General features: G+C 46.2%; 3 protein-coding genes across 6 annotated transcripts; 1 reads left to right on the forward strand and 2 right to left on the reverse strand.

Annotated features, from left to right (window-relative positions):
* Nucleotides 1-9,484: 9,484 nt before the first annotated feature.
* ZNF300 (zinc finger protein 300) lies at nucleotides 9,485-20,323 on the reverse strand. Its single transcript, XM_081035491.1, has 6 exons — nucleotides 20,177-20,323; nucleotides 19,326-19,425; nucleotides 18,380-18,423; nucleotides 13,493-13,619; nucleotides 13,162-13,257; nucleotides 9,485-12,053 (listed from the first exon to the last, which is right to left on the reverse strand). The coding sequence occupies exons 2-6, from the start codon at nucleotides 19,354-19,356 to the stop codon at nucleotides 10,495-10,497; spliced, it is 1,857 nt and encodes a 618-aa protein (XP_080891617.1). The 5' UTR covers nucleotides 19,357-19,425; nucleotides 20,177-20,323; the 3' UTR covers nucleotides 9,485-10,494.
* Nucleotides 20,324-57,068: 36,745 nt separating this feature from the next.
* Nucleotides 57,069-66,001, forward strand: GPX3 (glutathione peroxidase 3). Of its 2 annotated transcripts, XR_013992386.1 has the most exons (6): nucleotides 57,069-57,427; nucleotides 62,117-62,270; nucleotides 63,405-63,522; nucleotides 63,962-64,061; nucleotides 64,457-65,246; nucleotides 65,375-65,461. XR_013992386.1 is itself a non-coding variant. In XM_081035492.1 (5 exons), exons 1-5 carry the CDS (start codon nucleotides 57,341-57,343, stop codon nucleotides 64,676-64,678), a joined length of 681 nt encoding a protein of 226 aa, XP_080891618.1. In that variant the 5' UTR covers nucleotides 57,069-57,340; the 3' UTR covers nucleotides 64,679-66,001. The 2 variants fall into 2 exon arrangements, 1 of the variants encoding a protein (XP_080891618.1); XM_081035492.1 differs by having other exon boundaries at nucleotides 64,457-66,001.
* TNIP1 (TNFAIP3 interacting protein 1) lies at nucleotides 66,000-115,267 on the reverse strand. Of its 3 annotated transcripts, none has more exons than XM_081035489.1 (18): nucleotides 115,154-115,267; nucleotides 93,787-93,958; nucleotides 92,480-92,614; nucleotides 91,038-91,123; nucleotides 89,468-89,551; nucleotides 87,507-87,698; nucleotides 83,814-83,908; nucleotides 82,123-82,243; nucleotides 78,513-78,602; nucleotides 76,808-76,873; nucleotides 76,526-76,657; nucleotides 74,296-74,424; nucleotides 72,076-72,207; nucleotides 70,842-70,967; nucleotides 70,247-70,312; nucleotides 68,809-69,000; nucleotides 67,328-67,418; nucleotides 66,000-66,780 (listed from the first exon to the last, which is right to left on the reverse strand). In XM_081035489.1, exons 2-18 carry the CDS (start codon nucleotides 93,920-93,922, stop codon nucleotides 66,746-66,748), a joined length of 1,908 nt encoding a protein of 635 aa, XP_080891615.1. In that variant the 5' UTR covers nucleotides 93,923-93,958; nucleotides 115,154-115,267; the 3' UTR covers nucleotides 66,000-66,745. The 3 variants fall into 3 exon arrangements, with proteins under 3 accessions (XP_080891615.1, XP_080891614.1, XP_080891616.1); XM_081035488.1 differs by lacking the exon at nucleotides 115,154-115,267 and adding an exon at nucleotides 108,548-109,013; XM_081035490.1 differs by lacking the exon at nucleotides 115,154-115,267 and adding an exon at nucleotides 108,548-108,880 and having other exon boundaries at nucleotides 87,507-87,695.
* Nucleotides 115,268-115,749: the final 482 nt, after the last annotated feature.

Genomic DNA, 115,749 nt, shown 5'->3' on the forward strand with positions numbered 1-115,749 from the left:
AAGATGGCCTAAAAAGTACAGTGCAGGAACGCAAAATCATTTTCTTTGCTGCTAGAAATTCAACAACTTATAAGAAACACAGCTTTTACAACACTTTTCAAGGCAATGAGATGAAATAATATAGAAACTAACCTGCCAACACCAACAGCTCTTTCCTTCTTCTGGTTGAGCCTGGGGTTGAGGGCCAAACAGAGCAACTGAAGACTCAACAGAGAAGAGACAACTTCCACGTGCTCTGTTGTGTTCAATGTGTGGCTTTAAATTCTGTCCTTCCGAATCTCTCCAGCTGGCGTCAGGCTCTGGGTACCACCTTGCAGTCTTACACACTAGACTGACCACTTTGGCATCACTGGTCTTGATGGGAATATGTGAGGAACTTCCTAATCCTTTGACATGAGAAGGGGAAAGGAGCTCAATTAAGAAATCACATCTAAAAATTGGTCCCCAGTTTTAGTCTATTTAACCAAATAGAATCACTGTCCACTTTTCGTATAATTTAGAAAAAAAAAACTGATTCTGTGAATGAGTTCTTCAAAATGAATGATAACCTTGCGAGATCAAAGGTAGTGGAAAGGGGTAAGATGAAGAAATCTTGAAGGAGGGAGATATTAACAACTAGTCAAGAAAGAAAGCCAATAATAAAAAAGAGAGAATGTAATAATGAGAAGCCAGATTACAATGACAGTAATCTCAGAGGTTTGTTGAAGGGTACAGTTCTGATTAAGTCATTACACTGACACAAATGTGGAACTGTCAAAGCAGATTCCTAGCAATCACACACCATACCTAACAGCAAACGTTACTATAATTAGGGAAAGATACAAAAAGCAAGGACAGAGTCAGTAACATCCATCCCTGAAATGGCCCCACACCATCAGATGTGCTTCTCAGAAAAGTCATTTATTTTTCTACTCTGGGATGCACTTTGGTTTTAGATTAAGAAATAAGGGCTTACAATGTGTGTAATGCATGTGATTTAAAAGTTAGTCTGAGGAAGTAATTTTAGATTTTTAGTTCACACTCCATCAATCATACAAGTAGGGAATTTACATGACTAACTTTCACTCTCCAGTCGTGCCCTATAAACCATAAATTCCAGTCTTATGTACAATGTGTAGAAAGACCAAATATACAGAGATGCTGTCAACTCTTTTTTCCCCATTTATGAGTGGGTGAGTCAATACTGTAGCCTTCCTTTTGTGGAACGTATGTGAGTTGCAGTCCTGGGAGTGGTGGAGGATCGAATTTGCATAGGGAAGCTCATCATCCACCCCCTAGACATCCTATTGTGCATTGTGCAGCCTGGCTTCCCTTGGGACAACTGATGGGAGACAATGACAGCTTTCTGAGCGTCCACGAGACAAACCTTCGACTCCAAGGAGAATGTCTCTGGCCCTCTTTTCACTCTCTCCTGGGCTCAGAATTATTCAGTTTAGCTCTTCTTTTTATACATTTTCAAGGTCTCTATCTCTGCTCCACATTGAGGACCACTAGGGCACACAATGCTATGCAGGGAGCAAGGCTACCGGCAGCAGGAGAGAGTCTGAAAGAAGGAACGAATACACTGGAAACATAAACTGGTCTTTGAGACGCTCCACTCGGAATTGTGGTAGGGCTGCCCACTAATCAGTGTCCAATAGTTTGGGAGACTACAAGGTAATGAATGGATCTTTCTATATCTCAGCATAATCTTTAAAGCACACAACACACACAAGCACCGTGCATGGTTGATATTTTTGGTGAAATCAGGGAGTAATGAATGCTGTATGCTGTATGTAGAGTGACATTTTGCAAACTAATGAAAGCACCCGAGGGAAAACAAATTGATGAACATACTGAGCTGATACTGGCATCCAGATGCTAGTACCAAATGTGAGCTTTAGATTGTACACGTGGAACTATCTGGAGGAGGCTATTATATTTTGGACTAAAGGTTCAGGGCATCGTTTATCGCAAATATCAAGGTGATTGTTGCTGGCATACCAAAGCTAGGTAGTAATAAATATCATCATGTATTATTAACTTACTATGCACCATGCAATGTACTAACTTCTTTGCACTCCTTTTTATCACTTAAATTACGTAATACATCAAAGAATTAGGTACTAGTATTTTCCTCATATTTATTTAATAATGGAAAATTTAAAAGGTCAAGTAACTTGCATAAAGGTGTATTTCTAAAAAAAAGTAGAGTATGATCTTCTTTCTACCTCTTTACTTTATTCTTTGCTACAAAATAAAGAACTTAGATTCAGTTTCAAATGAATTCTTTCAAGTTCAAACATTTTTATGAGCCCATTAATTGAAAATATGTACAACCACGCTGAATTCTTTTTATATTCAACATCAGCTATAGCACACACAAACATATTATTTACTCTAATTCCATGAATATAAAAACATTAAAAAAGTTAATTTACTGAGTCTCTTTTGTTTGGTGAACTATCACAGCTTGTTAGAAGGAAAATATGAATTGTGTATGCACTACAACTGAAATTTTCTTAATTTAGTAAGAATATAGTTTTAACTACCAAACCAATATTTTTATTTATATTACCATCATAAAACCTATAATTTTATAGCCAATGTTAAACTTTTTAACTGAATTTATGCTTTCAATTACATAATTTGTTTCGTCCTCAACCAAATGAAATCCCAAAATAATTCCTTTTACTATGTGACATGCACACAAGAATCAAATGTTATTAGAATTAACTAATGTTCCAGTTGATACATCTAATGACACTAATACATCTAATGGCCTCATTTAAAACCTTGGCCAAGTTTTTCTAATGAAGCAACAGAGTAGCACTAGAATCTTGCTCAAGAAAGGTTGAAGTAAAAAAAATTAAAAATGAGCATATGTATTTTAGAAGAACGGTGATTAGACATAAATGAAAGGATGCAGGCCACAAAGGTATTTGTCCACCCCGCTCTGCTGCAACATGTCTGAATGCATCATCTTTCGCCACAGTCTTCTTAGTATACTTACCAACTTTCAGAAAATGCTGATGCTTCTTCAGCTAATTTGTGTCTTCTTGTTTTCATGGGATCAGTGATGTCACTGCTACCCCTAAGGTGGGTGAAAAATGTCAACAAACATTTCCGGTAAGAAGTACATCAACTCTTTTTTCTAAAATTAGTTTCAGGTGTACAAAACAATGCTCTAGTTAGACATTTCACCCCTCACAAAGTAATAACCCCCTCCCCCAATCTATTGACCCTCTGACATCGTATACAGCTGTTACAATTCCATTGACTCTATTCCTATGCTGTACTCCATATCCCATTACTATATAGATATATAGATATCTATATAGTAATATAGTAATATATATATAGTAATATATATAGTAATATATATATTACTATATATATATCTATATATATATCTATAGATATATCTATAGATATATCTATAGATATCTATCTATCTATATATAGATATAGATATAGATATAGATATAGTCCCATGACTACATATATATCCCATATCCAATGACTATATGTATATATAGTCCCATGACTATTAATATATATATATTAAATTATAGTTCACATACAATATTATTCAGCTTCAGCTTCAGGTGTACAGTGTAGTGGTCAGGCAACATCAACTCTCTTTAAAAGGAACAAAAATTAATTATATAATATTTTATTACATGTTAGCATTTCAGTTTTTGTTTGTTTGGGGGTTTTTTTTGGCTCATTGTTGCCAAAACAGTTGCTCGCCAAATGAAAAAAAACAAAAACAAAAAACGTTTAAACCATTAAATAGCTGAAGACTTATACCATACATTTAGTGACAATCACCATAGGTACTGTTCAGACTATTCTTTACGACTTTGCACACAGTAGGACCACTTGGCCTCTACCACACACATCTCATTACAACTGACGTGTAAAAACCAAAACAAAACAACAAAACAACTTACATATAATTGCCCACTGCTAGTCAGAAGCAGCCTGAATACACTGACAGCTTGTACAAAGGCCTAGCCACTTGCTTCAATCTGAAGCCACTCTGCAAGGCCATTCCAGCTCCAGGGTTCCACAGGGGATGGAGGAGCCTGTTTCACCATGGCCCCATGGTTCCACATCAACTTTCCCCACTGCCTTGCTGGTAAACCTCCTGCACGACAATGCCCACCTCTGAATCTACTTCCCAGAGAACTTGACCTAAGACCCCAAATCTTTATGTGATCCAGCAAGCTACATTTCTTAAAGGCTGAGAAGAAACGGTACAGGTGAAGGCTTGCCTGAGAGCTGAGAAGAGAATCTGGGTGACGGTGTTCCTGCTGAAGCAGTCAGGCAGGATTCTGAGGTGCACAGAGAAGCTTGGGCCAGTCAAGGCTGCATGACAACAGGAATGTATGGGTGATGGGAGCTCCGAGACCTGGGACCCCAAGAGCAGGAGAGACCTGCTGAGAGTTAGGGGGAGTACATGCTTTCCACTCAGACCTATAAATGCAGTTTCCTGACTGATGAACAAAGGGTCGAGCAACCTGTTACGCTGAGAGGAAGAAGAATGCGGATAGATAATAATATAAGCTTACAGGAAGTAAGAGCAATAGTATCCAAAGATACCTGGTTTTAATTGTAATACATTAATTAAAACAAGGGTGATTTTCTTTAAGCCATGTGCTGCTACAGTTAGAGATGTTACAGTAGTGTGAGAGAGTGAGTCTTGTGTTCTAAGAAGCTGCCTTTGTCACAGAAGAGGTATGCGGCTTGTGATCGCCATCATTCCATAAAGGTCTGTCAAGCGGGGCGGCATGCGGGGTCTCAGCTCCTGCTCCCTACACAAGAACACAGGACATGGTGAGGCCAAAAAGGAACACCCATGGAGCCATAGGTAGGGGAGTCATACCACTATAGTCTCACTGGAGGCTGGATTCACACGACGTGCGACCTGCTGTCTGCTTTTCTGCCAACCGACCGACATGACTCTCCTCGACTCAACTCCCCAGCACAGCCGCGGCAGTTATACTAGTAGCCAACAGCTCAATGGTTACAGCGGACAGCCAACTAGCCACAGCTGATGGCCATTTACTACCTGAGCCAGCACCTTTCCACATGAGGCCGAGAGCCTGGAAACTGCTCTCTGGGGCTCTGTCCCCACAGGTCCCGCCCTTGCAACGATCACAGGGATTGTATATAACATATAAATATGCACATATTATAAATATATAATATACAAAGCATCTCACATTTAATGAAGACACAGCCCCACCCACACCTTAGGGACTTTCGCGGGCTCTACACAGGGAACGTTCAGGATTGCTCTGAACAGGGATCTGTGTGTGCTCCTGTTTCAATGATCTGTTGCTAAGTAACAGATCACCCTCAAGTTAATGGCTTCAATCAGCAACAGTTATTATCACGGCGCATGAGTCTTTAGGCGGGTTGGGCTCACCTGGGTAGTTTTTCCTCTGTGTGATGGGAGCTATGGCTGCAGTCATCTGAAGGCTCCACTGGTCTGGAATGACCAAGACGGCTCCCCGGAGGCTCAGCTGACTTGGAATATTCAAGATGGAGACAGTTGGTACTGGCTGGAGGCTGGGATTTCAGGTAGGACAGTCAGCCAAAGCACTTTGATCCTCCTTCAGGTGACATCGCCAAGTGGCTCACTTAGGCTTCCTTAAAAGGCTGGTGGTCTCAGGATAATCAGACTTCTTTTGTGGTGGCTGGGCCCTCAGAGTGCAATATTGGAAGTGGTCATGTCCTTTTACGTTTAGGCCAGGGATCGTGGAAGACCACTTGTGTCACATTCTATTGTTTAAAGCAGGCCACAGAGCCAGATCGGATTCAAGAGGAGGGGACCAAAGGAGGGGGCCACCAGGAGTTGTTCATTGGTGTTCACTGATGTGAGAGATTACTCAGGCCTTCCAATCTTTTTATTTCCAAAAAGAAGTGTTCGGAGTGATTATCCTGCCTGCTCCTTCATCGTGGCAGTAGTCCCTGAGAAGAGAGACCCAGAGAGCGCTCTGCTGTCCATCATGTGGGGACACAGCGAGAAGTCAGCAGTCTGCAACCCCGAAGAGAGCTCTCACCAGGACCTGAGCCTGGTGGCAGTCTGATCTTGGACTTTTAGTCTCCAGAGATGTGAGAAATAAATGTACGTTTCTAGTAAGTTGCCCGGTCTATGTAATTTGTTAAAGCAGCCTGAACGGACTAAACACCCTTCTTTCCTCCTATATCAGAGAAGAAAGGTCCTCTTCAGACCTCACTTCCCTCTGTTCTAGATCGCGGGCCGTCCCACTTCACTGGGGACTTTGTGCAATGGTGCTTCCCACATTCCTTGGACACAGCTGTGTTCCAAGATACTGAGCCATCAAAACCTTTGCACACAACATACTCATCAGTTTGTGTATCAGTATCCTGGAGACACCAGGGCCAAAGGTAAGCAAAGGGGCGATGGCAAGCCACCACCACCAGTAACAACAAGCATTACTTCATGATGCCGAGGTGGGCACTGGCCTTATCTAGAGAGGAAAGGAAAAAGATGGCCCCAAACCCTGGGATGTAAACCCCACAGTGAGATAATCCGTTTTCACTTGTATATGCTAGCACCTACCCCTTCACTGGCCTGGGCTGGCCCTGAGGTGACAGCAGCAAACAGAAAGGGCACAAGGTGAAGAATAAAGAAAGTCATCCACGGTGTAGCCATAATTTCAGAGTCAGACAGGGCTCCATACAGAAAAACAACCAAAATGGTTTGAACTTTGAAGGAGTGTGGGGAGACCTGAGAATAACTACGGCTGAGCACCTACGAGAGGGATGTTTGAGTGTGCGCCATGTGATTAAATGGCGCTGACATCTGGATGCTGCGAAGTGCTGTCCGCCGAGGCACACTGTGATTTTAGCGTTGCCCGCATTGAGCTATTTTCAGCTTTTGTATGGTCAGAGTTTTCTTGCTGCATTTGATGTGGCTGATCACTTCCTACTACTAGAGACCCCTTCCTGGCATCCGTGACTACACTCCCCTGGTTGCCCTCGTTTCCTTGCCCGTTACTTCTGTTTCCTTCCTGGGTTCCAGCTCTTCTTCCCCATCTCCTGGTGTCATCTGCGTCTGTGCTGAGAACTTCCCAACTCTACCACTAGCCCCGCTTCTCCGTAAAGCTTCAGAATCACAGACCAACATCTGCACAGTTGGCCACCTCCATCTGATATCAAGCTTTGCCACTGGCTGCTCTTTTTACCTTCAGCTGTGTCTACCTTCAGATGGGAGAAAACATTTTCTTGTTTATTGTAAAAGCCTCATTTACATCCTGAGACCACCAGTGGAGTTTTGCAACAGTACTCGGGCCATTTCAGCTGAGGGCAAAATGGACACCCGTCTTGGAGGTGGAAGACAGCAGAGCCCAGAGGCAAGACTTAGCAGAAACTCCAGAAGATGGGGCTAGGGCCGCGGTGCTTTGGGAGAGGAGCCAAAGGCTGGTCCTGCAAAGTCTTTGGTGCTCTCTGAGGCTCATCTGGAAAACACATCACATTTAGAAGGGCCCAGGGCCAAATGAGTCACATTTGGGAGGTTTCCCGAAGGCTGAATTTCAGATTCCTTAGATGTCAGTTTCTCTAATCTCATTCCCAACGTTGTAACACCCTCTACAGAATCCTGACCACTAACTATTCTCAAAGAATTATTACTCCAACCCAGACAGTTTGATCTGATGTGGGCCATTTTAACTATGAGGAAGCACTTTGTTTTTAACCATGATCTGTCTCCTCATGACCGCCATGCACTGATTTTGTATACGTCAGGAGCAGTTCAATATGGTTGTGCACACACGGACAATTTGTCGGTAGCTATCAAAATGTAAAATACTCCTTGGCCAGCAGTGTCACTTCTAGGAATCAATTCTGCAGCTACAAGAACAAAAGTATGTACGAGGTGTGATAAAAAGATACAGTGAATATTTAAATTTAAAAATATATATATTTGGGGGCAGCCGGTTAGCTCAGTTGGTTAGAGCGCGTGTTCTTAACAAGGTTGCTGGTTCGATTCCCACATGGGCCAGTGAGCTGCGCCCTCCACAACTAGGCTGCAGACAACGACTTGAGCTGAACTGCTGCTGAGCTGCCGGTGGGTGGTCGGATGGCTCAGTTGGTTGGAACACGTGCTCTTAACAACAAAGCTGCCCGTTCAATTCCCAGATGGGATGACAGGCCGCACCCCCTGCAACTAGATTGAAAATGATGACTGGACCTGGAGCAGAGCTGTGCCCTCCACAACTGGATTGAAGGACAGTGACTTGGAGCTGACACGTCCTGGAAAAAACACATTGTTACCCAACAAAGGTCCTTTTTGTTCCAAGATCCCATCCAGGCTCTCAGACTGCATTTAGTTGTTATTTCTATGTAGAAGTCCTGCACTTCATGATTAGATTTATTTTAGGTGTTTTATACTTTTGATGCTAATGTCAATGGTATCTTTAATTTTCAATGTTGCTGGTTTGTAGAATTAGTTTACTTAATATTAAAATTATATAAACCAACTAAACTCCTTTATTTATAATAATTAATTAGTATAGTTTTGTTTTCTTCATACACAAGTGTATCATCTGCAAATAATACTCATTTTGCTTTTTCCTTTCCAATCCTTACACCTATTAATTTTTTCTTGCCTCACTGCACCCACTAGCTCCTCTAGCAAAATGCTGAAAAAGAGTGGTGAAGTGTTAAACCAGTAGATGCTAATTCTGAAGTGGGATTTTTATAGAAACATTATCAGATCAATGAGGTGCCTGGGGGCTGTGACAGAGGAAAGATCAAATGGGAGACCTGTAAGGTCGGAATTGTGAATCTTTGTTATATCTACATAAGTTCCAGAGCTGTTAATATGTAGAACTCCCTCTCCATCAAATTTCTGTGTATTCCCAACATTATCCCTTATCCTTCTCATGCCTTCATAATGGCCAGTTGGGACATCTTCCATGAGGAAACTTCAGAGTAGCTCAACCCATGAAATGTATCCCTAGGCCTTCTTTTCCAGGCCTGAATGGTCAGTTAGAGCAGATGTTACTGTTCTCAGTTCACCGTTCATAAGGAGACCAGGAATTTGCCCACACACATTCCCACATCCCTGTCAGGTGTGCTCTCTCCCCTGCAGAGGTTCTCATCTAGAGGTTCCCATCATTTCACAATAGACACTTCAGCATGCAAGAAGGGGATCAAGTGACCAGGAATTGTGAAGGAACCAACATGGGTAAACTTATCTACACAGACACCCTCATCCCTGCCAGGTATGCTCTCCTGCAGGGCATCTCCAGCATGGGTCCTGCAAAGGTGCTCACGGAGGAATAGGTAAAACCACAGGAAGGAGGGCAGGAGATATTTTAGAGATATCAAATTCTCAAATGTATGGCAGGCATGATTTCTCACCTCAAAAATTTTCCTCTGTAAATGTCCTCGTTTCCCAGGGAAAACAGTGGGGGCTGCAGGGCAGAGGCCAGAAAGGAACTGAAGAGACAGAGACTTTATGTGCAATCACCACAGTTTATATAAGTGTATGTAAAAACATAATAAAAGTATAATACAATGCCACTTTAACATACCAACAATCAAGGCCACCGGGACCAAAGACAGTAAAATGAACCAATCATAGGAATGGGATCTCAAAAGCAAGAGTGTCTGGAGTGCAAAGCAAGTTCAGATGTGTCTTTTACATATTAGTCTTAGCATCCTGTTGCAGTAGGATAGAAAGATTATAAAGAACTGGTATTAACTAAAAAGGTAGTCTATGTTGTACTTGTATTTACCAATAAGAAACAATATTCAGATGGGTGAAGCAGGCTTGCCTGAGGTCACACAATCTGTGAGTAGTTGAGCCAGGATTTAAATCCAAGACCATCTGGTTCAGTACTGAAGTCTTTCCACCATTTCAAATTCCCAGTGAGGGAGAGTAAAGGCAAGACCTCGTCCAGAGGCATCTATTTCAAGATCCAAGATACTTCCAGAGATAAAGGTCAACTTATATGCTTGAGATGGAAAAATACATAAACATCACCTTTACTGAATCTGATCAACCCATCTTTCCATCTTTGCACAAGAATTTTACATGTACTGTTAGGAGTCACGCTAAGCCCCTCCTTATAATGCAGTTTCTAGGAATTGATTTTTTTTTTTTACACAACCTTTCTTCATAGGGAATTACTGTGTGGCCAAAATTATGATAAGCTAATATTAGCAATTTCACAACGTCTGGTTATTGGTATGTAGCATAACAAGGAATATGTAACTTGACAACATTCTGCATAGATAATTTGTTCTACTGATCATTCAGTTCCTAACTTTAAAAGTTTGACATGTCACGATGAAAATGTCCTTCATTTTCCTAATTATTTCCCATCATCTTTGCTGAGTTAGGTATCATCACATTACAGACATGATTTCTCCTATAAAATTTTATCCATAATGACGTCTTCCACAAACATATCAAATTTATCAGGGTTCCAATATTTAAGGCTTGAGCTAATACTGAAGGCTTTTCTGTGTTCAGTTCGTTATGGTTTTACTACTGTTATGAATTCTCTGGTGCACAGTGAGTTGTGACTTCTGGATGAAGGCTTTTCCACATGTAGCACACCGATAGGGTCTTTCTCCAGTATGGATTCTCTGATGTAAAACAAGGTCTGACTTCTGTGAAAAGGCCTTTCCACATTCAGCACATATGTAAGGTTTCTCTCCGGTATGAATTCGCTGATGTCCTGGGAGGTGAGATTTCTGAGAGAAGGCTTTCCCACATTCAGTGCATATATAAGGTTTTTCTCCTGTGTGAATTCTCTGATGTCCAATCAGATGTGATTTCTGACAGAAAGCCTTTCCACATTCACTGCATTTATAGGGTTTCTCTCCAGTATGTGTTCTCTGATGTATGATGAGCTGTGACTTCCGGGAGAAGGTCTTTCCACATTCAGTACATTCATAAGGTTTCTCCCCAGTATGAATTAACTGATGTGTAATGAGTTCTGTCTTCCTGCTGAAGGCTTCCTCACACTGAGCACATTTGTAGGGTTTCTCTCCAGTGTGAATTCTTTTATGTATAATGAGGTGGGACTTCTCACAGAAGGCTTTCCCACATTCAGTACACTCATACGGCTTCTCTCCTGTATGTGCTCGATGATGTATAATCAGCTGTGACTTCTGGGAGAAGGCCTTCCCACACTCTCTACATTCATAAGGTTTCTCTCCAGTGTGAATTCTCTGATGTATAATGAGGGGTGATTTCTGAGAGAAGGCTTTCCCACAGTCACTACATTCATATGGTTTCTCCCCAGTGTGAACTCTCTGATGTATAATGAGGGACGATTTCTGAGAGAAGGCTTTCCCACACTCAGAACATTCATAAGGTTTCTCCCCAGTATGAGTTCTCTGGTGTACAATAAGATGAAATTTCTCACTGAAAGCTTTCCCACATGCACCACATTCATATGGTTTCTTTCCAGTATGAATTCGTTGGTGTACAATAAGCTGTGACTTCTTGGCAAAGGCTTTTCCACATGTAATACATACACAGGTTTTCTCCCTAGTTGCAACATTCTGATATTGAATAAGGGATTGTTTATTGATGAAAATGTTTCCACACCGGTTATCATCACAGGGTATTACTCCATTTTGAATTTTCTCCAGATTAGAATTGGACGCATCTTGGCTAGAGGATTTTCCATATCCAAAACTCTCATCAGGGCTTTTTCTTGAATTGGTCTTATTACAACTAGGTAGGTCAATATTCGATTTCAAGTACTTTTTAAATATGTCACAGTTATAGGGTCTCTGTCTTGAAGTATCTGGTTCTATACACTCTTGAAACATTTTTCCCAATGCATTACATTTATGGCCCAACTCCACAGTCACTGTTTTGTTATTGATAACTGTTACTTGACTGAAAGGTCTGTCTTGGTTTTCGGGACATCTCTGCAGCTGGCCATCACCTTGACAGATTTTTAAAATGGAGTACAATGAACCATCCTTTGTGACTCCTTTCCATGTCTTATTATGGAAGGAAAATGACCCCAAAATACATGATTGGGGATTGTCAAGGTAACTCTTCCTGTCTAAAGGAAAGAAAGATAAAATAAAACACTCATAAAGAACAATTGACAGAATGCAAGGGAGAAGATCAAATGAGTGATCCAACATAGTTGATGAACTCAGAAAATAGGGCTAGAGACCGGCTATCCTCTAACAGTACATCTGTTATCAGGTAAATGGATGGATAGGATGTTAAAGAGAGATATTCATGGATAACTTGACCTGAAGGACATGGAAAAGTGTCTGGATTGTTTTCACTCTAATCTTGGATTACTCTTCTAGAATTTTCCCATTTCCCCTGCTTTCTGAATGGAAATGCTTTTCACCTTTTGAATTCATTTATTTTATAAACCCTTTGCTACATATCTACTTAACAACTATTATCCTGCTATCGTTATTCAAAGAAACAATGCTTTCTAGTACTCAAAATATTTTAACTCTCCTCAGTCTACTTTCCTAATTAACAATTAACACAAACAGCAGAAAATCCAAGATTCTGTTATGGATTCATGACCAGATTCACACCAAAAATCCAAGCTTGAATTCCACCATTCCCCATAAACATCATCTCTACATGTCAAATAAAACTAGCAAAGTTCTCCCAGAAGAACCGTATTTCCCTAACTCCAAGATTTTATTCATATACACGCCCCCCACAGTTTGTCTTCACCCTCCTCCGATGGCATCATCAATACTTAACATATCTTTCAAAGCAGCTACCGCTGCATGCTCTGAAAAATACCTTCTCAAATTCTGTTGCATCTCTTTAGACTCTAATTTTCTCTGAACTTTTTAAAAGCAGTAACTGTATTTGACATTTAATTTTGTACAGCCATGCCTCTGCAAGTCTTACCTCCTAAAGTACAACCTATATTCTTGAAAGGAATTTGCCTTCTTTTGTCTTTATGCCTTATCATAAAAGGCATTATATATGTATATAATAGAGACCGAGGATCAATAAGAAATAGCTCTCCCCTATAAAGACTCACAATTACTTATTTGTTGCATGCTTACTAAATTGTCAGCACAGGAGCAAAGAAGAATAAGAGATTTCAGTAAGAATAGAAACATAAGCCTCAGGCATCAATCAATTAAAACAACTGTCTTGTCTCCCATCTGCCTGATTTTCACCTGGATAGATCCAATTTGACATGTCTCTTTTTATGATCCATGGATCTTCTCCTTGTTCCAACTTGGAGATGACATCTGGTTTGGAAGGTGGATGCCCTATTGAATGGAAATCACAGAGAAATTGGGATAGATTGCACTAAAGAAAGAAGGTGCAGTTTAAGTCTACAATGAAGCAGTCCAGTTAGCACTTAGCAAAGTAATGACCTCTATTTGGGGAGGAATGAAGATCACAAAAATCATTATACATGTCAGGAACCACCTAACCATAGAACCTGATACGGAAAGGCACTTGATTACACAAGTCTGAGTTATGCAGGGAAAGCATCCTTACCCACTGAGACCAGGTGGCTGTAGTTCTCCAACATCACATCCCTGTACAGGGTCCTCTGAGCAGGGTCCAGATGCTGCCACTCCTCCTGGGTGAAATCCACAGCCACATCCTTGAACGATACTAACCCCTGTAACAGTATATTCCTGTTTAATCTGAAGTGATCATTCCCACCATTTCTACCATAGTATGTAAAACTATACCTACACCTAGTTTTCTGCCATGGTATTTGGGAAAAAAACAATGAAAAATCCCGTCTTTAGCAAGAAGAGCCAGACAGATCAGGAAAGCAGAAGAGGTTAAACAGAAAATGCCGACCTATATACAAATAATAATTTAATAAGTGATAAGGGCAGCATTCACATAACTGGTGGGAAGACAGATTATCCAATGGCTAGTACTGAAACAACTGGATAGTCAATGGGAAAAGAATAATATTGAGTCCACATGTTCCAGGCTGAATTGTATGCCCTGAAAATTCGTATGTTGAAATCCTAACCCCCAATGCCTCAGAATGTTACCTTATTTGGAAATAGGGTTGTTGCAGATGTAATTAGTAATAGGAGGTCATTAGGGTGGACCACAATCCAATATGACTGATGCCCATATCAAAAGAAGACATTTAAACAGAGAAACAAATAGATATAGATGGAAGGAGATATGAAGAGACATGGGGAGAAGATGGTCATCTACAAAGGACAGCACCCTGGAACAGATCCTTCCTTCACAGCCCTTAGAAAGAACCAACCCCACTGACACCTTGAGTTTTGACTCCTAGCCTCCAGAACTGTGAGAATACATTTCTGTTGTTTACTCGGCTCAGTTTGTGGGACTTTGCTATGGCAACCCTAGCAAACTAATACCATACCTTATGTCTTAGAAAATAGAAAAAATACATTCTGGATGGAGCAAAAATTTAAACTCTAAAAAATACCCAAGACCATAAAAGTAACAAAAAAGCATGGGATAATTTTTATGAATAATTATAGAGGAGGCCTTTTTGAGTATGATGGTAAAAAAAGGGAAAAGCCACATTTAGAGAATCACAGAATGTCAGAGTTCTTGAAGATCATAATCTAATCCCCTCATTTTATAGGAAAATAATCTTAGCGTCTCCTAAATCTTACAGTTCTCCTGTATGTGTACATGCAATAGCTAGTAATAAAAGGAAATAGATCAGTGACAATAGAAATACCAAAGAACAGACTTAACAAAAAATGTGCAGGCAACATTCATAAAAACACCACAGCAAATTATTGACATGACATTAAAATAAAGGACTTAGGTAAGTGTAGAACCATAAGGTATTTTTGGAGGAAAAACTGACTATTTTAATTGTGTCACCATTATGTTCACATTAGTTGTCATCTAATAGTGGGATCTGAGTGATCTGTATTATTGTAAATGATTTTTCAGGTTTTTTCCTAAATATTCCACTATTATCAAATTTTGCTTTAAGAATGAAAACAAATTAAATATTGTCTCAAATATCAACAGTCCCCTGCTTAAAATCCTTCTTTGGATCCATCCTTACATATACAAATAGTCTTATCTCAATCTTACGGTCTCTCTCATCCTACACTAAGTCCCGTATTCATACCATCAAGCTGTCAAACATTTAATTTGTCCTCTTAACAACCCTATTAATTTTCCCATTTTATGTTTGAGAAAATTGAGGACTACAGTGCTTAACTAAATACTTGCCAGACGTTACACACTATGTGACTGATTAATCCAGATTTAAAAGCAAGTGTTCTGATTCGATACTTGGGTTCTTGACCACTGTGCTTCACACTGTGTCCTTGATATTATAAACAAGATCTTTTATATTTTACTTTGGTACCACCCAGAGTCCAACTTTCGATGAAGCACCCCCCCCACGTTAGTCTTCCTAAAATTCTCACTCTTCCTAGAATCACTCTGCTTGTTCTACTTTTGCTTATGCTGTTTCTCATTCTCACCCTGCTTCCCTCAGGATCCCAAGTTCAAGACTCTCCATGTAAGCCAATTCCCAGCTTCCTCGTTGCTCCCCTCTCTCTGCTGTAACAGTTCCTTGCTCTCATGTCTATTACAGAGCTTTGTTGTGTCAATATTGGTTTCCACAGTGTCTACCCCATTTTTCTCTGCATTCCTCCCAGGAAAGAACCATGCCTAAATCTCCTTGAGATATTCCACAGGTAGCCAGTGCATATGACATATGTTGGGTAGTCAAGAAATGTTTGCTAAAAAGGAATCAGGAAAGATTATAGAGAATAAAACAAAGTTCATGTTAAGTTAAAAATATTTTTGTGCATCAGTAAATTATATTCTTCTGATCTGGAGAAGAGCAACATGAAAAAGGTAGTAAATGTGGAATGCAGAAGAAATCCATTCTGATAGGAAAATTAATAGATACAATTCTAACATTCTGGTTTTGCTTTATTAAAGATATTTGAATGTTTCAATATACTAAATACATATACCTCTTATTACTTTTGTAAAAATATTGTGCATAATCAGTAGGAAGTTGTACTTTTGTCATCTACAAACAATTTTTATAGCTTGGGTGACTTGGAGAATGAAAGAGATGGAACAGATGGAACCAGTGTAAATGTTAGAATAGACATGTTCAAAAAATTATGTTTAGTAATATATATCTATCCCATTTTATCCAAAATAGCATTTTAACATGTAATCAATCCTTAAAAATTGTGAGTTTTTAAAATTATATCTTCAAAATCCAATATGTACTTTATACACAATTCAATTCAGACTAATCTATTTCAAGGTCTCAATAACCACATGTGGCTGGTGGCTCTGTGTTAGACAACACAGCTCTAAAATGACTAAAATCCAAGAAGGGAAAAAAACCTGTTTTTTTTCTCAAGACAACTCAGTTGTTAAGCTCTACTATAAAATATACATAAGGATTCCTAATGCAAAAGCTGATTTCAAGATTTGACAATAATAATGATGTAATAATAATAACAACAGCTAACACTTAAATAATAGAACAAACCTTCCCCAGTTACAGTTCTAAGCATGATTTTTACGCACTTAATTTTCACAACAGCCCTATGAGGATTATAATCTTCATTTTACAGATGAGAGAACAATCCCAGTCAACCACAGGAAATATTATGCATCTGCTAAAATGATACAGGAGAATCTATGTACTGGCGTGGAAAGATGTTAAACATTTATACAAAAGGCCGGCCTAGTGGCTCAGGCAGTTGGCGCTCCATGCTCCTAACTCCGAAGGCTGCAGGTTCGATTCCCACATGGACCAGTGGGCTCTCAACCACAAGGTTGCCAGTTCAATTCCTCGAGTCCTACAAGGAATGGTGGGCTCCAGCCCCTGCAACTAAGATTGAACATGGCACCTTGAGCTGAGCTGCCGCTGAGCTCCCGAATGGCTCAGTTGGTTGGAGCGTGTCCTCTCAACCACAAGGTTGCCAGTTCGATTCCTCGACTCCCACAAGGGATGGTGGGCTGCGACCCCTGCAACTAGCAATGGCAACTGGGCCTGGAGCTGAGCTGCGCCCTCCACAACTAAGACTGAAAGGACAACAACTTGACTTGGAAAAAAAGTCCTGGAAGTACACACTGTTCCCCAGTAAAGTCCTGTTCCCCTTCCCCAATAAAATCTTTAAAAAAAGAAATGTATACAAAAATCTTCATATTGGACAGTGAAGTTAAAAGTCACATTGAAGAACAGAATGTTTACTATAACATTATTTTTCCAAAAGAAAAGCACAAGAAAGTAAGAGACATTCTCACACATTTGTACTTTCACATATACAGACTTACTTGCAGTTATACAGTAAAAGGTTTGGAAGATTAAAAACAAATGGTTAACACCGATAATCTCAGAAGGAGTAGTTTAAAACTGAAAGGTCTCTCACCTTTTAAATTTTAGTTTTTTATATAGTTTACAATTTTTATGCCATGTATATAGTGAATGTTGACTGGGAGAAAAATATAATACAGACCTTTAACAAGGGAAGAGCAGAGAAGGAATGGGTCTTGAGTTGGGCAATAATCCTAGAAACTTACAAGACCACAGTAAAGGACACGGAGCATCACAGATCCTAACTCTCCAAAGTTTTGCCAGATAATTATAATTCAAGAAATGCCTCTTGAGAGGCATATATATTTTGGAAGACCATTCAAAATGTATCCATCCTATGTTATCCAGATTTTATTGGCAGATAAAGCTGGACAATAGGAAGCCTCCGTAATCTCCTTTAAAGCAGAGATTGACAAAGATTTTCAGTAAAGGTATGTACTTTCAGCATTGTAGGCCATGCGCTCTCTGTTGTACTTACCCCAACTCTGCCACTGTCGCAGGAAAACAGCCATAGACAATACGTAAGCAAATGGCAGGGCTATGCTACTGATAAAACTTTGCTTATAAAAACAGTTCGACTGGGCCCACATAAAATAGTTTGATGACTCCAGTTCAAAAGGATAAAGGTCAAGGAGTTTGGCTATGACACTGATACCTTCCCTCTAGAAGAGATTTTATGATACAGCTACAAGAAATGTACTGTTGCATTTACCACAGGAATGTTGGTGAGCACACTGCGGATTCCATCACCTAGAGAAACTCATAAAGGAAACTTTAGTATTATATGGCAAGAAATCATTTCTTCCCATGGGAAATCGACCTGCTTTCTCTTTAGAGGATTGCAAAGCATGTACTGACGATGTCTGCAAGAAATATCAGAAAAATTTGTACATCAATTTTCAGGCCAGGTTATCTACATATTACCTAGCAACTCTTTCTGGGTCTTGGTCTTTATTTTGACTACTTTTCCCTAATCCAAATTTTAGTTCTTTGCACTTTCCCACTTGATTGTATGGAAAATCAAGGAGGAAAATTTGAAAATAAAAATAAATGCAACTCACCTGGGACGTCATCCTTTTCTGCTCTAATCGAAAAGGACAGATGCCTGTAAAAGCAAAACTGGTGATCAGAAGGGCGTTTTCACAGACCAGACCCAAACTGCAGCTTCCATATTCACCAACCTAGAAACAACTACCGTGTTTTCCTGAAAATAAGACCTAGACAGACAATCAGCTCTAATGCGTCTTTTGGAGCAAAAATTAATATAAGACCCAGTCTTATTTTACTATAATACAAGACTGGGTCTTTATAATATAATATAATATAGCATAGCATAGTATAGTATAATATAATACAATAGAATACTGGGTCTGATATTACTTTTTGCTCCAAAAGATGCATTAGAGCTGATTGTCCACCTAGGTCTTTTTTTCAGGGAAACACGGTACCACCAGAAGTTGGGTGAATGATGGGAGAAGGTTGTTTGGTCCTAATAGAAACGTCAGCAAGCACCACATGAAGGAGGAAGTCCTCTTGTGCCTATGCTATGATCCCACAGAACTTAGACAAGGTTTTTTAATTGTATAGATGTGAAGATAAGTTTCCTGTTGATTTACTAACAATTTATTTTCCCCCTATGAACCAGCAATTACATTTGTAAAATGTTTTCATAAAGCAATAAACATGGATAGATCTATATAAAGATTTAACTGCCAATAAAGTTCCCTGGAAATAAGAAAGGCAATGACCAAACAGAAAACTGAGGAATGCATTCCCTTATTCCCCAGAAAGAACCAGCAGCTGAATTTCAATACTCTTATATCTGCCCTCAGCTCAGCAAACTCTCCTGCCAATCAATATCCATGGACCAAAATGTTAATTTTAAGATGTTTTCCGTTTAAATTTTTATTGCTGATTTTCAACAGTGCAGTTGTGTGCATATAAAAAGGGTAATAGGTTGGAACCACTGATACAAGGGAATACACCTCAATGCAGGAAGGTACGTACCTGGTAAATTTTTCTCAGTCTCAGGAGTCATGCAGACAGGACTGAACGGGTTCAGAGGAAATAGGTGCTCTCATGACAGGGAGATTTTATCAAAACAGATCTGGAAGTTAACAATCAGGAGAAATAATCATACTAATCTCTGGGTACCCAGTAGGTGCTCAATAACTGTTTCTTGAATAAAATATAAAATGATTTCAATGAACTAGAAAGAGGTAGGGCTAAAATCACACTTTTCAGAGTAATGCTATCCTTTTTGTTTGGTGTTGTTTTAAAATGCTCATTTCTGTGGGGGGCACCAGGCTAAGGGGTGCAATGATGGATTGAGAAGGGGTTTGACCTTTAAGAACTCAACAGTTGCCTATGACCTGTGGAAGTTTTAGTGCATGTAAAAACCCTTCCCAGTAAATTGGGGCTGATCCTCAAGATGCCCTGAACCCATTATTACTCCCTCCAAATCTCTGAATCCTGGGGCCTAGCAATCACATATCCCAAGGAACTCCCCGACGCCCGTCACATCACTGACCAGCACATGTACGCCCCCGTCATTTAGCCCACAGCCTCCTCATCAATCGCTGATTCCCCAGAGTCCCCCTAAATCACTGACCCCTCTCGTCCCCACCAGGGAGTCCCCCTACACTTCATCCACCTCTGATCCCATAGACAGCCCATCACTGACACACCATCCTCCAATTACTAATCTCATAGCTCACACCAACCCTGCCTCCCAAATAAACCCAACACCAATCGCATATTCCTTCCACACCAGTGACTTCATAAATGTCTAATCACCGACCCAATGAACCCCTCCCCTCCATTACCAATCCAATAGCCTCATCACCTCACTTCTTTACCTTCTGACCTGCAGCTCCTTTATCAGTTCCCAAAACGCCAGGCACGGCTTAACCTGGGACCGCTGTCACATCCATACCGGCGAACTCTCCTGCTTCCTGTCTGGTTGAGCAAAGCGCAGGGCTCCCCAGCCTGCGCTGTTCCGTACTGGGCGGTTTTGCCCACTTCGCATCCCCGGAGGCTTTGTTCAGGAGGCAATATGGCCGCTTCCAGGCACGGTGTCTGAATGGGAGCCGCCATGTTGAGAGTTCAGGCAGTTCCGTACATTTGGAGGAATTCATTCGTGGTTGGGATATGCCGCTGGCAGCCAGGGGAGAGAAGAAAGTGACGGCAAGGAGGAGTTTATACACGAGGAAGGTGCAAACTTTGCAGAGAGGTTTTACAGGAGCACTGGGGAAGAAGTTTGAGTGGTACGTCCTCTAGCAGAAGACTGCATTTGGTGAAAGAGGAAGACTTTGGAATAGTAAAATATTCTTATTGACAACACTTCTTAAAAGTGTTTGTAAATGGTACAGCCCTCTACCGCGAGACTCTATTTGCTGAGAGGGGTGAAAACGTGGAATAGTATAATCACCTCCCGGGAGATTCCACTGTAGGAAAGAGGGACCAAAATGATGACAGACTTCACTGGGAGCACAGAAAGGGGATACACAGTAATAATGGACTGTGTGCTAAAAACGATTATAAGGCATTCTCTAGGGGAAATTACTGTAGCAACAAGTTGCAAAGGCCGATTGAAGGAAAAAGGAAAATTAAGAGACAAATAAGAGGGGACTGAGGCACGGAGAGAGGGATGGTGAGAAGCTGAGAATCAGAGAATAGGAGAAAACAGAAAGCAGAGATAATGGGAGCAAAAGAGAGGCCGGTGTAAGCAGAGAGACGGAAGACTGAAGGGCTAAAAAAGGGAGGCATAGGAACAGAAGTGGGAAGCTAAGAGACAGAACACGAGGCTCAAACAGAAAGGGAAATTGAGACAGAGAAAGGGGAGACTAAACAATAGAAGAAGAAAAAAAGGAAGAGAGTGATGAGGTTAGATTTCGGGGGAGGAGGGAGTCACTCCCTGAACCCTCCCCTGAACCCTAATATTGGTTCAGTATTACAAAACTGAACCAATAAACCATCATATAAAACATCAATAAATCATCACTGTTATCATAACCTTTACATCAAGCTTTTATACTTTTTAAAAAATGCATGTTAAATTGATGTTTTGTGTGCATAAGTAGATAAAATTTTGAATCATCAGTTTTCATAGGAGCCATGTTGACTTCCTTAATTAAATGAGTAGCAATTTTACACTTAACAGGTTTGTTTTTCATGTCAAATAAAAACAAATCTGGACTTAGATAAGGAGAGATTTTATTCGGAAAGATTATTGAATTGGGAGAACACTCCAATCTCAGAAATCTGCAAGTATCTCAAAATCACACCAAAAAAGTCTTTTCTTTTATAGGGGGAGGGCTAAGAAGGGTTAGCGAGGACTTTTAAGAGGTGGGGGTATGCAAGTGGCAAAACCAGGGCACTTCAACAAGAAATGTTTTTAGGATCCTCAGATTCTGAGAATAAGCTGTTAAGGATGTTTACACATACATAATACTGGAGTGTGTGTTTAAACTGGAGGGCAAGCCAGAGTTTAGGGGCCTTTGGAGAGGAGAAAAGACTGACTAATGTTTGGTCAAGACAAAGAAGAGGGTGAAAAATGGGCAGTTGTAATCACTCACTTCAACTTGAACTTCCACAGTTATATCAATATTTATTGCACACCCTGTGCTTCAGATAGTATAGCCACTGTGTTAGGCACTAAGGGTATAGTAATAGTTAATTTAGAATCCTCAAGGAGTGATGCCAATGGAAGTTGTAGATATAGGAAGGGGCCATACTGTGGAAAGCCTTGTAGGAATTGTGAAAAATTTAGCTCTTAATCCTAAGAGTGATGAGAAGCTATCCTTATGTAGGATCTCATCAAAAAAGAAGAGGAAGGAGAATTCCCTCATAATGAAAGAAATAAAAATCAAAGCTGCAGTAAGACACTATTTCTCATCTATTAGCTTGTTAAAAAATGTATTCTAAATTTGGAATCACACAGTGTTGGTAAGGTCATGGGAATCAGGAAGGCTCATATATTACTGATGGGCAGAAGAATGGTGTAGCCCCTCTACAGGGGGTTTGGCAATAGCTAGCAAAACTACATGTATTCGTTATTTACTGCTGGGTAAAGAGTTACCTGGAACTTAGCAGTCTGAAATTATACACATTTTACGTTTCATAGTTTCTGTGAGTCGAACCTAGGAACAGCTTAGCTGAGTGGTTCAGGTTTAGCCTCTCAGGAGGTTGCAGTCAAGCTGTTGGCCAGCACGGCAGTTATTTCAAGGCTCAGTTGGAGAAGGATATGCTTCCAAACTCAGTCAAGGGGCTGATGACAAGCCTCAGAATACCAGTTCCCAAATTCAGTTCCGTGTGGACCTTTCCTGGGGCTACTTGATTATCTTTATGATATGGTAGTGGTGTTCCCTCTTCTCAAGTCAACCTCATGATATGGTAGCTGGATTCTGTCAAGACCAAATGAGTAGAGGGAGGGAGAGAGAGAGTGAAAGAGCACAAACAAGACAGAAGCCACAGTCTTTTTATAATCTAAACTGGAAGTGATAGCTCATTACTTCTTCTGTGTTCTGTTTGCTAAAAATGAGTCACTCAGGCCTGCCCACTATTAAAGAAATAGGAGTTGAGCTCCACCTCGTAAGAGGAGGATTATCAGAGAATATACGGATGTGTCTTTAAAACCGCAACACTATATAGCTTTTACCCTTTTATTCAGAAACCCCACTTCCAGGGCTATATCCCAAGATACATTGACAAAAAGATATGGTCAAAGGTTATTCATTGCGGTACTATTTTTAATACTAAAAGACAGCAGTCAACCCAAACATCTACTACCTGAGGTCTGATTGTATAAATTATGGCATACACACAAAACGGTACTATTCAGCTGTAAGAGAGAGACAGAGAGAAATATCTCTATATACTAATATGGAGTGAACTTCACGATATAATGTTATGTGAACAAAACAAAGTGGAAAAAAATGAAAATAGTTACTACTATTTAATTTTTTGAAATGTGAAATGAATGAGTATACAGTCAATTCTCATTATTCATGGTAGTTATGAACCACTGCTCCTAGGGGAAATAATGTAAACATACATGTATACACTTACAAACATATGTACATACATATGTATGTATATGTACATAATACATATATATCACATAGATTATAATCGTAAATTACAACTTTGTGTAATTAAGATAATAATCTTAAAATCAACTCATCCTGGTAGATTCTATTTTCTTTATTTTACAAATGAGAAAATGATTTTCAGAAGAATTAAGTGATTTACCTGAGGTCACTCCACTAACAGGTGCTAGAGTTGGGTTCAAACTCCATCCACTGGTCCCGTAGCTGGAGTTTCTTGCTCTGCATTGCCCCTGCTGTCTCCATCCTCTGGTCATCTCTGTTTGAGAGCTGGAATAAGAGGGAGAGCATCCTGTCGTTCACCTTTAGCTGGGAATGTGGGCAACTCAAATTTTTCACTGCTCTGTGCATGTCTGCTAATGACTGTCAAGTACTGTGAGTACTGATTTGGGGTTACAAATATATTTCAGCAAGTAGGTGAATTTGCAGATATGGAATCTGTGAATAATATAGATCAAATGTATATACGTTTACCTCAAATAAATAGACATACCGTGTCCACTGTTGAAGACTCAATAACAGTAAAGATATTCATTCTCCCCAAATTGATCTATAGGTTTTAATTAAATTTATTGGGGTGACAATGATTAGCAAAATTACATGGGTTTCAAGTGTGCATTTCTATAATGCATCATCTATATCTTACATCATGTGTTCACCACCCAGAGGCAGTTCTCCTTCCATCACCATATATTTAATCCCCTTTACCCTCTTCTACTATCCCTCTCCCCCCTTACCCTTTGGTAACCACTAAACTGTTGTCTGTGTCTATGAGTTTTTGTTTCTTTATTTGTTTGTCTTCTTCCTTTGTTGCTTTGTTTTATATTCCACATACGAGTGAAGTCATATAGTTTTGGGCTTTTTCTGATTTATTTCTCTTAGCATAATAATCTCAAAATCCATCCATGTTGTCGCAGATGGCACTGTTTCATCTTTTCTTATGGCAGAGTAGTATTCCATTGTGTATATGTACCACATCTTCTTTATCCAACCATCTATCGAAGGACACTTTGGTTGTTTCCATGTCTTGGCCACCATAAATAATGCTGCAATGAACATCGGAGTACATATAACTCCACGGATAAAAGTTTTCAGATTTTTTTTGGTAGATACCCAGGAGAGGGATTGCTGGGTCTTATGGCAATTCTATCCTTAATTTTTTGAGGAATCTCCATACTGTTTTCCATAGTGGCTGTACCAATTTACAGTCCCCCTAACAGTGTATGAGGGTTACTTTTTCTCCACAGCCTCTCCAACACTTATTATTTGTCTTGTTGATGACAGCCATTCTAACAAGTGTGAAGTGATATCTCACTATAGTTTTGATTTGTGTTTCCCTTGTAGCTAGTGAAGACCTATAGGGTTTAATAAAATTTCTATTAAAATCGCAGCAAGTTTTTTTTGGAGACCTAGACAGGGTTATTCTAAAATTTATATGGAAAGGAACAGGCCCTAGAATGATGAAAACAATCTTGACAATGAAGATAAAGTGGAAAGAATCACTCCTACAACTTCTATTGAACATTGTACTACAGGTTCCAGTCAGTGCAATACAGCAAAAAGAAATAAAAGATGTCCAGTTTGGAAAGGAAAAGGTAAAACAATATTTGTAGATAACATGATCTTCTACATAGGAAATCTGATATATTCTATCAAACAAAGCCACTAGAACAAATCAGTAAGTTTAGGAAGGTTGAAGTATACTAGATCAATATACAATAATCAGTTGTACTTCCATCTACTACCAATAAACAATCAGAAATTAAAATAAAAACGTCTACAGATATCTTCAATTATAAAAGGCTTGGGGGTGAATCTGACCGAAGATGTGAAACACTTGTACAATAAAAACTATAAAACATTGTTAAGAGAAATTTAAAAAGACATAAATGAAAGGGCTATGTTGTGTTTATGTATTAGAAGACTCATTATTGTCAATCTCCCCAAATTGACTTACAGGTTCAGGGCAATCCATTCAAAATCGCGGCAGCTTTTGAAAAGAAATAAAAAGATGATTCTTAAGATTCCTATAGAAATGAAAAGGACTAAGAATAGCCAGAACAACTTTGCAAGAAAAATTTGTTTGAGATCCAACACTACCTGATCTCAAGACTTACACAGATAGCCATTGTAATCAAGACAGCGTGTTGTTGGTGTAAAGAAAGAAAAAAATGGATAAATAAAACAAAATAGATCGTTCAGAAACAGATCCAACTGACATGATGACAACAAATTTTCAACAAAGCCATTTCAGTGCAGCAGAGAATAGTATTTTCAACAAATGCTGCTGGAATAATTACATATCTATATTTTAAATGGAATCATAATCCTTTCTTCATATACAAAAAAAATTAATTCAAAATGGATCATCGCCCTAAATATAAAATCTGAAACTATAAAACTCCTAGAAGAAAATATAGGAAAGAAAACCCTTATGATTTAGGATTAGGCAAAATTTTCTTAGATAATGACACTGAAAGCATAAACCATAAAATAATAAATAATAAATAGGATTTTGGTCTTCCATAGACACCAGTAGGAGAATGAAATGATAAGCCATAGATGAGGAAAAAATGTTTTCAAATCACATGTCTGACAAAGAACCGAAGCCAAAATATATGAAGAACTCTAATAACCAAACCATTAAAACTGAGCAAAAGATTTAACAGACACTTCACCAAAGATATACTGATGGCAAATAAAAACATGAAAAGATGCCCAACATCATTAGTTATCAGGGAAATGCAAATTAAAACCACAGTGTGATACCACTACACACCTAATAAAACGATTAAAATTTAAAAACTAATATTTGCCAAGTGTTGGCAAGGATGTACAGAAACACACACTGCTAGTGGGAATATAAAATGGTGCCATCACTTTGGAAAATAGGTGATTTGCTTTCAACATAAACCTATATGATTCAGCCATTCCATTCCTAATATTTATCCAAGAGAATAAGTATTAGGCATGTGTGCCTACAACATACAATATCCATGACATGTGCATACAAATATTTGCACAGGAATGCTTACAACAGCTTTATCTGTAACAACCAAACTGGAAGTAACTCAAATATCCATTGCAGGCAAATGGATAAACTACCATACAATGGAATACTCATCAGCGAAAGAATGAACTCTTGATACATACAACAAATTGGATTAAATTCAAAATAATACGCTGAGTGAAAGAAACCAGTAAAAACAAGAATGCATACTTTGTGATTCCACTTCATCAAATTCTAGGAAAGGCAAAAGAATAGAGTGGCAAAAGGCAGATCAGTGGTTGCCTGCGCATGGGGTTGAGAGCTGGTGAAGGATGACTAACTGCCAAAGGTTAAGAACTTTTGTGGATGATGAACACGTGCCTTGTCTTGATTGCAGTGAGATCACTGGTGTATACATAAGCCAAAAGTCATCAAATCGCACACTTTAAATATGTGCAGTTTATTGTGTGTCTATTAAACCTAAATACATTTGCTTAAGAAAGAAACCTACATCCTCTGCTCCTTCCTCACATTTCTGATGTGATTATAAGTACCTCTTCTCATTCATTCCACTTTAGCCGTTCTTGTTCTTTCCCAAGTCATTTTCACCTCAAAGCTTTTGCAATGCTCTTCTTACTGGTATACAGATTTATAATTACTCTAACCAACTGCCATAGCAAATAAGAAAGATTTAGATTATCTTCCCAAAATGAGAATCACTTTTTCTTCGTTTCTTTCTTAATTTCAGCTTACCCACGCTTTATAAACTTTCTGATGTATGAAATTTTGGAATATAATTCCACACCGGTTGCTAAACCAGTAAAACTGTTTATTCATTCTATCACTTAGTCCTTCAACAAATATTTAGTGAACGGCTATTATATGCCATGCATTCTTCTAGAGCTTGAACTTCATCATTATAATGTAGCTAAATATTCCTGCCCCAGTCATGCTTAAATGCTACCAAAGTGGACAGACAAGAAAAATAAACAAAATAAGTTACAATATGACAAGCATGCCATTACAAAGTGACGTAAAGCAAGGTGACTAGTAACACTTGGGGGCGTATTGTAGTGTCACATATGCAGGTCGGCTAGGCTTAGAAATGGCTGATCTAATCAGTCATGAACAAGAATCATAATGCAATAGAATTCTCCTGTGATAAAATAATAGATCATGGCAATGAAGAGGGACTGCTCCTCAAGGCTACCAGAAGAAAGAGAATACAAAAGCTCAGAGCAGGGATACACAAAATAGACAATAGAAACCAATAGAGAAAATCAACAAAACCAAGCGTTGCTTCTTCAAAAAGATCAATAGACCTGGCACACCTTTAGCTAGACTGACGAAGGAAAACAAGAGAAAAGATTCAAATCACTATCATCAGAAATGAAAGAGGGTAAAGGGGATCAAATATATGGTGATGGAAGGAGAACTGACTCTGGGTGGTGAACACACAATGGGATTTATAGACGATGTAATACAGAATTGTACACCTGAAATCTATGTAAATTTACTAACAATTGTCACCCCAATAAAATTAATAAAAAAAAAAAAAAAAAAAAGAAAGAAATGAAAGAGGGGACATTTTACCTGACTTTACAGAAATAGAAAACATCATAAGAGAGTACTATGAACAACTGCATCCCAACAAATTGGATAATCTAGATGAAATGGACAAACTCCTACAAACCCAGAGCTTCCCAACACTGAATCATGAAGAAATAGGAAATCTGAATGGCCCAGAACTACTAAGAAGATTGAATAAGTAATCAGAAACCTCCCAACAAATAACCATGACTACAACTGCCTCTGGCACCCACCCTTCCACCTCAGAGGCCAGGGAGAGACACAGATCATATGTCACTCCTGTTAGAGATAAAGAGTTTGATTTTCAAAGAGAAGCAAGATGGAGACAAGCAAGAAAGGCAAGATCAAAACAAGGCGTGACAGTGACTGATATTCAGGGAGCGAAAAACACAATAGGAAGAAATTGTGCTAAACCAGAGAAAAAGAAAATGAAGAAAACGAGAAAAAGAAACGCAAAATAAAGAGAAGAAAAGGAGTCAGAAACATCTAGAGATGAATATAAACAAAAGAACTCCAGAACATAGCATGAGATTTATCAGTGCTACCGACTAGAATCGACTTCAAGTTCAACCACTCCGCCTCCTGACTTTCTACCATGAGCAGTTCACTCTATGCTTTAAGCAACTAAACAGCTAACCAGGCCACATAGTCTTATAGGTATGACTTCTGTTTACTCCAGAGTATTAACAAACAAACAAAAAAATAAAAGTAAGAGAGGGAGAAAAAAGAGAACAGGAAAAAGAAGGTTAACTTACAACCTACATCAGAGAATGATGGCGACTAAGAGAGAAAAGATCTACCAAAGTTTCATATCAGAAACAAGGTAGAGACGAGAATGAAGAGCAACAATCATACAGAAGAGGATTCAAATAAGGAAGTTACACAGATTCCCTTTCTAGATGTGAAGCCAGTTCCACATCAGCTAGTGATCAGTATGATTCCTTGCTGGGTTGCTCTGGATCATACAGTTACTTAGAATAAAGAAAACCTGACAGTAGCAGGCTAGAAAAGGATAATTCAATGGACTTCAAAAAGCCTTATGAACAAATTCCAGCTGAAAATGAAAAACTGAAAACAGTTGCACGATACAAATATGGAACTGGCAAATTGTAAATTTTAATTGGAAAAGGCCACTGAGAGATAAGAAAGATTTGTGGAGAGGTCACTATTGGAAATAGAAAAAAAGGAATGAAGAGCTTCAGAAAGAAGAATATCTGAAATGGAAGAAGAGCTCACAGGTTACCAGACCTAAAAGCAGACAACCAGAGGCGAAAGGGTGAAAATGGGGCCCTGTCAGAGTTATTAGCAAACTTTCCAAATTAAAAAAGGAATGAGTGATACAATTGCACCTTCTGAGCAGGGACTTCTCACAGAAGGCTTTCCCACATTCAGTACATTCATATGGCTTCTCTCCTGTATTAGCTCGGTGATGTATAATCTGATGTGACTTCTGGGAGAAGGCCTTCCCACACTGATTACATTCATAAGGCTTCTCTCCAGTCTGAATTCTCTGATGTATAATGAGGAGTGATTTCTGGGAGAAGGCTTTTCCACAGTCACTACATTCATCTGGTTTTTCCTCGGAATGAACTCTTTGATGTATAATGAGGGATGATTTTTGCGAGAAGGCTTTTCTACGTTCAGAACATTCATAAGATTTCTCCCCAGTATGAGTCCTCTGATGTGCAATGAGATGTGACTTCTCACTGAAGGCTTTCCTCCATGCACTGCAATCATAATGTTTCTCTCCAGTATGAATTCTTTGATGTATAATGAGCTGTGACCTTTTAAGAAAAGATTTTCTACATTCAATATATAAACAGGTTTTCTCTCCAGTTTCAACATTCACATACTGAATAAAAGGTTGTTTATTGTTGATAACCTTTTCACACTGACCATTTTCACTGTGTTTCACTCCATTATACATTTTTTATGCTTAGAATAGAAAGAACTAGGTGTTCTCCTACATTCAAAATTCTCCTCAGTGTTTTTCTTGCATAACCCCTATTACAACTGAAAAGGTTTATATTAGGTTGCAAGCTCTTTTCAAATGAATCACATTTATACATTCTTTGCCTTGAAGTAGCTAGCTCTGTACAGTCATAAAATGTTTTTCCAAATGCATTATATGTATGGCCTGACTCTTCAATAACTGTTTTGTTGTTCATGACCATGATTTGCCTACAAAGTCCTCTCGATTTTCCTGATCTTTCTCCACCTTGCCAGACCTTTCAGATGGAGGACAATGAATGATCCCTTGTGACACCTTCCAGTATCTCCTTATAGAAGGAACATCTTCAAGTATATACAATTGAGGAGTATGAAGTGTAGTATCTCTGTCTGAAAGAATAAAGAAATAAAAGAAAACAGATATAAAGATTTAGTAGAGGACTGAAGAGATCAAACCAGTGGATGTTCCAGAATGGTCCATGAAGATGGAGAATTGGGAGGGCAACAGGCCATTTAAAACACAATGAAATGTGTAAGTTAATCAGGTGAGTAATTAAAGATGGACTTTACTTCTACAGTGGTAACAATGAGGTAGTCATGGAATTCCCCTCAGAAAACAGGTATAAAACTGAATAAAATGATTTTTAAAACTATCACTTAGGGCATTGGAAAACTACCAAAGGCAGGCCACAAGTTGAAAAGTATTTACTCACCAAACACTTGTACTTCATTAGGTAAGAATGGGGAACTTGTGGCATTTTTTCCTAGGGTTTTCCCGTCTCCCATCCCTATCTGTCAATTTGTATTGACAAATGATGCAAATCCACTGGGTACAGTTTAAAGCTGATAGCAAACCAGCTGGAAATTTAACAGGGAGAACTTGAAAGCAAAAGAGTTACAGAAAGATTGAGATAATAAACTCTCCGTATATCCCTACTTGACTGCTAAAATATTTGTGCAAAGAGCCCAGCAGTGATTGAATGTCTAGACAGACTTGCAAATTTGCTATACTTTTCAAGCATTCTGACACATGCACAACTCAGGTGGCAAAGAGTGGAAGCCAGACTGGCTTTAGATGTCTGATATAACTTCTGTCAAATCACCAGTTCACCTCTATGTTGTGCAGGTGTTGGGGAATCCCTTAGAGAGCCTAGCTTAAAAACAAACAGACAAAACTAAGCAGAGACATCAGTAATGGCACTCTATGGGAGACACAGAGGTCACAGTTTGAGTCCAAGCAAGTTAAGTGCCTCTAAAACAAAAACAAGAACCCTCAGGACTAGAAAATTTCAGAGACACCACAACATACGTATTATCTACCATGTAGTCTTCAACCAAAAATTACTAGACATATAAAGAAACAGGAGATGGTGACTTATACTAAGAAATAAAATCAGTCAATAGAAACTGACTCTAAGTGGGTGTAAACGTTGGGTTTAGCAAAAGGAGTCCTCAAAAAAGCTATTATAAACATATTGCAAAAAATTGAGAGAAAAGATGCTAAGAAAAGAACGAATAGGCAATTTTAAAAAAGCTATATGAAAAAACCAGTTCGACTATAAAGAGGCAGCAAGAGGAAATTTTGAGAGTGATAGCACTTCATCATGTCATGATTGTGGATGTAGTTAACTTTTTCTATGCCTTTGTCAAAATTTAAAGAAAGAGTAACATTTATATAAATTAAAAAATAAAAGAACCAAATGAAAATTCTAAGACTGAAATGAAAATTTCACCAGGGGCTCATTATAGTTGAGAAAGCAGAAAGAAAAATCAGAATCATAAACTTGAAGATACATCACTAGAAATGATCCAACCCAAAGAACAACAACAACAAAAAAAAAGGATTATTTAAAAAATGAACAGAACCTCTGCAATCTGTAGAGCAATATTTGGCATTCCAGCACATGTATAATTGGTGTGCTAGAAAGAGGGGAGAGAGAGAGGCAAAATAAATTGGGAGAAATATCTTTAAAATTACCAACTTTCATGAAAAACATTACACGTCAAAGAAGCTCACCAAACCTCAGGTAGGATGCCTCGTCAATTAGCCACATTTTCTTGGACATATTTCACAACACTGAAAGCACAATGGCTAAAATGTTGGAAGCTGATCCAACTTAGAAAAGAGTATGACAATTCATTAAGATGTAGAAAACAGGCTCATTCCATATCATAAATTATACAGTGATAAGAAGGCAAGTACTGTTCAAGCTATTCTATATAAGATTTTCAAAGAGAAATAAAACATATTTTCAATGTTTTACGTTGCAGAGTACTAAACAGTATTACTATATTTTTGTTTTTTATATGGTTATAACCAAGAGTAAGATAGTTTTTTATGTTCTGACAAAAAAAGTTTAAAGGTCACAAAACAATGATACTTTTTCCCCATTGATTATTTAAATTATTTCACAAAGTTTTGGCTTCCATGGTAATTTGTATGGTCCCTCACTTCCCTACAAAGTGAGGACTACCTGTACTTAAGTTCTCATATAGAAAACAAAACAAGTCTCAAGTGACTGATCTATGCTTCCACCTAAGAAGGGAGAAAATGAACAAATTACACCCCAAATAAGTCGAATAAGAAAAAATAAAGATCAAACCGGAAATCAACGAAATAGGAAATGAACAAATAGAGTAAAATCAATGACATCAAAACATAATTATTTTTAAAAATTAATGAAATTGATATGTTTTAGCTAGTGATAAAAAAGAAGACATAAAGTAACGATATTAGGAATGAAAGACATACCATCTCTACAATAGACCCTACAGACATAAAAGAACAAAAAGTGAATATTATGAAAAATTACATACCAATAAATTTGACCATTTTGATGAAATGGAAAAACTCCTTGAAAGACACAAATTACCAATACTGACCCATGAAAAACTAGATAATCTAAATAGATCCACATTAAGGAAAGAAACTTAGTAAATAAAAATCTTCCCACAAAGAGAAGTCCAAACCTAGACTGATAAATTCTATCACTGTAATAAACCATAACCATCAGTAGAACAGCTTTTTAAAGTCTGTTTTAAGTCCTTCTAGCAAATCATCAAATCTGAGTGTTGTCTTGTAGACCCACAACACGACTAGCAAACCAAATCCAGCAACATATAAAAAGAATTATATGCCATTACCAAATGGAACTTGTCTAGGAATGTAAGGTTGGTTTAGTGTCCAAAGATCTATTAATTAAAATTCAGTAATACCTCGGGGTGGCCAGTTAGCTCAGTTGGTTAGAAAGTGGTGCTCTTAACAACAAGGTTGCCAGTTTGATCCCCACATGGGCCACTGTGAGCTGCACCCTCCACAACTATATTGAAACAACTACTTGACTTGAAGCTGATGGGCCCTGGAAAAACACACTTAAAAAAAAAATTCAGTAATACCTCATATATTAGTAAATAGATGATCTTAATGGATGCAGAAAATGCATTTGTCAAAATCCAACACATTTTCATGATAAAAACACTCAACAAACTACAATAGAAGGGAACTTCCTCAACCTGACAAAGGGCATAACAGGCTAGAGCTAACATAGTTAACAGTGAAAAACTGGATTTTCCCCATAAGGTCAGGAACAAAACAATGATGTCTACTCACCATTTTATTCAACATTGTACTGGGGGTTCTAGCCAGGGCAATTAAGCAAGGAAAAGAAATACAAGGCATTCAATGTGTAAAGAAATGTTTAAAACTATCTCTATTTGGAGATAACAAAATCATTTATATAGAAAATCCTAAGAAATCAACTAAAAAATTTTCAAACTAATAAATGAGTTCAGCAAGTTTGCAGGATACCAGACCAATATACAAAATTCAATTGTATTCCATACTTGCTATGGACAATCCAAAAATGAAATTAATGAAACATTTCCATTACAATAGCATCCAATAGAATACAATACTAAGAAATAAATTTAACAAAGAGCTAGACAACTTAGACTCTAAAAACTATAAAACATTGTTGAAAGAAATTAAAGATCTAAATAAATGGAAAAAACATTTCATGTTCCGTGGATCAGACTACTTAATATTGTTAAGACGGCAATACACCTCAAGTTGATCTACAAATTCAACCAATCCCTATGAGAATTTGAAGACGTTTATTTGCAGATATTGATACTGTGATTCTAAAATTCATATGAACCCTGAAGAACCAAAACAATCCTCAAAAAGAAAAACAATGTTTAAAAAAATGACACTTCCCAATTTCAAAACTTACTATAAACAACAGTAATCAAGAGAGTGTGATATCGGCATAGGACAGATATATAAGATCAATAGAATACTCAGTCCAGAAATAAACCTTTTCATTTATGACCTATTGATTTTTTTGCAGAGGTGCCAAGATCATTCAATGGGAAACGAATAGTCTTTTCAATAAATGGTGCCAGAACAACTGAATATCACATGCATATGTAAAAATGAACTCAAAATGGATCAAAAACCTAAATGTAAGAGCTTATTTTCTGGTTGTCTTATTTTCAGGGAAACACGGTAATAATAATAGCTAATGAATAAAACTTTGTATGTGCCAGACAGTATTCTGAGTACTTTTTACTTGCTGTCTCATTTAATTCTCATAACAACACTACAAGGTAGGTGCTGTTATTATCCTTTTGTATAGAAGGGAAAATTGGGACCCAAAGATATCAAGTAACTTGACCTGTGCCACACATCTAACTAGTGATGGAGCTAGGATTTAAACCCTGGTAATCTGGATTCCGAGTCCATGTACTCAACTGCAATTCCTCTTTTATATGTAGTAGGTGGAGAGCAAGATGGGGAGAGTATTTCAAAGTTAGGATTGATACAGTATCTGTAAAGTATTATAGAATAAGATGATAAACTCAGCAATCAGAATACAGTAGCGAATCTAATCCTGAGTCAAGTAGGACTTGGCTGATTCTGTGATCGATATTCCTCTTACTGGACATATGAATTCCTGGGCCCTCACACCCATACAAGAATGAATGACGGGTATTAGAGATAATCCACTTTTTGAAACACTGGCTACAAAGATCTCCCTGTTTGCAAATGGAATTGATGGTTTTGAAAAATCAGTTCCTGTTGATGGATAGACTGGTGCTCAAAGACACTGGAAGCAAAGAGACAAGTGAATATTTAACTACAGCAGTCCACCAATGAGTTGATGAGGCTCCAGCTCAGATCTCTCTGTTCCTCATCCAGTCCTTCCTTTATATTCCTCTAATTACCACTTCACACCAGTCACTTTTAATTCTCCTAGGTGGGCTCTCCCCATTGACCTATCACAGCTGTCCTTTTTGTTACTTTTTACTGCTCCTTGGGATTCTTTCCACACCTCTCCCTTACACCTGCCCAATTTGCAAATTCCCATTTGCATATAGCCTGATATATTTGTATTCATTGCTGTATTCTTTGTTACTTTACTACCATAAAAGAAAAAAGCTGTGGTTTCCTTACAAAGCTCGGGGTGGGGGAGTTTTTAGGTTTTTTTATATACGGATATTTTATATACGGATATCTGTTTCTTTTATATACAGATATTAGTCCTAAAAGCAAAGATTCAATATCACAATAGGGTGAAAAGCTATAAGCCATAATACAGAGATATTCACCAACATATTCACCAACATATAGTCTCTTTTGCTTCCTTCTAGAAGAAGTCTGGCAAGTTCATGACCATGTAGAGAGGTTTCAGAGGAATCAAGAAACACTTCTGAAGCACACTGCATTCACTGCCTGAAAAACTATGACTGAGGAAAAGGGTAACAAGCGTAATGCACTTAGAAATATATTTTTTTCTGAGCACAGACTTTGTTTATTTAAAACAAAGACTCCAAAAATTTGACTCTTCTGGTTAGGAGTTTGAACTATTTAGACTTATTTAGTGGTAATAGAAGATAGGCAAGAAAGAATGAATGCAGTGAATGTGGGAAATTCTTCTCGCAGAAGTCAGACCTCATTATACACAAGAGAACTCATACAGGAGAAAAGCCTTTTGAATGTACTGAGTATGGGGAAGCCTTCAGCAAGAAATCAAATCTCATTATACATCTGAGAATCCGTACTCAAAAGAAACCTTCTGAGTGTACTGAATGTAGAAAAGCTTTCTCCCATAAATCACACCTCATTGAACATCAGAGAATCCCTGGGGAGAAACCTTATGAATGTAATGAGAGTTCGAAAGCCTTTTTCCAAAAATCACACCTCAACATTCATCAGAGAACTCAGACTGGAGAGAAACCTTACGTATGTAACAAATGTGAGAGCCTTCAGTGACATGTCATGCCTTATTAGACACCAGAAAACCCTTATGAGGGAGAAAGCTTTTGAATGTAATGAGTGTAAAAAATCATTTTCTGAGAAGTCTGACCTTATTATACATCGCAGAACCCATACAGGGGAAAAACCCTATGAATGCAATTGATGTAGAAAAGCCTTCAGACATAGCTCAGCCCTCTGTCGACATAAGAGGACTCATAAAGAAAAAATTTCTTAAAAGAGAGATTAATGTGGGAGTATCTTCAACTAAAAATTAGTGACAGAAAGCCTTTAGTACAAATCAAACCTTATTATGTATCAAGTCTTACTAAGAAGAAGCTATTAATTAAACATATTTTAAAAAGAATGTAGGGGCCAGCCCGGTGACTCAGGCGGTTGGAGCTCCATGCTCCTAACTCCGAAGGCTGCTGGTTCGATTCCCAAATGGGCCAGTGGGCTCTCAACCACAAGGTTGCCAGTTCAATCCCTCGAGTCCTGCAAGGGATGGTCGGCTCTGACCCCTGCAACTAAGATTGAACATGGCACCTTGAGCTGAGCTGCCTCCCAGATGGCTTAGTTGGTTGGAGCGCGTCCTCTCAACCACAAGGTTGCCGGTTCAACTCCTGGAGTCCCCCAAGGGATGGTGGGCTGCGCCCCCTGCAACTAGAAAAAAACGGCAACTGGACCTGGAGCTGAGCTGTGCCCTCCACAACTAAGACTGAAAGGACAACAACTTGACTTGGAAAAAAGTCCTGGAAGTACACACTGTTCCCCAATAAAGTCCTGTTCCTCCTCCCAAATAAACAAAAAAATCTTTTTTTTAAAAAAAAAAGTAGCTTTGTTTCTGTAGAAATCATATTCCAGATGTGATGCCAAAGTATTTCTATACCATATTACAGAAAGTATACCTGCCTATTAAAGGTATATCACTGTGGACCACAAAGATTTTTTGATATATTAACAACTGGACTAATCAGAACAAAATTAGAAGACAATGTATGGACAATCTGCAAGATATGAAAGCATTGTATTCCTAGCTGTACTGCATTATATTATGTACCATACAACATAAATCATATATGTTTTCGAATTGTATATGTGAAGCTCACATAATTGTGAATATAAAATAAGAATTATATATAGAATGTCATCTACCAAGGTTTTCCACATTAAATAATACCATTTTTCTTCTATTAAGGCAGTATGAATTTTAACAAAAACACGACATTCAATAAGTTTTACAAAGGTGTTGTTAGTTACATTAAAATTTAAATATGAGATAGATATCTTATGAGAGTTTTAATAAAATAAAATAGGCTTGGCCTCTTAGAACACTTACCACAATTTAAAAAGTAGTTTCTGGTGACTAAATTACCCCCTTCTTACATGCCGTTGCTGTTCTTTCCCTAAATTCATTATGTTGAAGCTCTAATGTTCAGTACCCCAGGATGGGACTGTATTTGGACATAGGCCTTTAAAGAGTAATTAAGTGTAACGGAGGCTTTCAGGATGGACCCTAATCCGGTATGATGGGTGTCCTTATAAGAAGGGGAGATAGGACATTCAGAGAGATACCAAGGATGCGGGTGTACAGAGGAAACACCATGTGAAGAGGCAACAGGAGGGTAGCCATCTGCAAGCCAAGGAGAGAGGCTGCAGAGGAAACCAACCCTGCTAACACCTTGATCTTGGACGTGTAACCTCTAGAACTGTGAGCAAATAACTTTCTGTGGTTTAAGCCTCCCAGTCTATGGTATTTTGTTATGGCAGCTGTAGCAAACCAATACACATACTGCTGCTCTTTTTCACTGGAGTACTTAATAACTTTGAATATACAAATTATAAATACGACATGATCCAATGATATGATGGGGGGCTTGCTGTACTGTGCACCATTTCTATCTATTTGGAAATATCCTAATTCACCTTGTGATAGATTAGTAAGAAATACTTTCATAAGGATTTTACAACTCAGAAGTATAGAGACTTTTTCCAGAGAGGATTGTTTATTTAAAAAAATAAAATTCATTCAAAGGTGGGGGATAGATATCCTGTAAATTTCCATGTGAATATGTGTCACTTTAGAAATCAACCTGTTCCTTCTTTATTAATTAAAAATGGAATCTCATTAGGCCGGCCCAATGGCTCAGGTGGTTGGAGAACAAGGCTCCTAATGCTGAGGTCGCTGGTTCGATTTCCAGATGGGCCAGTGAGCTGCGCCCTCTACAGCTAAGATTGTGAACAATGGCTCTCCCTGGAGCTGGGCTGCCGTGGGCGGCCGTGGGCTGCCGTGGGCTGCCGTGGGCTGCTGTGGGCTATCATATGCTGCCATGAGTGGCCGGCAGCCAGCGTGAATGGCGGGCAGCCGGCAAGAGCTGCCGAGAGCTGCCGTGAGCAGCCCACCGAAGACTGGTGACAGATTGCGTCAGCCTGGGAGACTGCAAGGCTCATTATACCAGCACGGGCCAGGGAGCTGTGTCCTATACAACTAGACTGAAAAACAACGGCTTGAACTGGAGTGTGTGTATGGGGGGGGGGGTAGAAGAAGGGGAGGGAAAAAACCTGGAAGTTGTCATGACCACCTTCACAACAACAGCAAAAAAAAAAAAAAAAAAATCTGAACAAACTGGAAATCAACAACTCTTCTTGGATCCTGCAAGGAGTTGAGTTCACATGACAAACCACTGCCCTGAAAACTAGAGAGAAAGGGAGATACTGAGAAGTTACTGGGAGCAGAAGCCCACCAGTGCAGCCAGTATTGGTAGGAACATTTAGATAGTTGGGTTCCAGCAATTAATGAATTGCTGGAACTAGCATAAGAGTTAAAAAATTCTGGGGGCTCGGTCTTAGGATGGATTCCCACACTTTCCTGAGTTTTACCTCCAGGAGCCTCACCAGGTTCTCAGGATGAGGAGAGGATCGGAGAAAAGTTTCCTCCTGCTTCAGGTGCTGGGAGTATAAAAGTAACCATTCTGAAATACACCCAGGGCATTCTGTTCTTTTAAAGAAAGGACTTGCATCAAAAAACTATTTTACCAGAGCCTAAATGACCTGAGGGAAGAGAAACACCCCATTCCACCCCCCTCTAGCCTTTGACATGGAGGACAGGAAATACCCAACGCTAGCTAGTCCCCTCTAAACTTTCTGTCTCTCCTGGGAGGCAGGAGAAACTGTAAGCATTTCTAAAGGTCCCAGCCCAGGAGGACAGGCCATAGAAAGACTCACACCTATGCATAGGGTTGGAGAATGCTCCTCTCCCTCCACATATTTCCATCACGGGTATAATAACAATGGGCTAAAGCAAACATAACTGCAAAGCGCAGATGCAATTTAAGCAGGAGTCTCTGGGGGAAACAAAGACAACAGAGGAGACAAAAATGAGGACACTAGAGGAAATTTTAGTGTCTCACACTTACAGCTACAGCAAAAACTAAATGCAGCCTAGCTCTTATCCAGGTAAACATAAAACTTCACAGTAAATGCCTATTTACCTCATTTTCTTTCACCTAATATACAATGTCTAGCTTTCCACAAAAAATTACAAGGCATGCAACGCACAACATTCAAGAACAAATGGGTAATGTAAGCAGAGAGCTGGAAACCCTATGAAAGAAGCAAAATGAAATTCTAGGAAACAAAAACACTGTACTAGAAATGAATGTGTTTGATGGGCTCATGAGCAGACTGGACATGACAAAAGACTGTGAGCTGGAAAGTATGCCAACAGAAACTTCCTAAATGGAAAAGCAGAGAGAAAAAAAGAATGAAAAAAAAAGAGAGAGCAGAATATCTAAGCACTGAGGGACAATTTTAAAAGTGTAAAGCCCACAGATAGCTGCAGGATGAGCGGGTCACCAGGAAGACCAAACACACGATTAGGAGGTGGGAAGCCTCCGTCCTACCACTCGACCTCCAGAGAAGGAAGGGGAGCTGGAGACTCGGTGATAAAACTTTAGCAATGAGATTCAGGGAACTTTCAAGTTGATGAACACATAAAGTGCTGGGAAGGTGGCACACCCAGACAGGACATACAAACTCCACATACAACCCCCATTTCTTCCCTTGCCCTCTGCATCTCTTCCATTTGGCTATTCCTGAATTGCATCCTTTATAATAAAATGGTAAACACAAGGAAAGTGTTTTTCTGAGGTCTATGAGTCACTGAGTCATTCTAGCAAATTATCAAAACTGAGGTGGAGGGGGCATTGTCAGAACCCTGAATTTGTAGTTGGCCAGATAGAAGTTTGGATAGCCTGGTGTTTGAAGGACACAGTCTTGTGGGACTGGGACCCTAACGCATAGAGACTGTTCTAACTCCGGGGTTAGTGTCCAAATTTAACTGGATTTTTAGACATCCAGTTAGTATTGAAGAACTGATACAGGAAAATCCTTCACATTTGGTGTCAGAAGTAGTGTCAGAAAAAAAGATATTGAACCCTTCAAAAGTTAAGGAGAAATATTTTCCCAGAGGAAAAAAAAAATTGAGGGAGTTTGTCACAAGACTTGCCTTTCAAGAAATGTTAGAAGATCTGCAGAAAGAAAAGAAGCGCATTATAGAAGGAATAAATGGAGGCAAACTAAAATCTTTTCTTTTACTTAGTCTTAATCGATCTAATAAGTTTTAAAAATAGGAATGACAATATACTGGTTGATGATAGCCTCTGGATAAGTAAAATGAATGATAACAGTGTCATAAGGGATTGGGAGGGAGGAATTGTCTTTATAGTTGAGTTTCTTGTAGACAACATACACTGCTGGTGGGAATGTAAAATGATGCAGTCACTTTGGAAAACACGCTGGAAGCTCTTCCAATGACTAAACATCGAGTTACCACAGCACCCAGCAACTCCACTCCTAAGTGTATAACCAAAAGAAATGAAAACCTATCGTCACACAGAAACTCACACATGTGTTCAAAGCACCATTATTCACAATGACGAAAAGATCAAAACAATCCAAATGTCCATCAACTGATGAATGGTTAAGAAACAAATATGCTATTTATCTATACAATGAAATATTATTCGATATTATTCGGCCATAGAAAAAAAAAGAATGAAGTGCATGATACAACACAGATGAACCTCGAAATACTATGGTAAGTGAAAGAAGTCAGTCACAAAAGACCACATATCAGGTGATTCCATTTATATGGAATGTCCAGAATAGGCAATTCTACAGAGACAAAAAGTAGACGAGTGGTTGCCTAGCACTGGAGGAGGGGAGGAGGGGATTGGGGGATGCTGGCTAAAGGGTATAGATGTCTTTCTGAAGTAATGAAAAGGATATTCTAATATTGACTGGGTAATGGTTACACATATTTGTGAATATACTGAAACCATTGAATTGTACACTTTAAATGGATGGATTTACTTGAACTATAGCTCCATAAATCTGTTTTCACATGATGGAAAAAGACAGAGTTGGCAGGAACAGGAAGACTTAAGCGTATGAAAATTTAAGCACGATCCACCTGGAGGAGACAGTATGAAGACTATTTGGAGACCTGGTTTGCTTTCAATTTTTCAGTAACATAAACAATGCTAAGATAAAACTCTGGCTCCTACATTATTTACAGACTGATTTTAATATGCAATTTGAATTTTATCCACAAGGGGGAAGCAGGCTATCGTGAGAAGACAAGCTAAGATTAAAAACAAAACAAAACAAAACAAAAAAACCCCAAACTAGAAAGTTCTTGCATACGTCAGCTCACCCCAACCTTGGGAGCAGATACTAATAATTTCCCCTTTTTATTCATAAGGAACCTGGGTGTGGGGAGAGCAGGCGATGTGGACAAATGCTCACCAACCAGTGAGTGCCACGGTGGAATGCAAAGCAGTCTTCTGATTCCACATAGCCGGCCCTCTTCATTCACCGCACTTCCCAAGTTGACCGCAGTAAGATAGTCGCCCCACACTCAACTCACTTCTAGGCACTGTGTTGGGATACTATTCAGAAATAAACAAGAGGATCCCTGCCCCTCCGTGGGACAGGAGTGTGAGGACAGACTTATACCTAAAAATAACTGAATGACTAAATGCCCACCAGACTAGAGCGAGATCAGGAAGGCAGGAAAGACTCTTGGACAACGAGGCTGAGCACGGCTTTATATAAGAGGCCTGACAACAATAAGAGCTACGGTTGACTTAGCATTTACTCTGTAAAAGGCACTGTGCTAAGTGCTTTATATGCACAGCCACATTAACCGACGAGATAGTATATCCTTTTTACAGAGGAGAAAGTTGGTGGTCAGAGAGATTAAGAAACTGGCAGAACACTGCAACCCACATCCTTAATGTCTGTTTGGCATGACCTACAGGGATGGTAGACCTTCAACAGGCAGAGCTCAGAGAGAGACTCCTAGAAGAGGAAACACAGAAACAAAGTCTTAGAGGCAAGAAGTACTGGCACATTTGGGAATACAAGGGGATCAGTGTGCCTGGAGTGTGAAAGAGGAAGAAACTAAAGAGATTAAAAACTATAGGGAGAAAACTGAGCCAGATTGCAGAAGTCTGTGAATAGCAAGTCAAGAAAATCCTACTGTATTTTCTATTTGGGGGGTGAGGGGTGTTAATCAGAGAATGACATAACCTGTGCTTTATGAAGATTACTTTGGTGCATTGCATAAGAGAGCAAGGAGATTAGTTAAAGGACTGTTAAAATAATCCTGGCTAAAGATAAGAAGGAATGAGAACTGAAAGACATTAGTGAGATAAAATCCACAAGATTTGACATCTCATTAGATATGGGTGGGGGGAGAGAACTATGGTTAAGATTTCCATGTTTGAGCAACTGGGAGGATGTAGGAGTGTACATCAGGAGAGGGGCTGAGGGGAGAGAAAAGATGAGGTCACTTTTCTTATATGAGACTGAGGAACCTGACCGAGGACCTCAGGGTAGAGATGCTCAGTAGGGAGTTAGAAATAGCAAGCTGGTGATTTAGATGTGGTACCTTAGAATCAGAAGAAACGACCCCTGGAGCAGACCAGGGACAATCTATACTTGAGCAGGGGATAACTGTTGAGAAGAGATGGCTCTAAGACCTGACCACTGCCTGACCCGTGAGCTGGACTTGGGTCAGAACGGAGGTTGCTTACTGCAATGGCCCCTGGGAGACTGTTTGATAGTAATCGATGCCTGTTCTGGCATAAACCAGCACCCCTCCCCTTCCTCCTGGTACACGCTAGTTCCTGGAACAGGCCATTATCCTGACCTGGTCAAGCATGTAAAGCAATTTCCCATACCTGGTAGCATTCACGTGGTAGTACCCGTGAATATCCCCCTTTTACTCTGTATAGTTCTTTGGTGCCTGCTGAACAATGCAGGGATCAATTTGTCTTGCCGCCACCCAAAACATGCCTCCTGTGTAAGATTCCCTCAATAAACTCTATTAATTGCCAGACTGAAGTGGCCAGCCTCTTTCTTTGGTCTTTCCCTGCCCTTTGCTTACAGAGGTAGATTTTCAGTCCTGGGACCTTTTCCTGGGTCTGCATGCACTAAAAAATAACCTGTAATTCCGCTTCCAAAGTTCTATCCTAGAGAAATAAAACCACATGTGCACAAGACGGTATATGAAGGCTATTCCCAGAGGCATGGTTTGCAGCAGTGAAAGGCTGGGTGAGGGAGGAATGAGTAAATAAACCATAAAACATCCACATGGTGCCACAGTGAAAAATTAAGTAGATTAAAAATACGAACATGGACAGATCCCTAAAACATACAGTGGTGAGCAGCACAATATGTGTAATACTACTTATGAAAAAAGAAGAAAAAAGTTCAAAAATGTGCTGTCACCTATTTTAAATGGTGTATGTTTGGAGAGAAAATTCTGGAAGGATAAGCACACTGCAAATTATGCTAAAGGAGAAGAGTTGTGGGGGAAAAATGGAGAGCAGAGGGGTGAAAAGGGATTTTAGCTTTAGTTGTCAAGTTTTAATCTTACAAGAATACAATCATGTATTATTTAGGTGAATAAAAACTCTCAAACTATTAAAATACATAGAGATTCAACAGGAAGAAGAGAGAATGGAAGAGAGGGACATATTCCAAGACTCTGCGGTAGGGCAATATTATTGTGAACACTGGGAGAAGTTTCTGGAAGTACAAGGTGGAGGGGGGGTCCACTGCACTCACCAGCCCTGCAGAGGAAGCCAGCTGGATGAGCCCTGTGGGCTCAGTTAGTTTTTAACACCTTTCAATTATAGCCACAAACTCCTGTGTCCTTGAAAGGTCACCATGCCCCACAACTTGCCCTGGAATGAGACTGTGTTTGCTCTGTTCTGAGTTGTAAATATCCTAAAACTTTTCATCTGATTCTTGTGTTTGGACATACCATACCTTTGCCAGAAATTCCACAGTGGTGGTTTTTGGTGTCCTCATTCTAATCCTTCAAATTGCCTATGATACTCACTTCCTCCCATTCCAGCCACAGCAAATACCTGCCTTGTTGCTTGTCTCCCATTCAGATATATTCCCAGTCTAGGCCCCTTGTAAGAGCGTTGCTGTGAGAGGCCAGGACACGTGGAATAGATGCAGCTAACAGTGATTGAGCACATAGAGGTGCCAGGCACTGGGCCAAACTTCCCCCAACCAAATAGGTCAATGCTATTGTAACTGTCATTCACAGCTGAGACGTGGTGAGTGGTGGTAAGAGTGGGGTGGGTAAATGTGTGTGTCTTATGATGCAAGTTTGTCCTAAGGGATTGAATGAAGGTGGCATGGAGGGACTGGACGAGGGGACAACGCCTCGGGTGCTCAGGGGGCTTCAGTTTGCCCAATGCCTTGATAGCCATGGTTTATTTCATTTGATTTCACCGCAGTGCTCTTATGGTGGAGGTCATTTGGGAAAATAATGAGGAATCAAGCTTTCATTCCCTTAAAGGGGCAGCCATTTGGGTCAAAGGCTTGTAGGGCCCATTAACCCACTATGCAGTCTTGAGCAAGTAGGCAAGGAGTGGACACAGACAGAATGTGTGCTCTCTGTGGCCCCTTTTGGCCCAGCTCTATAATGGTCATCGAGTTCCCAGCAGCCACACCACCCAGTCGGGAAATTCTTGGCCAGGCACTGCCTGCTCTCCAAGCCTGCCCATCCCAGGAGATAAAGCTAAGAGGCAGAGTAGCCAGTGTCCTGGGGTTAATAAACAGGCTGTTTTATCCAGGAGCAGTCACGGGGCAGGGACAGACAGGCTGGGAGGTCATGGTCCCAAATATTGAGGTTTCTCATAAACATTTGCCCAGCAAGCCTTCTGGGATACAAGGACAACTCTGGGCCCGTTGCCCTCCCAGGAGGAGTGCCCGTCTCCCACCCCTCACCTGCTTCTCCCTTCTCCACACTATGGCTCGCCTCCTTTCTTTTCTCTTGTCACTCCTCTCCTTTTTTATATAAAGGAAAGGGGATAAATTTTCAAAGTAGACACACCTCATAACTTTGGGCAGGTAATTTATCCCTCTGAGTCTCAACTTCCTCTCTTGTAAAGAAAAAAAAATGGAGGTAACAATGGGGTCCTCCACACAGGCTGTATGGGAAGATGCCTAGCATTGTGTTTGGCACACACACTGTGTGTTTAAACGTGTTTGTCTTTCCCTTTTCCCCTCCACGCCATCCCTCCTCCCTAATCCTGGCCTCTGCCCTTTTCCCTTTCTATTTTCCTGCTCCAGTCCTGCCCCCACCTCCACCCCGGGCACTTCCACCCTGTCTGATTGTGCTTCTGTTGTGTGGGTGGGTGGGAGAGGCAGCCAGGCTTCCCTTTAAGGAGGGCTGACCACTGTGGGGCCAACCCAACCAGGCCAGCCTTGCCACTTACCCATAAGGCCACACCCTAGGTCTCTCGGCTTTAAATAAATAGCCCATAGGATTTGGGGGCTGGAAGGAGGATGTAAGAATGGGAGAGGCCAGGCTATTTTAACCTCTGGCTTACTTTTGCCTGCAATCTGACTCTCCGAGTGGCTTAATGGTCAGAGATCATTGCGTAAATTACTGTGTGACTTTGGGCAGTCTCCTTCACTCTTTGGGCTTCAGTGCAGTGTCATACAGCAGTGAAGAGTGCAGGCCCTAGAGCCAGATTGTCTGAAATGAAACCCTGTCTTACTAGCTTGGGTTAGTAACCTCCCTATGCCCCAGTTTCCTAAATTTTAAAATGGAATTTATATTATCCGTACTTTATAGGTTTGCAAACAAGATCGGTTATCTTGTTAACAGATTAAATAAATTAGTCTGTTCAAAGCAGTTAGAACAGAGCCTAACCCATCCTGGCACTCAGTTAATCTTAGTTACTATATGTAAATAAGACATTGAACAGGCGTTGTAGGCACGTGAGGAGAGCATGCTATTCTTTCAGTGTATTCTAACATCCTAAAATCTCACATTCCTCTTCTTTGTTGACCTTTGGATAAGGTCATAATCTTGTACACAAAGTACTTGACTGTCCCAAGGAGACCCTAGGAAACTAGTCAAAGACTTTCAAAATCAGATGGAGCCTTTAGAGGTCATATGATCCATGGTGGAGAAAGGGCAAGGAGACCAGAAACTACAAGGACCGCTCTGGGATCACAGAGTTGTGATGAGTTGTAGAATTACAGGTGGCTACGGAGAGCGGGGAGGGTTTCAATGGAGCAACGGGATGGTAGAATGCTGAGGGCCAGAGCCCAGGCTCCGTGCCCTCTAGGATGTTTATGAATTCAGGATGATTATGAGTTCCATGGCTAAGATACTTGAGGTCATCACTGACACCTTTAATAATAATTATTATTTCTATTAAGGAGGAAGAAATACGTCCCAAGCACTGCACCGAAAGTTTTCATATGCATTATCTCAGTACATACAAAAACCCCCTTTTTACCAATGAGGAAATATGCCTTGCCCAAGGTGAAACAACTAGAAAGAGGCAGAGCTGGGATTTGAATCCAGGTTTTTCTGATGCCAAAGCCAGAACTCTCATGCGACACACATTTAATGCTTCCCAGTGCCTAATCTGGGGCTTGAGGCCACAGCCTAGAAAATACAGACCTTTCATTTTGGTCTGCCTGAGCTGGCCAAGCAAATAACACCAGTGAGACTGGGCTCCCCATCATCTTTCCAACCCTGTGCACCCACAAAACACGATGAGAGACTAGACCTTGTGTGAGAGTATAGGTCCTCCCCTTCAGGGACCCTGCCTCGAGGCTGTCTGTCGCCAGTCAGGGGGAGAAGCAGTGGCTATTTTTGCCAGCGGCGGGGAAGGAGGGCTTAGAGCCTGGGGTGAAGCTTATGTGCCTGACTTCAGCAAGGGCCTTGACTTGGATGAGAAGATCATGAAAAAATGGAAAGTGGAGGAGAAGCAAGAAAGGGGGGAGGTCACCTGAAAAAGAACTTCTTCCTCTCAAAAAACACAAAATTTACAGTTGACATGAATTGGTCAATTTAATGTAATATAAGAAATATGATTTATATTACGCAGTCTGCCTTCCCACTTATGCAGGAACCCATTCGTTATGTTCACTACAATATGGTTAGTGCCCAGCCCAGGGATTGGCTATAGTCAGCGCTCAATAAATATAGGAATGAGGGGCAGCCGGATGGCTCACTTGGTTAGAGCGCGAGCTCTCAACAAAGTTGGCGGTTCAATTCCCACAGGGGATGGTGGGCTGCGCCCCCTGCAACTAAGATTGAAAACAGCGACTGGACGTGGAGCTGAGCTGTGCCCTCCACAAGTAGATTAAAGGACAACGACTTGGAGCTGATGGGCTCTGGAGAAACACACTGCTCCCCAATATTCCCCAATAAAATAAAGTAAAAATTTTATTTAAAAAATTAATTAATTAAAAATAGATAAATATAGGAATGATAATATGAGTGATAGCATGAAACCTGGCTCAGAAAATCTTCATTGTAGCATTTAGCCGCATGGCTCACTGTGACACTTGGGGAAGCCACTTTGGCTCTATACCCCTCATTATCTGTAAAATAGACACCATGGTAGTTTCTACTTCAAGGGCATTGAAATCAGAGTGCAGGGCAGGTAACGGCTTCAACACTGAATGTCAAGCTGACAGTTGTATTCCTCCAGAGTGTAATAGTTTGCTAGGTTTAGCAATCTATTTCAAGGAGCCTTGCCAAACCAGGGTGAGGGGAAAGCCAGAAGTATGGTTCTAGGACTGGCAATTAAACATGAAAGAGACTGTAAAGCTGCTTGGAGAAATGTACCCCTGAAGAGGGTACAATACAGCAGGTATGCATAAGAGATTCTCTCTCCCCTAGGGGTTCTTCAGCTTTGCCCATTCGGGGGATCAGTTAGCATTCGCTGAGCACAGATAGACTTAAGTCTGAGAGGTTATAAGTCATCTAGTCCACACTTCTCCCCCATCTTCTACAGGTAAGAAGACAATAGCCCGGTGAGGGGGTTAAGGGCTGAATGACAAGGACCAAAGCTTTCTAGTCCCGGCTCAACGCTGCTCCTACTGAACCATGTTCAAGAAGGTATGCAAGGTGAGGAGTTTAGGAGAAACAGATTAGGCCAGGGAAAGAATGCCTCCACATAGCAATGATTTACAAAGGGCTTAAAAATAGGAGTCATCTTGATAAAGAAGAGAGGGGGAAAGTTAAAAAGACTCTCTTACACCTTTAAGGATTATGTTTCAAAGCTGCTTCATGTGGAGTAGCTTGTTAAAGTGTGGTTTTGAGCTGGAGCGTTACTGACTAGGCATCAGAAAGTGCATCTTCATCTCCCAGCTCTGCCATATACAAGCCCTGTGACCTTGGTCAAATCCTCTCTCTGATCTTCAAAATTATCATTTGAAGCCAGGACAACAGTGCCTACTCCACAGAGCTGATCCGCGGGGACCTGCTCAGTAATGGATGTGGAGAGAGGTTATATACACCATAAAATGCTCTAAAATGGGCAACATAGCAAGTTGGTCACGAGGGAGAGTCCTGGAGTCAGACCTGGGTTCAAGCCCCTGTTCCACCAGTCACCAGGTGTGTGACTTAGACCATTCGTGTAACCTCTGTGTGCCTCAGTTTCTTCATCTATAAACGATGTGGTGGGAATCAGTATGATCATACATGTAAAGTGGCTAGCATAGTCCCTGGTACATACTAAGCATGCAACATACTGTTAGTTAGTATTACTAGTTTGAAGGTGTGGGATTTTCTCATTTAATCCTCACAATAATCTCCCAAGGTGGAATTCTTATTGGTCTCATCTTGCAGATAGGGAAACTAGAGAGAAGAATTAGGCCTAGAGAAAAGAATCGTTTACCCACGCCCCATCGCCAATTACAACATAGCAAAGCCAGAACTACATTCCAAATGCCCTGATGGTTCCACTAGATGGTAGAAGACAGAGTCAGGCAGCAGGGCAGGCAGCCGTGGGAACGTCTGTCAGTGGAGTGCAAGGACCAGACTTTGAGTAGCAAGGCACTAGACCATCTCTAAGGACCCTTCTGGCCTGATAGTCTCTTATGAGGAGGAGAGAGCGAAACCTGAGAACTAGGACAAGAACGGATGGATCCTGACCCAGCTGCTCTAGAAGTTCGGTGTGAGGGCCAGATTATTTATTTCCCATGGTCCACAGACCACGGAAGAAAAAGGAACTTTATATCCAGAGCTCGGCCAGGCTTTCAGCTTCAGGGTCAGCTCACCCAGACCCACCTCCCTCGCCCACTTCTTAACCTCACCTGCACTTCATTACCTGAAGAGACAAAACTTTCTGAGCCAATGCCCTCCCCTATGGAGAGTGGGAGGCAGACAGTGGCTTATCCCTACATAAAGGATGAATGAGGCTTAAGAGACACTCTCCCCTTCCTTTTTCTCATTCATTCATCCATTCACTCATTCAAACAACTATTTATTGACTACTGTACGTGCCTTGTACTCTGCTAGGGACTGGAGTTATAACAGAGACTAATGGTCTCTGACCTCATGGTGCTTACATTCTAGTTGGGAGCAGAATGGGATAGACCACAAATAGGTAGATAAATAAATGAATGAGATCATTTTAAAGTGTAAAAAACAATAAAAGAATAACAGAACAAAGTAATGGGGGTCTTCTTCTACTGTCCTCAAGATAAAGTCCAAGGCCATCAAAGGCCATCTCCATCTGCCCTTGTTTACCTCTCCGACCTTATGTCTTGTCACTTTTTACCTTGAACTTGAACTCTCTGTTTCAGCCACAAAGAACATGGAGTACCAAAGTTCAAAGGGCCAACCAGCCTTTGGTCAAGTGATTCCTTTTACCCCAAACACTCTTTCTCTTTTTCCCTCCCTCTTTCATGTCTCGCACCCAGTTAATTTCTCCTTCTCCTTCCCAGCTTACTAATAACTCCCACCTGGAAGCTGGCCCTTCTACCACTGATCCAGGCCGTCCTTCACTGCACGGCCACTTTCCCTGTGAGAGCGTCCATCACCCTGCACGGCCAGTTTACTGTCCTCCACTCACCAGACTGGGAGATCCTTGAGGGCTGGAATCATGTCTCGTTTGCTCTGAATGGTTGAGTCCTCAGCCGTTGGCACGGGGCCTAGCAGCCTAGCACACAGTAGGCACTTAATAAATACCTGTTGAATTCATTAACATTTAGTAAGTTCAAGAGCTCAGTAATATGAGGCAAAGGCATTGACAAGACATGGTTTTGGAGACAAAGAATGAATTGAAAGGAAGACACCAATTCCTCAGTCCTTAGCTTTCATATTCCAGCATCTTTCAGCTCCAACTCTCTATCAGAACCTCCTTAAAGCTTTCCTGAGCAGGCAGGACAGAAATTATTGGCCCCATTGAACAGCTGAGGAAGGTCACCCCCCAGACAGGTGAGTCTCCGTTAGCTGAAATTACCCAGCCAGGTGGTGCCAAAGTGTGTCTGACTAAGGTTAGGGCCTCGGAAACCTCAGGCTTAGCCTCTTCATTTGCAGGAGATGAGGATGGGGTAGTAATATGTAGACTCTGAACTAAGTGTCTAAAAGTTAAAATCATTTAAAAATCAAAATAACCATTTGAGGGTGATCATGACCACAAAAGAGGAAACAACATGATTTATTTACCCATAGTCCACCCTCACTCTGTAACCCAACCCCAACTGGAAAGACGCTTCAGACACCACCCCATTTATCCTCAGGAACTCCTTCCCTCGGGTCAGTTCATGAGAAACTGTACACTCAGAGACTGATGGGCATGAACAAAACCTCAGGATTCTAATTTCATTTCGGAGTTGGGGGAAGTGCAAGACTCAGAGAGAAGGGACGAGTGGAAGGTACAGAGTGAGACAGGATCAGGACTCCAGACTCTCAGTCCAAAACTTTCTCAAGTATACCTCACAAGCTGTCCTGACCTTCTGAGTTGGGGAAGGGGTAAGAATATGTGGACCTGATCTGGCCATTGGTTAGCTGTGGTCCTGTTGGGTGAAGAGAGGCAGGAGGGGTGATAAGCTACCCACCCCATCTGATTAGCCTACTCTAGAGTTTATTTATTTATTCCCTCTAGTACTCATTAGTTTTGTGCATTTTTAGTTGACCCACAGGAAATGGGATGTAGGTTCTTCACTGTTTAGTGACTGTTCATGAAGGTTGTTATTGCTACTTCAACACTGTACTCTCCCAGCTACCAATAACCTAGAGAGGGTAGAGGGTGGATGGAGTGAGGCTAGAAGAGATAGGTAAGACTACCTATGAAGAAATGGGGAAAAGGATACCTGTTTGGGGTTCCAGCAACATATAAGGGCATCCAAGAGAAGGAAAGGGACATTTTGACTGAAAGCTTGGTGCGACTCAGGTAGACGTCTGTATTTGCTTTGTGACCTTGGACAAATCCCTCAACCTCTCTGAGCCTCAGCTCTTAGATGAGAGGGGTGAATGAAATAGTTTCTAGGGACTCTTCCCCTTTTTATAACTCCCTCCAACTAAGAGAGCGTTGGAGGAAGTGGGAGTCTTGAATTCCATTTCAGTGTTTGCCAAAGCCTGTATTTGCCAGGCCAAATCCTGTTGAAGTTTAACTGGGAGAGCTGCAAGAAAAAAGTCAACACAGCAGGACTGAGACTGCTATCCTTAGAACCATCTGCTTGCATGGTTGGCCCTCGGTTGGCTTTTGGAACTTTGATTTCAGGAAGATTTCTACTGTTCCCAGAACTGAGAAAAGTCATTCCCTGTACCAAACTGTTTGTACAAACAACATGGTTTGTGCTGAACACCTGCTTTCCTTCTGGGAGTCTGGAATTGTGGTACATGCCAGGCCGAGAATGCCTACATGGCTAGCTCCCAATAAAAGCCCTGGGCACTGAGTCTCTAACGAACGTCGCTGGTAGACAACATTTTACATGTGTTGTCACAGTTTGTTGCTAGAGGAATTAAGCTCATCCTGTGTGACTCTACTGGGAGAGGACTCTTGGGAGTTTGTGCCTGGTTTCCTCCAAACGTTGTCCCATGCACCTTTTCCCTGTGCTGATTTTGCTTGCTTTGTATCCTTTTGCCATAATAAATCATTGCATGCTGAGTTCTGTGACTCCTCCTAGTGAACCACTGAACCTGGAGGTGATTTCGGGGACTTCAGACAGGAGCTAAGCTGAGATTTCAAAGGGACAACCACAATTGTATACCAATGTCTTAGGAATCTATAGCTTACACCAGCACGGTCCGATAGAAATATTAGCATTAGTTGTGCATGTAATTTTAAATTCTCTAGCAGTCACATTCAAAAATTAAAAACAAGGGCTGGCCCAGTGGCTCAGGCGGTTAGAGCTCCATGCTCCTAACTCTGAAGGCTGCCAGTTGGATTCCCACATGGGCCTCTGGGCTCTCAACCACAAGGTTGCCAGTTCGATTCCTCAAGTCCCACAAGGATGGTGGGCAGTGCCCCCTGCAACTAAGATTGAACTCGGCACCTAGAGCTGAGCTGCCGCTGAGCTCCTGGATGGCTCAGTTGATTGGAGCGCGTCCTCTCAACCACAAGGTTGCTGGTTTGACTCCCGCAAGGGATGGTGGGCCGCGCCCCCTGCAACTAGCAACAGCAACTGGACCTGGAGCTGAGCTGCGCCCTCCACAACTAAGACTGAAAGGACAACAACTTGAAGCTGAACGGTGCCCTCCACAACTAAGATTGAAAGGACAACAACTTGACTTGGAAAAAAGTCCTGGAAGTACACACTGTTCCCCAATAAAGTCCTGTTCCCCTCCCCAATAAAATCTTTAAAAATAAAATTAAAAACAAGTGAAATTAATTTCAAGAATATATTTCCTTTAACCCAACATATAAAAGTACTAACATTTCAACATGTAACGATATAAAAATTTATGAGATATTTTTATAGTCTCTTTTTCTCATACTATGTCTTCAAAACCCAGTGTGTATTTTATACTAATAGCACATCTCAATTTGGACTCGCCACACCAAGTTCTCACTAGTCATACCTGTCCAGTGACTAGCACGTTGACAGCACAGGCTTAAAGATGAATAGCAAGGGTTCTGGAAACAGGACAGCTGGGTCAGAATCCTGGTTCTGCCACTTACCAACTGCATGACTTTAAGCAGTTACTTAACCTCTCTAGATATTAGTTTCCTCTTCTGTAAAATGGAGATAATAATGTTAGCTACCTCACGAGGTGGCAGGGACTTTTCAAAAACTGTGGCAGTACCTGGTGCATATAGGATGTTGGGCAAATGCTGGCTGTTACTCTTATTATCCAAAATCTTGGCCCTTCAGGTCAACTTGTCCAACTCCTCATTCTATAGATGAGGAAACTGAGGCTCAAAAGGCAAAGACTTGGTTTCAAAAGCAAAGACTCTAGCCATCTCTCCTCTTCATAGACTCACTGTCTGCAGGCTGGCTATGAGGGTAGATATGCCAATTATTCAGAAAACCAGCAGCTGGCCCCACCTGGGTTCTGCAATCCCTTCTTGATTGCAAAACAGGGCCACTATCTGCAGTTGGCACTGAATTCATGGGGGCTGGGCTTCCCTTCGGCAGCCTCCATCCAGACCTATTAGTTGGGCTGGCTGACCCCATCACTGAGTCCAGCACTTACTAAGCAATGATAGGGGTGGCTTCCATTGTATTGGCTTTTTATAGCCTTTATTGTTTATTAACACATGTTCTATTTTCCTTGACGACACAGAGCATCAGCACTTTTTTTCAAACCTCCTTCTAGGTCATCCGTAGTCTCCATTCACACTCCAAGACATATTTTGGGTAGGCAGTAAGATGTCTCAAAAAACAAAAAACAAGAGGGTGCACACTTGCCTGGGATTCAGTAGAGACTTTCTCAGATTGGAAGCAAAACTGGCTTGTGATTTGTCTACAGAGTCTGTTTCCACCCTTCCCTTCCCAAACCCAATGCAAATCATCTACCCTTATTTGACAAGCTCATTCAACATGACTCACATGTCTCAAATCTTACTAGCAACTGGAATCAGACCAGTTTTGTGGGCTCAACCTTGTTAGCATGTGCGGACCTGAGCCTTGCTTATTCTATAGGCCAGTGTTTTGACATTCACTTATTTCATAGCTATTACTATGTTTTAAGCCCTGGGCAAAGCGCCGGGAATGAAGCCTTTGTGGACCTTATAGTTTAGTGTAGAAGGTAAACAAACGAGAAATGACAATAAGGTACAACAAAGGGTTGACGTAGAAAGTGTCAACTGCTCTAGGAACTATAATAAGGGGACTGTATAAAGGGACCCGAACAAAACTCTTTTCTGAAGAAGTGACATTGAAGCTGAGAACTGAAAAATGGTAGGAGAGAACCCGTTAAAGCAAGAACATGGAGCGCCCCAGGCACAGGAACAGCATAGACAAAACCTGGAGGTGAGGGAGAATGGCATGTTGGAAGAACCGAATAAAGTCCAGCGCAGCTGGGATCGAGAGAAGAGGAGTGCAGCAAACGACGAGGAAGCAGCTGGATTTTGAGGACATTGCCTGAAGCACTAAGGAATTTGGACTTCAACCTGAGGGCAAGAGGAAACGCTGTGGTGGAGAATAACATCTTTCAAAACATAGGCTTCCTAGGAACAAATCAACCAAAATGTGCTTTAAAAAAAGCTGTTGGTGAGAAGATTGGGCAGTACTGTTTTCCTTCTTGTCTTCATGCTCTTTGTACAAAGGCTCAGGCTTCCTCAATGCCAGGCCATGCTCCCCCCACCCCCACCCCCCTTTCCAAGAAATCAGTGCTCCTGAGTTTGGTGTGGCACTGGCCTTCCTCTGACCCTTGGAACTGTAGAGCCACAGAGATCACTGGTGAGAGATTGTCAAAGACCCTTGTTTAACAGATGGTCCAGCTAAGGCCCAGAGAAGGAAGTAACTAGTCTGTCGCCCCATAGTAGGCCTCAGGCCTCTAACGTCTTCTTGTTTCCCCCAAAGAAACCGAACAAGCAAGATTGGGACCAGGGTAAGGCCAGTCAGGCACACAGCATGCAAACTTTAAGGCACTCACTCTCAGATGCCAGCTGTGCTCACTTGCCTCATCCCAGACCTGGCTGTGCTGCATATGCCTTGAGGGCAGAGATGGTAAATTCCAGAAAACTCTTTGACATCTCTTATGGTGTTAATATGATGCTGGGCACACATCTTGAGGGTCACTAGATGCCTACTGACACTGATGAACAATGGATTTCTGACAAACTGATAAGTATACAGATGTTTGTATCCTTGGGTGTACATGATCTTCAAAAGACAACAGAGCAAAATGAAAAGGGCCTGAGATTGGAGTCTAGAGACCTGGATTTTGGACTCCTCTCTGCCACCTACTTGCTATGGGAACTTAAGTAAATTGTTCTCCATCTCTAGATTTCAGTGAAATGAGGTGGTGGAATAAATTACATTTATTGAGCATATACTTTGTGTCGGCTACTGTTCAAATGTTTCTGCCCTTTAACTCATTTAAAGACTTCGTGTCCTTCAAGCTTCCCTTCACTTCAACAGGCTGTGGTTTGAGGTAAGGAGGCTTCGCACAGAATGTGGAACTTGAGATAGACCTTCCAAATTCCCACAAGCACAGTAATATCTTAAATCATAATAAAGGCATGGTATCTCAAGGTACTTCTCCGTCAGAAGATGGAGAATCCCCTGCTTCAGAATCACCTTTGGAACATGTCTGAGGGCAATTCTCAGCTTCTGCCCCTGAGATTCGAATGCAGTGATTCTGAAGCGGGGCCTTGGAATCTGGATTAAAACCTTCCCAGGTAGACAGATATGGGAAGCACTAATCTCGACTCCTTCCTCTATCTGCAGATAGAATCATCCCAGACAACCCAGACCTAGAGCTGTCTGGCCGGTTCATCAGTATCTCCCAGCAGAGAAATGAATTCATCGATGGATTAATGCAGCAAATATCAAGCACCAGTTGTGTTCTAGGCCCTGTGCCAGGTGGTGAGTATGGTCCCTACTCTCAAGGGACTCTTGGTTTGTCACTTATTTTAGAAGCAAATCATCTAGCCAGAACCAGCAGGACCTAAGAGATCGTCGACCAATCCCATTACACAGTTGGGGAAACTGAGACCCAGAGAGGGAAAGCAACACGTTCAAGACTACACAGGGAGCAAATATATTTCCTGCTCCCAAACCAGCTGAGGTATTCTTCCCAGGAGGGGGCTGCATTCAAAATCCTAGGGCACCCACTCTGCTTCTTAAGCACTAAATTTACAGAGCAATGTTTCTGAAAGCCTAACTTCAGATCTTGCTGACATTTTAAATCCTCAACCTTTCTTCAACTGGCATGGAGGCAGGAGAGAAGAGGGAACACCATGGGGTATTTGAAAGCCTAGGAGTGAGAAATGCTTCCCAGAATTAAGCCTACCATCAGTTCTTCCGTGTTATCTAAAGCCCTTTTCCTGGCTGTGCTGGAGGACATCGGGCCTGCCTCCTGCTGCACTTTAAAACCAAAAGAAGAGGGGGCCTCTCTCAGGTTCACAAGGACCTGGCTCCCACCTCTCTGCCCAGACTTGCTAACGTCACTGTCGCCCGGGACCTGGGGAGGAGGGAGAAGAGGAGAGTAAGTCGTGCCCGCCCCTGAAATGCGAGCGGCGCTGCGATTGGCTACAAGGACTCCGGGCCAGCCACGGATTGGTCATCGCTGAGGGCTTCAAAGGTGCCTGAGCATCGGACACCTCAGACCGACGGTGGCCCGGGATCAGAGAGCGTCTTAGGCGAGCCCGAAACGCGCCCCCAGCCCACCATGGCCCGGCTGCTCCGGGCATCCTGCCTTCTCTCCCTGCTCCTGGCTGGCTTCGTCCCGCCCAGCCGGGGGCAGGAGAAGTCGAAGGTGAGTGAGCCTCTGGGGTGCGGGTCAGGGTGGGGGGGGTCGGGGAACGAACAGAGCCCCCAGGCGTCCATCTTCCTGGGAGGCACCCCTCTTCCCGGGTTCCCCTCCAGAAGGGCAACACCTTGGTGGGAGGGACGCCCTTAACTCCGGTTGCCTCCCCACTGCGCCTGGACCCCCACCCCCAGAGCTTCAGTCTCCGAGCAGTTCCACCTATTGGAGACCTGAGAGCCCCGGGTGGGAGGAAGGTCCCTCTCCTGGAGTTCGAGATTCTCCCCCACGGCTAGCTCAGGGTTGCCTTGCTACCTCTGTGTCACTTCTGGACCTGAGCTACTCCGTTCCAGTGAGGCCTGAAGGGGGTGCAGTCACAGAGAAAGGCCTAGAGAGAGACTTGGCATCTGGTTGGCTGACGAGGTTCCTTGGGAGACTGACAGCCAAGGAGGAAGGAAAGAACGCAGCTGGGTGGTACCCATTTTGAAGAATTGCGTTGGGGGCTCTTCTAGCCCAAGAGTACACCCAAGTAGAAATGCACTTGGATTTGGGGCATTGGTAGAAGATGCAGAGATCGGTGCCAGAAAAAGCTCCAGACTGGTAATGCACAACACCCAGGTCCCTGAGTAGACCGCTGCTCCTTTCTGGTCCTGTTTCTCCATCTGTAGGTATGGGGGCGGTGGGCAGCGGTGAAATGAAGCTGATGACTTCAGAGGGGATGTTTGGAGAAGCTGCAACGTCCACACACTGTTCTCTGAAAGGCTTCCTGTGCTGGGGCAGCCTCCCAACCCATCACCCATTGCGCATAATGTCCTGAGCACACCTGGTCGTTGGAGCAGGCTGGGGACTGCCAGCTCAGCATAAGAGGCAGCATTCTCCTGAGCCTCCGTCTATGGCCAGCAGGGTGTGTGACCCTTAGCTAGAGGGGCATGCTGAGGCCAGCAGTGACCCAGCATGCCTATCTCTATGGATTCTATACACCAGTGTGGGCCCTGGAGATTGCTCCTCTTCGTTTCCTCCTAGGGAGGCAGAAGCCAGGCATAGGGATGGACCCAAAGAGAGAGATTTCTGTCTCCAATCGCCCAACACAGACACACGCACGCTCGCATGCACACGCACACGCACACATACACATAAGCTCAAACAGAGCTTCTGTGTTTCTAAAATTTTCTGGGTCTTTATTCTAAGATCTTAAGAGTCCATGATTCTGTTTCCAAAGTTCTGTCTACTGCTCAGGAAGCCCCTTCCAAGCACAGGGTTCCTTCTGTCTGATTCAATCCCCTGTCCTGTCCTTAGCCTAAGTCCCATTTGGTGTGTTCCTTCTCGGAGTTGTCAGCCTAGAGACTAGATGGCTATGAAGCCCCTTCCTCCCAGCCTCCTCCTTTTGATCCAGCCTTGTTCATAATCCCCAACTCAAAAGGCATTTTCCAGGGCAGGGATGGGGCTGACCTCAAGACTGAGGGTGTGGGGTGGAGAGGGTGTGGGGTGGAGGTGGTGTGGGCAAGCCCCACCATGGAGTCCGCCCTATACCCTCATTTTGGGGAGAACAAGAGAAGGGAGGGTCGGGCCTTGCCTCATGCAGGCCAGAGGGAAGAACATGGACCCCCATGAATAACTCATCACACTGTGTTCTCTGCAGAACTCTGGGGAGAAACAGATGGATTCAGAGAGAACAGGATGGGTACAATCTCATCAAGTCTTAGGGTGAGGTGTGATCATATCAGACGCAACCAGCTACGACTTGCTAGCTAATGAGAGTCTGGGTGGGCATGGCCATGTCTCCTCCCAGATCCTTAGAGTTGAATGTCTAGCCCTGGATTCTAGGACTCAGCGACTTACCATACTCCCACTCCAGAGCCAAGGGGAGGGGTGGGGGCAATGGAGAATGGGATGGGGATAAGATGGCAGCCCCAGAGGGATGTTTGCCTCCTTCCAATTCAAAGGGACAGGCTACAGAACAAAGGGAATCCTCCTTTCCTTGCCATGTCCCCTCTCCAGTCCAGCTTAAGGTTGCCAAGGCTCCCTGTCCTTGCTCTATAAAAGGACTTTGCAGAACCTGCGGAGAGTAACAACTGCTGACGTGCACAGGATCCTAGTAACCGCTGGTTTCTAGGTGACTAAACCAGGCGGAGAAATCATGGAATCACAGGCTGACAGAGCTGAAGGGCGCTTAGGCCAGCACTGAATCTGACCGCATCTCACAATGGAGGAGCCAGGAAAGGAGTGGTCAGAGTCAGAGGCCCAGCCAGGCCCAGAACTCAGATCTCCTGCCCCCAGTCTAGTTTTCTTTTCACAGCATCACACTGATGGGAGTAGGAAGATGGGAGAGGAGAGAGACACAAGACCAGTAGCCCAAGCCAGCCAGCCAGGGTCCTGGCTGAGTCTCTACCCTCCTCCAACTCTTGAGCCATCAGAGCTCTCCTGTCTGGTCCAACTGTGTGAGGATTGAGGCACTCTCACAGCCTACCCCTCCATTTCCTTTGGCCTCCCCTGTTTCAGGTGCAGGGCTCTGGGATTCCATAGGCCCAGAGGAAGGAAAGGGGCTCAAGGAAGAACTGGGCTGCAGTGCCCGGAGGTGGGGGGGTGCAGGCCTTGGCTTCCCCCACCCTGGGCCACTCTCTGATCCCCATTGGTCTGAACCCACTGCACTCACCTGGAAGCTCTGTCACTTGTCCCTCCTCCGGGAGACGTCTTCTTCAGATGGGGGTGGGGGGTGGTCTTCTTCAGATTGGCGGGGGAACCTCAAAGCCCTCTTCACAACAATGAGGCAACTACAGGGCCCTTTACCCTAGATGCAGGCAGAAAAATCGCTATCCCTTGATGTGGTGATTTCTTTCCAAGAGCCTTTCAAGACAGTGTGATCTGCCGATGGGGTCTCACAGCCATTTTGGAGGCAGTTTGTATTACCCTCACTCCGAGAGTGAAAGTGACTTGCCTAGGGCTACAGAGCCAGCAAACATTTAAAACCTAATGAGAGGAGCTACCCCTTGCCCCACCCCCACCCGGAAACAGTACCCAGAAGCTGATACTTCTGATGTTTACAAGCTTTCGTTATTTGGACAACCTCTTGGCTCTTTCTCTATTTCCCAGAATTTGGTTTTGATTGGGGGGGCAGGGCAGGGAGGCCTTGCCTTCTGGCTGCTAGACCTCTGTGGCCAGCTGGGCTGTGTTTGTTGTGCCCTAGTTGTTTGTACTTTGAGGTAGAAGTGAGCCCATCTGGGACCAAGGAGGCTCAGGGGCTGGAGGAGTATTGAGTGGAGGTCTAAGGTCTGCTCCCAGCACCCACCAAACGTCACGGGGCATGGAATATTAGACTAATGTAAAGCAGGGAATGTGCACCAAAGCCAAGAGAGCTCGCAGCTGTCAGGGAACGGAGGGACCCAGCCTCACCTGGCTCAGCAGGCCTGTGGCATCTTCAAGACAGAGGCAGCTTTTCTACACCCTCCTGGGACCACACCCTGCCAGCCCAGACGGCTTCCTTCACCAGTTGGGCCGAGGTGCTTCACTTCAACAGCGAGTCTTCCAGGATTGGTGGGAAGAGAGGGAGTGGATTTGCCTCTCTAACTCCTATCACCTTCTCCATCTCTCCCGGGCTATAATAGTTTGCACTCGATTTCTTTATTGCCTTTCCACCTCTCATGTGATGTCAGGGCCAGAAAGCAGCTTAGAGGTTACCTGAAACAACGGTGCCAAGCTCTTTCCTTTCCCATCACCACCGGCCCACCTGCTGATTGTGCTACTGATATCATGACACCCTTTCAAGAGTAGACCCAGATTTTGTGTCGTCTGGGCCAAGGGTGAGGGAGAGGCAGAGTGGCGTCAAATGCAATCTAATGCTTGTGAATAACCCCATTCCTTCCTCTCCCACTGAGAAGATGCTCTCACGCCATCATGGGTGAGAACAGCTGGTCCAGTTCAAGGCTCTCATTTTATAAAGGAAACAGTTCCAGAGAAGACAAAGGTCCACCCAGGACCATCCAAGGAGATCGTGGCAGAGCTGGATGTGGACTCCACGACCCTTGGACGCTGTACCTCCTTGTCCTGGAGGTTGACTTTGGAGCAGCAGCTGGCCAGAGGAAGGCACAATGGTCATCGTCACAAGTGCTCACTCCCAGGGAACAGCTCATATGTTTCAGGCGCTGTGCTTTACCCTTCCCACCTTATTTCATCCTCATGGCAGGCCTTTCCCCATTCCTGGCTCCTATTCCTCTGTGCCTATAACAGCCTCAGCTTTCCAGGCCTCTGGGTTTGGAACGTCTGCATCTCACCGCTGGCCATACTGCCGCTGCCTTCTTTCGGCTCAGCTCTTCCTTCAACGTGCTCCAGTTCAGGCCCTCACCGTCACGTGCCTAGATTATTGCACCAGCCACCCAACCAGTCTCCATGAGCCCATCTAGTCAGGCCACCACGCCTATCAGGGTAGTGCCCCTCAGAGCCTGGGACGCCAATGTTTATAAATTGACATGTGACATTAAGTAATGATCCCAGTAATGCTGCAGGTCTCCATAGCACTCACCAGCATATGCAGTGCTTTCATTATCATTGTCTTGCACAAGGAATTAGGAAACCTTGGTTCTAGTCCAGTTCCAATGCTTAGAGTGGTCTTGAAAGACTTCAAGATAATCTTTTGTTATCTTGAAAATGGAGATATCTAAGTTCCTTTCCAGCTTTAACGGCTCCCATGCTGGTCTTTTGTTCTAGACGGACTGCTATGCTGGCGTGAGTGGCACCATCTATGACTACGGAGCCCTCACCCTCAACGGGGAGGAGTACATCCCCTTCAAGCAGTATGCTGGCAAATACGTCCTGTTTGTCAACGTCGCCAGCTACTGAGGCCTGACAAGCCAGTACATTGGTAAGAGCCCGCCCCTTCTCCCTGCTTTATTTGGGGCTGTTTCTGCCAGTTGGGCATATTTCAGTCATAAGTACTTTTCTGGTGTAAGGGGGCATGAGATTCCAAACCGTGTATCTCAATTCTGTGTTCATGGTTTTGTGAGGATCGTTAGCTAAGCATGAGGTCCGATGGCCTTTGAACATGTTTCGGAAGATTCTGTTATCTTTCTTTATCCCTGGGCACCTCAACTGCCCGAAAAGCAGAGGGATGGAGGAGGTTGGGTTGTGCCTGAAGTATCCTTTCACCGGAGTAAGGGATGGCAGCTTTATCTTGCTGAGAATTTCTCATCTGCCCTCAGTCGCATCTGCCTTAGCGCTGCTCTTGGCCCTTATGTGGAAAGCAGGCAATGAGCCCGAGGCCATTTCAGCTAGGTTTCTTGATCCCTGGTATCCTCCCTCCTTTCTTCTTAGTTGACACAGAATGAAGAGGGACCAAGCAGACCAAAGGCAGATGGCAGCACCCACAGGAAACTGCTCTGGGGCTGAGCAGTCTGGTGGGAGGGGCTAGGAGGTGAGAGCAGTCTGACCCTGAATGTTCTGCCTGGCAATCAGGCGGATTCCTGAAAGTGGAACGACAGAGGGCTAGATGGCCGTCGGCAGGGGCTGCTGTCTAGAATGCTGCTGTCAATCCCTTGGAATAGAGCAGTGTGTTTGTGCAAGAGACTGGTTGGGTGCTGGCCTTGTACAGGCCAGGAGACACTGAGGGAGCTGGGCCAGGGCCTTCCTCGGATCCCTGAATTCCCAGAGTCTAGGAGGGTTGTGAGCCCCCTACCCCCAGGGAAGTCCTCTGCTTTCTCCCAGCAATGGATGGTTCTTGCTCCAGGAAACTCAATCCTCCGAGTCCTGAAGGAGCCCTGCCTTGGCGGTGGGTGGGTGACAGACTACTGATTTGAGAAAGGGTATTACTTTCTTTCCCCCAAAACCTCCAAACTACCCAGCTTAGAGTCAGGAGGACGGGACTTGAATTTCAACATTGACACATTCGCTGAGTAGTCTTGGGCAAGAGCCTACTGTCAGGCCCCAGTGATTTCAGCGGTATGGATGCGGCGGGGCTCCTCACCAGGTCACCCCCCTCTGCTCTCTCTCCCTGGCCCAGAACTGAATGCACTACAGGAAGAGCTTGAACCATTCGGCCTGGTCATTCTGGGCTTCCCCTGCAACCAATTCGGAAAACAGGAGCCAGGAGAGAACTCGGAGATCCTACCTACCCTCAAGTGAGTGCTCCCTCAGCGTCCTGAGGAAGCGCCTCCATCCAGCACGCCCACCCTGTGCCCCGCCTCAGGCTCCAGGTCTCTCTTGCATTGACCCCTACTCATAATGGATTTATCAGCCACCAAAACGACTCTCCCATTCCAGGAACCCCCATTTAGTGAAAGGAGGGGAAGACGGGATAAAAAAAGGGAGAGCGACAGGGATGACTGGTTGTGAGGGTGATGTGGGGGAAGGGCAGGGGTGACTGAGAAAGTACCAAACTGGGAAAAGAAGACGGCAGACCCACATTATGCTGAGCCATTCAATATTCATTGGCTCCCACTGCCCACTATGGAGTAAGATCCGGATTCCTAATACCCCCGCCCCTGCTGTCCTTTCCTCTCATTTCTGAGCCCTGTGCCCAACCATCTCCTTGAGACCCACATAAGAACATTCCTCTAGGTATGTCCGACCAGGTGGAGGCTTCGTCCCCAATTTCCAACTCTTTGAGAAAGGAGATGTGAACGGAGAGAAAGAGCAGAAGTTCTACACGTTCCTGAAGGTGAGTGCATGGCCACCTCTGCAGGAGCCCCTCTGCCCACTGCTGCTGGCTGCGGACTGGGCTCCACCTGCTCCAGACCCCAGCTCACATAGAGACAAGGCCCGTGCCGCCCTGCCATGCTCCTGGGCTCTTGGTATCTATAGTTCCAACTGGCGGGCTTTGCACACCCTAGGATCTCATCAGCCTGTTTTACAAATAAGGCCCAGCCAGGGCCCCAGAAGGAAGAAACGAAGGGTTTCATAATCGGCTAGAGCTAAAGATGGTTCTGGGATTCGGTCTTCGAGCTCCCAAACTGACACTTCCTCAGTGCCAGGCTGTCCTACCCCGAGGAAGGCTAGGAGGAAGAGTGGGAGAGACCCCAACCAGGGTTAACGTTACTCTCACCCCTGTTCCAGAACTCCTGTCCTCCCACCACAGAGCTCCTGGGCTCACCGAGCCGCCTCTTCTGGGATCCCATGAAGATCCATGACATCCGCTGGAACTTTGAGAAGTTCCTGGTGGGGCCAGACGGTGTACCCATCATGCGCTGGTACCACCGGACCACGGTCAGCAGCGTCAAGATGGACATCCTGTCCTACATGAAGCAGCAGGCAGCCCTGGGAGTCACGCGGAAGTAACTGAGGCCTGCCCCCGCCCCCCGCCATGTCCATCACACAGGGCTGCGGAGGGACTGTTCAGGAAGGAACCCACTTCTCCAGCCACACCACACTCCCACCACACACCCTCCCTATTACACAAGGTCCCAGCCTGACACAAACGTGTGCCTAGTTGTGTGGGGAATGCACGTGCGTGTGCAGCCACGTGTCTCCCTGTAGGAGTGTGCACCAATACGTGTGCCCACAGCTTTGTACCGTGGAGAGTACTAGAGAATAATACCCCTTGCTCTCCAGTTCTCTGCTCCAAGGACAACAATTCACTTTCAGCTGAGCCCAAAGAGAAAACCAGCGCTAGACCCAGCTCTTCTGCTCCACCTAGACCTCAGCTTTGGGGTCAGCATCTGCCACTGCCTCCAAATTCCACCACTGAAGTGCCCAGAAGTTTCTGGGTCTGCCATACTGCCCGACCTCTCTCCTCTCCATCATACAGCTCTTTCCTTCCTGAAGGGCCCTCCCAGCCCCCTTCCCCACCCCACAATGCTCCCTGAGCAGCCAGGGCAGATGTGAGAGCAAGGGCCACGTTCCCCATGTCAGGGGTGGCTTCTCTATGAAGGAGGGGCCCAAAGCCCTTGTGGGCGGACCTCCCCTGAGCCTGTCGGAAGGGCCAGCCCTTAGTGCATTCAGGCTGAGGCCCCCGGGCAGGGATGCCACCCCCAGTACTTCGGAGAATGTGCCCTCACTGCTCACCCTGGCCCATTGGCGTTAGACTCACCCCTGTCTGCCCAGTAAAGGCCTTTCTGCAGCAGCTGAGTCTACTCTGGTGCTTCCTCAATGCGGCCACCACAGCTGGGGGTGGGTGGGGGGCTTGGGGAATGAGAAAAGAAATGAAGGGAGTCCTTTAGGCCCCTGCTTTTTGGTTTCTACCTAGGCCCACTATGCTTCTCACTCAGCATCTGGAGTTTATAAAACTAGTTCACATCTACTCTCATTCCCTCCCACAATTCTCCAAGGTGGCTAGGGCTGAGGTGAGGTGTTCCATTCGACAGGTGAAGAAACTGAGGCTCACAGAAAGGCCAGGCCTTGCCTAATGTCTCCTGACGAGTAAGGTGTAAGATTGGAATTTGGACCCAGGTCACCTGATTCCCAGCGCAGGCTCCTTCCACTGTCCCTGGACACCCCACTGTCATGAAGCTCTGACCAGGGCCCCAGGGTGTATCAGCCAAGAGTAATGGCGATGCTCTCAGGAGACTGGGGGGAACAGGGCAGAGAGGGCAGGGATGAGGAAAACAGTACTCTGACTAGGAGGGGAACATTAGCCGAGACATAAAAGAACACCGTTACAGAAACTTTCACTTGGATTTATGTCCAAGATTTCATGCAAAGAGCTGCCCAGGGACGGACAGCCGCCCCAATCTGGGCCTCCAGCACCACAAGCCTCCAGTGGTGAGGCCTAAAGCCTGACTGCCTCCGGCTGGGCCCGTTCGTGGATGCGGCTGGCGTGGCCGTTTGCCCAGGCTGTGGTGGTGGTAGCAAGGCTGCCGTGGGCAGAGCTGGAGGGCCCCACGGTAGAACATCCTGTCCTTCCCTTCTGCTCCTGGAGGCACACCCATTCTTCCCCCGCCTCCTCTCGGAGGGGAAGGGATGGGCATGAGGCAGGTCCTGCTACTACAGAGCTTGAAGCAAACTTAAACATACATATGAATTGAACGTGGTCCCCAGAGGGACTGGAACCACTTCTGGGGAAGTGTCAAGAGAAAGGGGTCTCAACTGCATCCCACTCTTGAGTGACGTCCCCCGGTGGATTCCACAAAGGATGGCAGGTCAAAGCAGGATGCGGCCTCTCCACTAGGTGGCAGGATAGTGACTTTTTCCTGGTCACTCCAAAGATGGGGCTCGATGGAAACCTGGGTGGAGCCTCCCATCTGTAAACAGTTCAGGTTGGGGCCAGTGCACAAACCGGTCACCCATCTCAGCTTCCTGTCTGGCTGACGCTCTGGCCACACAGAGCACATGGCCTCTACTTTTTCAATAATCTGAGGTCAGCGGGCTCAGCAAGACGAAGGTGGAGCCAAGTGATGCAATCTGGTCTCACTGAGGCCCCTCGCGGTCGTTTTTTGTGGAGTCTAAAGAAACAAAAATTTTGAGGACTTAAAGATGATGGGGTATGGTAGGTTTCAAAGTCCTGTGGAACCCAACCCAGTAACAGTGAAACTAACAGTAAGAGTTATTGCGTGTTACTGATGCCAGGCCCTGGCTAAGTGCATTTAGAACTTAGATGTAGGGAGCTGAAGCATAGAGAAGTTGTAAGAAACCTGCCCAAAGTCCCTGATCTAGGAAGTGTCGGAGCCTAGTCAGTCTGGCTCAAGATCCCAAAAGTGGTGTAGTTCTGGAAGTGGGGACAGCCCTGCCCTTTGGCCACCCTCTCTGGCCCTCATCAGGGCAGCCTCCGAGGGGCTCTACCGAACCTCCAGGGTTTTGCTGGGAACACGAGAAAATGCAGGAGCAGCCCAACTGCTCCTTCCAACCACTAACTCCCCAACCACACTCCCCCCTGGTCACCTGCAGCCTGCACACCTGTGAAAGGGCACACTACCTCCTCGCAGAGCTGGCTCTGTTTCTGCGCAGCTGCGACTCTTACAAAACTCCTCTGCACTAGGGGATCGCGCTTACCTGGTTCTGTAGGCCTGGCCGCAGGCGAGTCCATTACTTGGGAGGTCTGATTGCGCATCCCCCCACAGGGTGGCCGCCAAGTGTATTCCGGCTGCAATAAATCTGGTACTTAGTAATCAGAAACCACACTCAAAAATTACAATAGCAGCTACCGTGTTTCCCCGAAAATAAGACCTACCTGGAAAATAAACCCTAGCATGATTTTTCAGGATGACATCCCCTGAACATAAGCCCTAATGCCTCTTTTGGAGCAAACCTTAATAGAAGACCCGGTCTTATTTTCAGGGAAACACGGTACCATACTAAAACAGTACTAAATACATGTTAAATCAAGTATATAGTTGTCCCTCGGCATCCTCAGGGGATTGGTTCCAGGACCCCCTAGGACACCCAAATCCAGATGACCAAGTCCCGTATAGGGAATGCTGTCGTATTTGCATATATCCTGGGTACATCCTCTTGTCTACTTGAAATCATCTCTAGGTTACTTATAATACCTAATACAATGTAAGTGCTATGTAAATAGTTCTTATACTGTATTGTTTGGGGAATAATGACAAGAAGAAAGTCTGTACATGTTTAGTACAGACACAACCATCGAAGGCCTAACTACATGGTACACGTCAGCAACAATGTAACTTTTTCCCCAAAATATTTTCAATCCACGGTTGACTGAATTCTCCATGTAGAATCTGTGATATGCAGGGCTGACTGTAGTCGAATCCCTACAACAATCCAGGCTGCCATTCCCATTTTACAGGTAAGGAAACGGGGGCTCAGAGGGGTTAAGTAATTCTTTGAAGGTCATCCATCTAGGAAAGTGGCCAAACTTCTATTAGAATCCAGCTCTCTGTAAGCCCAGAGTCCATCTCTTAAGCCCCACACTATACCAGTGTTTAAAGAATATGTGTGTACAGAATGGTCATAGAGAGAGAAGCTCAGAGAGCCCGGATAGGAGGCTGCTCTCATTTGTCCAGGTGAAAGTGGGGATACCTGAGGGGGCGGTGGCAGAGGCATGGAGAGAATGGAACAGGAGACTGCAGCTCTTTGGAGAAAGAATGATAAGCAAGGAAAAGAAAAGAAAGCAACAAGAGAGAAAAGGAAAAGAAACTAAAAACAGAGACGAGAAGAGGAAAAAGCAAGAGAGAGAATGTCTGATGAGGATCTGTGGTACCCGTTTGCATGTGAAAGCTGTAAGAAAATGTCAAACCCAAACTCTGGTACCCCTGGCCTGGCTAGCTAGAGGGCGCCCTCCTTGCTGCCCTACTCTCTTGCTCAGCCTTTTCTGTCCTCCCATCAGCGACCTTGCCCTGGGAAAGCAGGCCAGAGCCAGGCCCTGGACACCTGCCTGCACACCTCACTGCTGTTCCCAAAGGAGCCAAGCATGCAGTTTCGGACACCCTCACTTGACCCTGCCCTCTGGAAAGGGCCTGGGGTGGCTTCCATGTGTGTCCTGGAGTGAAGGAGGGACACAGACTCACCAGATGGAAGAGGCGCGAGTTGGGGAGTGGGGGTGGGTGTTCCATGCCCATGGGAGGTGGAGGGTAGCGGATCTGGGTCCAGTCCTCAAAGCCATGGTGTGGCACCATGGCTGGCATGGGTGGGTAGGCATAGGGGTAGGCCCCACAGAGATGCTCCGGGTGGGGCTCCATGTGGTACCGCTCTGCCGAGGCCTGCAAGAAAAGCTCACGTCTGGCTCCGGCCTGTGATGGGCTGCACAGGCCACCCCCAGTGATACCCATCTTATCTCCCCTTCTTTATTTAGGATTTTAGTTCTCTGAAGGCTGGTACATGAGCATGAATAGCTGGGACATGGGCACGGAAGGCTGGCACATGCACAGGGAAGGCTGGCACATGCACGGGGAAGGCTGGCACATGCACGGGGAAGGCTGGCACATGCACAGGGAAGGCTGGCACATGCACAGGGAAGGCTGGCACATGCACGGGGAAGGCTGGCACATGCACGGGGAAGGCTGGCACATGCACAGGGAAGGCTGGCACATGCACAGGGAAGGCTGGCACATGCACGGGGAAGGCTGGCACATGCACAGGGAAGGCTGGCACATGCACGGGGAAGGCTGGCACATGCACGAGGAAGGCTGGCACATGCACACGGAAGGCTGGCACATGCACGGGGAGGGCTGGCACATGCACGGGGAAGGCTGGCACATGCACGGGGAAGGCTGGCACATGCACGGGGAAGGCTGGCACATGCACACGGAAGGCTGGCACATGCACGGGGAGGGCTGGCACATGCACGGGGAAGGCTGGCACATGCACACGGAAGGCTGGCACATGCACGGGGAAGGCTGGCACATGCACGAGGAAGGCTGGCACATGCGCACGGAAGGCTGGCACATGCACGGGGAGGGCTGGCACATGCACGGGGAAGGCTGGCACATGCACGGGGAAGGCTGGCACATGCACGGGGAAGGCTGGCACATGCACGGGGAAGGCTGGCACATGCACACGGAAGGCTGGCACATGCACGGGGAAGGCTGGCACATGCACGGGGAAGGCTGGCACATGCACGGGGAAGGCTGGCACATGCACACGGAAGGCTGGCACATGCACGGGGAAGGCTGGCACATGCACGGGGAAGGCTGGCACATGCACACGGAAGGCTGGCACATGCACGGGGAAGGCTGGCACATGCACGGGGAAGGCTGGTACATGCACGGGGAAGGCTGGCACATGCACGGGGAAGGCTGGCACATGGAAACACAGAATATCAGCAATGATGACAGCTAATGTGTCGTGAGCACTTACTCTGTACCAAGTACTGATCTAAATGCTCCCCCTGCATCACCTCATTAGTTAGTTGGACACCTGAACAAACACTGCCTCTCCCTTCAGACTGTAGCTCCCTGCAGAAGGGAAAGCAAGGTAAGGGCTGTTTCCCCCCTCAAGCCCCCTCACCTTTGCTTTCCTCTTCTGCTGTCTGAGGGCTTCTTTCGCCTTCTCCTCATCTTTGAATGCTTTTAGCTGAGGAAGGAAGGAGAGAGAGAAGATCATTGGCCCAGATGCTCCCCGGCCAACCTTGGACCCAGGGCCTAAGCAGCCCCAGGGCTGCCCAACGGATGTGCAGGGGTCCCAGTCCGGGCTGTCCTGCCTGGCCAGCCCTGAGGAAGGGCCTTAGGGGACACTGCACCGCCCAAGCCATTGGCTACAGGTAAGGCCTACTCATGGGAAGTCTGAACGCCTGTCAGGAGGGTTCCCGTGAGCCACCCTGCCCTTGTGCTTCCATATTATCATTTTCAGTTGCATTCTGTGAGCGAGTGGGTGGCTGGCTCAGGACCAATTCCTGAATTTGCTTTTTAAAGGCATCCAAAACGATTGTGAAAAGCCAGAGCTAGAGGTCACAGAGGGGAAGGGTCTTGCTGAGGTGCACAGAAATTTAGCAGCAGAACCAGCGAGTCTCCGGATATCCAGTCTCACCAGGGACCCTCCAATGCATGTCCCCCTCCCTGTGAGGACAGGTCAACAGCCCCTTCCTTGGTCCAGCTCCTCTCACCTGGGCATTTGACAGGGTGACCTGGGCCTGCAGTTTCTCCACCTGCTTCTTCAGCTCTTCCTTCTCCTCATTCATGCGCTCTCGATCGCTACGCTCCCTCTGGAAGTCTTCCTCAAAGATCTTAACCTGGAGAGGCGGGGAGGGGAGAAGGGAGAGGGGTGAGAAAGGAAGGGCCGTTCTGAGCGCAGGCGCAGACCTACTTGGGCCCAGAAGCCCAGGCCTGCTACTGGGAGTCACAGACATCATATCACCCTGTCTCGACAGCCCCCATAGGGAAGGGAATGGGTACACCTCCAGCCATACCCCCAACTTCAAACAGTAGTTCTAGGTCCCTCTAGTTTATATTCTGGGTTTCAACACAGGGCTTTATTTAAACAAGGGGTCCGTGGCTTTGGGGGAACAAAAAGGTTGACAGCCGTCAGCCAGTCCAGTCCTTTCATTCTGCTCCAGCCTCGGGGAGGCGGAGGCCACAGGGCCACCATGTGGGTGGAAGGCCAGCTCAGAGAGCAGAAGGCCTACAAAACTCTCCCAGGTCTCCCAGGGTGCCAGGCAGGGAAGGCGCTGGGACAAGGCCCTGCCTCTGTCTCTGCACCCGCAGTTTCACATCCTTAAGGCAGGTCAGTGGGACTCTGACTGGTCTGAGATGACGTAGGAGGATCCAAAGCATGGCTCCCATAGAAACACCTGGGAGAAGCATGACCTTTTCAATCTCCTTTCAAACCTCCTCTGCTCCTCCAGGAGAAAAGTCTCCATTTTATACTAGTATGTCTTTAATGCCTTTCTAGTATGTGTTCATGTCCCTTAAACAAAGGGAAAATGGACTCAAGTGCAGAGTCTTCTGAGACAAGAGTATCTAGCTCAAGTTCAATAACACTGTTTTGCTTTTACTATATTTCTTGCTTATGGTTACTTTCTATATATGGCAAATAATAAGCAGGTTTTTCTATTTATAGTAGTGACATAAAGCTCCTCTTAATTACATTTAATGAAACTAATTTATTTTTAAAATACTAGGTAAATAGTAGCACAGTTGCGGTACAGACGTGGCTAAATCACACAAGTGGCAGGAAAATGACCTAGTTAGGGACACACTGCTGGAAAGGACAAAGCCATATAACCAGGCCAGGGTCCTGGTTATACAGCTTCCACGGGATTGCAAGCCCATCCTGGGCCCTCAGGAATGCTCCAGCTCCCACTGAGCACCTCCCACCTGGCCTCCTTCCCTCAGGCTCACCTGCTGTTTCAGCAATTCGTTCTGTGTGACCAGCTCCTGTTTTCTCAGGAGGCCCCCAGCTCCTTCCGGGCTCCCAAAAGCTGTTGGGGGAGACGATGGGGAGGCCTGGATGCTCAGTGCTTCCTCCAAGGCCTGGGATCAGGAAGAGAGGAGATGGGCCCATCAGCAAAAGCCCAGGAAGTCAGATCCCATTGGAGGGGTCATCCTCAGGGGCCCCCTTCCTGATAATACTGATAATAATAACCACCACCATCAGCACGATTTAATAAATGTTGCCTTCTTTATTAACACTATCTATACATCATTTCACTGAATCCTCTCCACAGTTCTCGGAACTAAAGACTATGATCATCATCCCCATTTTATAGATGTGAAAACTGAGGTTCAGAGACCTGAAGTGATTTGTTTAAAGTCACACAGCTAGTAAGAGGCAAAGCAGGGATTCAACCCCACTGTGTGCTCCTAACCAGCAGCCTAATCTGGGATCTTTAGGTAGAAGGGAGACTCTCCCCTTCCCTGAGCAGGTGTGGCTCAATTCCAGCACCCAGACCTAGGAGGAATATTAAGTCCTTTGGGGAAGCCTCAGTCTCCTCGACAACTGCCCCGCCCTGAGGTTCTTCAGCTTCCACAGCCCATTCCCACTAGGTCATCCTCACCTCTTCTGAAGTTAGATTAGACTGGATTTTAATTTTGACTTATTTAACTTTCCTAAACCTGAAAATGGGCTGAAACATCACCAAATAACATTCGAAAATAGAAAAAAAAACCTACCCTTTTCCTACCATGCTCACAAAACTTTCTTTTATGTAAATTGTGTGCTCACATCTTCTTGAAAGGTTTCCATTAACTGGTTTACTCCTTCAACCCTGCTAACATGTTACTTGGGGACTTTGGACCATCTCTCGAGACTGGCCACCCTCATCAGCACCTGGACTTCAGCTCCCTGGCCAGCAGGGCCTCTGTTCGCCACACGTCAGCATTGCCCAGGGTGCCTCCCTGGACCATGGGGAGATAAAGGAAACCTTCCCCAACTTGGACCTGGGCCCCCACTTGGTCTCCTCGACTCCCCCAGAAACAAGGCAACTGCTGAGCCAAGAGTCAATTTAGGGTGCTGCAGGGGAATATGTGGCTCCCCTTCATCCTCCTACTCCATTCGACCCATTTTGAGGTGAGAAGACTGAGCTCCAGGGACAGGGAGAGCCTTGTACAGGCATCCACATCAGCGTCTCTGTCCCCAGCTGTTCCAGGAAACCTGGACGGCAGTGAATCTGCCTGGGTCATCTCTCCAATCAGCACCACGTACAACATCCTGCCTGGATTCAGACCCCAAATTCCCCGGCTTGGGACAAATCATTCTCTTCTAGGAGAACAGGTCACAGGGCTCCAGACTCAGCATAATCAATGCTTTTCAAACACCAACATGGAAGGGAAAAGGTGAGCCAGACTCAACAAGTCCTCCAGGCCTGCAGAGCACATTTCCTCTCAAAGCTCCCTCTTCTAACCCCTGCCCTGAAGGTGAGCAGGGCTAGAGTGAGTCCAACCAGGGATCAGATGGCAACACTGAGGCCCCGAGAGGAGGGTACAGTGTCTGAGCTGGGACGAGAACCAGCCCCCATCCCGGCCCAGCCCACTGCCACTCGCCCTGGCTCAGAGGACAGGGTTTCAGCCTCCACCCCGGATCCCACTTCTCGAGGGCAGGAACCCTCGGGCCTGTGCTCATCCACTCTGTTCAGTGAGTACTTCCTGAACATGTGCTTGGTGCCAGGCGCTGGGGGTATATGCCCTGGCGAAGACGTACACCTCCCACCACTGCATGAGAAGACACAATGTTAAACAGGTAATCACAAGAAAACGTGAGAAGAGGTGTGAAAGAAGTTGCTGGTAGTCTATGCACAGAACACAGTGATGTGAATGAGTCGGGGAAGGCCTCGCTGAGCCCGAACAACGGGCAGAGCAGCACCGTGTGAGGAAACCGCGCGTCCAAGGCCATGGAGGGGGAGTGAGCACAGACTCAGGCCAGAGCCCGCCACTCAGCGTGAGCAGAGGGACAGGCAGAGGTGGGGGGACCATGAGGCGGCACCGAGGCCCGCAGCGTCAGGGCCATGACCCAGGAGTGGCCCCTCCTGAGCTGAGGGTCACGCGCACTAGAGATGGAGTGGGCGTTGCAGGTGGGCTCAGGGAAGTTCTGCCTGCCCAAGGGACCAGGGCCAAGGCGCCCACCTTGTTGAGCCGCTGGATCTCCTTTTCCTGGTAATCCCGCTGCCGGGTCAGTGGACTCAGCTGATCCTGCAGGTACTTGACCTTCTGGAGCAGCTCCTTGGTCTCTTCTGTCAGTCGCTCCTTGTCGGTCTGCAGAGAGCACAGGGTTGGTAAGCAGGCGGCTTCTCCAGGAGGCCGGGACTGCCTGCCCTGCCTGCCCCACCCCTCACGCAGGCAAGCCTCCTCTCTCTCTCCCTCAGCAGCCCCACAATGCTCGCTCACAGTGCACTGTGCAAGGCACCTAGGCTTAGAGTGCTAATGCCCATGGGGTCCTGTCCTCAAAGAAGAGGCACTTTGGTTGCGTGAAAGGCCCTGGGTCCTGACACCAGCTCCTCTACCAGCGAGTTGAGACCTGGGGCATGTCACAGCACTCTCTGGTCTAAGCCACCTATCAGTCATGGGTAAAGGGTGCTGAACCTGAGTCGCAGAGGAGCTTCAGGTGGTCAGGGGGCCCTAAACCTGAATGCAAGATTTTGTCTGTGCAATTTTCTAGAGACAAAAGCCATAGTTTCCACCAGATTTGCACAGGGATCTTACGTGACACACAGAAAATGATAAATAAACCACAAGAGGATCTCTAAAGGACCTTTCTGCTCTTACAGTCTCTGAACCAAGAGGGCAGAAGAAATCCATGTAGCATAACGCAGAAAGTGTTCCTCCAAAGGAAAGAGTACTCAAGCTAAAAGAAAGCACTAGAGCTGAGACGAAACGAGGGAAGGCTTCACGGTAGAAATACCGCTCCAACACCCAACACCCACGATGGAAAGTCAGGCTTCTTCACCGCAGAGGGCCACAGCTGGACTGGCCTTTGGAGAACTGTCAAGTCCTCGCTCCTTTATTTGATGGGAAATGAAATGTGCAGGGAGGGGAGGTGACTTATCCCAGGCCACACACTGAGCTGAGGCTAGAGCCCAGGTCTCCTCATTTCGCTGCTCTCCCTACTTGCAAATCAAAGGAAGTATTTAAAAATATGAGAGGGCAGTCAAAGATTGCTGAGCGCAACCTTTGTCAGGAGGTGTGGGAGCTGCTCTGGGCTCCCACTACAGAGGCTCCAGAATTAGCACGGCCTCTGTCGCCCTGTGTCCTTATCTGCAGGGCCCCCAGCTTTGTCTTGAAACCTGCCGCCTTCCCGCCGCTGAAAGAGAGGCGTTGTCAGATCCAGGGACTTCTCCACCTACTGATGTGAGCGAGGGGTCTGGCTCACAGTCACAAGTGTGACTGTACTCAAAAGAAAAGTTAGGCAGTGTCCTCCGTAACACGCCTCTTCAAGTTAAGGAGCGGTCACTGAGGCAGGCAGACAGCCCAGATAAGGCCCCTGGGCGTCACATGCTGAGAGCAAACTCTGAAATGCAATCTGTCGTGAAAATGCCCATTGTTAAGCAATGGAAAAGCAGCCTGGGCCTAGTTTCCACAAAGGAGAAGACACTGCGACATAAATAAAATCTCCCATGAGTCTGGGGGTCAAGTGGCCTTTCCTTTTTAAGTTGTAACAGGATCCGGAAAGGCCTTGGCTAGTATCAGTCACACGCAGGACAGAGCACATGCTATTCTTCAGGGGACGTAGTCCTGGACCCCACACTGCATGTGGGCCTTTCTGTCCTCTCCCCGGACCCTATAACTTCTCCTGGGTAGTACTGAACACACTTCTACGCGTTTGCTTCTGTAACTAGTTGTTTGGCGTCTCTTCCCCCTCAAGGGTGGGACTTGTCTGTTCACGGCTGAGTCTCTGTGCCCACCACACTGCCAAGTGCATGCTCTGTTGAACAATGACTGCACAAATGAACAAAGAAGCGTCGTCTAATGTTTCAGCCTCGCCCTCATCACAGCTCTAAACACTCAATAGCCCCCGACCCCCATCGAGTGCGCCAGAGCTGGCCTGCTCAGCTCTCTCTTATACCCTGTGCTTCCCCAGTCCATAGGTTTTAATGGAACAAAAAGTTCTTCTGGATGAAAACAAGAAAATATGAAAAGCAATGGCTAATCCAACCTCAATTTTTAGATGGGAAACTGAGGCACGAGGAAGTACTTTTGCCTACAGGCACACAGCGCTTCAGCACCAGAGCCAGAGCTGGAACCTCCAGGTCTCCCGAGTCCTGTCCCCCAGCTTGTTTATTCCACTGCGCTCCTGGTTAACGGGAGTGGGGAGAAGGCCTCCCGGAGCTGAACCTGCAGCTCCCGCAGTCGCACTTGCCTCCTCCATTTCAATCTTGGACTTGGCCAGGAGGAGCTTGCGGTCAAAGTCACGCTGCTTCTGCTCCCGCTCAGCCTCTAGGTCAGTCACCTGCTTCTGTATGTCCGCCAGCTTCTGGCGCAGCTCAGTGATCTGGGGTCAGAGGCAGAGAGAGGGGTGCGTGAGGGTGAACATCCAAGGTTCCAAGCTGCTGAGAAGGAAGAAGCAAGCAGGACACTAGGGACACAGAGCACAGCCCAGAGCCTGGCTCAGCCTTGACTTCCCATCACTCTCCCACGCTACCTTCTGCTCGTACTGCTGCTTCATGGACCGGAAATGCTGGTCCCATTGCTTGTTCACTTCAAGCAGCTGTGGGGAGAGATTGCGGTTAGCAAGAGACAAGCAGAGAAAGACCAAAGACAGCCAACTGCACGCACACCAGCTTCCAAGGAGCACGCAGGGTGTGGGAACAAGCGGTGCCTACAGACACTGCCTCAGTCCCTAGCTTCCCAAAACCTCAACACTCCTCAGAGATTCACCTTTATCAACTGCCACATTTTCTCTTTGCCAGGACGAGACTAATACCAAACACAGAAACAGTATTTAAGCTTGGCGTACAATTAGAGAACAGATACCTCTTTAGAGAGCAGTTTGGGACTATGTATTCAAATTCTGAGTTCTCAGTCTCTTTACCTCAATAATTCCACTCTGAAAAATGTAACCACAAGAAGCACTTGCACAAAAGTGTGTAAAAATGTATGTATATTGCTCATCATCTCAATGATGTTTGTATTACAAGACAATCTAGAGGCCCACCTAAGCATAGATAGGTTAAGGAAATTAGAGCATAAACAGAAAATGGAGCATTGTGAAGCTATTCAGAAAGCCAGGCATTTAATACATTGCCTCAGTTATAAGGCAATGTATTATTTGCCATACTCTTGATATAACAGTTCCTCAGGGAAGAAAAAAAACCTCTAGATCATTAAATAAATGAAATGGGAAAGGGTGTCTCAATTTCAGAAACATGGGATAAAAAGTACCAAAAAACTAAAGGAATACAGTATATTTAGAAATAAGTACCCTCAAAGATATAGTTTATTTTAAACAAAGAAAAGGAGAAAAGAAATTTGCAACGCAGCCTGTATAATTTTTTCTGCTATTTTAAAAAGCAGATCATACATTAGTAAGTACATAGAAAAGAATGAGGAATATGCAGTGAATTGTTATCAGTTGTGGTCGTCTCTAGTAGTTGAGATTCTCAATCTTTTTATAATGATTATATTACTTTTATAATAAAAACAAAGTACCTTACAGCAATACTAACAGAAAACTAAAATTAATATGCACGTAAGCAAAAGATAAATGGAGCCTGACTTCCAAACGTGCAGGAAGACCTGGGAGGCAGAAAGGCCCAGGGGCCTGGAGAACAACCTGAGTTGTGTGGAGAGGGGGGCTAAAGGAACTGGGCTCCATCTCCGGTCTGGAAATTCCGGCCTAGGCGTGGGAGGTGGAGCAGGAACAGGCACGAGACACAAGGGAATAACCTCAGCTTCTACAGACTCTCAGCTGGTTAGTGCCACAAGAAGACGTGGGATCCTCTCCTTCTGTGACAGTCCCTCCCTGAACCAGCTGCTTGGTGACAGATGGACCCCCGGTTCCCTACTCCTACTGCTGAAACTTGCCTACCTTATCACAACCTCTTTCCACCATCCAAGGTTTACTGTGGGAGCCTTCCGAAACTACCCCTCCCCTGCCAACAATTTTAGGCCATGCCTCAAATGCCACCTCCTCAGTGGCTACTGTGAGCAGGAGGAATGATCGAGAGACAAGAGTCCAGGACAAGGCATGGGTCTCTCCCATGGGTAGATGGTTCCGTGGTCACCAGGGCAACTCACCATGGTGACCTCAGACTAGCAAGAGGCAGAGCACCAAGGAGGGCCTTGTCCTGCCGGTCTCAGAAGGGGAGACAGGTCTTCCTGGGCCACCACCCTCTCCAGCCACCTACCTCAGTGCGCTGCTGCTCCAGCATCTTCACCTTCTTCTCAGCAGCACCCAAGGCTCCCACTTCTGGCATCTTACCTGCTATCACACTAGCCTAGGGAGAAACAGAGGGGCCTTCAGCAAAACCTCAAATAACAATTGTCTCGCCACCCCTAGCTCCTCTAAGGCCCCTCACCCAGCCCTCTGTCTCCCACCTCTTTACCCTCCCACTGACCAGGACACAGAGACACCCCAGCCACGACCAAGGCCCCTTTGTGAAGCCCACTGAGACCTCCTGATCTACGGTGGCTGGTTCCTAAGTGCTTTTCCCCGGCCCTTCTGCCCTCTTCCCTTCCCTCCCCAGGACCACTTCTTTCCTAGCTCAGGCTCTATCTCTAAGGGACTGCCCACTGTTCTCCACCCCAACCCCCATCAGCCAAAAATCCTCTGTTCTGGAAGGCAAGAGTTAAATAGTTTTTAATGTTTCGTAAAACACTATTTTAAAATGTTTTTAGGAGGATACAAAAATAAATAAGGCCGTGTGTATGTGTGATCAGTACACGTACACAGATTTCCTAGCTCTAGCCTCTGAGAGGGGCTAAAGCAGTGACCTCCCCCCCCGCCCCCCAGGAACAACAACACACACAGGGCCCAGATCTTGGTTTCTAAATGCCATTCTCCTACAAAAAGGAACAGCGCTCCTCAGAGAGGTGCTTAATTCCAGGCCTGGGGTGGGAAAGACATAAGATGAGTCTGGAGCATCTTATGATACCAGAAAGTAAGGAAGTACTCAATAAGCAGAAGAAGGACATGTCAAATGGGCATAGGAGACAACTTGAAAGAGCTTCCTATGGCCACGCTGGAACACTCTGAACAAGAAGATAAATCATGATAGGATTGTAACCCAAAGAACACAATAAATATCCTTAAGTTCATATTGGTAGAAAGAAAGAGCTAAATAGTTAAATAAATGGGAGAGAAGGGGACAATTCCTCCTTATAGAAGAATTCCTATTAGTGACTGCAGAAGGGATGAGGGAAATACAAAATCGCCATTAGAATACTACAGTTAATAATAATCACAGGCGCAGCTGGTTGGCTCAGTTAGAGGGCAGCGCTCATAACACCCTGGTTGCTGGTTCGATTCCCACATGGGCCAGTGAGCTGCGCCCTCCCCAACTAGATTGAAGTTACAATGACTTGACTTGGAGCTGAGGGGCCTGGAAAAACACACTGTTCCCCAACATTTCCCAATGAAAATAATAACAATAATAATAATCATCATCACTATGAGATCCTCCAATATATACTGAAATTAGTGAGCAAAAGTATAAGAGAAACAAGACGTTTGCACAGTCTCAAAGTTTCTCCTAAAAAACAAATATATAATTACAAAGAGAAAATGCGTCCCTTGATAAGGAGAAACCTGACAGACATGTCCTTAGCTGTGTGATCACGGTTGACAGGAATCAGACACACCGACAGCATCTACCCAGGGCACTGAAAACAGCATGGTGTCAGTGCTGTGGAGTTCTTGCCCAAATCCATAACCTCAATCCTATCATAAGAAACCATCAAATAAACCCAAACTGAGGGACATTCTACAAAATGACTGGCCAGTAGAACCCAAAAGTGTCAAGCTCATGAAAGGGAAGGAATGACTGGCAATTGTCACAGACTGAAGAAGACGAAAGAGAGGTGATAAGTAAATGCACTGTGGGACCTGGAATCGATCCTGGTACAAAAGAAGAACATGAATGAAAAGCTGGTGAAAGCTGAACAAAGTCTGCAGTTTAGGTAATAGGATTGTGCCAGCATTAATCCTAGCTTTGATCACTGAACCATGGTTACGTAAGATGTTAAGGCTTTGGGTGAACCCTGAGGGCAGAACTTGTGAGACTCAAGTGCCCCCTGCAGGCAAAGGTCTGTAAGCACACCACAGAGTCAGGGAGGAAGGGGAGTGAGCTGGGGGAGCTCTTCAGGGACCATCACCTCCTCTGAGAAGGGCAAGAGATGGGCCTGCCCCTACAGGCCTGCTGTCTCTTGGAGTCGAGCTGTGCTTAGTATTATTGGGGAAAGAGGAAAAAGGGGTTCTAGGCTCCCGGAGGGTATACTCTTAACATCCACCAAGAAGAGAGGAACCAGCCAACCTGGCTGCCAAATCTGCCATTGGTAGCCAAATCTGCCATTGAAAGCAACAGGTAATGATCACCATTTCCTACGTGCCATAAACTAAACTTACTCTACAGGCATCACATCACTGAATACTCCAACCACCTTTTGAGGTAGGTGTTAATGTTTCCATTTTATAGAGGGGAAAACTGAGGCCAGAGGGTTTATGTAACTTGTCCAAGGCAGCAGCGCTGGCAGGAGTTGGAGCCAACATTCGACCCACATACAGTGGGGTACAGGCTTCACGGCTGCCCGTAATGCACACCTTCTACGGGACCATCATCCCCGGCAGGGCAGTAAGAACATTTGGCCTTCCAGGGAGCCAAGGGAGAGCAGTCGATATTAAAGGGCTTTGGAAAAGTGAAGAGGCCTGCCTATCGACCTCTGACAACCCAGGAGAGAGCAGGACAGTCCACACGAGGGCAGACAAGGCAAGCACTGATGTGAGGGTAAGTGGAAGCAGAGAGGGGCCCATGGGCTGGGGTTCAGAAAGCCCCCTCTCAGCACGGTTCCCTGCCCTACCCACGGGCTGTCAGATAGCTGATGGTGCAGGAGTCTTAATTAGGTGACATCATGTGACTTCTCCAAGCCTCCTGCCATAGCTGGGCCGTGGAGTAATAGTCCTGGCCCTGCCTACCTTGCAGGTAGAGAGGAGATCCAAATAAGACAATGGGTTTGACGTCTTGGGTAAACTCTACAGTAATTAAGTTATTAGGATAATCACTACTATTACATAGGTCTGGGCTTTGTTACAGACGTTGAGTTCTGTTGAACAGCCATTAAACCCCATGGCGGGGGCGGGGACAGGGGAGGCTCAGTGCTGCAGCCACAAGAAAGGCACAGACCAGGCAAGGAAGGAGAGCCAGCTCCTGCTTGGGGACTGGATGCGAGCCCGGGCTGGGAGCGGGTGGGAAGAGGGCAAGTGGGCCAGACCCTGGGCATTACCAGGCTGTGCCCTCCTCTCTCTGTGTCAGAGGCTCCAAGGCACAATCACAGGAGCTTATCAGAGTCCCCTGAAAAGCTTTCAGGGAGCTAACACCCTCATTCTGCCAGGACTATCTGAGAAGTTAAACTGCCTTTTGGGAGCTGCGTTGTAAGAGAGACCTTGACAAACGAGGATGTGCTCAGGGAATGTACTCAGATTAAGCAAAGGACTCAACAACACCTTCTATAAGCAATGGCCGCAGGAACTATTCAGTCTGGGAAACAGAGGCTTGTTGGGGGTAACAGAGCCACGATCATGGCCGGCAGCCTAAGTGTGTCACAAGGAATAGGGTTGAGCAGTGGAAGTTCCAAAGAGGCAGACTGTTAGGCCACGCTAAGGAAAAGCCATCTTGAGACTAGAACCTTCTAACAACGGAATTGGCTGCAAAAGTAGGTAGTGAGCTCACTGCCACTAGAGGTGACAACAGAGGCTTGCACTGGCAATCGGGGATGCTGTGGAAGGAGTCTCTGACCACATACCTGCGGCTGTCCGACCATCCCCTTCTTGCCTGCGCCTTCCATCTTTGGTGAGCCTGGCCGCCCACAGGCGCCCTCTTTGCTGCTGCTCATCAACAATTTCTTGAGTTCCATATTTTCTTCCCTGGGTCAGAGGCAAACAGAGAGGTCACGTTGCTGGCCCTGGGTTACAGAGGCTGAGGCTCTTAAACCTCTACTCATCTAAGTTGTAGCTGTGTCCTGGCGAGTAAGGTAATACCCTGAAACCTGCCCTCAGATGGAACCACAAAGAGCATCATTATGCCACTGTGTGGCAATCTGTGGGCTTTCCTAGCAGTCTCAGCTCATTAACAGCAGGGTTTCCCCATCTGTGGGATGTCTGTATACATGAGATCTCCAGCACACATCCAAACCTGCATTAAATAACACGGAATCACACTCTCGTGAGAGAGGTACACCCTGTCCAGTTATAGCCAAACTTCCTGTGCAAAGCATGGGAAAAGCCTCAGTTTGGTGCTAACCCATCTTGAGCACCTTTCTAATACTTGCCAGTCTCCCTGGTAACGGAGAAAGAGCAGGCTTCAGGCTCAGAGCCTTCCGTTGGCAACAGTACTTCACCAGATTTTATCAACATCCTTCCATTTTCATTGCATTGACTGTTGGAGTTTTCTATTTGTTATAGGTAATGCTGTCTTCCATTTACTCTAGGGAAAGCTTTCTTTATAATAATTTTCAGTAAAAGCATGATTCAAACTAAAGTAAATTCTGAAGTAATAAGGCGGGTGATACAGGACATACTAAAAGTGATGTGGACTCAAGTATAACTGAAATACGGAAAATATTTCTTTATGTTCAATTTGCCAGCTGGTTTCCACGTACTAGAGAAACAGAGAAGGAAAGTGGCTTTCCCAAGGTCACAGAGCAGGGATTTGTACTTTTGCCTTCTAGTCATGAGTCTTTCTATGAGCCTGGGGTTTGGGATCCATGGATGGAGTCATTGTGGCTATAAAACTCTTACTGCTTGGAAATAAGTAAATACATGCAGAAATAAATAAATATATGCTGATTCAAAATGGCATGGTGGCTCAGCAGTGACACATTACTCTGTCTGGGCCTCACATGTCTCTCTCTGGGCTTCAATCTCCCTCTGCACAATGAGGGGTTGAGCCCTCATGATCTCAAAGGGCCCTTTGAGCTCTGACTAAGTCAAATGAGTGTTTCTCCAGCGTGATCCTGGGCCCACCTACACCATAACCACAGAGGCCCTTTGGAAAATAAAGATCCTTACGTCTCGCCTCAGACCGACGGAATCAAGAATCTCGGCAGAGGGAGGGGCAGGAGTGTAAACTTGTATGCCTTGCCCTCAGTGAACCTGATGCACAATTAAATCTGAAACCCACTAGCCCAGAGGAGGAAGCCCTGACTGTTCTCAGGAAAACAGAGCAGGACGGGATGGTGACCAGCAGAGGGCAGCGAAGTCCTGAGCCCTGTCTCCACCATGGGGCAGCCAGCTGCTAACAGGCTAAACTTAGGAGGAAGTTTCCAAAGCATTTTATAGACAGACACTCCTCAAGGTACTCAAGGAGAAAGACCGAGAGACCCGACATCCCAAGCACAGCTCTCAGAGCCCTCAGCCCAGAAATCAGTGCCCTGCACCCAGCCCTCCCTCCGGCCCATCCCACTCATCATCTCTTCTCTGAGGAGCCTAGACTTACCGCAGCCTCTCAGCAGCCTGATCCCGCTGTTCCAGGCCCTTGTCCAGCTTGGCCTTCAGGACCTCATTCTCCTTCCGAAGCTGCCCACACAGGGTCTACAGGGAAGAGAGGTAGATGAGAGCAAGGAAAGGAAAGCGGTGCATCCCCAGTGCAGGTTGATTTTGGAGGGAGGGACTACAGCCATACCAGGTCCCAACACCCCCCCTTTGCACGTCCTCATCCAATCCCACTCAGGACAGCAGGGAGCCGAGCCACCAGGTCCATCCAGGCTCCTTTCTGCATCCTCTCCCTCAGGAGCCAGCCGTGAGGACACATGACTAAGAATCAGCCACAGGGCCCTCTGGTTCTCCAAGATGGAGAGTTCTATTCCTCCTCCTCCTTCATTGCTGTTCCCACTGCCTAGAACACTCTAGAATGCTCTTCCCCACCAGCTTTCCCCTGGCTTACTTCTACTCCTGCTTCAAATCTTAGCCTAAATGTCACTTCCTCAGAGAAGTCCTCCCTGACTCCCACATCTCAGGTGAGTTGGATCACCTTTATTATCCTCGCTCATAGCTACCTGCTCTCACACTTCTTGGTACTTGTGACAATTAGAGCTAAAGAACTGTTTGTGTCCTTATTTTCTTAATGTCTATCCCCGCTCACCCCATCCGCCAGTCTGTGAGCTCCCAGAGGGCTGGAAGCCCCTTCCCACTCTCGTTCCCTGCCAGATCTCCTGCCCGAGCTCAGGACCTAGCACAGGTCGAAGCTTAACTCTGCTGACGGAACACACGACTGAATGACAATGGCCACACAAATGAATGAACAAGTGAAGACCTGAGACGTAGCCTAGGAGCTTGGAGAGTGGGCGGGGCTTCCAGTGTAATAAAATGGTGAGTCAGAAGACGGGGCATTTGGTCAAGACCTCACCAGTTCCTTAGGTGTGGCTCAGGCTTCCTTTGCCTCTGGGACACAGTTCCCTCCCCTACAAAATGGGGACCACTGTTCCTTCTCTGCCTCCTTTATAGGGTTGCTAATATCTGAGGGCTTGTAGTCAAAGCACTGAGAGGTGGGGGCATGGATTATGGAGAGCCAGACTCAAAGCTTCACAGATGAGGAGGGGAGGGCGGTACCAACTAGTAATGGTGATGCGTCATGTCAGTACTGAGTACTCAATCTTTCAACAGATCGTGAGCACTTAACACATGCCAGGTACGTGGTTGGGTGCTCTTCCACCCACTGTCTCATTGGAGCCTCAGAGCGTCCCCAAAACTACGTAGTTCATCTCTATTTTTAAAAGTAGGCTAATGCAGGTAAAATGCTTTGCATGGGGTTGCACAGCTGTTAAGAACCGCCACGGGGGTTAACCTCCATCTGGCAGACCCTCCCCTGGTGTCTCTCTCCCCAGCGATGCAAGGCGGGGGCTGTGAGCTGGGCTGTGAGCAAGGGCAGTGGTATTCGTCAGACATTCCACCTGCTCCTTTCCATTTCCATTTCCCCTGCTGGCCGAGATCACGTGACTAGTTCTGGCCGATGAAAGATGAGTAGAAGTGACAAGTGTTCCTTCTGGGCTGGCCCATGTAGGATTCTCCGAGCCTTTTTTTTCCCTGTGGCTGTGGCTGCCTCCTATTCCAAAGGGCACAAGGTGGAAGGGCCACTAAGTAACCGTGGAGCAGAAACAAGTCCTGGCCACAAACAATGAGGGAAAACTTTTATGTTTCCCTGGAAGATTTCTGAGCTGTTTATTTCCACAGCAAAACCTCGCCCTTTCTGACTAACGCAGGTGAGACTTGGGAAGGCTGCATGGAGAAGACAGCCCGGAACTGGAGAGGGTCAGACATGAGGGATCTGAGGTGGAGAGAACAAAAAACTACTATGACTGGGTCCAGTGCCTAACAGGGGCCGTGCACCATACCTGGCCTTGAAAATGTCTGTTGAGTGAACCAAGGAACAAATCAATGAATGAATGAGGAGAAACCAGATTAATCTGCCTCTACCTACAGGCTGGGCAAATACCCAGAATGCCATGGCCCTGAACGAGGCCTCCAGGGAATGGAACGTTGTGCTCATGGTACTAAGGGAAGGCCAGGACGTGGCTACCATGCTGTCCACCCTTCCAGGCTAGAGAGCTGTTTCCTCCAAGTTTCTGGGAAAATGCCCTGGGCACAAAGCAGCTGATGGAAAAAGGTCATTACAAAAGTCATCATATTCTATCAAAGGAGCTAACAGGGCTCACCTATGCGTTCAGCAGTTTATTCATTCATTCATTCATTCACCAAATGTGCATTAAGCACCTATTAAGTGCCAGGCACTGGGACAGAGCGGTGAATATGACCAACAAGATACCCACCCCTCTTACGAGTCTTACAGTCTAGCAGGAAGTGCAAGGAAGAAAAACACAAAGTAAATAAACCACCTAATAAAATTATTACAAACTATGATAAGAGCTAAGAAGGAAACAAATAAGGGCCTAATATAAAAAATAACAGAGTTTGGCAAGACCTTCCTTTAGGATACCCAGTATTGATCCCCATTTCAAAGCTGAAAACTGACCCTGAAGCCCATGCGACAGCCAGGTGCACCTCCCCAGAGCTCAGCTTTGACACCTCTAGACCTCGCTGACCTCGGAAAGTCTGTTAAAGTCGTCTCCCTCAGCCTGGCCCGCAGGCTCCTCCAGCCTCACCTCCCAACATGCCCTCCACTGGAGGTGAAATGGGGGTCCTGCCCTCTCCCTGGAGTTCTCTGCCCTCCACATCTCTCCTCATACTGTGTCTCCAGCCTGGACGTCCCTCCTGCTCTTGTCAACCTAGCCCCTTCTCAAGTCAGACATGGTGGACATCCTCCCCATACACCGGGCACCTGAATGTTCGTTTCACCATCTGTGAATTCTTCCCTACGCCACGCCCTCAAGGCTAAGATCCCCTACCCAGGACAGGTGACCAGTCATCATTCAATCCCGACAGTGACCACTTTTTGAGCACTTACTATGCTCTAGACTATAGCAACTGCTTCATTTAACACAGCGATTCCACGAGGCAGGCATTCCCAGCACCACGTTACTGACAGGGACAGTGAGGGACACAGAGGACAAATGACTTGTCCAAGGTCACATAGCAATAGTCACTACCAGAACTAAGGACCATATGACTCCAAGGCCTGGGCTGGCCTAGGAAGGAAATCTGACTTCATTCCCATAGCAGGGTTACGAAAGGAAGTCTCCTCTACCACGGAGGCAGGTTGGGATGGTGCTTAAGAGGATGGCCTTTGGAACATGACAGCTCCAGGTTCGAATCCCACCTGCACCGTGCAAATGGGTGACCTTAGGAAAAAAAAGAAAATCACCTCTCGAAGGCTGTGTCCCCATCTGTAAAGGGGTAATGATGATGGTCCTACTGGCCTTTGTTCCCTCCCTTTCCCCACCTGTCTGTGAATAGGGGCAGGGCTGCTGCCCACCTGCCCACATCCATGGCCCCAGGGTACCTCAACCATGCAATTTGCATGGCCCACCCCGTATTTCCTAATTTCCTTCCTCTTCCTCATCCCTGCCCACAACTTCCTTACCCTGCTCGCTACCCCAAACAATAAGCCCAAGGCCAGCCTCCAACATCACCCTTGGAAGTCCCCAGAGTACCCAGCATTCCCAAGAAGAGCTGGAAGGGGTGGGGAGGAAGGCACACCTGCTTATCCCAGGTGATGTGCCCTGGCCTGCCTCACCTGCAGGATGGAGGTGCGCTGCTCATTCCTGTGCACCTTGGAGGCCAGCCGGTTGAACTCGAGGGCCATGCGGCCCAGGTGGGTGAAGAGTTGGCTGTGGTCAGGCTCCTCAGCACACACGCTCAGGGTGGTCTCCAGGCGCTGCAGGTGCAGCAGCAAGTTGCTGTCCTCATGGGGTGGGGGGCCCAGCTCCTGGCAGGGGTAGGGGACAGGGACCACTCTTCACCAGGGTCTGAGGAGGCGCCACCAGCCCTTCTCCCTCTGCTTCCCCATTCCTCATGACTCAGTTTCCCCCTCTGATCCCAGCTCACCCCAGGGAAATTCTCCGGTTACGCAGGTTCCCTGTTTGGGGCTGACTCACAGGGCAGGACCCGGACTCCCAGGCCTCTGCGGGCTTACCAGCAGTGGAGCCGCTTTCCTCCCACACTCTGGGCCTCGCTGTGTCTTGTGGACAAATCACTCATCTGCTGGGGCTCAGATTCCTCAGAAGCTAAATGTACACACACCGCTTCCCTCCCTTCTACCTCACCGCGGTCTAATGAAGGTGAACTGATGCCTGAAAGCAGTGAGCCCGGGAAAGGGATCTCCATCTGTGCACAGCCCTGCTTCTTTGGCTCAGGGAGTCTTGACCAAGGAGCCACACAGAGACCAGAAGTGGCTGACTTTTCTGTTTACATGTGTCTTTTGGGGTCTGGTTCAACTGCTTATCAGCTTCTCAGAGCTCCCAAGATTCAAAACAGGTGAAGAATCGTAGCTCTAGATGGATATTTTAAAGAATCCCTATCTAGCAGCGTGTGTAAGAAAGGAAGCATTACCGTGGACAAGACAGCCCTATCTCGATACAAAATCAGTCCCTCTCTCCGTCTTTCCTATGTCGAGAACACTCCTTCTAAAGACAGTGCCTTACTAATGCCAACACATGCCCAAGAACCCACGGTGGCACCTTACAGCTACCTGGCCCTGGCTGAGCTCCCCACACCTCCTTGGGCTCCATCTCATGGCATCCCACATTTCAGCTCCTGTAGCAGGGCTCCCCTAAACATCGACGGAAGTCACAGGATGTCAGAGCTACAGGGAGCCTGAGGGTTCAGGCTGGGAAACCGAGGTATGGGGAAAAGGAACTGGCCCAAGGTCACCTGGTGGGTCAGTGGCAGAGCCAGGAATGGAACTTAGGTTTCCTGACGTTCAGTGAATGCCTGTGTAATACTGTTAGCACCTTATTCTACCAGTAGGTAACACTGCTTCTTCAGTGCTGAGCTCCTTCCCCTACTGCCTCTCTTTCCAAAGGATCTGAGGTGGCGAATGCTGCTCTCTATTTAAGGCCCAGGGATTGCTTCATCCTCTGATCTAAGTAACTTCCAAGCTCTTGTCTGCTCGGCAGACCAGGCACATGACAGGGCTTAGGAGGAACTTGCTAACTAGATGAAGTTACTGGTCCAAGATCAGAGTAAACTACTTTCTGAGCGGGGGGTTCTTGCTGCCTCGGCCAGCTTCTCAGAACCCTCAGGGACAGAACAAGACAAGGGGACAAAAGTTCCCAGAAGACAAATACAGAACCTTTTTTAACCCTCAGCCTGCACAAAAGGGTAAATCATCTGCCATAAGCCGCGTTGGGCCTCCTGAGCCTTTCTCTTCCACCCGGGCTAGCAGCCCACCAGCCTGCAGGCTGAGTCATAATGTGCGGAGGTGCCCCGCACTGCACTCTGTGGACACCACAGGGCTGGCGACGTGCCCAGGCTTTCACAATGATGGGCTGCCTGTGTGACCCAAGTTGGGGAAGTCACCGGCCAGGGATTTGCATATGCGAGCGAGAAGCACCCTCTGCTCCATCCCCCCCCCTTCCCAAGTGACTCCAGGGTGCCCAAGGTCCTGTGAGCAGGTCTTGTGCCTCTCGCCCAGGGCCAGGTGACCGAAACAGAGAGGAGACGTGGGATAGGCCTAGGGACCTGCCATCCACTCACCATCGTGCTTCTGGTGTGGCCGCTGCTCTCTGGTGGAGAATTCTGCTCTTCCGTGGGGACCACTTCAAATTCAGAGGAGGTGCCCTGTGCGGAACAGGAGTGAGGGGCTGCCTGAGAGGAAACCCCTCACTCCTCCTCTGGAAGTCACAGCTGAGAGCAGCAGGGAGCGGGCAGAGCATGCGAGGACAAAATCCCTCCTCACGCCCTGTTCCTTCGGGCATCCCCTTCATGCAGAGGCTGAGCTCATTGGGCAGTTCCACATCCCTTCATATGAGACCACAAAGCAGGATTCCCAACAAGTCTGCCCACAACCCACGGTGTCATCTGAGGTTACGTCCTTTCTGTGACCAACTTCCTCATCTGTATAACGGGAATATTGGACTAGCAGGTCTGGAACCACTAGAACTTCAGGATTTTATTTTTTTTAACTTGCACTTTTCAAGTGTTTTCATGAACTCTGTTATGGTCAGAAGGTTATATCCCCTTTGCACAGATGAGGACACTGAGAGCCCATCATTAGTTAATGTAAAAGTAGGAACGGAACCCAAAGCCTGCAAATCCAACATTCCTGCTACGGTACCAGAGCTGTCCCCCAGGCCCAGGTGTCCCCAACTGGTCACCTGGAGAATATAGACAGCAGTGAGTGTGGCCACTGCCACGGTGGTCTTGTGCCAGCCTTGCCCACCTAGTCCCAGAGAGCCCAGAGAAGTGAACTGATCTGGGAGAAGTTCCAAAGACGCGTGAACAAATTTGGAGAGATTTGTTTTAGGCCAACTCCACCGTGGCCAAGGAGTGCCAGTCTTTTCCACATCTCTCAGCCACTCCCAGCAGATACGCCGAGGGTCACTCTGAACCAGCAACTGACTCTGGGATTGCTATTAAACTCGGTCTTCACAGACATGTCGGCCTTCCCTCCTCCCAGGAGCGGGCAGATGGAGGGGGACCTCTGCACCAGCTTCCGCTCATCCTCACGGCTCTCAGCCCTGCCCTAGAAAACTTTTCCACTCCACATTCCCCCCCCCCATCTATGTGACCTTGGAAAAGGCTCTTCTCCCTCTGGGGCTGGTCTACGAGAGGAAAGCACTAAGTGCTACCAGCAGGTGGGTCCCTTCCAGTCGTAGAACACCAAAGGAAACTTCTCGGGGCAAAGCCACAGAAGACAGTGTCTGAAGCCCCTGAGAATATGAGTTCTGTCACATCCATCTGTTTTCCTAGCACTGTGCAGAGTCAATACATGCTTTGTATTGGGCGTTGGACAAGCCAATCTCAAGCTTTCTGGGGCCTCAGTTTCTCCATTTTCAAATGAACGTCATCGTCAAAACTTACTAGGAAGATGTGGTATGCACGGGAATTTCATATCAGAGTCTTCCTAGTAAGTTTTAACGATGACGTTCACCTGAAAATGGGGAAACTGAGACTCCAGAGAGATTGAGATTGGCTTGCCCAACGTCACACACCAAGTCGGAACGTGGGCTTCTAGACTCTAACCCTTTCTCTTCATGTCCCTGTATCTGCCAACAGGACCTTGAAGTCCAGGCAACTTTCAGCCAGGACTCCAAATGCAACTTACACTGGATGGAGGTTTTTGGACTGGCTCTGGCGTGTCACTGGGGAGTGCAGGGTCAGTGGGGGGTGCTGGGACATTTGCATCCTTTCCTGGAGATTTAAGAAAACACGGATGAGCAGCAAGGAAAGGGGAAAAGCCTTGGTCCTGCCCCCTCAAAAACAGCCCTGGCCAGAAGAGTTCTTACACAGAGTTCCCTACATGAGCCTGGGAAAATGAGAGGTGGTCCCACCAGGGCCAAATAGTCTGGGGAAATGACCAGCCCTGCAATTATGAGACAGAACCTGGACTTGCTAGGAAAATCCCAAGATGGCCACTGATCCTTGCTACTCTGGACCTGTCTCAATGATGACAGGATGACAGTGTACAATTAATGAAGTGTTTTTATCTTTATTATCTCAGCTAATTCTCACGACAGCTCCGCATTCCCATTTTATAGGTAAGGAAACTGAGGCACGGAAAGGTCCCCAACTGGCCCACAGTTACACAGCCAGCAACTGCAAAACCAGGACTCAAACTTGGCTCTCCCTCCCTGCCCTCCTAGGGCTCTTGCTGCAGGGAGTCCCTCGAGGGAGGCTACACGACTCACTCTGGGGGTGGGCCCAGCACCAATCTGGAACTCAGGAAACATTGCTGAATGGACACGTGGGGGCTGGAAAGCACCCACTGACTGCAGCACAGTGGACTCTGAGAGCGTCACTTTCTTCCATGTGTCCATTCAGCCAGGATAACTACCAACCAAATGGAAGGCTGGTACACTGGCCTGGGATAACTGTAAGGTGGGGCTGCAGCTGGAGGTCTCTGAGCCTCACGTGGGGAGACCTCTGCCTCCCTAGTCCCAGACCCTACCCTGGCCCTGGAGACATGCCAGAGGAATGCGTGGTGGCCACACACGGGACTTGACCCTTAGCCCCAGTCAGTGCTTTCCTTTAACACGTAACACATGTAACCTCACATCTGAAATACACTGCAGCAGGCCAACAGGCAAGTGCAGATTCTTCCACGGGCCTCAACTTCCCCAGCTGTAAAATGGAAGCGGGGGAAGCCAGAACAGAGACGTTTGACTCGCAGGCCATTTCTGAGTGCCTTGAACTAGATGCCTGGAACACTCTGCCTGGCACACAGTAGCTGCTCATTAAATATTTGCTAAATAAACAATCCTGAGGCCACATGTTGGGTGCAGTGGATTGTCGTGATCCATCACTAACGTCTGCCAGGGCCTCAGAAGTGCTGAGTCACCAGCCATTTCTGGACAATATTATTTTGAAGACGCATCCAGCATCTGGGGGACGCGGTCACCAAAATATGACTGCGAGGATGGTCTATCGCCCAAGGGTAAACGAAGGAGGTGTGGCTTTCTGAATGAGACGAGAGTCCACTGTTAAGGGTTTAGGGAGTCAGGAGTACAAGCGAAGGAAGGTAGAGGACAACCCAGGCTCCCCGTGGACCTGTGAGCTCAGGCAGGTGGTCGAAGGAAGCCAAAGAGGGAGACGGTGGTGGGAGCAGCTCACTGTCCTTGACTAGCTCCTCTGCCTTCTGTCGCAGCCTGGATGCTTCCATCTGAGACTCTTCCAAAAGCTCCCCTGGAAAGACAAAGGGGAAAGGAGGAGCAAAAGGAATTACTAGCTCTGCGCACCGAGTCTCACTCCGCTATGCCCCTAAGCTGCTTTGCCTGGCTTGTGAAGCTCCAGGCTCACTCTCACCACTGCCTTGCGGGCTGAGTGGGAAGCACATCATTCTGACCCACAACCAGACACAGGCGGATAAGGAAGAGGGCCCCACAATCAGGGAAAAAGGAGTGGAGGGGAACAAACTCCTGGCCCCCCATCCCATCCCCACCCCCTCTTTCTGTCCCACTCCAGCCACACCTGGCCAGGACTCCACAGAAAGCCAGGGGCTCTTGGGCCTATTATCACAGCACCCGGGGGCTTCCCACGGCCTATGCCCCCAAAGACAGGGGCTGCCTGAAGGGACACTACCAACCACCCCTCTGGGCCTCAGTTTTCCTCCTCCCACAAGTGGAGAAAGGGAAACTCCACTCTTTCTTCCCCAATCTGCCATTCCAAACAGGTATGCGAAGCAAGGAGAGAGCATTTGGAAAATCGGGTAACTGGGCACGGTCCCAAAGCCTAAGTAAGACCAGAGAAGGTGGCAGCAAGACAAAGGAAAAGTTTTAGGAATTAGAGGAAAGAGAGGTCCCTCTGGATGGGGGAATCGATGAATGTCTCACACGGAGGAGGAGATGGCATCTCAGCTGGGTGCTGAGGGTGGGCACCACTCAGTCATATGGAGGTAGGTGAGGTTGCCCTAGGCAGTGGGAACAGCTTGAGGAAAAGCCAGGAAAAGAGAAATCAAAGGATCTACTCCCGTTTTGCTTCACGCCAAGCTCGGCTCCCTGCTCCAACACTTGGGGACCATACCCTGGTTGCCCGGTGATGTCAGCTCTCCCCCTTCCTGGTGCTTCTGGAAGACCAGGCCACAGATTGGGCCTTCCAGCTCCCTCTCCCTGACCCCATGTCTTTTTCTCAGTCCCTCAAGGTATTCTGAGGTCTGTCATCATGGTTCTGGGGTGCTGGGGACTCAGGGCTGGGAATGCTGCCACCATGCTACGGAAGTGCATAAAGACACAGCTGTGGGGCAGCAGCCAAGGCAGGGCCAGGAGGGACACAGGGATGACGTGGGTGGGGGCACATGCCAGCTGGCATTGCAGGCTACAGGTAGGAGGTTTGCAGGGAGAGTGCAGGGTCTGCTTTACCTAACATCTTTATCCCTTGCATTTTTTCCTTTAGTCGGGAATTCTCCTCCACTAGGCGCTCAAAAGCTGTGGACACCTCTCCCGGAGGCACGCTGCCCCCAGGGTCGTAGATCCGGTATGGTCCTCTCCCTTCCATGAGGGTGGCTCAGTCCCTGCCGTGGTGCCCGCCTGGCTGTAAGGACAACAGCAGGAAATCAGGGGGCTGGCCAGGCCATTGCGGTGTCCCAGAAGGCAGTCCCCATAAGCCAAAAGAGAATACAGCACTTCAGGCTGGTGTGGCCACAGTACAGCAGAGCACGACAGTACCTCCTTTGATCTGGACGCTCTGCCTCTTAATGCAAGCTAAGAATGGCATACATTTCTTTGAGCTGCCTCACTGTACTACTCGTGCATTTGGAACCACAATCAACTGTGAGGTACAATGTGGAGTACAAGAAAGAACGCTGGGCTTGGGAGTCAAAAAGCTTGAGTTCACGTCCCACCGGTGGGGTCCAGAAAGACAGGGACCCTGCATCACTGCATTCCCAGGGCCCAACACAGTATCAGCTAAGAAATGAATGCCAATTATCACCAAATGAATAAACGGTCTAACCATTAACTCACTGTGAAATCGTGGGCAGTCCCTTCCCCTCTGAGGAGGGGAAATGAAAGCCTTACGCTACATCAGTGATCTTTAAAGTGAAATACTTATGCCCTAAGGGATAAGCAAGTCAACCCAATCCAAAGTTCCATTTATATGCATGTCATCTATTTTTAAAAGAAAGAAGAAGGAAAAACCCTGACTAATATTTAATATACTAATTGACACTGTTCCCCTCCTCCTTCAGTCTCCTGTCGTGTATGGACTGTCCCTTCCAGTTCTAAAGAACACATGAACTTTCCACCAAATCACTACCGACTTGCTCAGCACGTGTTCTGCGGTAACCTGTCCAATTGCATCCGCTTTATTTCATTTGAAACTACTCTGCGACGTGATTTCAGAATCCTAGTTCTGTGACTTACTAGAGAAACTTCTTTCTTGCATTTGCTCATTCATTTAACAATTATTTATTGAGCATCTACTCTGTGCTGGGTACTAAGCTGGGTGCTGGGAAATTCTCAGCAAACACAACAGAAAAATCCCTCGTGCTGCTCACACTGTAGTGGTAGAAATGAGAGATACATAGGTAACAATATTAGGGGTAGTAAAAATATCTATGGACAAAAATTAAGCAGAAAAAGTATGAGGCAGGGACTTCAAAGGGAGCTGTCAGGACAGGACTCACAGAGGAGTTATTTTAGCAAAGACCTGAAGGAGGTGAGGGATCTAGCCACACAGATATCTGGGCAAAGAATATTCCAGGCAGAGAGAACTGTAAGTGCAAAGGCTCTGAGGCTGAAAAACTTGGCCTAGCCTCCAGCCCTACAAAGAGCTCCCCAACACAAAAGAGCTCCAAAGGCCTCTACCAGGGACCTCAAAAGGACGTGGGGCCCCGAAACCTCCCTCCTGAGATCACCACCCCCAGGGCAAGAACTGTTTCGGTCAGGAATCCCCAAAGGCCCTTTAAGCACCCACACAATGCTCCCTGAAAGAAAAGAGTAAAAAAAGGACGAATAATAGCAGCCACCATTCATTAATCACCCACGGGCCAGGCACTGCGTTAAACTCTTAAACGCGTCAGGTGCGTTATCTCAGTTAAGCTGCACAACAACCCTAAAATTCGTAATTAAACTACCCTCATTTTATAAGGGAGGTTCAGTGAGGTGAAGTAACTCCTGCGGGATTACATAACCAGCCTGTGAGAGCCGACATGCAAATCTAGGTCTGCCTAAGAAAGCTGACTTCACTCCCTGCTCCTTTCCCACAGCTCCCCCAACAAGACTTAGGCCAGAGGAGTTGAGCCAATTGGTAGCACAACACAGGACTCCATCAGGTAACTTCTGGGCTGTTTCCCCTGCCTCGCAGCACAAGAAATAGCAAGGGTTTTGCCCAGAGGGTCCACATTACCACAGAAAGACAGGGGCCAGAAAGAAAAACAATGTTCTGGTGAGCGGGACCCCTCCCCCAAAGACTGACAAAGAGACGACAAAAACAGACGCTCCCACGCCCTGCTGGGCCCCACGGAGGCAAAGGACAGCTGCCTACCCACCCAACACAAAAGTCATCACTCAGCTTGGGTTGGGGGGGGACTTGTTTTTAACTTGAAAGGTCAACGCTACACAGCAGAGCAAGAAAACCCTGCAGTGTTCACTGAATTCAGACAGTGTGGGTAAAGCACTCAGTCCAATGACTGGCACACAGCAAGGTGCTCAAAAATGTGGGGAGCGGGGGTTGTCCATGCTCACCTTTCTTCTCATGTGCCACTCTACCAAAATACGTACTGACCAGGATGGAATGTATCTGACTGGGGGAAGCATTTGCGCATTTGGCTGAGACCTTCCTGAAGGCAGGAACATGCTTTACACAGCAGGTCTGGCACTTGGAAGGTGAGCCATGATTGACAGGGGAGTGGAGTTCATGAACAGGGGAGACCCGAGACCTGGAAGGAGCTTGTAGCCACATTTGGTGCTAAATGGTAGCAGGTGTCCTGGTTCCTGCTCACCACTCAAAACTCACCCTAAACAGAACTCGCAGTTGACATTAAAGGATAATTTGGGTCTGCTTTTCACTCCACATCTACTCCTTGAGAGCAGGGGCCAAGATCATCCTGTCTACTGTCTACCAGAGTATCCTGACAGTGGTCCAGAAGAGCCTTAACAAACCTCTCATCAAAGCAGACAGAGAAAGGTCCAAAGGAGCCCATGACCCTGCCCCTGCCTCCTCAGAGGCTATATGCAAACATTCCAAGAGCCTGCCCGTGATGCACTCACCAGAGGCACTCTGGCTAACCATACACTTCTAGAATCAGAGCTGGCACAGCCACGCTCCCTCAGAGACGCCCAGATGTAAGGCCAGGTGACACAGCAGGATGCGGGACACAGGAACTAAAACCCACATCCACACCCTCCAAAGCACATAATGCTCAGGCTCTCCCTCAGCCCTGGGAGCTGACAGGGAACGGGGTACTGGGGAAGCAAAAAAGGGGGCAGGCACTGCTCTTCTCCCCAATTCCAGCCATGGCAGGCAGAGCTTGGGGGCAGGGGCAGAGAACAGGCTGCCAGGCTGCGGGAACAGAGACGAAACAGCCTACCGCGAGAAAACCCTCTCTGCAGCTCAGACGAGCCACCCAAGGGAGGGCCTGGACTTCTGGAGGAAAGACAAAGAGAGAAACAGGGAATTTCCACATCCTGCTGACCTCATGCCCAGATGGTCGACGGCAGTTCCAGAATGATTGCCGGGTAGATGGGAACTCTCCTAGTCAGTGTGGTTTTTATAACCTTTCCTGGAGAGAGGAATCATTCCCAGGATGACAGAGCTGAAAGGGAATCTCCAAGAGCAAAGAGGCCGAGCCCCGTTAGCAGGCATCCAGCGGCTCTCTAAACGAAAGGCTGCAGGATTCTCCTGCTCCCCAGGCTGACAGCACAGGTCTCTCCCCTTGCCTGGGGCAGTGCTGGAGCTCAGTGCCTGAGGTGCTGGGGTCTGAGCCCGTTGGACTCTCCCTGAGGGAGGGAGGGCTGTCAGTCAGGGCCAGAGCACGAAGACCAGCGTCGCCCAAAGACAGGCCAGAGCTGAAGCCAGAAGGCCTCTGCTCTCTCTCCAGGCTGCCCGCTGCCTGTTCCTGCACTGGGATCCCACCACAAAGCAGAGGCCCCACCCCATGTTCTTTCGGGGTCTGTCCTGGGCCTGGTTCCAGCAGCTACAGATCAGCAGGTGACACCCCCCCCCCCCCGCCCCCGCAGTGGGACACCAACCTGCCTTCCAAAACACAAACATCCAATGCAAACCTTCTTCCAAAACAAGACCTCAGCTGGGGGGTTGAGGGGCACGGTATGTTCCCACAGCCAGCCCCAAGGGAGCCCCGGGGTGCCTGCTGGAACCAAAAAGGCCCGGTTTGGAGGCAGAAAGGGGCCCAGACAGACAGGCCAGGCAGCAACCACAGAGTGTGAAGACAGAAGCGATGCTGTGGACACTGAAGAAGCCACCAACTCAAAAGAGGAGGAGGAGGAAGTGGCAGTGATGGGCTGACAGGCAGCAGCCACGGGGGATGAGGGCACGGGAGTGTGGGCCCAAATCGCAGCCTCCAGCCAAGAGAAAGAGGGCTGTAAAAGGCAAGATTTACATTCCAGCCTCTGCATTGTAAACTTACATTCCAGCCTCTGCATTGAAATGCTTCAGCCCACCTGACCGTCTTGTGATTAGCCACGTGCTGACTCCAGGAGGGGGCTCCCTGCCCGCCCCCCCGAAATGATATGAATTTGGATAGCCAGTAACATTTGCAAAATACGTAGTAGTTTCCCAAGCATTGTTTTTCCATCTGATTGTCACAACAGCCTTGGGAGAAAGGCAGGACTGATGTCTGCTTGACAGATGAGGAAACTGAGGCCCACGTGGGCACTTGATCAGCCCGATCCCATGCTGCTGGGCACCGGCTGCATCCTGAGACCAGCCAGGCCCTGCAACCGTAGGAGAAGTGACATTCTCCCTGCCCCAGAGGGAAAAGTCCAAGCAGATCTCTGGTATTGCGAGTCGGGAGGTCCCAGCAGCCAACAGTCATCTCCTCGGGCAGAGGCAGGGGCTGCCAGAAATGCTGGTGACCAAGGGGTGAAGGAAAGGGGTCTCCGGGAAAGAAGGCACCAGATAGGAAGTCAGAGGGTCCTTGTGGCTGCTCTGCTGCCTGCGTTCAGGGCCGGGGCGAGCCCATCCACTCTCTGCACCTCGAGTGACAGGGAGCCGCCTAGACCCAAGAGACTCTGGGGGAGGTCTTAAAGCTGCCTAAGGATTAACGGAGACCCGCGGGAGAGCCACCAGCACGGCAGGGAAAGGAAGGGCACCCAGCACACTGCAGATTCGCAGAGTCGGGAAGAAAGGGTCCCAACAGGGCAGGATCTTAGGGAGGAGCCGGTGAGGCATGCCGGGTACAACACGGAAGGGAGCACTCACGTGCAAGCACGCGACCCTGAGCCAGCACCATCCTCTCATGTTGCACCTGGGGCCTCGCCCCTGCGTGCCGTACCCTAGTCCCAGCTCGGTCACCCCTGCAGGCTGTGTGACACTGGACCAAGGGCTCACCTTTCCTGAGCCTCACTTGCCTCACCTGCAAGATAGGAATCATAATAGAATCTACCTGGGGTCAGATTCAAGAAATTAAATGAAATAATGTGTACAGTTAGAAAGGATTTCTCACTTTGTACTTCCTGATTATTTGATCTATTTAATAAGAATCATAGTCATTGTATAATAAAATTTCCAAAATAATAATAGAGTGTGTAGTAGCTAGCTAAGTACCTGATACACAGCAGGTTCTTAGGAAAAGGCTGAGGCAGTGCCATATCTGTGCCCAGCTGATTTAAGGGCCAAGTCTCCCCCTGCCCCATGGATTCCTTCTTTTAACGCGTGTTTAGGTTCCTCTGTTCGCTCCGTAAACTGGGTCGTGCTAAGTCACTTAATTTCTGGTAACTGCAAATGACCGTTAAGCAGAGACCCTGGAACAACACGATAGCTAACAAATGTAGATACAAGAAGCCCATGGACCACGTCACACACTAAGGCAAGACTGGGGATCACCTGAGCCCCATTTTCCTCATGTGCACATGAAGAGCACAGTCGTAAATGGGAACATCCTGCAATCATCCCCCCAGGGAAGAGGGGTAGTGAGGCAGCATGAAGCACCTTACACACTAAAGCAAAACTCGTTCCCCACCCATTTCACGGTCAGGAAAACTATGGCTGCAGTTCATCCATCAAAGAGCAGGCTGTACCCTCTTGCTGTCTGTCAGCAAAGACACAGCACCTCCTTTAGACAGTGTGTACTCCAGGAGCCCAGCCCGGTGTCCTCGCCAGTGTGGAGTCAAAGACTTAGAAGTCTTTGCAACTAATGCAATAATAAAGAGGCTGCAGGCGTCTGGTGGAATATGAGGAATGGGGGCTCGGAAATCGTGGGATCTAGGCAAGGTACACCAGGGCAAGCATCTTCCTCTCACTAAAAGGAAGAGTTGGCAACAATAGCAATACTCCAACAGTAGGAAGACAAACAATCTTGAAGGCCCCTTCTAGATCTAACATTCCAGAACTTGCAATTTATTATCACCCCTTTCTATAATCTTCTGACCTTGAGAAGGCTCCTCTCCCCAGCTCCAATCACTCCTAATGCCCACGTGCGTTTCCTTGACCCCTCAATCCTCCCACAAGCACTACTAGGGCTGTTGTCTCCTCCCCCAAAGCAGTCAGAAACTCCTAGGTGCTGTCTGCAGCCCTTCACTGGGTCCTCCCCTCCTCCCTGCTCCAGCCCAGCCTGAGGACTGTCTCCCTCAAATACGGCAAGCATCGCCCCTGAATCCTTCTTCCTCCCCTCCTCTACCCTGACTCACCCACAGAGGGAGTCCCACTGTCTCCACCCGGCTGCCAAGACCCAGGTTCCACACCACCAGCCTGGGGACAGGGGCGTGGACCAGGGCCATCAGCCAGCTGGAACCACTGCAAAAGAAGACCAAGGAACATCTAAAGCTGGGAGAGGGCCTGACATTTGTTAGGTGCTACCATATGCCAGGCCCTGGGATGTGTCATGATGCACCTTGACTTATTTTCCTCTTACCACACAGAGATAAAAATTATTACCCCTGTTTTCCTTTTGGCTAGAGAGCATTAGCTCTATTTTTCACATAAGGAAGCAGACTCAGAGAGGTTAAGTCACTTGCTTAAAGACACACAGCTGGTTAGTGACAGAACAAAGAATCCAACACCCATGTCCTTTCCACTGGCATGCACTGCCTGTGAGGCAATGAGCTGAAGCTCAGGGGGATAAAACCAGCCCTGCTGTCTGGCTATCTGGAATGTGCCACCAACTTTGCAGCCTCTGCCTCCACATGTCCCTAACTTTGGATGCAATCAGATCCCAGTCTACCCTTGATCACCTACTGTCACCAGGGCTTAGAATCTCAGGCTGGAAGGAAACTCAGGGGAAATTCAGTCCATGCTTATCCCGTCCCCAGGGGAGCCAAAGGACTGTGGGTGATCAGCTTTAGTGACCCAGGCCTCACCAACTTCCTCCCCAGTGAACCTCGCCCGGGCAGCCAACACTCCCAGTTCTGCTTCCACCAGCCCTTGCTCTTCTCCTGAGGTCCCCTGGAATAAAGCACAAGATGTCTCTCTTCTCCATTTCAACCCTGAAGCGATGGACCTTGCAGAGTTCTCTTGAAGCTGATCAGCCCTTGTTCCCTCCATTGTTCCTCACAGAATCCGGATTGGCTTCCACACTCCTCCGCAACCACCCCCCTCAACCCTCCACTTCTACCCTGTCTGTAGCTGGTCCTGACACCGAATACAACACTGCAGGTGTGGTTTGCCTGACCAAACAGGGAAACTTTCACTCCACCCTTTCACATACTTGTGTTTCCCCGAAAATAAGACCTAGCAGGACAATCAGCTCTAATGCATCTTTTGGAGCAAAAATTAATATAAGACCTGATCTTAGATTAGATTAGATTAGATTATATATAACCTGGTCTTATATTATAGCAAAATAAGACCCAGTCTTATATTAAGTTTTGCTCCAAAAGACGCATTAGAGCTGATGGTCCGGCTAGGTCTTATTTTGGGGGAAACACAGTATTATGTTTCTATTGATGTCACCTCATGTACATTTGTTTTCTTATAGCTGAGTCACCCTTAGCAAAGTGTACCCTTTCTTAATGACGTCAACAACCTGCTTATCATACGCCTAACTGGCTGAGAACAAAGTTCTCTTGTAGAAAAGTATGCTTGAGGAGGTGTCAATTATCTAAAGGGCCACAGGTAACTAATTGTGTAATCCCCTATCTATGAACCTAGAAATCTTTGCATCATGGTACACTGGGGCTGCACAAACATGTGCCTGTCACCTGCTTTGTAATAGCAAAAACATCCTGAACATCCATCAAGAGGGAACTGATTTAATAAACTAGGGTATACTCATTCGATGGAATATTATGCAGCCATCAAAAAGAATGGGGCAGACTGCAAAGACACAGAAAGATGCCCATAAAATATTGTTAAGGGAAAAAAAAACAAAGTATGAATTCAGATGTATTACAGGGTACTACCTTTTTAAAATCAAGTGTGTGTGTATGTGTGTAAAATCTCAAAGGTGCATAGGGAAAGGTCTGGAAAGACACATACCAAACCGCTACTAGTAGACAGCTCTAGAGTAGAACAACGGATAAGCAGAGAGAATAAAAAAAAAAGAAACACAACTTTTATTTTACCTATAATTGTTTAGCTCTTTACAAGGGAAATCTGGTCTTGTTGTATTTTTTAAAAATTAATTTTAAAATACAGCAGGAACGGGGCAGGGGAGAGGTAGGAAAGAAAAGACAACTTTTACTTTTTACTTTATACCTTTTGTATTGCTTGAGTTTTTTTGAGTTTTTTCCTTCAACAAGCACGTGTTATTTTGTAACTTTTTAAACAGTGATATTTATACATACACACACACACACACACACACACACACACACGTCAAGTGGCTTGACAAGGTTAGAACAATAGAGAAGACCTGTTCTACCAAATGAGGCTGAAGGGCTGGGCTGGGAAGGGGTAACAGTCTCCTTACTATGTACCTGCTTCACGTGGACAGACAAGGCTATAGGGATATGATCACAGATAAGGATGGAAAGTCTAGTGACAAGTTTTCTGGTCAAGGAATTTGGTGGATGAAGAGAGTTGGCAGATACAGAGGAGCGTTTCCACGTGGAACCTGCCGGGAAGGATCAGCCTTCAGGAAGGTGAGGGCTGGCCTGAAGGTACCAGAGGAGGGAAGAGAAGCACCAGACTTTGGATAACCATGCTCGGCTGGGAACAAATGGGAAGCTCCCCACCCACGGCTGTGGGACCTCACACTGGGCTTTACACCTGCTTTGCTGGAGAGGAAGCCCGGTCCAGACAGGTGCAGAGCTTGGCTCAAGGCCACACAGTTCCCAAGGGATGAAGAGGAACCCACACCTGATCATCACATCCCTGGTCCCCACCCTGTACTTCCCACGGCCAACTGTTCCTCAAGGAGAGCTGAGAAGGCAGCCCAAGCAACCCCAGTCCTCTTCCCTTCTCTCCCCACGCACGCCTCCTCTCAGCTCCTGGGACCCACAGTGCCCACACTCCAGGACTAGATGTCCGGCTTCCCTCTCAGCAGCTGGGACCTCCCCCAGGCCAGGAGGAGCCCCTCAACTATCAGCTTTAGCAACAAAGGGCAGTAGGGCGGACCTTGGGACAGAAGGGATGGGGGGCTCTACTGACTTTTTGCCTCCCAGTTCCCAATCTGCCCAAAGCTGGTTTATCTAACGAAGGGCTTCTCCAAGAGGGATGCTGATAAGTCTTGAGAATCCTTATGCCAAATATGATGGAAAGAAGGTTTAACAGGTTCAAATCCCAGCTGTGCTTCCTCACCAGGTGACCCTGAGCAGACCTCACTCTCCTTGTTTCTCTCTATAGAAATTACGTGAGGACCAACTAGAAAGCGTCGAACTCTCTATAGACTTTAAAGAGCCATAACAGCCAGGAAGCAAGCGCTGGACGACTCGGATAAAAGCCAAAGGTGTCTTGTTTTAATAGCCAAAGCTGGAAACTACCTAATGAAGAAGAAAATGAGTGAATATATTGGGACAATTTCATACTCGGTAATAACTACACAGTCATAAAAAAGGAATGAACCTTTAGTGACCCGGAGCTAGCGACATAAATAAACATGGATGAGTCGCACACGTATGTTAAGCAAAACAAGCAAGTTGCAAAAGAATAGAGACATTATAATAGCAGTTAGGTAACATTCGAAAATACACAAGACAGTACTCCATGTTGTGTAGGGAGGTATACATTTAAACTAAACCTATCGAGACATGCGAGAGAATGAACTCTAAATTCAGCAGGCGTGGTACTTCTGGAGGGGAGGCCAGGGGGATGACCGGGAGAAATTTCAGGAGCACAGAAAACGTGTTCCAGCATTTCTTAAGGCAGGTGGGTGGGGGCCCAGGTATATCACGTTACCCTCTATGTCTGAAAGAATCCGTATTTCCTAAACGTCGGGTGGCTGTCCTCAGGCCCTCTTCCCAGGGGCTGGAATGGGAGGTGGAGTAGCACTGGCAGAGGCAGAGATTGGGTGGGAGAGGGGGCAGGGCTCCTTAGACCTCTGCGGAAGCCTGCCATGGTGAAGGCAGAGGACAAAGGTCTCCCTGCCAGCAGAAAGCGAAGCAAGCACTCTCCCGTGTGGGTGGAGACCAAACCGAGGCCCCTGACTCATGGGACACCCCCGAGGCCCGCCCTCAAAATGCCAGCTCTGGCCTCTGAGTATGACTCCTTGGTGTCACGACTCCCACAGCACCCTTCCACCTGCCCTCCCCCCACACAGATACCCGGGCCACCCAGTTTGTCCACCACGTAGGTGTTCAAGGACACGGGACAGCCTTGCGGTGAGGTCCTTGAAAAGAGACAAGTTCCCCAAGGAGGACAGCCCTCAGACAAAGAGCCAGCGGCTCCCCAGGCCAGTCGTCCGTTCCTATGGGAAGAGTGACTATCCTGGGCCGGTCATGGGGAAAAACATCAAGAACTTCCTGCAACCGTCTATGGTGGCTGCCAAGGTCTATCTACGGGTTGAGGAGCTTCTCCCTACTTCCCTGGGTCTTCCTTTTGGCAACTCTCCCATGGGCCCAGAGACCCTCCCTTCAAAGAGGGACAGGGAAAAGAGGGGCAGGCACACGGGCAGGCAGCAGGGGTGTAGCAGGCAGACGCGAGGAGGGTGGGCACTAGGCCTGGCCCCCTAGGAAGGGCTCAGAAACTGAGGGAGCCAGAGAAAGGGCGGCCCAATCACTGGGCTACCGCGGTTTTAGAGCTGGTAGAAGACACCCAAAGATTCCAGCCAGTGCAATCCTTTCTGTTTGCAGCTGGGACACCAAAGCCAGCAGAGGGCAGACAGCTGCGCAAGGATGTTAATGACACAGAGGGGAGGTGAACCAGGGTCTTCTAGTGGCCAGCTATGCCCTCTTCACCACATCTCACTACTGCCCTCCCTCTCTCATCCCCTCCCTCCTTCAAAATGGTCAGGTGAACAATGAGGGAACAAGGCGGGGGTGAGAAAGGAAGAAGTGGCACTGAGCCCCCCACCTCCCTGCAAAGGCAAGCCTTCTGTAAGGACACTGGGAGGGGCTGCCTGGAAGGCAGGCTCCCTGAGCCTGGGGATGGGGGTTACATGGAAGCTGGATGAACGCCTGCTGGGATGCTCGATGCGATGGAGCGCATGTGGGCCCGATGTCCGCTACTCCCCTCGCTCATGTTAAGCTTTCACTATTCTAAACACAGACAGAAAGACAGCTGCGACAAAACAAAGGAAGCCCCAGCCGGAGAGGACGCAGCATGGTCCGTCCAAAGGTGACAGAGGGTAGGCAAGTTTTCCCAAAGCACAGAAAAAACATGCACCATCCTCATCTTCGGTTGAAATCCCTTCAACATCCTCATGATTATGGTCGTTAACAAGGTAGGCAGGGCATTCACTGAGGACTTTCCCCCGCATCAGCCCTGTGCTGAGTTTCATTGATTTGCACCCTTCTAGAAGGCAGCACTGACATCACAGAGTCTTACAGGTAAGGGAGCAGAGGCTGTACCCACACAGGTGTACGCGGAACCCCAAAGCACGCGCTTCACACCAGTGGTTCTCAAAGCACAGGCTCCCCAGCACCCACTGATCAGACCTCCGAGGGCATAGCCCACTGAGCCAACGAGCCATCCAGGTGATGCTGACACATGCGCAAGTTTGCCAACCAAGTGCTCTAATCACTTCCCAATGCTGCTGACAGGGAAAAACCGATACTTCTCTACCTGGTAGTCAAGACCTTCGGGGTTTTCCTAGCCCAGCTGGTCAGCTTCCCCACCCAGCAGAGCTTTACCCCAAATCCACTGCCCAATCTACTAAGTTCTGGAAGGGACTCGGGCCCCACTCTGCACCTCATCATCTTTCTAGGGCCTGGCCTTGAAGTCACCTCCCTCCAGAAGCCCCTTGCTCACCTGGTACCCCCAAACTTGCTCCACACTGCAGTAAGAGTTACTGCTGGGCACTAGCTGACACACATGCTGACCAGGCAATGCTCACAGCACACTTCTCCCCATTCCACTACAAGTTCCTGGAGGGCAGAGCCAGTTCTTCATGGCCCTGAGCATCATGCCACTCTGCACAGCACTGGGCACCAGCGCCACCAGGAAATATTTGCTGACTATCAGAAGGAAAAATAAAATGCCTCGGGGAGCAAGTTCTGAGTCTCATCCTGACTCTGCCACTACCTCTCCGGGACAAGTGCCTTCCCATTTCTACGGCCTCAGTTTCCTCACCTGTGAAATGCCCCCTTATTCTAGTTTCTTCAAATCTACTCATCCACTGAACAAAACCAGCAGAGCCTTATCCAGAGCCTTATCAAGTATCAGGGATTCATGCATGAAACTAAAGAAATCCAGGCTCACCCTTCTATTCCAGAAAAGAGCAAGACAGAAAACAAGTAAACACAGAACTTGAGTTCTATACATATACTTTCTCATTCACAAATAAACAAGATTATGTCACAGCGTGATAAATGCGTGAAAAAAACACATAGTATTATGACAGAAAGTGAAAAAAGGGGCTGCTTTGCATAGAAAGGTCAGGGAAGGCCCCTCCAAGGAGGTGACATTTGAGCTGAGGCTTGACAGATAAGGAAGAATCAGCCATGGAAAGAGCTGGGGAAAGGTGTTCCAGGCAGAAGCAATAGCATGTACGAAGGGCTCAAGGCAAGAACAAGCTTGTCATGTCGGAGGGGGGAAAAAAGCAGGTGCCATGGCTAAACTGCAGTAAGCGCAGGAGTAAGGTAGTGCCCAGTAGAGCCCAGACAGGGAGGCAGACAGACGACCTCCTACAATTCTGAGGTGCTCAAATCAAGTCGGCCCGGCCCAACCCAACCCAGGACATCCGGGCCCAAGTCACAAGCAGCACTGGGGGTAAGGGTATGAGTCAGACCCCACAGCTTCCTGGGGCCTCAAAGGATCTGGTGTGGGCATAGGGACAGATACCAACACTCAGCATGAGTGCCACGACATACACACGGGACACCCATGGCTGGAGAAATCAGGGTCACATTACGTATGTAGAACACAGGACATTCACGGCTGCAGCTTCCAGAGGAACATGATCAAGTGCTTCCATGAAGTGCCAATCCCTAATCACATTATTTTCCCAGGACACAGTCAGGACAGGAGCCTTGGTCAGTGGAAAGGGAACATGGCCCAGGGTTTAAGACTTACTAGTCTTGGGCAAATCTTAACCTTTTGGGGCTTCAGTTTCCTCATCTGAAAATTGAGACTACCAATAGTGACGATCTCTTAGGGTTGCTGAAAAGATTAAATGACATGCTGAATGTAAAACACAGTGCCTGGCACACAGTAAGGGTTCATAAATGTAAGCTGCTGTTATTACCATTACTGGTTTTCCACTGCCTCAATTCTCTCTGCTATAAAAACAGGGATATTAATACAACATCACAGGATTGCCATGAGTTTATACTAATAAATATTCCAGCCTCCAAATGCAGTATCCATTATCAGGAATAATAAAAAACATTTTCTGAGAGTCACCTTTCCTGACCTCTCATCAGATGCCGAATTCTCCTCTAGTGTACCGCACTGTATGGAAAGGGAATAAGTGCTGCTTAAATTCTATTTTAACTCTACTCTATTTGGACTCTAAAGTGATGCATCAGGAATCCACACATTTCCCCGCAGTCATTCTGCAAGGAGGTGGGGATGGATGTCGCCGATTCTTCTGCAGCATCCACAAAAGTCCCACCCTCCCAACCAAAACACAATCTCTCACCTAGTTGCACAAAATTCCCACTCACTCCCATACACCCAACTAATGAATGTATAATGCCATGACTTCGATACACACCGTCTTTCACACACAAACGCATAGAAATGTTCTAGAGTGGAAAAGCCACCCATAGGCACAACTCGACACCCAAAATCACTCCCCGAAACTCACTACAGCTACCCTGAACATGCACACCAATGTTGTCTCCAATACTGTGCAAATACGTTCAACAGAAACCGTGGAGCCAAATGCCAGCTTTCAGATACTGACTTTGCAACTCCCTAGCTGTGTGACCCCAGCCTCCAAGGGCCTGGGTTTCCTAAACTGCAACATGGGGATGATAATAATACTAATACCCGTTTAGTGGATGGATGTGACAATTCAATGAGTTGAGATACATGTACAGGATTTCGGTCAGCACTTGGAAAGCGCCCAATCAGAGTTATCATTTTCGTCTGCATTCCAGGTGCACACAGCTTCCAGAGCTGGTCTCCCACGTTGTAAACAGACCGCGCCCGCACGCCCCCCCCCCACCCGACCGGCGTGCCCAGCCTGCACACCCCGCACCCGCCTGCACACGGCTTGCAGAGCGCTCGCCCAGCGCAGTGCGCACGCGCGCCCACCCAGCAGGGATTCCCCACGCAGCCCGACCCCGGCCCCGCGGGAGGCCCCCTGCGCCTCCGACCTCGCGCCGGAGCCTAAGACCGCGGCGCGCAGGCCCCCTGGCGAGGCCTGACCCACTCCGTGCGGGTCGCCGCTAAGGCTCTGAGCCGCCCGGGTCGGGACTCCCTTCTTCCTGCTCTCTCCCCGCTCTGGACAGGCGGGCTTACCTAAGGACGAGGGCCCTGGAGGACAGCGTCCCACGCTCGGTGTCCAGCCCCGGGTCCAGGGACGAGGTAGCGGCCTAGGCCAGGATCGGATTTCGGAGGACTCCGCAGGCTCCGGGCTCCTGGGGCGGGGGGCGGCGACGAGGAAGTGCTGGGGGCTGGTCCGCCCCACCCCTGGGAAAGTCCCCAGCGATTGACAGGCCACTCGCCCAATCGCGTCGCGTTTCCCCGCAGGAGGCCGTCGGGGTGGGACCGTGCAAGATAAACAGGCGGTGAGCTGGCGGAGTGGCGCTGGACGTCCTGTCCAGCCTGCGATGGATGTCCCTGGGTTGTGGCAGCTCCCGGAGGCACGCCCCGCCGCAGAAGCCCCGGTTCCCGGAATGAGGCTGCGGCAGCTCTGCAAGCTGGAACTTCAGAGCGGAGACGAGCTGCAGAGCCGAGTGGCACCCAGGCCCGAGCGGGGAGGGAACTTGCCAAAAGGCACGTAGGAATTTGGAGCTAAGCCAGAACTAGAGCTCGGGGCCCCCCGAGTGGGTCCAGCGTGCTCCCGGACTTCTTAGCTCGTAGAAATCCTGAGCTGAAAGGACCCTTCAAGAATCTTATTGTCACTGCTAACGTTTATTGCTCCAGACATGGGAAACACTTTGCATACATTAATTTGCACAGCCACCCTAGTGAGATGGGTTTTATCCCCCTTTTTACTATAAATAAATATACAAAGCGCAGAGAGATGAGATGACCTCAGTAAGTGAACCAAGATGCAAACCCAGGTAGGCAAATCCAGAGCCAGCCTCCTGCCCTGCCTTCCTGAGGGCCAGATCATCAAAACAGTCTGTGGGATTTCCCAGATCTGGAAGGATCAGAAACTTGGTTTAAGATTGGGAATACGTTTGTTGTGTTTTTTTTTTAAGATCATCTTTTTATTTAAAAGAGGGTAACTTTTAATGTCAAAGAGCGGAAGGACCTAACCGTGGAATAAAGGACAGCTCTTTAAATTGGGTGAATATGATTTGATGAAAAACCTATTACAAAACACTCATTACATTGGAACTGTTGAAAACAATCCTTGACAGGCCCTCATCTTCAGAAAGGATTTGGGGAGCTATTTCACACAGGCCCTCATTGTACTAAAGGAGAGATCTGTCAATCGACTGACTCTGAACACACACATACCCTACCCAAGTATATGCCTAATCCAAGAATTCTTTCAGCTTTGTGACACCTGGGACGCCTTCACTTACTTCAAATTTGTTATCAAATTCTCAAAACAATATTCTAGTTCACTTTAATTATGAAAGTAAGTACACATGTACCCTGATTTTAAAGAGAGGGAGGGAACGAGGAATGCAAACACCAAAGCACCATTGTGTGTCATCAATAGGGGAGGGTACGGGGAAATTAGAAGCAATGTGGCAGCTCTCAGGCATCATCTCTACCCATTGGGCCCCCCAAAACTGGTTTTCTTCCTGCTGTTCGTCTATGCTTCCCAAATTGCCTCTTCCTAGAATGCCATCTTCCTAATGCCAACCACAATCTTCTCATGAACATTGAAATTTACTCAAAATATGAAGGGTCTCCAACTGTTTGCATTTTGTTTCCAGACTATTTCAGCTGTTTTGGTAAAATGTCTATCCTTAGACAGTTAGGCAAATAGTTTCATTCCCCAAAGTGCCATCTCACTCCTAGGTGGGCTTTTTGGATAATGCTCTAGTATGACATTAAAAGGTCACACAGTCATCTTTTTGCCTGATTTCCTACTTTTGGATAATTTTTTTAAATAATTACAATGTGTGAGAAAACTCATTTCTTCAAAGTCATGATCGCACCCACCCCCTCCCAGCCTTTTAAGTCTTAGTTTGACTTTAGAACATCGTACCATGTTAGAGGCCATGGAGACCATTCATCACAATCCCCTATTTGACAGGTAGGTAAACTGATGCCTTGATGTAGTAAATGACTTGTTCAAGGCCACACACAGTGAGTGACACAACCAGGGTTGGAACTCAGGATCTTGGCTCCCAGGCATACAAGGTGTGATCAAAAAATATGGTCATGGGCTGCTAGTTAGCTCAGTTGGTTAGAACATGATGCTCATAACACCAGAGTTGCTGGTTCGATCCCCACATGGGCCACTGTGAGCTGCGCCCTCCCCAACCAGATTGAAACAACTACTTGACTTGGAGCTGATGGGTCCTAGAAAAACACACTTAGAAAAATAAAAGTTAAAAAAAAAAGATGGTGAATGTTTAAATTAAAAGAAATTATTACAGCAAAAGACACAATGCCATTAATCCCCCTCAAAATACCACCCCCCCCCTCGCTTTGAACACACTTATCCCATCATTCTTGCCACTTTCTGAAGCGTTTCTGGAAGTCCTCTTTCATGAGTGTCTTTAGTTGCACTGTTGTGGCTGCCTCCATATCCTGAATCATTTTGACTTTGGGGAAGAGCAAGAAGTCATATGGTGCCAGATCCGGTGAATAAGGTGGATGAGACACACAGTAATGTTTTTATTTGACAGAAATTGCCGTACCAGAAGTGATGTGTGACACAGAGTATTGTCATGATGGAGGATGAAGTAAAAACACTCACAAAAGAGGAATTCCAGAACTGCTTCAGAAAGTGGCAAGAATGAAGGGATAAGAGTGTTCGAAGTGAGGGGGAGTATTTTGAGGGGGATTAATGGCAAGGTGTCTTTTACTGTAATAAATTTTTTTTAAAATTTATTCACCCTATTTGTGGATCGTACCTCGTATATACTCCTTCCACTGCGTCATGTTGTCTTTACAACATCATGATTTTTCTTTCTTGCAGAAATTCAACACTCATTGTGAACATAGGCTACAGATCTAACTAGTGGTCTTCTAACCCCTTCGTACTATGTTTCCTCGAAAATAAGACCTAGCCGGACCATCAGCTCTAATGCATCTTTTGGAGCAAAAATTTAAATAAGACACAGTCTTATTTTACGATAATATAAGACCAGGTATAATATAGTATAACATAACATAACATAACATCATAACATAACATAACATAATATAACATAACATAACATAAAACCGGGTATAATATAATATAATATAATATAATATAATATAATATAATATAAAATACCGGGTCTTATATTAAGTTTTGCTCCAAAAGATGCATTAGAGCTGATGGTCTGGCTAGGTCTTATTTTTGGAAAAACATGGTACTACCTGGGTGGGCTCTCTAGGCCTCAATTGCTCTCTGAAAAATGGAGATAATAATTGTATCTATACCTAAGGTGATCGTAAGGATAAATGAGATACTGCAAGTAAAACCCAAAGCTTGGCACACAGAAAGCATTTGAGAAATGATAGATATGGATTGCGTGCATTGGGTAGAAGTTCATGGTTAAACCCAGGAATACAGCCTCACCAGGTTCCATCCCATCATCCACATCGACTATGGTACCCTAGACTCTGAGAGCCTGGTAGGGTGGGAAACAGGCATCCTAGCCTGTCACTCCCTACTATCCCAGAACTGGAAGGAGATTTCCAAGCCAGGAAGCTGGGCCTGACTCTGGGAGCTGAGTGACTCAGGCAACTGGGAATCTCTTGTTTTTCCAGAGTGACAACAAGCACCTGCGCAAAGCCCCACCTGGGAGGCGAATCAAAAGGCCTGTGTTTTGTTTTATTTTGTTTTGTTTTAAAGCACACAGCTTCCCAATCTCCTTTCTGCCACTCCCTACCCCTCCGCCACCTCCACCAAGGCGGCTCCAAAGTCACACCTAAATCCACGTTTGAGGGAACTAAGAAACGTACCCCCAAACCCACCTATAACTGATTGAGCTCTAAATCAAGTGCCTAAAGAGGAGTGGAGGCTGAATATTAAAAATATTAAAAGGTAACATTTGTGGAGTATTTGCTGTGTGCTAGGCCTGCACTTTTACACAATGTATCTCCCAAACACCCTCTGAGTTTAGAACCGTTACTATCCCCATTTCACAGGTGAAACTGGGGCTTGGCGGTGTCAGATGACTTGCAAATGTCTTATACAACAACAATTAACTGGAGCAGAAAGACTCAAACTCTTAACACTCTTAAACATTATGCTGTGGAGTCTTGCCAGCTAGCAAGACATAGAACTCAAAATGCCAGTCCTGAGAGGGTCATTAGAAAGGATCAAACCCAGCCTTTTTCCTGTAGGAAGGAAGCCACAAAGGACCAGAGAGGGGCAGAGATTTCCCGGGGGTCTTATAGAGGGTTTGTCATTTGTACTCAGGACCAGAACCCAAATCTCCTGCTCCCAGAGTGCTGCTATCTCCACGTGCCCCACTGATGGGAAATGAGCTCTAAAGCAAACAAACGCATCTATCACTCCAGTATGAAAATTGGGGCCTTGGCTAGGGGGTCAGTGAAACTCAGGGCAAGCAGCTAATGAACAAGGAAAAGAGCGCTCCTGGGTCTGGGTCCCTTCCTTAGATCCAGTCTCACGTCTCCATAGCCCAAGGCAATCTCGGGAATGTAAAACCCACCTCCCATGTGGATTCTCGGTGCTTTTTGGTATTGGGTGTGTATGTATAATGAGAGAGATTTCAGTGATAGTTAAATGAGAAATACGCATCAAACACATGATGTTCACTAAAGTTGTACTCGTTAATGGTGTTTTTTGGTAAAAAGTATATAAGTGAGCGGAGTCTAGGGTCCCTGCTTCCCACCCTCAGCCAGATAAGGCATTTTTAATTCTCTCTACCTACCTCCCAAATAACTTTACAAGGGCATAGATCTGATGGTGGTAAGGTAGCCATAAGCCCTAAGGTGAACTAAACTATATCATACCCACAATTGCCCCTCCTCCAAGAGGCAAGTCCTGCAAGGGTTGGGGCCCAGCTGTGGAGTGAGACACACTCCAGCCTGACACTCAGATCACAGCCCTGACACCCCTCATGATCGCTCCCTGACTGTTTCCTCACTCATAACATGAAGGTTAGAACAGTGCCCAATGCACAGGGTGGAGCGAATAAAATGCCACTGGGCCTGGCATCAGTGAAAGGCAGCAATGATATTTGCGATCATCAGCCCTCTAGGGTGGGCAGGGATTGTTGATTTCCTTTTTCCAGTGAGGACCCCAGGGCCTAGAGCCGTGGAGAAACTTGCCCTAGACCTCACAAAGTGTGTTCTCGGAAGTGCCGGGCCCAAAAGGCATTTCTCCTTTTTCTCCAGGGTCTTTCCTGTTTTCCTCTTTCTCCATCCCAGCTGTGTCCCTGGCGTCCCTGGACCTGCCTGCTCCTCTAGGGTTTCTAGGGCACCGCTGGGGGAGAGAAAAGGGCAAAGTGACAGTGGGGGAAATTCCCAGCCTCGTAGCCGGCACGGCCTCACCAAGCCCCTCCCACAGGTCCTAGGCACCCCAGGCTCCCCTGCTCCAGCTCCTCACCCTCCGACTCCCTGTCTCCAGGTCAGAGTGTCAAGCCGGATGTGGGTTTAAATCCAAGCTTGCCCCTTGCCATCCTCCTGGAAGTGGGAAGAGGTCAGCCAGGCTCAGCCCAGCCCCTGAGGGAGGCAGATCCATGTGAACCAGAGTGTTTCCTAATCCTGGGAAGCCCTGACAAGGCCTTGAGAGCAATCCTCCTTCAGCCTCACCTCATATCCTCTCATGCTCCCTCTGCCAGGGCCCCTCCTTCTTCTCCTTCCATTCTTCTCCAGCCCAGAAGCTACTGCGACAGTGACTTGGCCTCCACTCCTTGCCCTTCCTAGCCAGGGACTTCCCTGGGCTGGGCCTCTGACCAGCTTTGGGAAATCTGGACTGTTTGAGATCAGAGAGGAGACCCAGGACCACTGTGTGTAGGCCTTTTCACCCACTCCTACTGCCTCGGCTCTCTGTTAAAGTTTCAACCACTGAAGGGTCCAGCTACCCCTGGAGTAAAGCAGCTGGGGGAGCGCACCAGCGGGTCCCAGCCTTCCATCGAGTCCCCAAGGAAGGCAAGGGGTGAGGTGGGGGGAACTCCCACCTGGTCGCTTCCTGTCTAGTTTTAGATTGCTAAAGGGCCCATCACACACCCACACTCTCCCCCTCACACACATGCACACACACTCACGTAATGCTCCAGACACAAACACACTCACACACACACACACACAGAAACATGCTCACACACTTTGACTCACACGGACATACATTTATATACCTCAGTAGGTGTGACACACACTCACAGACATAGATACACATTCTCACAAATACACAAACATCTGCGTTCAACTTATGAACCTATCCCCTTTTCTTGGGGGAAGGATAAGACAAAAATAGACTTCTCTTTTCCTTAGGAATAACTAGTAGCGACTAGAGAGAAAAGGACTGGCAGAAAAGGCAGGGCAGGAAGAGAAGGGCAGGAAGGGAAAATAAATGGAGGGAGAGAAGTAAGAGGAGAATGGGGCTAGGCAAGGAGGCCGAGAGGCCCTGTGCCCAAGCCCTGCTTGGGGGAAGAGGGAGGTGGGCTGGGAGCAGCCAACCCCAGCTGTCAGGAAAGCGGGAGACCGGGTGGCTCTTGGCCCTGAGCTGGGAGGATCTGGTGGCCCCAGCACCCTGGTGCCGGGAACCCTTTCCCCTGTCTTGGCTCAATGCCCACAAGCTGGGTCACTCACCTGGGGAAGGGCAGGAGAAGACGAAGGTGTGCGCAGCGGGGGCTGCCGGCCCTGTGAGGTTCCTCAGCTCGCTGCTTCTGCAGGAAGGAGAGCTGGGCTGGGCTGACTTTTAGGCAGGAGGGGAATTCCCCGAGATGGAGGAGCTAGGCAGCCACACAAGCCCAGCTGAGGCTCCTTCCCGCCCCCTGGCAGAGCACAGGGCCCTTCTTTGTCAGTCCCCACCTGTCACTTCCCAGACTGGCTGTCACTTGCCATGAGTGAATTCCAGGGAAGGGGAGAAGGCTCTAGGGAAAAGCTGGAAGACTGCTGATTCTGTGGCTGGTTTGGGAACTGGCAGAGGGGCAGGAGTAGGGGAAACCTGGCCTGTCCACCCTACCCCACCTTGGGTTTCTCCCAAGGATCTCTGTTTCCTCCTTCGCCTAAGGTGGGGGATTCCGGTGCCCAGGACCCTGAGGAAATCACCAGATGCCCAGCCCACATCCTCCTGTCCTCCTGCCCTCGGTTCCTATCCCATCTGTTTCCACTTAGTCTCTATGGATTCTCCACAGGGAAGAAAAAGCTTACTCCTTCCCTCTGTGCCAGGTCTCATTTGGATG

The sequence above is a fragment of the Rhinolophus hipposideros genome (assembly GCF_964194185.1).
Source record: "Rhinolophus hipposideros genome assembly, chromosome: 23".
Taxonomy (NCBI): Eukaryota; Metazoa; Chordata; class Mammalia; order Chiroptera; family Rhinolophidae; genus Rhinolophus; species Rhinolophus hipposideros.

Bases quoted from the DNA above. Each gene is read 5' to 3' on its own strand.
- TNIP1 (XM_081035489.1), bottom strand. From the start codon at position 93,922: ATGGAAGGGAGAGGACCATACCGGATCTACGACCCTGGGGGCAGCGTG. The intron at 83,909-87,506 runs GTGAGGCAGGCC...TCTTCCCTGTAG, and splicing joins AGCGCACCTCCATCCTGCAG to ACCCTGTGTGGGCAGCTTCG. The intron at 82,244-83,813 runs GTAAGTCTAGGC...CCTCTGACCCAG, and splicing joins CAGGCTGCTGAGAGGCTGCG to GGAAGAAAATATGGAACTCA.
- ZNF300 (XM_081035491.1), bottom strand. From the start codon at position 19,356: ATGACTCCTGAGACTGAGAAAAATTTACCAG. The intron at 18,424-19,325 runs GTACGTACCTTC...TTGCTTTTACAG, and splicing joins GACTGAGAAAAATTTACCAG to GCATCTGTCCTTTTCGATTA. The intron at 13,620-18,379 runs GTGAGTTGCATT...ATACTGTTACAG, and splicing joins AGAAAAGGATGACGTCCCAG to GGGTTAGTATCGTTCAAGGA.